This window comes from Stegodyphus dumicola, chromosome 5, assembly GCF_044657685.1.
Source record: "Stegodyphus dumicola isolate Sdum_Otavi_A_Nest chromosome 5, ASM4465768v1".
In the NCBI taxonomy this organism is placed as follows: Eukaryota; Metazoa; Arthropoda; class Arachnida; order Araneae; family Eresidae; genus Stegodyphus; species Stegodyphus dumicola.
In genome coordinates, this window is record NC_140772.1 from 213,469,979 (window position 1) to 213,589,697 (window position 119,719).

The window sequence follows — 119,719 nt, forward strand, 5'->3', positions numbered from 1 at the left end:
CAATTTTGTAACAGCAAAAAGCCAGAAATATTTTGAAAAAAAAAAAAAAAGGGGGGGGGGGGAAGGAAAAAGTGTAAAATTAATTTTATAGAAAAAACTGATGCATATTCTGAGAATTTTGAATAATTTAAGACAATTACATGGGATAAATGTTTACTATGAAAAAAATTAAAAAGAAAACACTTTAACTAATTACATAGCTAATTTTGCTTTTACTAAGAGCTGTTTTGTAAATTATGCTTTATAGCTACATACCTTGTTTATTTTTCAGGTTTAAAATACTGTATAATAAGTTGCCAAAATGAAACTTTATAACATGATATAGCAAAAAATAAAATTTTTTTATTTTAATGTTATTTTTTAAATATAATTCTAATATATTACCACTATTTTAATGAAATTTATCAATGTTATGATAAATTTTATGTCAAATCATTATTAAATGTTATAAAAAATTTTGTGTCATGTCATTTTATAATCAATGTTATGTCAAATAAGAACAATTATGAACAATGTTATGATGCTTAAAAAAAAAATCGCCGAAAAATTCTCAGATCTCGGAATTAAAAATTTTCTATAGAAACTGATCTTAAAAATCGTCAAAATGTTGACAAGTTGTCAAATTTAGAACCATTTAATAAAAGAACTCACAACCCCAAAATGAAAAGTTGTTTAAGAGCTCTTTATTAGAAAAAAAAAATGAATTTTGAAATGCTTATGTTTCACTTCTTGCTTAGAAACTCGAGTATCCCATCATCAGAAATCGAAACAAATTATAACCCATGAACCCATTCAAAAGATAACCATATACGTCAATGAATTGCCAAAAACATTCCTCCAAAATGCTAATTCACACTCAAAATGGCAGTCGTAAAAACAGACAGAAATTTCTTATGATTAAAATTAAGGACTTCTACTGATTTTGGCCAAAATTAAGGACTTTTAAGGACCAAAAACCGATTTCAAAAAATTTAAGGACTCTTAAGGACCGTACGAACCCTGTTTAAATAATAAAATAATAGTAAAAACTCCAATTAGTAAAATATTCATCAACTAAAATGAATTAGAAAAAAAAAAAAAAAAAAAGAGAGAGAGAGAGATAACTTCTTGCAAAATTTTGCAAACACATTCAAGAACTGAATATTACCATGCCTACTGCCAACATTCAAAGCATTTGGAAGAAAATAAAAGATTCTCATTTCTGGAATTAATAATTCTATTGGATTATAACAATATCAATTAGTAATTTGGAGCTGGCTTGTTTGAAACATTCATTATCCACATTTTTATGTAAAGGTGCGGAAATCTTTTTTTTTTTTTTTTTAACTAATTAACGATTAACTGGAATTTTTGCTCCATTGGGAATATGCAAAAAAAATTTAGACTTTATTTTTAAGGAAACCTTAACATCCACTGCTGAAATCACTTTCATAAAACTCCCTAATTTATTTTTAAAAAGTTTGTAACTGGAAGTACAAGTCCAGGATTAATAATTAAAGAAATAACGCTTGCAGCTACTTTTTCTGTACATTCTGTTAACATTATACCAATCTCTTTTGAAACTATTTTTCATAAATTGCACAAACCCATCAAAATGAGAAATGAAACATCTTGCACAAATTGCAAAATATTTATTTATTATTCATAAAAAATGACAATTTTTAGCAAACTAATTTTGAGCAATCCAAATTTGACAAAACTAATTATTATCCAAATGCAAACGTGTAAATATATTTGAACATATGTTTCTATATATTTCATTGTCACTTAATTACAAAGGATTAGTCCTATACATAAAGCTAATGAAAGGTCAATTTTGATTAAATTCTAAAACTTTGATTATTATCCTAAAGGCATAGTCTCTCTAAAAAGCCACTGACGAGTTTCTTCCTTTCCTTGTTCTTCTAAAGCTTTACTAATAATTTCTCTACAAGAAGCATGGTAGTCATTCAACCATTTTAACTAAAAGACAGAAAGATATAAAATTATTTGTTCTATTTATAAAGAGAACTTTTTCCTTAAAGGTTAATTTACATTTTAATTGAAACACATAACTATACATATAATTTGTCATTCCAACCTTGATCATTAATATGAGATATCTGGATGCAAAACTTTTTTCAGTATTATTCCTAATGTTATGAAATCTTTGTCTAAGCTAATATGCTCTCCATTGGAACTTTATTTTCATTACTAACATAACTTTTCTCTTCCAGAATAATAAATATACAACTAAATTTGTTTGCCCTATACATAAGACAGACAGATATAAAATTAATTAAAACATTTGCAGGCTATCTGCCTTTGAAGAAAATGCTGCATGGAATATTTGAAATTTATATTGTGGTGCTTCAAGGGAGCCAAATGCTATGGCAACTATTGTTGCTTTTTCAGAATGCTGTTTGGCAATGATATCTCATTTTATAAGTTCCTTGCTAAAGCAAATATTAATTCATTTTTAGGTGTTGCATCTAAATATCTGTTTACGACAATGTTTAGCCTAAAATTTCTGAGATTTTCCTTTCCCTTTTTTCTGTCTCTCCTCCCTTATGACATTACATATCAAAGCATTGATGTTTCACAGGTCTGATAAGATCTATTTGTTGAAATATTCATCTTTGTATTTTGCAAATAACTTTCCAGAAATTTTTGATAGAAAGTATTTGCTTTGATGATGCCTAATAATTTATTCATTTTGAAGTGAAAGAGAAGTTTGAGAAATTTTTTTAATTAATTAATGGACGTCTGCTGATAGAATATGGATGCATATTTTTGGCATCTAAAATTTTGTATGTGAAAGTTCTCATCTTATAGTTTGAAGATTGCACATATTATATATAAATGTATGTAATAAAGAATTAAAATGACTATCAGGAATTTATTTATGAGTCCCAATATTGCTATTCATCACATGCCAAATACTTCAGAAGCATACTTTTCAAAGAAAATTGGTTCAATATTTAGGTCACTCACAGAAAAATCATGAAAATATCAATTATTAAATCAATTATAATATCAATTATTAAATCAATTATAATATCAATTATTAAATTAAAAGCTTACTTTATCATGCATATTAAAGTCAGAATAGAATTGCCCATTAAGGGTAATTGTATACTAATTTCAATTGGTACACATGGCCATTAGTTAAGTGATGACATTTTATATATAAATGTTTATGTAAGTTTAGAAATTTATTTCAAAAATCAATCAAGAATATAAAGTGAAAAAAAATGATGAAAGCTTGAAGTTTTTTTAGAAAATACAAAAGTGTAAACATTTTTAAGAAGCTTTTCAGAACAAGTAACGTTCAAAAATAATTTAATTACTCCGTGCTTCCTAGGATGCAAAAATGAACTAATATAACTTTCAAGGCAGAATTCTGTGAAAAAAGTACTCAAGCGAGAATTAATTAAAAAATTTTCTCAAACTTCTCTTTCACTTCAAAATGAATAAATTATTAGGCATCATCAAAGCAAATACTTTCCATCAAAAATTTCTGGAAAGTTATTTGCAAAATACAAAGATGAATATTTCAACAAATAGATCTTATCAGACCTGTGAAACATCACAATGCTTTGATATGTAATGTCATAAGGGAGGAGAGACATAAAAAAGGGAAAGGGAAATCTCAGAAATTTTAGGCTAAACATTGTCATAAACAGATCTTTAGATGCAACACCTAAAAATGAATTAATATTTGCTTTAGCAAGGAACTTATAAAATGAGATATCACTTTAACTTTGAAAAATTTAGTGATATACAGTCAAAAGTCGTTAATTCGGACCTCAAAGTTACAAACTTTCTGCGCATACATCGCGTTGATGCATGCGTGTAAGACCTTTACGGCTGCGAATATGCGTGTGCGCATGTGCAAAATACGTTTACGAATGCGCATTTAATGTATAATGGATGGTATAAGGTAAGAATTAATTCAGTTAATGTTGCAGATTGCGTTGTTCCTTAATCTTCGAATTGGATCCGGCTTATTATTTTTTGAAGACTGTTAGAGCAATTTTATAAAAGTAAGCTTGAACTTTCGATTATGTCAAATAGAATTTCTGATATATATTTACTAATATGTAAAGGATCTACAAAGCGAAAGTATGTTTTGAAGTCGATTAACCAAACAGTGGAATTGCTGTAAAAAATGGATAAAGGCATATCCTGTGTTTATCTAACCATTCCGAATCTGTTTATCAATTTCACTGCTGGGGGGGTGGGGCTCGGCGCGCAATGAATTGGAAGTTGACCTGTCAGCACTATCCTTATCTTCAGGGCAGATGTTTTTATTTTATTTGGCTTGTAGTATTTCATCTCGATGTACTCCGTCTTTGATATGATTTAAATCAAATTCCTCGTCAGTATAATTCGCTTCCGATAGCGAAGAAAGTGACACAGCTGTTATTGAAAACGAAAAAATTTCGATTGACAAATTAGTCGGTATTCTCGACACAGCAATTATAGGACTTGAACAGCGGAACTTTGTAACTGAACAAGAAATTATGTCTGTTTATAGAATTAAAGAGAAAGTATTATCACATAAAAAACGAAGCAACTTAAACAACTTACATTGAAAGAAATGTTTAATAAAGTAAACAAATAAATATTAAGATTTTTTTAATAAATTTTGATACCCTTTAGATCATAATTGCTCCTTATTTCATAAATTACGGTTTCATATTTTTAATTTTATAATTTCTGCATGCAATCTTACCAGATTTAAACTGATGATCTATAATCCGGAAAAATCGATAATCCGGAATCACCGAAGTCCCGACGAGTCTGGATTAACGACTTTTGACTGTACTTAAAGAGGTAAATGTTTAATTTTATTACAATTGCAATAAAAAGTAAATGTAATCAAGGTTTTTGAAATGCTGTCATAGCATTTAAACTTAAAATAATTTATATTGGGGTATAACTTACATATTAAAATATTTTTAAAATTAATAATTCAAATTAAAATTTAATTAAAATTTTTAATTATCATTAAAATTATTAAATTATCAAAAAAATAAATTGTTAATTTTTTATCATTAATTTACTTGTCACTAAATTTTTTTATCTTCAGATATAATAAAAATCTTTCTTTGGGTGGTAAATCTGGTTCTTTATGTGGTTTCTTTGGTGAGTAAAAATAAATTGAACACTATTACATGAAAAATTATACATCGACACACAATCACAGAAATTTTATTGAAAAGATGGGGCTCGTGCATTGAATGTAGCATACATATGTACACATTAAAGTCTTTCCATCAATTAATAATATAATTTATATTTAAAAGACATTCAGTGAAAGACATTTAATTCCCCCTGCCCCATTTTTATAAGGATATCATTAAAGCATTTCTCATAACTTTCTTAGGAATATAGAACAATGACAGATTCTGAGAAAAGTGAGATTTCTTAGCAGCAATTAAAGAAGATGAGTAATGATTCTTCAACATTATAATCTGATGCCTTTTTGCATCTTCAAGCTAAGAAATACTGAATAAAATTTTAGTATTTTTACTGTAAAGCAGTTTATAAATCATAAGAAGCATAAAAGTTGTATTCGTTAGTGAAATGATAAAATAATGTGAAAATTCATGCAATGTGCATGTTGCTTAAAACTGATAGGTATGCAATTACATAAATGATTTCAAAAGTACACAAGGACAAAAGCTGTACAAGTTGCAACACTTATGGGTCAGCACCTATAAGTTTTTCCCTTCAAAACAAACATAAAACAATAAGAACTTCTTAAGTAAGATACTTGAAAAAGTTGAAAATGTGGTACTTTCTGATTATTGGCACCCCCCCCTGAAACAACAACACCTTATTGGTGACTAAGTTTTCTCTAAGCCAACACATGTAAGATAACAGCTATTTCAAAAATAGTGCAGCATAAAAAATTCTGTAAAAAGACAATAAATCAATTAAATTAAACAACAAGCAAAAAACACCTACAATAAAACATTAACTTTTTCCAAGAAATCCTTGTGTAATATTTTTTGTGCTGTTTTTCTCTCCATGTGCAAAGCAGAACCAAACCAATCCAAATGAATTAAGAGAAAAAATAATAACATTAATTTATTCTAAAAAATGTTGAGCTTTCACAGCATTGTATATGCTTTTTCTAACATTAAAGCCTACTGTTGGAGATAACACTTGAAGTTAATTTATGCTTGTTTACAATAACTCATTGAGCTGAAAAGATTTAACTTGTCTAAAAAGTACCATGCTCCCAACATTTGTCATTCTTTACACTTCCATTTCATTTGAATTCCTTTATTGTTTCAAGCTTACCAAAGTCCACTAACTGAAAATGAATGATAATGTAACCGCTTGCAATTTCTTACAGCAGACCTAATGCATAAAGGCTCATTGGAATACCATCAGGAATCTAAAAAATATATTTGAAAATAAAATTTACTGTATTAGTAGCATATGTGTCATTTTTTATGTAAACTTTGCCACTAACAACATGCCTGGCACAAGGTTTTGTCTTGTTGTAGCCATACTTAATTTTTGTTAGATCTGTGTAGTTGGTTTCATTTACAGTTTTTCTGAATCAATTACATATACTACTGAAGGGATTAAATAAATCGATATGTTAACCCTTTCGCTATCCTCTCCTGCCTGTGAAAATCCCCCCCCCCCAGTGGCCGTCTGTTTTTAGTAGCACGTAATGTTGTTTTCTTGTACACTGCTCAAAAAAAAAAAAAAAAAAAAAAAAAAAAGGAGGACAGTGCTTATCTCCCGTTCTACTGGGCCGATTGACAAAATTCAAATTGCGTTTTTCATGTCTCGAAAGCGCGACTTAGGATATACATTAGATTTATATATAGCACTATTCTAACATAAGTATTTTGACACAAAATCGGACTTTTTCTGAAATAACATACCAATTTTTTTACATATTTCGATTCTACGACTCAAATTATGCCAGAATACCAAGTTTTGTAAAAATCGTACGACTAGTTTTTAAAATATTAGCTCTCAAAATTTTAGCTCCTCAATGTTAATTGAATTTGGCAAATATTTATTAATATCTCTTTTTTTATTAAACTTTTTTGATTTTTTCTCTCACATTTCGAAATTTAGGTTCATTCCAAATAAAATTTACCCATTTTTTGTGTTTTATTTTTTAAATTTCTATTTTTAAATAATTTTTATAAATTTTTTGAAAAAAATTTTGAATTATAACCTATAAAATTTTTACCATCGTCATAAAGTAGGTGTAATTTTAAACATATCTGCAAAAAATTAGACATTTTTATTCAAAATTTTCTAAGATATACACGAATTTACATATTTTCGCGTTTTGAAATTTGGCATCTTTTTTTTTTTTGAGCGATAATAACGCCAAATGTGGTCTATGGATTTTTGTTACACTGAATTGCCACAGCTATTTTTAACCTTAAATTTCAAGTAAAATTTTATGGAGAATTAATTATATGAATTTTTTTCCCTCAATAAGGCGTAATAAATATTTATTAATACTATATGAAAAGCTGTTTTTTTAAATTATATATGATATTATTCAAATTTTAACAGTGTTTTTTTAATTTCTCTCTTTCTTCCTTTTTTTTAAAAAAAATAAGAGTACATTTTTCTAAGAGTAAATTTTTACATTCGGCGTTTTATCGTCTGCTACTTTACTTCGTTTAAATCGAATTGTCTAAAACTGAGAATTTTCGTTTAATGTTTATTTGAATTTTATGAAAATATTTTATGACATTAACTGCATAATTTATTTCTAAACAAACTGCTGCTTTTGAAGTGGCTGAAAGAGCGGCAGATACTATCATCCATATTTTTAAAGCACAGTATATTTTTATAGAAACATAAGATTTAGAATAATCATTTATATAAGTCAAATTATGATATAAACATACAACCCTCTAGAGACTGAATTAGTGGAAGTTCAATGGTTATGTAGAAATGATTTGCAGCTACTTAATGGCTGGATAAATCAGCAGCTTCTGTGGACGAGTAAGAATAATTATATAAACGACACACAACATTCTGGATTCAATTAACAACGAGGATACGATGTTTATTAAATGAATTTAAGAAGTTTTAAAACATAAAAAATCAACTCATTTTTTATCCTTAAATGTATTTTTGTGCGTAGCGTAATTTCATTATATCCTTAAAATTCTAATTTAGAATGTAATTGTCAAGAACTGAATCCTAATCATCAATAATATAATAAGTAATTATTATGGTTATTAATAAATCCTTCTTATAAAGTAATTGCAAATATTTCAAAAAACTTTATGTCTGAATGCAAATATTTTTCTACGCAAAATTTTTAATTTTATATTAATCAAGATTGCACACGATATTATTTATTTGCACTTCCATTTTTACCATCAGATGTAGTAGAAGTTACAAATCAATTATATTTAATTAAGAATTGGATTGGATTATTTAATTATGGCAAAGCACACAAGGGCTATCTGCCTAAAGGGAGGGATGCCTTCGTGGAGGACGTTCTAAGGTAAACTGGCTCGTATACATGTTACACGTGGGGAAAACCACAAAACCGCCCATGCAGCCAGCCCGTTTACCGGGATTCGAACCCCGGAGTGAACTATCAGTGTTCAGCGACTTTACTGCTCGGCCGTTTGTGGGCCTTTATGAAATGGAAGGCGATAACTTTATTTAAAATGATTGTCAGAAATATGAAGATATTTCGAAAATTTGAATGCTTTTTAATATACTTGCGGAATGCCTAAAGGAAAAGAGCAAGAATAAAGTAAAATGCCTGAAGAAAAAGAAGAAAAATAAATTTTTGGGTAAAATTTAGTGTTTGTATTTTTTTAAATTTAAAAACTTTTTAATCTTATGATATTTGATTCTTAGGATTTCAAAAATAAAATATTTGACTAAAATATGAATAACATTTAAGAAACCAAATGTAGGATAAAATTGTGTAAAGCAATGGGCACAATGATAAAACTGTTTAAAGCAGTGCCATCGAATACAGTGGAAAAAAATCTTTTCAAAGAAACTTGCAATTTAATTTCTTAGATTTTGGTGAATTTTTGAAAATTATTCAATTTTTTAGATTATTTGACATTTATGATACTAAAATGTTAACACCTAAAAATGTATCAAATATAAAGTTTTGAAATTTTCATAGATAAAATAAAAATGATAAAAAAAATTCATTCAATGATTTTCTACATTTCTTTAAAAAAAATGTATTGGAATCTAAAGCAGACAGGAGAAAAAAAGCATTTCTCCCCCAAAAATTGGTTTTGAGTTTGCCACCTTGGTGTACTTAATGAGGAATTAGTTATGTTCATTTTAACTTAAGTTAAATGCTTGTTGTAGCATTGTTATTACGTCTAATTTCCAAAACAATTTTTTTATTCTCTAAATGATGCTTAATTATTTTTCTTTTTTTCATAATTTTCTTATAATTTATTGCTTGTGTTTTAATAATGACTAAAACTTTCATTATTGATAGCATGTAATTTATATTACAAAATAGAAAAAAATTAAATTTAAAAAAAGGGTTTATGATAAATTACTTTTCTTTTCTTGCTGCATCAATTATCAAATGAAACCATAATAACTGAAAGAAGCATAATCAATTTTATAGAAGTAAAAGTGTCAACTGACAATAATTTAGCAAAGAAATTCCCTAAAATGACAGAAAAAGATGGTCTTGACATTCAAGTTTGATGTCAGAACTATGATAATGGGGATAGTATGGCTGGACTTAAGCAAAGGTATGCAATACATGAGCTAATGGCATGCAAAGAAATTATGAAGCTAAATATATTCCTTATTCGACTAAGTTTAAACTTAGTGTGCAAAAATCCTGCTGCTATAAATTCAAGATCGCTATTATTTTTTTGAAACTACACAGATAAGCTATATATATATATATATATATATTCAATATCATATATTTGACTTGCTTATGGGATGATTTTATGTGTGCTTTAAAAACAACATTAAAAAGTCATATTGATAAGCAATTGGCATCAAGCAGAAATTCCGAAATTAAGAGTTGGAACAGCAAATCACCAAAGAATATCAATTATTAAAAGATACAGCACCAAATGATAAATTATTGCAAGGGAGTAAAAATAATAGCACTTTGAAGCAATTTTCTAAGTATGTAAAGAAATGATTAATATTATTATTATAAGAGCTATGGTTTTATGATTTGAAATAGGCACATTTAAAATTATATATAATAAAATGGAATATAAAATATAATAAAATAAAACTATATAGATTAAGTTGTTTTATGTGTTGCATGTATATACATATTTTTTTTATTTCCCCCCCCTGAGAAATGGCCAAATAGCTTGCATTATACAGGGTTAATGATTTACCTCTTTGCATTAGGTGAAAAAATATGTAGAAATGCAATAAAGTGATCTGTTTTACTTGAAATATCAGAAAAAAGTACAAACTTGGCATTATGCACACTTTTGTTCTCCCTATGTACACATCAATCTGTTTCTGTTTAAGAAACACAAATTTTTGTATTCTCTACTATTATGTACATATCAATCTGTTTCTGTTTGAAGAAACATTAGAGAAATACACATATTCAATTGTTTAAGAAACACAAATTTTTGTATTCTCTACTATTAGGCAAATATCATATTTCTGAAAAATAAAAAATAATACATTTTTGTAGACAAAAAAAGGTTTCTTACTCCTCTGCCAACAAATTCCCCTGTTCCATTACAATTCCTTACAAGAAAAATTAAATTCAATGCAAAAACAAATGCTAATTAGAAAAATGACCATCAAATTTGAAGGTGGAAATCTGCACTCATCTGCTGCACATACATGAGTGCCACATAAATATATTCTAGCAACATCATGGGTTGCCAATATCATTTTGGGGATATAATGTGTTGCCTCATGAATACTTTTCTGAGGGGGATGCAGATAATCAGAAAGAACCAAAAATGTAAGAAGAGATAGGCTTGATAAAAATAAAAAAAAGAGAGAGAAAGAGCTGTTGCAACTCTTTGATGAAGATGGTAATTCAGGAGATTGTTTAAATTTATAACAATAATCCCCTTCATTTATTGTTGCCAGCAACAATTTATTATTGAATAATTATCATGTTTCTAAGAGAATGCAATAATAAAAACTTCACATTTTTATATTACTGAACAAAAACTAGAAATAATTTGAGAACATGAAATAAGTTTACCCAAAGAAAGATTTTAATATAATTAAGATTAAAATTACAAAAGTGAATAAATCTATGTTTATTTAGTTTTGTGTTTATATTCATTAGTATAGATCATAATATTTGTATTCATTATTATAATATTATATGTTATTATATATATAATCTACATTTATATTTGATTTTGAAAGCTAAAAAAAACATAAACATTACCTCCTCTGCTGTCAACATTGAAGGCTCTATTAATTTTGCTTGGAAAGGGACAAGTGTCAATGGTTCGAAAGTAAGATATTCCACATTCCGAAAATTATGCTGAAAATAAAAATGCCCATGAAAGTAAAAGTTTGAAAAAGTTGTGCGACTAACTAACTTGGTTGACAATTTCCAAGAACTGCTTAAAATCAGTGAATTGGTTGCATTGTGATGGTTTAGGTTAATTGATTAAGGTAAAGCAACTCAAGGGCTATTTGCCTGTGGGAAGGGTTGCCTTCATAGAGGATTTTTTAAGGAAAGCTGGCTTGTGATCATGTTATACATGAGGAAAACTACGAAAATTCCCAAAATCTGTTTGCCAGACAACAACAACAACAATGGTGGTGCTTCCTTCTTATAAAAAGAAGGAAAAAGAGCTTAGGCAATGTTGCCCATTGCTCTTCTGCCATTTAAATATTTAAAACAAAGATTTTAAATGGTTATTCCCCAGCAAGGTAAATAGTAAATAAGTAGATAAGATTCCAAACTGCCACCAAATATATAGTATTAGTAAAAGATTCCATCTCTAAATTCAGGGGGATCGGTTAAATCGTTAAGACATCCCAATTGGATGAAGAGCCGATTCAATCCCTCCCAAACCATAAAACTCAAACTCTTGACCAAACAAGGGTGTGATGGTGAGTCTGAAAAATAAGGAGGACAGAGGTACTTCCTCAAACCAAGTGGCCAGGTAGTGTATATAGATTTAATATCTATATTTATATTTCAAAACACAGCTGTGAGAGGGAATTCCCCCACATAGTTTCTTTTACTCCCCCCCAAAAGGGATTCACAGGACATCTCATTGCTTGTTTCTTGTGGTTTCAAATTCACCATACCTGTAGGTGTTTAGTATACATTAGGAACCCTATTATGCCAGACAGCTCTTTGTTTAGAAGCGCCTGATCGAAGCTGATGTAGGGAAACCCAAGGAATTTGTTTCTACGGACAGAAAATACAGGACATCATCCCAGGAAGTGAGTAGGTGTTTCCTCTTCTTCTCCACAAGCTCGGTAGAGAGGAAATTTGACAAGACCACATTTGTGGAGATGCTTGGCCAGATAAGCTTGTCCGGTAACAATTTGAATTACCTGGCGTAAGTTAATTTTACTAAGTTGTATGAGTTTACCTGATAAGTTAAGTGTACTGAGCACTAATTTAGAATGAGCACAGTCTGGCAGTTTAGACCATATATCATCATGTTTGTTCTTTATCCAGCTTCTTACATCTTTTTTAACAGTCTGATATGAAACTGGGTAAAATGGTTCTGGGCCAGACATGGGTAGTTGCAAAACATCTTTAGCTACTTTATTGGCTAGTTCGTTTCCAGCAAAATCACCATGATCTGGGACCCAAACTAAACTAATGGTGTTATGGGCCTGAGCCAGAGAATTGAGATTTTGAGCACAGTTTTGTAACTTGACATGATTAGCCAGAGCACGGATGGCTGATTGGCTGTCAGAGAGAATATATATATTCTTGTCAAGTTCGCCAGACAACCTGTTGTTCACAGCGATTTGAACCCTGATCAACCTACCAGTTCTCAGTGACTTTATTACTCAGCCACTGATGGGACTTTTTTTAACATTAACATACAAAGAACATACGAGACAATAATATACATATAACAGCTTTTTTATTCGGTAATTATAATTTCCCTTTAATAAAATGATTTTTTTCATCAAAATTCATAAAAATATCTTCAATATTTTAATAACTGCTTTTTCATTCTGTCAAGAAAAGAATTATTAGTAAATTATTTTTAAAATATATTTAAGTTTTTTTTTTATATTACATTTCTACAGCATTTAAATTTTTCAACTAGCACAATAGCTTTTAATATGTCTTTGGCTTTTGATAGCTTTTAATATGTCTTTGGATTTTTGTATGAAATGTGAAAACAGATAATTCCCCTTACTACAACTAAAGGGGGGGGATTGTGCATGAGGAGCATATACACATAAATAAATACTGAGAAAATGAGAAAATTATTGAAGCAGATAAAAATTTAAGGAGGAAACATAGAGTATGAAACATTTAACAAAGGAAACTGAGACACAGGAATTTTCCAGTTATTTGATAGATTACAGATCAGAAACTAATTTTTTTATCGTGCAGATGCTTTTTGATTACTGAAATAAATAAAATAATAAAACTTCTGAATGCATGTAGATGCTAAATAAATCAGCTTTTTAAAAAAATGACAAAACAGAGCTAAAGAACCGACTGAAAATTAAATGCAATGAAACCTCTCTAGGAGTAACATGCTTAGTTTTCCATATGATCCACATGATTTTGGTCTTATAAACACTTAGTCATCTTGGACAGTGATGCTTAATACTGATATTTACATTCTCAGGAATATTTAATCACTTCTAAAGGTGGTTTCAGAGAAGGTTTACTATTTATGACTTTTGGCTCTAAACGAAAATTAGGCACAAAAACAACCTTGGATTAGCATATATTTTAAATAAAAAATTGCTTTTATACCTAGTCTTGCATTTTACAGCATTACTCTGTTCTATATATTACATATTCTATATATTACATAAATGGAGCATATATTTAAAATGAAAAATTGTTTTTATATCTAATCTTGCATTCTACAATGCCATTATTCTTTTCATACATTAGATAAATGAAGAGAGCTGAAAAGATGGATTGCCATAAAGTGGGATGCTCTAAATGCAATGGGAAGAGGAAAATTCCATTCCCTAAGAAGTAAAATTTTACAATCATTAAGGTCTAATATTTTTAAATAAAAGTAGAATCATTTGACATAGCTGTTCAGCTCATCTTCAATACTTTCATACTACAGGGTGTTAATCCACTTTCATTGCACTGTGTTGGTAACCATTCATTCATTCACTCTTCTGTTTCCCCATTGCATTGTATTCCTATTGTACTAACCGCATTTTATTCATAAATGTAGCTCTGCTTCCACCTGTATGATTTAAATAATTCATTTCAAATATATATGTGTAATCAACAACTGAGTTCCTATTGTAACAAATACAGATCAGCAGCATACATCTACATTTCTGAAGGCACTTCACCGAGATGTTCCGAATCCACCAGCTCAAGACACAGTTTAATTTAGTTTCAGTTTCATCTAACTTTGATTAATAAAGTGTATATTTTTATGTTACCATCATTCTGAAGTTGATTTTGGTATTTTGATTCTATTCATTATGGATGAAGTGACTGCACAGAAAATTCTTAGAACAGCCAAATCAACACAGACTCAAATGCACAATTTTATAAAAGTCATACAAAATTCTTAGCAAAAATGAATCAATCATTAGAATTCAGAAATTAGGCACTATTTACACTTTATTTGAAGACGCAGACCCTTAGTTACTGAAAGAATTATCAGAGATTAAACGTTATAAGATATTTTCAAACTAAAGCAAAACTTCAGGATGCCATTGATAAATATTCTGCTAAATCAATTACATCTATTGGTCCATGTGCTCAAATACCTATTAACCACTTGCGCTAAAAAGACGTGCCAAGCATATCGAGATGCTTTTGTCTCAAACCGTGTGCAAAAATGAAAATAACGTGGTGCACACGTCGCCTAACAACGAGATTGTTTATTTCTTGAGTTACAGCTCTGAATTGCACTCGCAGACGCGGAGTGGAGTAAATGAGACACTTTACTGCTTGTTATATTGTAGAGCAAGTGGTTAAATATTGAATTATTTAGTGATGAATAAAATAATCATGTAAAAATATGTATATTTCATGCGTTCATAAAAATGAAACACATGCATAGCATCCAAAAATTTCATTATGTGATGGAATTATCAACCTTTCAGATGATGAGCCAGCATTGAAAATCAAATATATCCCAGTTTCGAAGTCAAGTTATTTAGAAGCTTAGGTAAAATTATCTGCTCAGCATGATTATAAATATTATTTTCTCATTAATCAAAACAGTCATAGAACAAGCTTGCATAAATAATTCATATGCACATAAATTATGAAGCACCACAGACTAAATCTCTGGATGAGAAAGTAACTTTGGAAATGTACAAATAACAATAAAAATAAAAAGTGTTAAAAAAATCATAATCCCTTGTTTCTAATAACAGATTAAAATGTATTAAATGTAAGGGGAATTATTTGCAGCATTGTCGTCCATGATTGACAAGTCTATGTCCACAACCCCTCTAAACAGACACAAATGAGGCAAAAGAACCCCAGTACAACAGCAGACACATGTAACTGCACCTCCTTGAAAAATGTGATCAGTATGGCTACCAAGTATGATGACACCCCAAACAAGAACTATGGCACTTCCAAAATGATCCTTTTCAATGATTTTGCAGGAGTGATTGCATGCTAGCTTTTCTTTCCAAATCTGTATACATCCAGAAGCACTCAAGAGACTACATTAGCTCTCACCTATAAACAGCATTTGACCTCATTCCTGTTGTATCCAGCTCTTGTGTTCCCGGCACCACAGAAACCGCCATCTCCAGTGGACATGCATTAATTACACACCATATTATCATGCCTTTAGATCATGCTCCTGGCTACAGTAAAATGTGATATCAGACATCCAGTAGTTCGTTGCATGTGCCTTGCGATTTCTCCCGCTGTGTCTGTCGCATGTATTACCTTGCCTGTATGGCAATATACTAGTCATCTGCTGCTATTGTTGCTCAGTGATGACCACTGCTGAATGATTGGACAGCTGTTCCTGCTGTTTGAAATGCTCTCTAGGCTCATGGATGCTATAAGAAATCCAAAATTCTCACACCACAACTGCCATGTTTCAAACTTCTTCCAGCTTCCCAATGACATGAGTAAAATCATCCAGATGACATCTCTTGTACTACCTGTTGGCCATATCACACAGCAGTACCAACTCAATGTTGTCGATATCACTGTATGCTATACAAAAGCTTTCATTGAATTGTTGAGCATACACAGCTAGCATACTTTATGCTCTGCTGACACTTTACTTTTACCTCCATGTCATGTGCCAAATAGACACATGCCTACTATACCGATCTTAAGTCTTTCTCCTGATTGATCTTTGATCTATTCTGTTGTCTTGTTCTGTTTTTATGCTGATTTTTCCACTTTGTCCTTAATCTTTGTACATAAGTGTATCAGATACTAATGTAAAGAACATTAGCATTCAGATATAACAAATTATTTTACTCTGCACATAATACACTGAGACAAGTAAAAATAGTTATCAAATGAAAAGATCTAAAATCCATATTCTATAAATTAAATATCTTATATTTACCAGAGTTTGAATCTTTTTTATCACAGCTAGATTTTCCAATCTAATGCCAAACTGCTCGTCTTCATAATATCCAGGCTCTGTAATTAGTTATACAGTATGAAGAAAGAACAACACAAATATAATGTATTTATTTAATCTCTCTTTGCAATAAACAGAATCCATAATTAATTGTACATGTAAGAAAAATTCGAATATTATTTATTTATTTACATAAAAATATAAATTATACCAATAGACAGGATCATGCCAGGTTGCAAACCAGGATCATCTGGATGAGCACGAAAGCTAATACCAATTGGCCCTAAGTGGGGAAATTTATTAAGCATATTGAGACAAAATATACATGAGTATTATATTCTACATAACAAACTACCAAACATAATATTAATAAAAAATAAATAAATAAAATTTAAAAAATTAAAAAAAGATGATTGGAAAACAAAAATATTATAACCAATAATTCAAAACAGTCGTATCTTAATCAAATATTTTTCAGCGGATAAGCCTTAAAATGGGAGGAATCAAAAGGAAGATTTAAATTCAGTTGGTTCCAGTACTCCTCAGTTTTTGAATTTATAGTTCCACCAGGAGTCCCAAAATAAAATGAGATTGTTTTAAGTTATTATTTGACCATATATTTGGATTCAACTTCTGAAATTTTTATTCTGTACATTAATTCTCTCTGTTATAATTATTTACTTATTTTTATTCACTTTTCCTGAAAGCCTTCTACAAGGCTCTGACAGTTTTAACTTTAGAAACTAAACCCTAGCCAAACAAAATGGTTCTTAAAAAAATGGCTCATTAAAAAATTATTGACAAAAATGAAAATGGCAATAATCAAAGAATGTTACAATTTAAAAGACATCATTTTAATCTATTAAAACTTTATTATAAATACAAAATATAAATGTGGTGTTGATATTTTGCATTAAAAAATACATGTAGAAAGAATGAGGAAGTTAAGAGTATTTATTTGCTTATATATTTATTTTATAAGATGAATGGAACATAGGCCAAAGAAGTGTTTGCTTATGACACATTTTTTAATAATGTGGTATACTTATTTTTAATAACAATGTACATAATTAAAGTGGAAACTTTTGAAATCTATGATTTATATCATTTTTGAAGATAAAACAATTATTAATTAAAAATATTTTTGATACTTGCTTTTTAAATAAAATTCGCTTTTGAAAAATTGAGTCTCACTTTAATGACTCACTTTTTTAGTCTTTAATGACTTTTAAATACATTACTTCCATGGCTTTAAAATCTTGCACCAGCAAAGATTTAAGTTATAAATTATTTATTAATAAGTTGCCAAAAAGGGAAGAAAAACAAATACAGCTTGTTTGATCTACGTGAATTTTTATTTGTGAGCTGAAACACGTGTCTTTAATCAGATTCTCATTGAAATCTGAAACAGCAATATTCCAAAGAACAGGTTAGGTGAGGAAAATGGTATTTTCTGAATGTTAAAACTCCATTTAAACTTCAGGAATTAAAGTTGTATCTACAAAGCAGCATAAGCTTTGCTGTTATTTAGCTGGAAAGCAATACTAATCCCATTGACTTTCCTAATTGCTACCTGCAGAATGTCTAGCTATGAGCAGTAGCTATCATCATATATCATACTATTCATAATGTTTATAGTGGAGTACATCTTTACTCTCTCCCAAAACACAGAACTTTTTTGTAAGTAGTTCTGCTTTGAAAACCATAGGTAGGCTCTCTAAGTTTATCACAATGAAGCAATCATCATCTTTTTCTAAGTACACTGCAAATGATCCATTTTTATGGCACAATCCTAACCATTCAAAACTGCACTAAAAGTAGTGATATGGTACATATAAATCATCACTTATATCTTGAAAATTAACTTCCACAATTTCTCCTTGCAATAACTAACATTTAGCTTGTAACGATGATTTATTTCCTCCTTTACTGATTGCTTAGTAAAGGAACTTCACCCCACAATTTTTATTTTAATTTTTAATAAAGAAAATAAATTTTATTCTGAATTTATGGAAATTCTATGATAATTTTCATAAGTAATTACAATATCACTGTTTGGACACAGCTAAATTAAAATGTTGCTATACTTTGTTAAAAAAAAAAAAAAAGAATTTAAGTAAAATTAATTGCTTTTCAACATATACAACAAACTTTGAAATAAAAAAAATGGATATAAATATTATCTGAAAAAAGAAAATGCCTCACCTTCATGAACATTAAGATAAGCTCCAACACCATGACCAGTACCATGCAAATAATTCAAGCCATATTCCCACAAATATTTACGTGCTAGTGTATCTAAAAGTTGCCCTATAATACAACTAAATATTAAACAAAAATCCAAACTATATATTCCATTAATATATTTATCATGATATTTTCATTATAATTGCAATTTTTAATGCAGTAACATTTAATTTAATATAATAAACTATATATTTACAGCCTCAAACTGTACACATTAAAGTCAATCAACTCCAAAATGTAAGTGAATTTTTAAAATGAATATTTGCAACAATAAATTCTGATCTCCCAATTAAATTATGACACTGATGGCAACGAAAGAAAACACTAACAATAAAATTATCAAATTATTTCACAGTTTCATTGGTTTTTGACATTTTTTTTTTAATTGTTAAAAAATTTTGCCTTGATTTAAAAGAAAATTAAGTGTATCTTGTTTGTGATATGTCCTAATTATATTGTCCTAATTATATGAGCAGTTTGAAAGTTACAAGCAGTCTACCAAGTGAAAACATACAAGACATTGGATGCAATATGAATTAAATACAGTGAAATGGCAAAGATTGCAAAAGTGAATATTAATTAAATATATATGATATACACATGCTAGCAAGCACAGTTTCCTTTTCCATAAAATTAACAATTGAATTATTAAACATCATACGGCAGATAGATTATTATCACTAATTAAAAGACATACGGGCAACTCACCTTTTACAAATTTCGGAAATACGGCAGAAGAAAGTGAAATATGACCTTTTAAAACTAACGTGTAGCACTCCTAAAATGAAATATTTGTTATAATCTGCTGAATAAAAGCTTTCTTAAATGTTATAAAAATAAATCTTGCACCTTCATCCAAAAAACATAAAATTAATAATTAAAATTATCTAAATAAAATGCATATGACAAAAAACAAATACTTTTTCAAAAGAAGATGGTATTCCAAAATGCCATGTTCTAGTGACATCAGTTGTTCCATCCCTAAAAATACATATTTATCTCAAAACATGTTTTACTTAAATTTAATATCTAATTATGAACACAAGGACAAATAAATTTAAAAAAAATATATATACAAAAATCACACACACACACACACACACAAAAAGATTATGAATTACAACGATATTATAAAATTAGATATAAAAACAAATATTTCCTTTACAGTTCTTTTCACATATTACTAAAAATTCCATTTGTTTCACATAAGAATTGCTTCTTACTCATACACAATTAATCATTCAATTAAAATTCAAGAAATTTTCCAAGTTTTTAAAAAAGTAGGAAAACATAACAACCATTTCTTTAAGGTTTTGGGAACATTTCATAAAATTCATTTTCAAAATAATTGCTTCATATTATAGCTTTAAAAAACACTGTTTATCTAAGAATCTGACTTAGCAAGAGTATGTGAATTAACAATAGAGTTTTAAAGTTACTGAAATGAATTGGAAAAATGTATGTTTAACTGGAAAAACAATAAGAAACAAGTAATATATATATATATTAAAAAAAGTCAATTTTTATTTAGGTCAACAAAGAAAAATTTTATTTTAGTTACTTTTTATTAACATCATTAACATTTTTTCATTTCCAAAAATACTTTATTTTTTTTTATATTACTTGCAAAGCAAGCAATGAATGATACAATAGCAAAACATGTGCTCTATTAATATGTGAAAAAACTGTATTTGAACTTGAATGGATAAATAAAAAGTATTTTATTAACGAGTGAAAATTAGAACAAGATATAGGGAGAGTGTGAGCTAATAGAAGGAATTTAATTAAAGAGGTTTTACAATAAGTATTGAGAAACACCCACTTGTTGGGGAAAGCGTGATCAGGTTGTTAATATATTCACACGAATTTAAGCCATATAGATCTTAAAAATTTGAATAAAAAAAATGTGGCTTAAATTTGAAGTAACATGTTAATTCAGAGTTAAATATATAACATATTGTTTATATTAATTTAGAAGTCAAACAACAAAAATCAGCGTTATATTTTCAACTAAACTGTGAAAATTTGAAAATATAGTGCTACTGGGACTGTGAAAATTTGAAAATATAACACTGATTTTTGTTTTCTGACGTGTTATTGTATCTTAATATTGTTTATAATTTAACTGAAACAATAACAAAACTTAATGTATATTTAAGGCTAGCACCAGAGCTTTGAATCAAGAACAGGCAGCAAATTTAGAGGCAGAAAAGCTCTATAGGCACTGGATGGCAGAATACCAAATTTTACTTAAAATGTTGTACGAAATAGTTTAAAACATAATTAGAACTTCTGATTTAGTAGCTTGGCAATTTCTAGCTTATTTAATAAAACACAAATTCAAATTGATATAATTTGTTAATGACTTTTAACTTCTGAAGGGATTTATTTCACAGCTTACTATTTATACTACATACTATTTATTACTATATAGTCAAGGTTTTTGGAAAAAAAGAAATGTTAAATATGTTTTTTAAGACAGTACTATTTTCAACCATTCTTGTTAAGATGCATTTCAATTAAGTAGAGTTTTACTGTAATTCCATGCATATGGTGAGTTACTATCCAAATATAAGAACTGAATGAATTACTCAAACCATTTACAAAAGTATACTTATTTATACAATGATATGAAACGTAATAATTAATTTTAAGACTGGAGATGATGCTTCATTGCCAAGTGGACAACATTTTGAAAGTTTTGTGAAAATTTGTTTTCGAAACTCTAGGAGAGATTTTCCCTAAAGCTTCCAGAAAGTTTGACAAACTATATAAAAATGGCTTGGACAGAGAGCGATCAATCAATTGCTAGTTTTTCAGTAAGATTGCTATTGAAAGAGATTTTGTTGAACTATGTTTTAGACATTACTTACAACTGATATCAGTTGATTTATTTCTTGTATAGTAAAAAGAATTTGTCTAATATCTGCATTTTCCTTGAGTTATTTACACCTACTTATTTTGCTGTAGATTATTAATAATGAATGGCTCATTTGCAGTGACCATTTAAAAAGACATCGATGAACCCATAGCTTGTAACAGGTTTAGGTTATTTAATTACAGCGAAGCCTTGAGGGCTATCTGCCTAAGGTGATGGATGCCTTCGTGGAGGACTTTCTAACGGAAACTGGCTCATATACACGTTACACATGGGGAACACCACAAAAACACCCAGACAGCCAGCCCGTTCGCAGGATTCGAACCTCGGACCGAACTACCAGTGTTCAGCAACTTTACCGCTCGGCCACTGGTGGGCCATAGCTTGTAACAATATTAATACAAAACAAAATAGAAGCCATATACATCATATGTCAAATATTCCAAATTTAACACAATTTTATAAGGGGAGAATGCTTTATATAAGGAATCAAAGAATCGTTTAATTAAATATTATATATTATGTTTGCATGCATTGTAGAAATATTTAACATCTAAAATATGAGTTATAACAGTGCAGACTAAAATATACATAAGAAAAACTACTTCACAGTAGAAAATTAATCAGCTTGAATAGTCTTATGCATAAAACAAAACGGCAACTGCATTAAAAAAATTAGCACGAAATAAATTAAATCATTTTGAAAAAAATCTGTATTACCTATACTGACCACCACTATCACAAAGATACATTTCTTCAGCAGTAATTTTTCGGTTTGTTTCAGGTGTTGGATGGTAATGAATAATGGAGGCGTTTGGACCTGAAGCAGATATAGTTTCAAAGCTGGGGCCAACATAATCCTCTTTTGATCTTCAGAAGTATATACAGAAGATAAATTATTTTATGCAAGTTTCATACACATTCACAGAAATATTAACAATTATATTTAACTAGTATTCGAAGTAAAGCAATACAATGTTAATAGGAATGTGCTGCCTAAATGTCAAGAACTATCACAAATGTTCTCAGTATAGATTTTAAACAATGAAGGTTAAATATCTTGATAACCCACAGTTCATTTTTGTAAGTTTATGCTGTGTAAGAACACTATCCATAGCTCTTATATTACCTAAAATGTTTACACGAATCAATGAAGTATATTCAGTGAGATATGATTGAATGCATTATTTTCACCAGCATAATAAATATCATCTGCATTCAATTTAAGTAACACTCCAGAATGTCTATCATTGTGCACTCATATTAAATGTATCAGACTTTATTTAAATAGAGATGAGAAAAAAATTAAAAAATGAATTAAAGCTTCAAAAACAACTAGAAAGATGACTATTGTCATTTTCAGATTAAAAAAAAAAAAAAAAAAAAAAAACTTTTTTGAGTATAACATCTTTATTTGTGGGTTCAGGTTGCTGAACTTTTGTGATTTTTCCTATTTTACATAATTTATATATATGTATACTTTTACAAAATTTTATTCAATTGTGAAAAAGGAGAAAACAAATTGTATACCTATTCAGCCTACAGCATCAGTTTAAAGATATGAAAAACGAGACAGATGTTTAACCGCTTGCCTGATTATCTCGCGTTATTTCGGGTTCATATATATTGCATTTAATTATTACCCCGTGAAAACTTGGGCGAAGCAGAATTTGTTAGTACGATTTGTTTTATCACGGTTTTATTCGGCCTCGAGGAAAGGAAATATTCAGCTTTGATTGGCAGTTTGCCAAATTTTGTTGGTGATGCGGTTCTTTTGGAGGGACTGGTCACGTGTTTCCCTATTGTATAGTATAAGTTGGCTTGTGGATCAGTAATGTATAAAAAAGGATACTACATGAGTTGGAAAAAAAAAAAAAAAAAAAATGGCGATGATGCAAGATAGCGAAAGCGGTGATTTTTCAGATAATGATTATGATGAGGTGGAAAAAAACTTTTTTTCTAAAAATTAAATCCAACGAGACAGTGTACTCTGTGCTACCGTGAAAGAGATTCCAGCGGTAAGCCAGTAAGAAAAGAGACCAGATACCAGTGTAGAATGTCAGGTATCACTTTGTGTTGTCCCTTGTTTCAAAAACTATCATACAAAGACTAATATTTATTTTTTTTTTTTTTCTTTTGCTCGAGATAACTCGGGATAGTAAACTAATATTAAAACTAAATGCTTTTACACCTTCAAAAAATTAAAAATTCAACTTAAAAACCTACATATTTTTATTTGTTTCGTTTTGTTGTATTTAATAATAAAATTTTAAAAAATGCGATGATTTTTTGCAATTTTTTTCAAAACTAATTTGTAAGGAAAGCAAATAAAGCAAAGACCATAATAATACTATTGTGTTAATAAGTACTTCTGAATTTCTGTTCCTATTTCTGGCAAATGATTTTTCACTTAAAAGTGATGACTCTGAAAACATCTGCTTATTCTTTATGCAAAGTGAAACATAAGAAAGGCTATATGGAATAAAGGGAAATACTACTTAGAAGTTTCTTCTACATATAGCTAATTTAATAGGCCCACAAATGAAGAACAGTTTTTGAATAAATTAGATGAAAATGCATCAGAAAGAGGAGAATATATTTGCAGAAGATAAATATTTTGCTCCTTATAAACTTGAAACAGCTAATAGTGACTTTGAAGTTAATAGAAAGACCTTAAAAATAAGCTTAGGTTTTATTATAAAATGTCCCCAAAACTAAATGTGCCAACATGTCTGCTGAGTATAAATAAAAAAGAAAGACAACCGAAAGAAATTTGCCAATATAGAGTAATTTTGATGTGGTACATTCAAAGAATGGAATTGCATTAAATCGCATGGTACGAATATATATATACTGACTAACAACAAACTATAACAAAATGAAAGAGTTACAAGCTCATTAGAACAAAATACTAATAAAAGAATTACTGAAACAAAAGCTTTTCAGTAACTTCAAAATGACACCTCATCAATGGCATTAGATGCTCTCAGTGTTTTTTTATCTCTTTTGTATATTCGAGGAAATTATTGTGGCAAAGAAATTTTGATCAATAGTCTGTGGAATAAGATGCAAGGCCTGCTTTTTTTTTTTTTAAATGATATAATGTCACATGATACAGAACAAAGTCCGTAATCCGGACTTGTCGGGACTTCGGCGATTCCGGATTATAGATCATCAATTTAAATCTGGTAAGATGGCATGCAGAAATTATACAATTAAAAATATGAAGCCATAATTTATGAAATAAAGAACAATTATGATCTAAAGGGTATCAAAATTTACAAAAAAAAAGCTTAATATTTATTTGTTTACTTTATTAAACATTTCTTTCAATGCAAGTTGTTTAAGTTGCTCCATTTTTTGTGCTAATACTTTCTCTTTAATTCTATAAACAGACATAATTTCTTGTTCAGTTACAAAGTTCCACTGTTCAAGTCCTGTAATTGCTGTGTTGAGAATACCGACTAACTTGTCAATCGAAATTTTTTCATTTTCTATAACCTCACTGTCACTATCGGAAGCGGTATTTTTTGGATCTAGAACCATACTACAGATTTCGCGGTCCGCTGATTGATGATTGGGGCATTGTCGTCGCAATGAAAAACTTCTGTTATATCATCTTCATTTATTACCGCTTCTCCACATTTCTTTACAAAATCAAATAACTGGAAAATTTCACCTTTAGTTTGCGATGCCCGAAAACCTTCAAATTTGCGGTTATCATCTTCATCGTCCTCACCATGATATATGGTAGCTGGCCATACATTATACCAAGCATTTTTTAATGTATTTGGGAGACACATCCTCCCAACGTGCATGCACATGCATGCGTAAAGCATAAAAAAAAGTTTGCGGCTTTAGGGTCCGGATTATAGATCATTCCGGATAATGGTGTACTGTACATGCAAAAAATAATGAGGTTTATGATAGTTGATAAAAAGTTTAACAGATCTCAGAAATTATACCAATTTAAGAATTCCTGAATTTACTACTTGTTTTCACTGACCAAAACATAATGTCTAAAACAAATGCAAATTATTCCCTACCTAATTATAGATATCTTTGATTCAAAGCTAATACTTTATAAAAATTAACAGGTTCTAAAGCCACACATGCATTATTTTCCTCCAATTTCAACTTCTTGGAGCAAATAAATTTTATCTTTCCATTTAAGGAGCTTTCAATAGAAGTGAGCTGTACACTGATGGCAAGTACAGAGAAACATATCCATATTCTCCAATAACATTTCATAGTCAAGCAATTTAACTGAATGCTACAAGAAATCTGATGTAGATGACAATGGATTGAACTTATCAGTTACTCTTGGTAAAGGAATAACTAGTACTATTTTAAAATGTAAAGTTAAGCAAAACTACATTATAGACTTCTGCAAAAAAAAAAAAAAAAAAAAAAAAAAAAGTACTTGTTTAAAATATAAAAAATTAGGTAACTACAAAATGGGGGTTGGATTATTTTGCTTTTTTGTAACACATACTAAAAAATTAAATTAAAATGCATCCTCAAGCTAATAATTAACAATAATTTTGTCCAATCCCTTCAGTCATTAAATTAAAGTTTTGCTGCTATTTTAAAATAGTAGCATTTAACAATCTGTATTAGAATGATAATAAATAAGTCTCATTTCTTTCTAAATATGACGAAGAAGAGCAGATACTTATAAAAGTTAAAAACTGCACAAAAAAGAAATAAATGTTTTAATACTTTCTAAAACTTTCAAGTTTTTCTGCAGCAGAAATTTCAGTGATGTTTCCTTCAGAAATTTCCTGAGTTAACCAAGCAAAAAATTCACAAAGAGCAGTAGAATCTTTAATCTGAAATGCACACAAAAATGCATTATAGTATTGAACAAAACATTTCTTTAATTTTACACAATTCAAAATAAGAGTGATCTCTAGTAGTTTTCAAATGGAATCTTAAAAATTTCAAATCAACCTGAATCTTACCTTTTACAAATTTCTGAATGATTAAATGCAATTCCTAATTTCAAAGTTTTTGAATAACAATCAACTTACATGGGCATTACGAGCGCATGCAATTTCCTCTTCATTTTTAATAGCTTTGTTTACAGCAACTGGAGTTACTTTTAAAAGTCGTCTTTTCTGAAATTAAATAGCTTTGTGAAACACCATCACATGAATGCAAGTAAAAAATAAATAAATAAATAAATAATTTTATGTTTCCAGTAATTCTTTATTATATAAGCAAATAATTATAAAATGGACTAATAACATGCTAGCATTTAACAAAACAAACTTTTTCCCTCATTAGTAAAAACTTTAGATAAAAGATAAAAATTTTAAATCAATTAATGATTAAAAAATTACGCTAATACTTACAGATACACAGAAATACTGAAATGGAGACCACAAATTTTAAAAGAAATATACAGTACAAAGTCTGTAATCCGGACGTCCATTATCCGGAATGATCTATAATCCTTAAAGGCACAAACTTTTTTTTTCTTGTATGCTTTACACATGTGCGTTAATGCCCGTTTACGCATGCACATTGGGAGGATGTGTTGCTAGATACGTTAAAAAATGCTTGGCATAATTTATGGACAGCTACCATATATCATGGTGAGGACGATGAAGATGATAGCCACGAATTTTAAGGTTTTCGGACATCACAAACTAAAGGTGAAATTTCCCAGTTATTGGATTTTGTAAAGAAATGTGGAGAAGCGGTAATAAATGAAGATGATATAACAGAAGTTTTTCATTGTGATAACAATGCTTCAATCATCAATTAATTAACGGATGGCGAAATCTGCAGTATGGTTCTAGATCCAGAAAATACCACTTCCGATAGTGAAGAAAGTGACAGAGAGGTTATTGAAAATGAAAAAATTTCGATTGACAAGTTAGTCGGTATTCTCGACACAGCAATTACAGGACTTGAACAGTGAAACTTTGTAACTGAACAAGAAATTATGTCTCTTTATTAAAGAGAAAGTATTAGCACAAAAAACGAAGCAACTTAAACAACTTACATTGAAAGAAATGTTTAATAAAGTAAACAAATAAATATTAAGATTTTTTTAATAAATTTTGATACCCTTTAGATCATAATTGCTCCTTATTTCATAAATTACGGTTTCATAGTTTTAATTGCATAATTCCTGCATGCCATCTTACCAGATTTAAATTGATGATCTATAATCCAGAAAAACCCCTAATCCAGAATCGCTGAAGTCCCGACGAGTCCAGATTACAGACTTTGTACTGTGTCAAGTAAGGAAAAAATCATTTTCATTGCATATTAGGTGCAGTGGATAAAATTTAAATACAATGCTGTTATATTAGCAATAAATTCTACCAAAAATGAGGTTCCAGTCGACTCCCTATATGTTATCTTTCAAGTCAAGTTATTTACTTTCTGTTGTAGAATGCAAATGAAGCCTTGCCTTCAAAATGAATAGGAAGTGTAGGGAAAATGGCATATTCCTTACAGCAACAGTGTTCTACAATGCAAATGAAACCTTCCATTCAAACTGAACAGAAGTGCGGGAAAAAATGTCATATTCCTTAGAGCAACAGTGTTTTAGTGCACTTAAATTCCAATAAAATAAAGACAATGCAACAAGGCGAGATGGTATTTCCAACACAAATTTAAAAGGCCAAATGACCTAATAAGAGGACAGTGATGAAACTGAGAAATCTGAAAGGATGAGAAACATTGTAAACGGATTGGTTGGAAACATGGAACAATGCTGACTGGCTATTAAAGAACCAAATGTGCATGTTGTTCAGAAAATCACTGAATGCAGTCCATGAAAATTAATATGTAATTCAATTGAAGCTAGGTGGAGAAAACAGCAATGCACAAAATACTAGTAAAACCCCTGGACATATTTCCATAGAAAATTCAAATATATCCATCATTGTAAGTAAACGATAATGGTGAGATTGATAAAAATGCCATTAGATTTTTCAAGGAAGCATTTCATTGAAGAACTGAATAGAAATTGAATGGAATCTGGAGGCACAGAACTAATGGAATTTTCTCCAAATGTATTCATTACTAAATAGCACTGCCCTATCAGAGGAACAGAATAAATACACATGCACATCCCACAAATAGGGCTAGCCTTCCTGTACTTGACTGCCTTTAAAAAAAATCTGATGTGTACACCACATGACTTCCTTGTACGGAATATTAAATTATACACATTTTTTCTTGTATTTAATTTAAACATATTGGATTGAATTAAATCTATTTCGCCAACAGCGCATAAACCACAATAGACTAAATGTATTCTTTAAAGTTCACTCTAGTATTTGTTTACCGTAACGTCACTCTGGCGCTAGATTCACTTAACAGTATTAATTACATATGACAGTTAACTTATATGATAATTATATAACGGAAACTAAGTTAACTGTTATATAATCCAATAATTATATAACAGTTAACTTATATATTCCGTTCATATTATAACTCATAATGCACAAAATTTATATCATTTAAAGAATAGAATTATCTAATCGTTGCCACATGTTCTATTTAAATACTATAATAAAGCTAGAATGATGTATAAAAGAAATTAAGCAAACAAAACAAAAAAGAAACAGTTTTTCACAGAGGATTGAGTATTTCTCATTTAATTAATTCAGTTCTCACTTCGCGAGCAGGCAAAAATGCATAAAAACTCAAAATATCTATATTAAAAATTACGAAGTAAATCTTAAACACTTATTTCCTCGAAAAAATTCCAGAAAGAATTAAGCATGATTTAATTGGCAATAATAAATAAATGCGTTATCTTTGTTGTTGCAAAGCTAACTTTCTCTCGATTGGCAACAAATCCACTAGTCTCTGTTTCAAATGTAAACATCAATGGCCGCCATATAAAAAAGGCTTAGCGGCACTTAGACAACTTTAAAATTGTTGATAATTCTAAAAGTATTGCATACAGATTTACTAAAGGCATAAAACCCTTAACCGGAAGATAAAAACAACATAATTCGATCATTTTTAAAGTAAAAAATGTACCATTTACAAACATATAAGAGTAAAGAAACTGAGATCTGTGAGCCGGGTAACAGAGTGGTTATATAAATATATTTATATACGTTTGGTGCGGTCGATTGCAATCAAAATACGAGGTGCACATCTACATGTTATAGCAGTCCTATATACAAAATTTCAACGTTCTGAGGCTATTCGTTTTTGAGTTTCATGATGCTTCATGATGAATGGAGGGGTCAGTAAATTTAGTTTCCAGTCCTAAATTTTTTTTTTTTTTTTTTGAGAAATAACACTTGAATGTTTGCCTGGTAAGGCCTGGGTTCCGCCACCACATAAAGCAATGCATTGACTCCAACAAATGCCATTCTCTGACATAAAATTGTCAGTTACTTTGAAAATTTAATTTGCAGTTGCTCTATCATGAAGAGATGCACAAAATAAATACTCTTAAGCAATTCATTTATCTTCTTTCAAAGGTATGTAAACTAATAATTGTGGTGCTGGTAATGTAATTGAACAAAGTTATCATATTTTCATCCAACTGCAATGCGAAATATTCACTGTGTTTTATTTTTTGAATAAGTGCCTCTTTTATGAAATATGTCATTTTATGAATTCATCCACTTGAAAACAGAATAACTTTTGATTGCTGGTAATGTAAGGTTTTCTCCAATACTGTGAGCCTGCTTAGTGTTGGCAATTCTTAGGCTTACTAAGTAACTAGCTTCCAAAGCTTTTTATTGAAGCAAAAAAACCTTTCATTACTTGTTTACTATTTTTGAACTCCGATAATTTCTTCTTAAAATATTCTTCAGATTTATCCTTTAGATGGGCATGCTTAGATGATTTATATATAACACTATTCTAACATAGGTATTTTGACACAAAATCGGACTTTTTCTGAAATAACATACCAATTGTTTTTCATATTTCAATTCTACGACTCAAATTATGCCAGAATACCAAATTTTGTAAAAATCGTGCGAGTAGTTTTTAAAATATTAGCTCCTCAATGTTAATTGAATTTGACAAATATTTATTAATATTTCTTTTTTTATTAAACTTTTTTGATTTTTTCTCTCACATTTTGAAATTTAGGTTCATTCCAAATAAAATTTACCCATTCTTTGTGTTTTATTTTTTAAATTTCTATTTTTAAATAATTTTTATAAATTTTAAAATTTTTACCATCATCTTAAAGTAGGTGTATTTTTAAGCATATCTGCAAAAAATTAGACTTTTTTATTCAAAATTTTCTAAGATATACACGAATTTACATATTTTCGAGTTTTGAAATTTGGCATCCTTTTTTTGAGCGATAATAACGCCAAATGTGGTCTATGGATTTTTGTTACAGTGAATTGCCACAGCTATTTTTAACCTTAAATTTCAAGTAAGATTTTACGGAGAATTAATTATATAACATTTTTTCCCTCAATGAAGCGTAATAAATATTTATTAATACTATATGAAAAGCTATTTTTTTTAAATTATAGATGATATTATTCAAATTTTTAACTATTTTTTTTTAAATTTCTCTTTATTTTCCTTTTTAAAAAAAAATAAGAGTAAATTTTTACCTTCAGTGTTTTATCGTCTGCTACTTTACTCCGTTTAAATCGAATTGTCTAAAACTGAGAATTTTCGTTTGATATTTATTTGAATTTTATGACATTAACTGCATAATTTATTTCTTTGCTTTTGAAGTGGCTGAAAGAGCGGCTGATACTATCATCCCCATTTTTAAAGCACAGTATATTTTTATAGAAACATAATATTTAGAATAATCATTTTTATAAAAGTCAAATTATGATATAAACATACAACCCTCTAGAGACTGAATTAGTGGAAGTTCAATGGTTATGTAGAAATGATTTGCAGCTACTTAATGGCTGGATAAATCAGCAGCTTCTGTGGACGAGTAAGAATAATTATATAAACGACACACAACATTCTGGATTCAATTAACAACGAGGATACGATGTTTATTAAATGAATTTAAGAAGTTTTAAAACATAAAAAATCAACTCATTTTTTATCCTTAAATGTATTTTTGTGCGTAGCGTAATTTCATTATATCCTTAAAATTCTAATTTAGAATGTAATTGTCAAGAACTGAATCCTAATCATCAATAATATAATAAGTAATTATTACGGTTATTAATAAATCCTTCTTATAAAGTAATTGCAAATATTTCAAAAAACTTTATGTCTGAATGCAAATATTTTTCTATGCAAAATTTTTAATTTTATATTAATCAAGATTGCACACGATATTATTTATTTGCACTTCAATTCTTACCGTCAGTTCTAGTAGAAGTTACAAATCAATTATATTTAATTAAGGATTGGATTGGATTATTTAATTATGGCAAAGCACACGAGGGCTATCTGCCTAAAGGGAGAGATGCCTTCGTGGAGGACTTTCTAAGGTAAACTGGCTCGTATACACGTTATACATGGGGAAAACCATGAAAACGCTGATGCGGCCAGCCCGTTCGCGAGATTCAAACCTCGGACCGAACTACCAATGATCAGCATCTTTACCGCTCGGCCGCTGGTGGGCTATTTAATTAAGGAATGACCATCTAAGTTTAGAAACAGCGTATCGTAACAGCAATTCAATTATTGGGGCCGTATCTTTCATGTTACTCCCGATTGGCAAGCTACATGATTTTTAATGATTATTCGGGTTTTGCAAGTAACTTCCCTTGGAAATCGCGCTTAAACTAGGTTAGTTGGTTATTTGAACATAGAAAGAACATGGGAGCTATTTGACTAAGATGCTTTCATAGAGAACCTTTGTAAAGAGAACCTAGAAAACTACGAAAACCAACCATGCAGCCTGGGTTAGACTTCGCAACAAACAATTAGTATTTAACAATCTTCAAATGCTAGGCAACTGGTGAGGCTCCAATTAAATCTCCAATTTAATATTTTATTTGTAAATATTTAAAATACTGTTGTATTCTTAGACACAAAAAGCAGAATTTAAGTTTTGTTAACTTGTTAGTAAACTACCAAACCGTAGTGCAAATGAATATTCAATTTCTTTTGCAATAATTAATTGTATTCACTTAATATTCTTGGAATATGAGCTAAAGAAGGAACGTTCTCGGAAGATTAAAGAAGTTTTTAAATCCAGTGATATTACGTTTGTCTTACAAGCTTAGGATCAAAACGATTCTGCAATTGCCCGAGTAGTTGACTTGTAAATGGCTGTGAATTAAGCAGATGACTTTTAATCTTACATTTTCTGACTGAAAACGTATTCCAAATGTTTTGTATTGCATGACAATGCATCTTTTTATTATTCAATAACCAATCGGACAACCGCTTGTGCTCCGAAAATAAGTATGTGTACTCAATTGTCCTGCGTGTTCTTCAAATTTGTCTTCTTATGATTTTTTCCTCCCCAAAACTAAAGGCCTCTCAAAGGAAAGTTTTTTGACATTGAAGAGACAAAAGGAGTATGACATCTACTTTTAGAGGCATGTCAAAAACAGATCTCTACAAGCCTTTTCTTCCATTACATGTTGTGCATTCAGACATTACAGTTGCATAAGCGTAAATTCTATAATCTATTTTTTGTTACACTCTTATTACTTTATTAACATACAGTGAATATATACTAAACCTTTTACTTCAGCTTCAGTAATTCGGAATTTTTGATGGAATTGTTGTCGGAACTAGGACTTGGAAGATAAGTCAAATTGAATATTTCGATAATTCAATAAATTCATGGTCAAAGTTTTAATATTTTATTTTCGGAGGGAGGGGAAATTTTTTCAGTTTTGGTCTAATATTTTAAGTATATTTGCTTCGATTCTTTATTTTTTCCATAAAAGCGAAAATCTTACGCATGGTATACATATAACGCATAGCTTCAAATTAAAATTTAATAATATACAGGGTGGTTATAATTAAAATTTCACTTTGAAACGGTCATAAAAGGAAAACTACTGGATCAAATGTTATCAAACTTTGTAACCGTGTAAAGGATGTCATGGGAATTTATTTTCCGCAAAAAAAAGAAAGTTGGAAACCTCACCACCAGGGTAAAATGGCGCTGTATGCAACAATATTGTTAAACGAAATATGGGTCGGAATCTAACTTAACCTTTTGTTACACGGGTTTAATATGTTGTATACCCTTAAGAAACTTTGAAGTAGGCAAATTACCATTTAAAGGCGTTAAATTCGATAAAAGTCGAGTGCGCCATCCGTGTAAGTGAGAAATTCGTCCGTGAAAACCACGAATTATCGTTTAGAAAATGTGAGATCGCAAATCACTCGCACAAGTGCGTACAATCTGGAAATCGTTTTCTTACAGATCGCTAATTAGTAATTTTTGAAGTCTGAATTCGGCACTAAAACATGAAGATACTGATTCAAAACGCTTTTAATCGATTTGGGCCAAAGAAATCTCTCATGTTATCTATTTTGTTCCATTGCATTCTCCTACTGCATTCGATTGCATAGCAGTCATTCCACACCGTTTAGTGTTGAATGACAGCTAGTATTATAACTGAACCATTTTTCTCTGAAGAGCAATCGACAGCTGGACCACTGTGATTGCAGCTCACTTAGAGTCAATGTTAAAATGTTTCGTGATACATGAACTGCAGTAACGTGGCATTTTAGATACTACGATTTTTATGCAGGGCTGGGCCCCACCTCACGTGTGTCACACAGTTACTTAGGCAACATTTCACGAATGAAAGTCTTATAGGCCAACACTTTCCCTCTACCCAGCAGACCTCAACCTCTGTGACTCTTGGCTATGGGGTTATCTCAAAAGCAGTGTTTATGGTGATAATTTAAACAATTTGGCAGAATTGAAAAATGTGATACACTGACATGACCGTAACATTCCTCCTGATATGCTAAGAGCTGCTGTCGAGAATGCAGTAACAGGATTTAACTTACTTTCGGAAAATGCTGGACGCTACATTGAACCTGCTTTGTAATACGTTTCGGAAAATATTAAACGCATTTTAAACAGATGTTTTCGTGTCTTATTTCATTTAACAATATTGTATACAGCGCCATTTTCCCCCTGGTGGTGAGTTTTTGAACTCTTTTTTTTTTTTTTTTCCGCGGAAAATAAATTCCCACAATCTCTTTTACACGATTCCCAAGTTTGATAACATTTGGTCTGGTAGTTTTTCTTTTATGACCATTTCAAATTGGAACTTTAATTATAACTACCATGTAAATTAAACTTTAAAAGTTTGACAGTTTGGTTCAAGTCCCAGCTTTAAAAATATATATATAAATATAATCTTTTATATTAATCTTCTTAGAAAAAATGTTTTAAGAAGCTAATTTTTCCCTCGCGTTATAGATTGTATAAAAAAAACATGATCTATAATATGATTTAGGTTGTTTCAGCCGATATAAGAATCGGGTCACTTGGTGGTGAAGAATAAACACTGCTGGACTGTTTTATTTACTTGTCATTTAGCAAAAAATCTTTTAATTAAAATATTTATCCTTTGGACTTTGCTCTATACTTTGTTTATAGTTAAAATGTCTAGAAAATGAAAAGCTGTCTTCAGCTGAAACCAGGGTTGCCACTCAAACAGGAGAATGAAATTCCCTGACTTTTTCAGGTTTTCCAGGTGTGTTTCAAGAAAATTCCAGTCTATCCCCGTAATGTACGTTGGCTGTGCTAAGATGTAAATTAATTATGGTATTACTTGTATTGTGTAGCAAATTCACTTAATTATTCAATAAATCCCAGAGGACATTTATTCTTAATTATTCTTGGTATACTTTGTTTGATAATTTTGTTTAATTTTCCACTTAAGAAACTTAATAAAATTTAAGATATATATATTGGATAACAAATGTATGTTTTATTTAATTATTACTCATGATCATCACCAGTTCAACACGAGGCTAATTCGGTCCTTATAAATCACAATGCAATGCTAAATAGTTCGGTTAGATTTTAGGTAAATTTAATTTGCGTGAGGTATGTTCTTAAAAGGCACCTTAACACTTGAAAACACAAATATAATTATAATAGTTGTTGTTTTCTCCATTGAAGATTGAGATTAGAATCTTCCCAATCTGGAATAAAATAAGGCTTTTTTCGCAGACATTCTGCAGCTAAACGAAAGAAAGAAATCTATTTTAATAAATTGAGGTATTTTATATTTATTTCGCAGCATACATAAGGAAAAAATATGTGCATTAAATTTCGTGATGGTATGTCATCATACTGCTATGATTAATTTCAGGATTATGCCAGAGAAAATTTCCTGAAATTTGGAAATATTATTTACTAATAATAAATAAATTTAGAGGGAAGAAGCAACATTAAATTATATGAATAACATAAAAATAATTACTTAAAAATTGAATTAGAATAATCAACGATATTTTAGCGAATATAGTTATATTACATGGCTAGCCTAGATGACTGATTACTATTTTTTTATTTTACTGCAAAATGACAAGGTATTTATTTAAAAAGAAAAGAAAAAAAAAAAAAAAGAAAAAAGAAAAAAAAAAAAAAGGTTTAAAAAGATTTTGCGGTAAAATTCTAGTATACGGTAAGGCTTTGGCACGATTTTGAAAATTGTCGCCAAGACCAAAATGACCCGTTTACTGCGCATCAAGATGTCGCCAAATCCCATTATTATTCTAACCAAAGAACATCTATGTAAAGAAGAAAAGGTTCCATACAAGTAAAATGCTATTACGCCGCTAGAATGCGGAGGGAAAATTTGCCAAGGGATTTGGCGACAGAACCTGGCGGCCAGAATTTCCCTCTCCGCGATGTGTACAGGAAATTGAGAAACACGTGTTAAGAAGAAACACTCTTTGACAAAAAGAAAACTACGAAAATCCGTTTCTATATTATTGCGAAAAATCCAAGAAGAAACGTTTTATCAAAGGACGTTTCTTCTTGGATTTTTCGCAATAATTTTAAAAACGGATTTTCGTAGTTTTTTTTTCCCTGAAAATAACTAATCCATGAATTAATTTACTTGCGCCAAAAAATATTTTCTTTTCCTTTGGAGTTTAACCACTTCCGCTAAGACTAAACTTCACGGTTGCGGTGCCGTGCGCTACAATATAACAAGCGGTAAAGTGTCTCATTTACGCCGCTCCGCATCTGCGAGTGCAATCCAGAGCTGTAACTCGAGAAATAAACAATCTCATTGTTAGGCGACGTGTGCACCACGTTATTTTCATTTTTGCGATAAATGCTTATCGACGTGAAGGCACGTCTTTTTAGCGCAAGTGGTTAAAGAAATTTTAAACGATATTCATTTTATGAACTCTTGATAACGTGACCTTCGAACTTCGACACCGGTTTCGAGCTTTGGCGACAGATATATCAGATATGCACAGCTGTTTCCCTCTATGATGGAACGGAGCCACAGCCACGTCTGTTGCAGAGAGGTTTTCCTTCTTTACAATACATATTTTTTTGATTCTAACCTCCATGGTACCGTATACTAGGATTAAACCCATTTTGTTTTATACGAGAACAGGTACTTTCATTAGTTCATGCACTGCACATGCGATTCTCGAGAATACTGGAAAACAAAGTTGCGGGAAAGTTGCTTTGCCTTTCTAAAAGACAATCAAATTGGAGCTGCGAAAATTGGCTCTATGCCAGCTACCCGAATGACACTCACGTGATGCATAATTCGCCAAAAAAGTTACCTCTTCCGACGTCGGCGCAAAAATCGCTTTTTTTGGCGGGATCGTTGTATGAACTTCCCTGACTTTTCCAGATTTTGACAAAAATACTTAAATTCCCTGACTTTTCCCTGAATATTTTGGTCAATTTTCGAATTCCCTGACTTTTCCCGGTTCTCCCGGTTTTCCAGGTAGCGTGGCAACCCTGTGAAACACAGTTGATGCAATTGATATTTTAAAAAATTGACAAGAATGCAAAATATATGAAAATCTAGCAATCGAAAAATCTTAATTTTCTTGTGTGAGCACTTAAAATAACTGTAGAAGGAAAGAAGAAAATTAGGCAGAAAAGCAAGCAAAAATTTGCAGGGAAAATTTGGCTCTTAGACATACCAAGATGTTTCAAAAAGTTGGACGCTTTTGAATATACTTTCAGGTTACTTCAAAGAATTTAGACGTTCAAAGAGAAAACACTTGGGCGTGTACACCAGCAAATACCATCAACTGAGCTTGTGTTATCAGAAAAGACAAAAAAGATATCATTGCAGATTAAAGTGAAGAGCAACTGGTTTTACACTATATGGTTGTATAAATTTAAATTACGTTATAGAACATCATATCGTACCATAAATGGAGAATCCCATGATTTTCTCAGTCGAATTATTTGAAGATTCAGGAGTTTATCCAGTATTGTATGTGAATGTCACCTAAAGGCGTTTTTTTTTTTTCCTCCTGATGAAACAGCGGCCGAGCGGTAAAGTTGCTGAACTCTGGTAGTTCGGTCCGAGGTTCAAATCCCGCGAACGGGCTGGCTGCATGGGCGTTTTCGCGGTTTTCCCCATGTGTAACGTGTATGCGAGCCAGTTTTTCTTAGAAAGTCCTCCACGAAGGCATCCCTCCCCTTAGGCAGATAGCCATAGTGTGCTTTGTCATAATTAAATAAACCAAAACCTCTTGATGAAACTTTCTTTCATCTCATACCTTCGAAATGTTTAGCCTCTAAAGACTGATAAAGGCTCTGACCAAATATTGATGAAATGGATTGAATTGGATTATTAAGTTACGTCAAAGCAGGGTTATCTGCCTAAAAGGAAGGATGCCTTTGTGAAGAACTTTCAAAGGAAAACCAGCTGACATACATGGTACACATGAGAAAATCTACGAAAACACCCATGCAACCAGCCCGTTTACCGGGATTCGAACCCCGGAGTGAACTACCAGTGTTCAGCGACTTTACCGCTCGGCCGTTTGTGGGCCTTTATGAAATGGAAGGCGATAACTTTATTTAAAATGATTGTCAGAAATATCAAGATATTTCGAAAAGTTGGATGCTTTTTAATATACTTGCGGAATGCCTAAAGAAAAAGAGCAAGAATAAAGTAGAATGCCTGAAGAAAGAGGGAAGAGAAAATAAATTTTGGGGTGAAATTTAGTATTTGTATTTTTTTTTTTTTTAATTAAAACTTTTTAATCTTATGATATTTGATTCTCACGATTTCAAAAATAAAATATTTGACTAAAATATGAATAACATTTAAGAAACCAAATGTAGGATAAAATTGTGTAAAGCAATGGGCACAATGATAAAACTGTTTAAAGCAGTGTATGCAAGTCATCCTAAGTTAAAATGTCGGTTACACATCTCTCTTATTTATATATATCTTTTCCGAACGGAACATTGAAAGGCGTGTTAACTATGCTTTATTTGCTCTTTTAATATATGCAGTTTTCAAACGCATCGTAATCTGGGTTACAAAGTATTCCTCCGAAAGAAACGCAATTCAAATAAATAAAATCAAATTCTGGAAAATTTATTTAAAATGCTCAGTTCGAAGGAATAAATAGAAAATTTTAAAACAATTATCTGAAGAGACAATGCAACACAAACAATTAAAATAAAAGTATAAGAATTTAAAAATTACCTAAAATAATAACTATGACAAAAAATATATATAAAGAAAACTATTTGAAAAAAAATAAACGCTGCACCTTTATTTACGCAGTTCGAATAGGTAAATAGAAATTTTTAAAACAGTTATTCGAAAAAAACCATGCAACTTAAACAATTAAAATGAAATTCGAAAAAGAAAAAAATACTTAAAATAATAAGTTATAATTAAAAATACAATATAAAGAATATTATTTGGAAAAAAGGAACGATGGTGACTTTTTTTCTCTCACGGGAAAGGAAACTAGGTTGCCATATATTAAGAAGTTCGCCAAGTGAACTATTCTCGGCGCAAACTGACAAAATAGTGCCAACATAAATTTGTGAATTTCTCCGTAAACTTTGCTCCAAATTTTACAAAATTTCATATTTAGGCGTAATTTGAGTTGTAGAATCGAAAAATGTAAAAAAATTGGTATGTTATTTCAGAAAAAGTCCGATTTTGTGTCAAAATACCTATGTTAGAATAGTGCTATATATAAATCTAATATATATCCTAAGTCGCGCTTTCGAGACATGAAGAATGCAGTTTGAATTTTGTCAATCAGCCCAGTAGATCGGGAGATATAGGACTGTCCCAATTTTTTTTTTTTTTTTTTTTTTTTTTTTTTTGAGCAGTGTACATAGGTACGTCCATACGTTCGTACAGACACCACGAAAAATTCTCTTTGGAATTCATTTTAAAGCAGTTTCATAATTTTTTTTGGAGGAAAAGAATCTTTTATTCTGTCCTTACGTACAGATATCATGCAAAAACATCGTTAAATTGCATTTGATAGCGGTCAAAATGGATATTTTCGTTGAAATATGCTGCCTGAAACTTTTTGCGATTACAATACTTCCTTTTTACTTCACTTCGTACAAGGAAGTAAAAAGAGAGAAAGCCCTCCCTCAGAAATAATAATAGTATTAAACACTAGTCAAATTGTGAAATAATGCTTTGCAAAGATACTTTAGTACATGTTGTACATAGGTGTTGGCCACTATTAAGGCAAGAAACTGTGGTCTCTTTATTATGAAGACACCTACTAAGTGGGCTGCCATTTCATCCTATGAAAGGACAATTTATATCCATACCTTCTCCGGGATGCCTTCCCAGAGGAGTATATTGAAAAGGATATATCTAATTAAGAAATACACTTTACAATAAAAAAATACATATTTTTCTGCAATGCACTTCATATTGGATAACTATTACAAATTCACAGGGCTATAAAATAAAATTCTGAATTTACTTTGAAAATAATTATAATCTTACACCAACAAACTACTGAGAAACACTCCTAAATTTTAAAGGAAATCACAATGTATACATAATTATACAATATGATTCCAATAACCTGCGAATGCCTCGATTTCAAGTTTTTTTCAGATGCAAATAAACAAAATTTCAGTTTTCAGAAAATTCAGCATGACACATTTAACAGCTTTTTTCCCTTTTTTTTATTTCCATACAAATAAATCTGTATGGAGATAAATTCAAAAAAAATATTCTATAATATATTTTAATATGGGTATTCTATTATTATTGAAATTTTTTTACCATTATTTGCATGCAAGCCAGTGATCTGTTTTATAGTAAATGCAGATCAAGAATCTTTGCTAATCGTTCATTTTAATAAATCACTACTTTTGGGCACATATTCTGCTGTCTTAAAAATTATTCTGAGTTTAAGTGGTTAACTTCCACAAAGAATTTATTCATCCACAATTCGAAATTGTTCCAAATTTAATTCGTCCACAACTTTTCAGAATTGCTCCAAATTTAATACGCATTGCTACAATGTATAGCAGTGTTTCCCAACCTTTTTTGTGCTATGCCCCACCTAATCCTCTCTAAAATTTTTAAGCTTCCCCTAGCATATACCATATTTGACGGCATATAAGACGCACCCTTATTTAGACGGCCACACACAAGGAAAAAAAGTTTCAATAGCGTGGTTTCTTTTAGTTCTCACGTTTCGTAAAAGCCAAATAAACAATTATTGAATGCAATTAATTACCTTCCCGTATAAGACTGTGTCCTTCACGTATGAAACGCAGGTAACTTTTTTGAGACCAAATTTAGGAAAAAAGTGCATTTTATATGCCATCAATACAGTACATAATTTTTAATATTTAAAAACTGAAATGTTCACGAAAGAAACTTGAATGATAGCTTTTAGGAAGAAATGACTATGAAATTTTGTGAGAAACACAGTAAGTGAACTTTAAAAACATGGAGAACTGAAATTCAAGAAAAAAAAAACTCATTTTAGTGAAAGTTTTTCATTTTAAGTATTAGTAATTTTTATTATTTAAATTTAGCGAGTTCCTTGCGCTTGATACCTGCTGCAAAGAAATTTTATGTCAGGTTCCAATTTAGATAACTTGAGTCTCAAGTCTCCGCTTTCATTATATCCAATCGATTTTTTTTTCGCAAATCATTTATGGTACTAAATCCGCATTCAGCAAAATATGAAGATGGAAACGGTAACAATAGTTCTCTTGCAAATTTTGTTGCATTTGGATATCTGATTCTGGTTTCCTCACAAAGCTATGTTATCGCTCCTTTTATATTAAATAAAATTTTAATTGACTCATCATTTTGAATTTCTGCGAGTTCTTTTTACTGCATATTTGAAATATCAGCCAAATTCACTAGCATTGGCTGCATCATCCAAGTTGGGAAATCCATTTGTTTTAAGCTACAAAATCTTTTAAATCAGCCGATAAAATTTTCAGATGATCGACAAGAACAAGTATAGCGGTAGTCACATCACATTTTTGGAGCCAATGAGACTTTTCAAAATTTTTGTGGTAAATAGTATATGCCTGACATAATTCAACAAAGATAATGAAACCAAATATCTTCTTTTTGCTCCTTGAAGTTGTTTATTTAATATATTTAATTTTTCAAAAATATTGGCTAAATAACCCACAATTGGCTTGTTATCATCCGTTAACGGATTTTTCATTTCAGGTTTGTTGCTTATAAAATAACTAAGAGTATCAAATAGTTCTATAAATCTTTCTGACAGACTTCTTACTTCAGTGTGAAGTACAAGTCTCATATAGTCTTCATTTTGTTCTTAATAAAATAACTTGAAAAGGACGTTCACATTTGGCTCTAGCTTTAGTAGCACTATTATACACTTTATAACTGAATTTAGTACTTCATTTAGAACACGCGAATTGTTTTTAGCTAGCAGGTTTTCTCTATGAATAACACAATGCACAAGAAGCATTTCTGGATTCTCATCTTTTATCAATTTTAAGCAACTCTTTTTTTTATTCCGTGCTTCATTTTATTTTTCAACCATCATATTAGGGCCACCATCTGCAGTACAAGATGTATTATATTTTTTATATCTAAGTAATTTTTTATCTTACTATAAATATCTTTGGAGGTAGTGGTGCTTTCTGATGATTTACAGAAGAACATTTTTTCAGCAAAATCCCCTTTATGAACCTATCTCACATAAGTTACAAGTACGGCCTCACTGTCTCTCAAAGTTGGTTCATCCATTTGCACCAAAAATTTTCTTCTTTTCAGCTTTTCAACAAGTTGTATTTCAATATCCTCATTTAATCTTTCTTCTGCAAACAGTATTGTTATTTAGTGGCATAGCTTTAACATCTTTGTCATCTTTTTCTAGAACAGTTTTAATTGCTGATATTGATGGTTTGATTAAATTTTTCCCTATAGTACGGCTTTTCCCAGATTAAGCGATGAGTAATGAAATTTGATAAATAGCCTCAAAAGCACAATTAACAGTTGCATTATGAGCAGTAAATAAAGACTTTAATATTACTCAAATTTTCAAAAAATTTAATTTTCAAAAATTTTCCTTAAAAGTGTGAAAATAATTCAAATCTGAATTAATATCAGCATTATGTTTCGCCTTCAAATGTGCCTCAAGATGACCTAGTTTCACTGATTCGTTGGTCAGGCATTATTGACATAAAAGACAAAAGTTGACTGTTTATGGACCAGGTATGAAACCAAATTTTAAATATGCCTCCAAATACCGACAAACCTTTTTTTTTTTTTTTTTTTTTTTGTTTTTGCTTGCACCCCTCATTTCACTAAGGGCTGAAAGAAATAAATATAAGATCAATATAAACAAAACTTCCATTTAAGGAAAGACTAATATACCGGTTGCCATTCCTACAGTAAAAAATAAAAAATTTGTTGGCTGAAATGTGCGAGAAACATCTGGAAAGCATAATGTGTCAGTTATTTAAATGCCTTTAAAAGCATTTAAATGTCCATGTCTACAGCGAGAATTCTTTATAAAATATTTAAAATGCACCGCAATTTAAAAACGTTTTTACATATACATGACATTTTTCTTTATTTTGGGGAATAAAAAAGGAAATTTAAAAAAAATTTGACTTTATGAAACATATTTAGAACATCCTTCGTCCCCTTAAACTCTGGACGAGTCCATTTTCGAATTGCCCCCCTTAACAGTCACATTGCCCCCTTGTGGGGCGTGGGCCCCATGTTGGGAAACACGGGTGTATAGCCAGACAGTTTGCATTTTGAGCATTAAGCAAGCTTGTTTTGTTGGTAAGAATGTTATTAGAATATATTTTAAAAAACAATATTGTGGTGATTCTTCTTCCAATAAAAATGGAAAACAAGAAAATAGTCTAAAAAACAAAATTCATGAGTCATAAATTTGAATAGTAGCACTTTTTGTAAACTGCTTCATCTTTTCAGTCCAAATCCACATGAGCAGAATTTAATGGCAGATTATGTATTAAGGATTTAGTTTAAGAAAAACCTTTTTCTTGTCATTTTTGCAAATACTATTTTTTCCCTCATTTAAGGGCATTACTTTTCAAGTAATTTTACTGATGTATATTTTCCCCACGAAACATATCAGCACACTTTTTTAAAAGAGTCCTGTACTAGCTCAAATAATTTCCCTATCATTTATGCCTTTTCATTCCCCTATGCTTTTCTGTTGTATTGTCACAAGACAAGAATTTGTGGATGTTTCTTTAAATAATCAGTCCAGATAAGCAGGAAGAAACTGAAAATTCGCTATCAATAATAATAGCACACAGAAAAAGAAATAGCTGTAAACAGCTTAAGAAAACATGGGAAAATTAATAAATTTGTGACTGTTAAGAAAACTAAGCCACCCTAAAAAGGTTAAAACTCAGCACTGAAAGTAATAACAAAGATTACAGCAGCAACACACTCAGATATCTATAGCATTTTTTAAATTATTAACTTACTCAGAAAGAAAAGATCATGACAAAATATTTCAAATAATAATAATTTTACTCAGTTATTTTTGGTTCATAATAAGGATAGTTAAATAATTGCATTGCAAACTAGAGTTTTTTACGGAAATATGGTAATGAGAAAATTCAAGATCAAAAGTAGCTCGCAACTAGAGAACCCTCCAGTACTGACTTCAAAAACAAGGGAAAAGAAGGTTAAATATTTTTAATTCCAAAACGTTCAAAAATTACAATGCAAGAAATCAAAGAAGTTTTGAGAATTGCTGGTTTATTTTTGCAACTAATAATTTCCGAAAGATAAAAACAGCATTTTCTAGCAGCCTGAATTTTGTTTCGAATTTGATTCAGAAAAGAGAAATTTTGGAGAATTTAATTCGCTTCGCTTTAAGTAACACCAAAAATATTTAATTATTTGTCCAGTGAAAGATTAGCATCATGGCAGAATTCATAACAAAATTGTTAATTTGATTTTTGTATTAAAAGGTGAGTTAATTTGTCTAGCAAGGTTTCCATAGCATGTTACTTCACATATACATTTCTAAAGGTTAGGTTAGCTAAATTTTTAATTATGACACAGTACTTCAAGATTGTGTGCTTAAAATAAGAGTCTCCATGGAAGATTCTCTATGAGAAATTAATCTGCATTCACATAGCATTCGAGAAAAATCATAAAAAATCCAAATAGTCCCCTAATAAATAGAAGAATCTAACATTGTTCTTCAGCTTTAATCTTATTTATGGTGATGGCTCTAGTCTTCAAAAGACATTTAGAACAAGCACAAAATTTCCAAAAAATAAATCATTGTATATTTTTGCAATATTGTAAATTGTAACTTACTTTAGGTACAAGTGACACCAAAGCATAACTGGATTTGTCACTTATCTGAAATAAAAATTGAACTAAGGAGTAAGATAGATATTAAATTTACGTTTCATACTTAACCTAAAAGACACACATAATACTTAATAAAAACTCAATCTTAAGAGAAATATTTGCATAAGAAATAAAAATAATGGAGATGACATATATCATACAAATAATTTCCCATAAATTTAGGAAAAAACTGATGAATAAATGCTTATTCAACAAGAGGCATAAGCATTGCATTTATAAATTATTATTTTTATGCATAATATTTATAAATTATTATCTTTATAAAAACCAATACACAGCGGTAATTTTAAACATGCTTAAATCAAATTATGAAAGCATCAATAATCAATATATGGAAAGTTTTTAATAATGGAAGAAATAAAGATAATAATATTTCTCACTAGAAATTAAATACAAGGTGGAGGGGGAACTTAGAAATCAAATTCATTACATATAAAAGAAGAATTTATCAATTATAACTTCTGGAATATATTTGTTTTTATTTACAAATTACCTATTTATGGAAAAGCAATTACAGCCACTTAAAAATTCTTCATATTCAGAAAATATGGAGGTTTAATTCTTAAACCACTGAGATATTTTCATTATTTACTGCTTTCTGAATCTTCCCAGCAAAGAGGGAACATAACTAGCTACATAACATTGTTGAATAAAATTTTAAAAGTTTTAATTAAAAAAGAAACTATAAGTTGTGACAAGATCATGAATAAGATTCTAAGCAACCAAGACAAGTATACAAAGAGGATGATTACAGGTGAAAAATTTCTGATTTGTTAAATTTATGGGATCTGCCCTTTCTTTTTATTACAACACATTTAATATTTTCTTAGCATGAATTCCCAGATTCAGATAAACTTATCTGCATGATCTTTTTGTATTGTCAAATACAATATAACAAACCATTGTGGTGATGGTGATAAGGAGCGCGCCTTGCGCCCTGCGATAAATGTGGCAACCCTAGAGCAGAAGTTTCTTACGATTAGAGAGCAGAGCGAGACAGGCCGGCTGTCGGGGAGTACGCACGAAGTTCCGAAATAAAGCATTAATTTTTATTGTGCACTATGTCTAGTTAATATTTATATTAATGCAGTATGAAAATAATCTGTGATATGGAATGCGAGGATTGGTGGTAAAACATATAGGTAACAACATGATAGGAGTCACCATAATGGTGACCCGGACTGTGTTAAATCAGGCTGTATGAACAGTTTCAAGCACTTTCGATTTTGCTTATAAGCCATCACTCAAGATCTCCAAACCAAAAGTAATGGACTACACCGGTTTTCATCCTCCGAATCACAGATGAGTAGTAATTATAGATCATTTTATAATTCTGTTTTCTACTTATCATTTAATTTCATTTTCTTTAGTTAAATTTTTGCTTTTATTTTGGCTTAAAAACCTTGCACAATGTCTGATGTTCATGCCGTCCAAATTCCGGTTTATAACCGATCAGACCCATATTTATGGTTTATTATGTGTGAAAATACCTTTGCTCTTGCCACCCCCAAACCTAGCACACAATCCATTACTAAATATAATTATGTAGTTGCTCATCTTCCTCCAGATATAGCATCTCTAGTGTGGGAGTTACTTATGAAACCTTCTCAGCAAGAAATTTGCCAATTATTATCTGGAGAGGAATTATGTTCTTGAAAACCTATCGATTTGCTTAGCAATATGAAACGTCAAGCAGAATCTTTAAATGTTCCAGATAACTTAATGTTAGAATTATTCCTTCAACGTTTGCCTTCGAATGTTCAGTCTATTTTTGCAGCGGTTTCCAATTTAACTGCAGATAAAGGTGCAGAAATTGCCGACAGAATTTTAGAAGTAAATCCAACCCCAGGGACTTGTGCCGTTTCTCATACAGTCGATCAGTCTTTTGAGGATAAATTATTTAAAGAAATAGAAAAATTAAACAAATGTATTAATCGCATTTCTCTTTCTTATGGTCACTCGCCAAATCGAGGAGATCGCAATAATGAAACAAGCTATTCCAAAAGGCAAGATTATTCTGTTTGCTGGTATCATAGACGTTTTGGGAAAAAGTGTAGAGAAGACAAATGTACAAAACCTTGTTCATGACAGGGAAACGAAACTAGCAAAGAATAGAGGCGACTTATTCTTTGCCTCAAGTTTCACGTCACTTGTTCGTTCATGACCGTGGAACAAACCTTTCATTCTTGGTCGATACCGGCTCTGACGTGTCCTTACTTCCAGCAAATAATTCTCAAAAATGGAATTCTCCCCAACAAACACTTTTCGCTGCTAATTCTTCTTCTATTCATGTTTATGGTCAAAAAACACTTTCTTTGGATTTCAAATTAAGATGACAGTTTACATGGACTTTTCTTATAGCAAATGTCAGTACACCCAATCTTGGAGCAGATTTTCTCCATTTCTTTGAATTGGTACCTGATCTCAGAAACAAATGACTCAAAGATTTAAAAACGCAGTTTAAAACTGTCGGCTGCGTGAAAAATGCAGGCATTTATTCAGTAAAAACTGCATTCAGTGATACACCATATCACAAAATTTTAAAAGAATTTCCTTCAATTACTAAATTAACAGATCCTAACCAACCTGTTAAACATAACACCGTTCATTATATCATAACTAAAGGTCCACCTGTGGTTGCAAAACCTCGTCGGTTAGCTCCAGATCGCTTAAAAATAGCAAAACAAGAATTTCAAACTGTGATGCAATTGGGGCATTTGAGACCTTCGAGCAGCAATTATGCATCCCCACTTCACATGGTTCCAAAAAAGGGAAGTCTGGAATGGAGACCTGTAGGAGATTATCGAGCATTGAACGCTCAAACAATAAAAGACAAATACCCTATTCCATGCTTAGCCTATTTTACTGCTGCATTGCACGGTATTAAAATTTTTAGTCATGTTGACCTGATTAAGGCATACCATCAAATACCAATTAACCCAGCCGACATCCACAAAACCACCATATGCATACCATTCGGTTTATTCGAAAGTACCCGTATGCAATACAGCTTATGCAATGAATCCGCGACTTTTCAACGTTTTATAGATGAAGTCACGCAGGATTTAGAAGGTGTTATTGCTTTCGCCGATGACTTGCTCATAGCCTCTAAAGATTCTGAGGAACATAGCAGGCATTTGAAAGCTTTATTTTCCAAACTTCAGGAATATGGACTTTGCATAAATGTTTCAAAATGTACCTTTGGTCAAACGTCTATTGATTTCTTAGGTTTTCACCTTAATGAAAATGGAATTGAACCTCTTCCTGACAAAGTCAAATGTATTTTAGATTTTCCTCAATCTACCACTCTTACTCAGCTTCGCCGATTTTTAGGCATGTTTAACTTTTGCAGATGTTTCATACCTAAAGCAGCACATATTATTTCTCCTTTAATAAATTTGTTAGAAGGCTATATTAATAGAAAGAAATCTCGTTCTCGTGTTCGGGATTCATCCCCACAATTAAATTGGAACGAGAATGCTGAACAAGCCTTCATTGCTGCCAAAAATGCCATTGCTCAGGGTACCCTTTTGAGACACTCTATTCCCAGAGCCCAGCTAAGCATCTGGGTAGATGCCTCAGACGTCGCAATAGGCGGCACACTTATGCAAACATGGGAACCTATAGCATTTTTCTCTATCAAACTCAATAAAAGTCAACAGAAATGGTTCGCGTACGATAGGGAATTATTTTCAATTTATTCTGCAATTAAGAAATTCCGACACATGTTAGAGGGCAGAAATGTTATCATTCATACATATCAAAAACCATTAATATACGCTTTTAAACGGAATCCTCATAAATGTTCACCTCGACAATTGCGCCATTTAGATTTTATTTCTCAGTACTCTACTGATATTAGGCATGTGCAAGGTTCAAAAAACGTTGCTGACACTCTTTCAAGAATTGAAATTGATTCCATAACAAAATTTCCATTTTCGGATTTTAAAAAATTTCAGGAAGCTCAACAGCATGATCCGGAGGTACAAGACCTTCTCAAAAATAATACATCATCTTTGAAACTGGAATTTAAACCGTGCCAATATTCTGATGGTAATATTCGTTGTGACATATCAACGGACATTCCTCGTCCATTTGTTCCGAATTCCTTTCGCAGACTCATCTTTAATCATCTGCATAATCTGTCACATCCACGAATTGCAGCTACTACGAAGCTTATTCGTTCTCATTACGTATGGCCCGATATGAAACGTCATATCAAAAATTGGGTGAAATCCTGTGAATCTTGCCAAAAATCAAAAATTACTAGACATACTAAAGCCCCACTGGGTACATTCTCTCTTCCTGATGCACGTTTTTCAGAAATCCATATGGATATCGTTGGACCGTTACCTCCATCAGAAGGCAATGTGTACCTTTTGACTCTAATAGATAGATTCTCCAGATGGCCTGAAGCCATTCCCATCCAGGATATGAAAATGGAAGCCATTTGCAGAGCCATCTTCAACTGTTGGATATCTCATTTTGACTGCCCATCAATAATAAGAACAGACCAAGGTTCTGAAATGAGATCTGCAATTTTTGCAGAATTTACATGCATTTTGGGTACGAACAGAATCATAACAACAGGCTATCATCCAATGTCCAATGGCATTGTTGAATGATTTCATCAACATTTAAAATCTCTCAAGGCTCACGAGACCAATAACTGGACTTAAACACTACCAGTTGTTATGCTTGGTATTCGGACAGCCGTAAAGGAGGATCTACAGTCATCTTGTGCTGAACTGGTGTTCGGCACAACTCTCAAGCTGCCTAGTGATATGATAACGTCATCTAAGATATCTCCGTATGACACTCAGTTTATCACGAATCTTCAGCATAGAATGCAACAATCAAATCCAATAGCAACATCAGCACATTGCCAAGAAAAGTGTTACATAAATGCTACCTTAAAGTCGTGTACGCATGTATTCTTACGTGTCGATCGAGTAAAGCCACCTCTGTGCCAACCATATACAGGTCTGCATAAAGTCCTTTTTAGAACGGACGAAACTTTCACAATTGATATTAACGATCTGAAATCTACTGTGTCTATAGACCGTGTGAAACCAGCCTATTTGCTTTCGGACTCTAATTTGCCTGAACTGAAAACAAATAAAGACTTAAAGACAGTTCAGCAGAATAAATCTGCAAACGAACTCTCTAAGACACAAACTGTCACCAGATCGGGAAGACATGTTCACTTCCCTAAGAAACTTGCTTCTTACTTAACAATTTAAAACCTTTTTTTTTTTTTTTTTTTGAAATTCATATCATAACATATTTTTTGTTATTTTGATCTTTTCTAATTTTATATTCTAATTTTGTAATTATGAAAAAAATACCTGACAGTACGGATCCTCTGAGATATTTTCACAACCTGATGTTCGTTCCTTTGAATGGCCATCAAAGGAACTGGGGGGGAAACTCTGTGGTGATGGCGATAAGGAATGCGCCTTCCGCCCTCCGATAAATGTGGCAACCCTAGAGGAGAAGCTTCTTACGAGTAGCGAGCAGAGCGAGACAGGCCAGCTGTCAGGGAGTATGCACGAAGTTCCGAAATAAAGCATTAATTTCTATTGTGCACTATGTCTAGTTAATATTTATATTAATGCAGTAAGAAAATAATCTGTGATACGGAATGCGAGGATTGGTGGTAAAACATATAGATAACAACATGATAGGAAGCACCATACCATTATAATATGGTAAGTATACATATTTTTTTTTTCCATTGAAATCTCTGCTGAAGAGTTACAGTTAAAAAAATTATTTTTATTTACTTATTTGAAATATTAAGAGCATTTTTTTAACATTTGTAATTACGTACAAAATAGTTTTAATCTACTTTTGTCTTAGTTTGCTATTACAAAATCTGTTTGAAGAAAAGACCCATTTTAAGTGTTAAAAACAGAAAATTGAGTAATATTATTTCAGAATATTTATAGGACAGTAAATCTCCCTTTTCCATATATACTTCAGGTATTTAAGAGAGATTTTCAGATGCAGCTGAACAGTTTGGAATAAAATAAAAACTTTCTGAATAATAAGCCAAATTTTACTTTTATGAAAATACAACAAATGACAAAAAAAGGGGGTACAGTTCTATGTACTTCTAGTCTATTGGGCCCATTGGTGAAATTCAACTTGTGTTATTTATGTCTCGAAAGTATTAAGATATATATTAGATTTATATATAGCACTGTTCTAACATATTTATTTTAACATAAAATCTGACCTTTCCTGAAATAATAGTTTTTTTTCCATACTTCGATTCTACAATTTAAATTATGCCTACAAGGTGGAAGACAAGAATCTTGATGCACTTTTTTCATTTTGCATCTAGAATGTTTGGATTTTTCAACAGTTACACTTCTATAAATTGTGTATTCTTTTCAAATTCTCTTAAAATTTCAGTTGCGTCTCCAGGAAGACTTCTTTTTGTTCTCTAGGCATTTTAGCTGTAAATAAAGTTTGAAACAAAGCCCAAAGGACAAAATATTTGAATTAAAGGTTAAATATTTGAGTTGTCCAAAAAGGCAAAATTAATGTCTTGAATAGTTAATCATAGTTAGAAATTTAATAATAATTTCGACAGTGAATCTGCAAAAAATTGTCCAAGAAGCTTCTTCCATCGGTGCATTGGATTTCTTGAAGCTTTCCACATTAACGAAGATTTATCTTGTTTAATTAATAACTTAATGAAAGTGTAATCCAGTCATTCCTCACACTTATAAAATTTTATTAACTTAATTTTTGATAATTTGTTACTACTTTTACTGACAGATGATGTTGTTATATCTTACATTCTCATTTGCTTTATTCCAATAAGGTACAAACAAGACCATGGCTTCGATGCAGATTTCTTTGCTTCTGAAAAAGAAGAACATTTACCTGTTTGCCCTTGAAACTGATAAAGTATTTGACTAAACCTGTGTCAAATAAGCAGTTGTTGCTTTGTTAATTTTATATTTTACTTGTGCATGTTTCCTTTCTGCTTTTTAACCTAAAATTGGATAAAGGACAAATGTTGACTTACCCATGTATATTGTACCAAAAAAGAAAGCATAATATCTTCACTGTGAGACACATATTTATGCACAACATTAATGTAGTAATAGAAATTTAGATACAAGAAAGCTAGGTAAAACCAGTCACATAATGATGTTTGCAATTTCACTGTGGAAGAACAGGTCATCGAAGAAACAAGGAATCCTGAAACACAGCAGACCAACTTCATGACTCGAAGCAGAATGGCGTAATGTATTTGCCACTGGATTCAATTCTGAATTTATGAATTCTTCTTCATCCTAGCTGTAAGTGTGATGAGAAAAAGTATCTTGATGGACAAATATTAAACACCTTCATAGGTATGAAAATAAGTAATTCCATAAAGAGGGATGAGGACTTGCTAATGAAAATTGTGGTTCTGAAATGGCATGGGAAAAGCCACCAGACATATCTTACAGCTTTCACTCACACGTGTAAAAATAATAGCAAAAAGGGTGGGCAAGAGGGAGGAGAGGGACAGGACTTCAAAACCAGTCGCTTTATAGACTATCAGTTAACATCTGTTGCCACAGTTGAAATGGAATCCAGAGTGAAAAATGTGAATGTTTGCCTTCACATGTATAGCTTCAGAAATTTTGAATTAAAAAACTGCAATTTTTTGCAGGTATATCTAGAAATAGATCTACTTTGAGATGACAGTAAAAATTTTATAGGTTATAATTATTTTTTTTTTAAATTATCAAAATTTCTAAAACATGCAAATTTTCAAAATAAATCATTAGAAAAAATGTATGAATTTTACTTTGGTTGAATTAAAATTTTTAACTGTGAAAAAAGGAATCAAGTAAATTTAATAAAAAAGAAATAGTAATAAATATACACAAAATCCAATTAAAATCAAGAAGCTAAATTCTGAGAGCTAACTTTTTTAAAAACTACTCATGCATTTGTTTCAAAAATTTGCACTAAGACCTAATTTGAGGCATATGATTGAAATATAGATCACTTCAGAAAAAGTCAGATTTTGTGTTAAAATACCTATGTCAGATCAATGCTATATATAAATGTAATATATATATCCTAGGTCACGCTTTTAAGACATGAAAAAGCACGTTAATTTTGTCATTTCACCCAGTACCGCTTATTTTTTTTAATGTAAATTGCTTTCTTTCTTTTTTTTTTAAAATTTATTCTTGAAAGTGCAGAAAAGAGATGATTTAAGCAGGGCTATAACATTTTTATAACTTTGAAATGAGTTTTAAAACATTAAGAATGCAGCAAATGTCCGAAGTCACTCTTCCATGTCATTCTCCTTGCTATGCTATAGTTTTCAAATGGTTTGCAAAATTTCAGAGATAAACTTTTAGTTCATGTTGATTCTGAATCAGAGCGGTTATTAACCTCAATCATACCTGAAGATCCTGCTATTTTGTAAAAAATGGGACAAGAAAGGCACATCATACAGTTCCTAACAGAAGAGGTTTGTAAGATGATATTATTTTCCTTGATAATCTTCTCCTACGTTTTGTTAATATTAGATTCTTTATCATTTGCCTAATAACCACAAAGACACTGGTAGATTCATATCATTTAAAGCTGAAAAAAATTACAGAAGGAATGGCACTAACCAGAAATACAATTTCAGTTTATCGTTTTAAAGCCAGAAAAAAGCAGATTGTAGTATGGTATTTCCAAATGAAATTCCAGCAACCAAAGTGGAGGGGGGGGATAAAACAGGAGAAAAAAATTTGTGATATCTTTTTTTTTTAATCCACCAACTGCTTTTTCAAAAATTCAAAATATAGTTAGATCAAGTTGCTGAATTTCCATGTAGTGTCAAAATAGTTTTAAAAGTAAAGTGAATGGTGACTAAAGATTTGGGGTTTCATGAGTCATAATGATAATTTAACAAATGACAATATAGCTAAAAATGTTGGCTGTTGAAAAAGAAATCATTCAAATATTTGCTTGATTTTGCTTAATGAACTCCACCTCCCCTTTTTCCAATCTCCCTCCTGGAAAATGAGTTACATGGGAAAAACATTTCGATTCACAGAAGTAGCAATAATTAATACATATGAAGAAAAAGTGAAGAATATCTCAAAAGATCAACTGCAGAAGTTTCAAATCATGGTCCCTGAAAATTTATTGAAGTTTCTGAAAATAATGCAACTGAAATAAATTTAACATCTTTTAGTCTTTGTGCTCTAAAAACTTCTTGAATGCCTCTTGTGAGCTAGACTTAAGTATCATGAAAGTTCATAAACCAGGTTGATATAGATCTGTTTGTAAAATAAAGTTTAATAATTAAAAGTACACACACATGTGTGAGATTACATACATCAGTATACTAACCCAAATTTTACCTTCATCAATATCATTAAATATTGAGCTGAGGACATCTATTATACTCTCATAAGGATGCATTTGCAGATTGTGAGAGTCCCCCTCTTGCAAGTATTTAATAACAGCAGGTGTCAGTTTCCTCTCATCAATGAAAAGGCTAGATAGGTAAAATTAAATATCAATTAAAAAGTAAACCAAAATTTAAAAGCTAAACTTTTACAATAATATAAACTGCAAAAGGACATATTTTCAGTTGAAATGGATTCAAGTGTAACTGAAATATCAAATACGTTGAAATATGATTCTAAGTATAATTTAGAACATACATTTTGCTATAAAATATAAAAAATACTCACTGAACTGATGTCAAGGTCACAACAGCATAGGAAAAGAATACTGGATTGTATTCAATATCTGATCCTCGGAGATTAAAAAGATCTTGACAAGGGAAAAGAGTTTGCATTAAAAAAAGTGCAATTATTATTATTACCTGCAGATTTTTATGACAGTAAACAGTTAATTAGCCAAATTAATTTTATAAAACTTATCTGGGGTATTTTACAACACTAGAAAAAAAGGGGACACATATTTTGAAGTCCCCCCATAGCTCTGAATTCTTGAAGACAGAAATAAAAATTTTGTTAAACTGGCAAAATAGAATAATAGCTAACAATAACAGCAAAAACTCTACTACAGCGAAGAGAATAAACTAGCAATTTACAGTTAAGTATGTTTTTAAAAAGCTGAGCTATGAGTAATAAATTCAGTTATACAAAGCCTATTGGTTTCATGAAAATTTACATAATTATGCTATTTATAATTGTTGCGCAGAGTTAAGTTTTAGAAAGGTATACCTTCTTTTTAACAGAGGTGCTATTTATTATCTTCAAAGTCATTATTTGTCAGTAGCACTTTTGTATACGAATCACTTTCCAATTTTTTAAAATAAATTTCAAAATTGTGTAAATACTTTTAATTTTAGCATTCATCTTAATTGTTGGATTAATTGCTAATTACTATTTTACTAGATAAGTTTAAAACTGATATTACAATTTGCAACACACAAATCACCATCGTTAAAACTGAACTACTTAATAAACTCAAATATGCTTGGAACAGAGGCAATTTTTAATAAGTGGCAGGCACTGTACATTCAAAATCAATATATTCATTGCATTGGGGTTTACATAGCTGGAAAAAATTACTCAAAAAGCTTTAGTATAAATCCTAAAATTTGCTATTGGCTTCCTATAAATTCCCTACATAGAAAATATCTGTTTTTTTCTATATATGCATTTTCAATGGCCATGGCCAGGCTATTTTGTCTTCTTCAATTCTGAGGATAACCCAACTGATTTTGTTTAACATTACTTGTAGTTCGGGCTCATGGCTGGGTGATTTTCATTCCATATATTCAAAAGCATCAGTTTTCTGAGCAGACCTAACATTCTATTTAGGGATTTTCATTAGCACAGTTGGAGTACACCCCTAAAAATATCTAGTATGCTCCATGCCAGTCTTTCTGAAAAAGTTTGTTTCAGTTACGTATACCACAATGCAGTAATTGATTTTGGATACATATGTCGTTCTGTTTTATCATTTCTTTCTTGGACACCCTGTATAGGTATACCTATTAAGATGCACATTACTCGATAAATATAATTAACACAATAAGGAACAAAACAGAAAATCTTTTAAAAAGAAAAGTAAGCTTACATGCTATCTCATCCAAAGCTGTAAGTACTAACACTGATGCCTTATTTGAAACCATTTCTTCCCTTACAATTGTGATCTTTTCTTGCCATGTTTTCCCTGGGAAAATGAACATACAATTACTGCTTCCTCTTTTAACTGCTAAAAAAGGCCATGCTTTGTAAAGAAAGATAAATCAAGCACTAATTATAAGAAGCATATTTCCTCTTCAGTCCAGCAAATATTGTTTGTATATTGTAATAAATTTTTAAATTTTCTTCATCATACGTTTAAACTCAGAAATCATTAAATTTATTATCTTACACAGTTAACATGCATATGCACTTATCTTCTTATATATGTGTAAAGATAAGAAAGCTACATGCTTTGTAATTCTGTATTAATTGACTCTTTATGTATTCAATTTCTTCCTTCAACATGTTTCTTTTTCATTTTAGAATTTTTGGATTTAATTAAGGATTTCTGTTATTCTAAAAAAAAAAAAAAAAAAAAAAAAAAAAAAAACTACATGCATTTAGAATGTATAGAAAAAGCAGCTAATTTTATTTCTTTAGTAACAAGAACACTCAGAAGAAATATGAAATATATATGGTAAGGGCCAGTTACAGAGCTGGTGTAGCAGAATTTTCAGAATTACGTGACACACCGAACAACAAAATCTAGAAATGACAAATAGTGAGGAAAGGAGAAAGAATTAGATTTCAAGGAACCTAAGTTCAGGTAGCATTAATATTTTTCCTTTGTTGTAAAAGACAAAGTTAATATATCTGGCATTAGTAGAGAATGTTAGAGTTTTGGAGAGCATGGTAGTGCTTGCTATTATAAAATGTTCTTTAACATGGGAGTGCGCACGCTCTTTTGAGTTACACGTGCGCGCACCCTGAGTCCAAAAGACCCGGCTCCTGTTTCTTGAAGAAAAAACTGTTACTTTTCAGGTAAAAGTGTTACATTTATGCCAAAATTTTATGATCAAACTTAAAAAATATGCAAATTATAAAAATTAAAATTTTAATTTTAATTTCTATAATATTCTTTATGAAATAAAATTTTTTAAAGGAATAGAAAAACATATTATATTAATATAGAATTTATTAGGAATTAATTATATTATTATTCAGGTTATTCAGGAATTATTATTCAGGTTTATCAGGAATATACGGCCTGAAAGAACATCTTCCTCGGAAGGCTTCAAATTTTTCATTAATTGTTATGAACTCACTGACAGTGTAATATTTCTGGCAGTTAATCACAAAATCTTCGAAAAACTCTCTTATAGGTGCAAGTTTAGCTGATTTGTTTTGACGACGCGAGTTCCTATGTCATCAAAACGCAAACATCTTTATAAAAAAAGAAAACATTTGTAGAGCATAGTTTTGTGGAAAATTTCCAAGCCGGCTTCGTCTATTGCCCGCAGATCCCACACATTTACATGAAATGACTTACGTCACAAAAATATAAAAGACCTATAAAAATGCGAATTTCAGTAAGAGTTGTGTTATGAGCATCTCTCTCTCTTTGAAAGCTGACAGAAATAGATGCAATATAAATATTTATATAACTGTCGACTTTCAGCAACATTTGTTCACTTAGTAAAAGTTACCACGATTCATTTGGAGCCTACACATATTTTACCTTACCGAAGTTTCCAGGCAATTTAGTAATAATATTATGAGCAGGACTTATAACATCAGCTTTACACTTTCTTTTTAACCTTTTTTTTTTTTTTTTTTCCTCCTCCCTCGTCTTTTTCAATAAAGCAAAAAATGTCATTCTCGTTTTCGTTTTCAGAATGCATCTCGATTTCTGAATCAGTATCATGAGAACTTAAAAAATTCATTATAACTTTCATCATCAGTTTCTTCAATGGAGTCTTCAACAGTTGATACATCAAATAATTTTTGCAAACGTAACATTACTTCCTTATAGGATAAATTACATGACATGTTTGCAGTTTTCTGTGCTACCACAAATGAACTATCTTACAGGAATGCAAATAGGCGCGCTGGGTCTGAAAGACCCGATCCAATTAAAATAAAATTTCCGGCAAAAAACTTCGGAAACATGAGGAAACTACACTGAACCACAACCACTTGGGAAAATAGGGGTGTTTTCAGAAAGGTAATTCTTATTTATATAATAGTTTGTAAAAATTAATTAGAAAGAGGAAAATATGGCATATAATATAAATTTGATTCACACAGAAAAATTAACTGATGATAATTACTTTATATGGGTGAATAGAATTGAAAGCGAATTATTGTTGCGTTTTTTTTTTTTTTTTTTTTTACACCAGATATTATGTTACATATATATGGAGTTCGTGTGAATTTGGAGTGAATAATGACAACACTTCTTGATGAAGTAGCGAAACTCACTTTATTCAACCAATATTAATCAGGACAGCTCCAAAGTCACGTTTTACAGTCGTAGAAGATCTACTATAAACTCGCTGGAACAATCAGCGACACAGCCTTCACACTATCAAACTATAACGGTGGAGACAGCTTCACTGCAAAGCACCAGAATACAGCTCCCAATTCTGCTTAGTAGTTATCGGAACTCCATGTACTCTCGAGACTCTCCACTCTGCAACTTGCGATGCACTCGACACATCGAGCACAGCTAACGACTCTTCGAGTTAGTCGTTCCCAGAGCTCAGCACACTCTTTTGACGATGCACTAACCACGATACACTAAGAGAATCTTTCGATGCACTCGCTGCCCAGCTGTCAACTCAATCGACTCCACGTGAACTGACTAACTCGAGACTAACTATCTCGCACTCTAGACGAGGCACTAACTGACTACAGACCAGCAGGGTTTATATAGCTTTTGGCTTGTGTTTGAGAACATTCTGGGCTAAACCGGAAAGAATTCGTTCCATCCATCCATGGCATATCGCCAATTTTGTCACCAAATGGGTGACTTCTCGCCAAATGTGGCAACCCTGCCTTCCTTGCCATTTTATGGCAACCCTGCCTTCCTTGCCATTTTATGGCAACCCTGTCTTCCTTGCCATTTTATGGCAACCCTGCCTTCCTTGCCATTTTATGGCAACCCTAAAACTGCTTTGCGGGGAAGCTATCTCATTGCGCCTATACATTTCATAACATTATGAAGTCTGAAAGTGTGGGGGAAATGTCATGAAGCTGGTGAACCATCAAAACCCTATAAAACAGATGATGTTAATTATGAAAGTAAGCTGAAAACTTGGGAAATATGAGATAATAATGATGCAATAGCAAGAAATATAATGAATCAAAATCTGGCAGCTCCACGAGTGTTAAAATATGCCAATGATGTGAATACAATGGAACTATAGGAGAAAATTAAAAATGAAATGGCAGCAAAATCAGAAGATATTCAAATCAAACGTAGAACAGAATTAGATCAATTGAAAATAAAGTCAGATGAATCTGTAGATAATTGCATGAATAGAGATGTAATTTTGAAAAATGAAAGTATTTAAGTGAAGGATGAAATAAAAGATAAAGAATTAATTTACTTCACATTGGAAAAACTTAAAAATGAATTTGAATTTGATCTCAGAATCATTAAAAACAACACAAAAAAGATTACAGCTGCAATTAGACAAGCATTAAAAGAAACTGAAAAATAAACAAAGAAAAGAAACAGAAACTGGTTCTAAAGCAAAAGAACAATGCACAAAATCGAAATATCATTAAAGAAGATGTTTTAATTGTGGAAAATTAGAACATTTATCAAAAGAATGCTGTGACTATATAAAATGCTTTAGTTATGAAAGATTAGGTCACAGATCAACAGAACGTAGAATGAAAAACCAAACAAGAATATACAGAGCTGAGAAATTTAACAGATAAAACTTCTAGAATAGCAAGCAAGCAAAGAGAATATGAATCTACATGTTTACGAGAAGTACATAAAATAGAAAAAACTTCATCGTTTAATGAAGACATAAATGATTAACAGAATGAAGTAAGAATAAGACAATAAAAAAGTGAATTATAGACTCAGGAGCCACATCTCACATGGCAAAAATAGAGAAACATTTAGCAGTTTTAAGGATGAAGAATGACAAATAATGACAGAAAGGAGAAAGATGAAAAAGCAAGCAACTGCAATCAAATCAGTTGGTATTGGTAATATTGAAATATAAACTAACAGAAATAAGAGCATTTTGAGAGTAGAAAATGTTCTATATGTAACGGATTTAAGCAAAAATTTAGATCATGAGTTAAAATACTAAAACTAAAGAAGTGATCAAACACGTGGAAACATTCTGCATATAGGTAACAGAAATAGAAACAAATTTGAAGTTGAAAGAAATACAAAAGAAGCTAAAATTAGTAATGTTAGTGATGGACTATGGCATCAGACACTAGGTCATCAAAACTATTAAAGATTGATAGAAATGAAGAAAAACTCACAGTTATTGGATTAGAAAATGTAAAAATTTCCGAATACAATTGTGAACTTAACATATCAGGGAAAACGACCCAAACTTTTTATAAAAGTGTGAAATTCAAATAGTCTGAAGATATTCTACAATTATGGCATATAGATTTAGTCGAACCGATCTATAAGTCAATAGATGGAAGATTTTCTAAAAGTGATAGATGATTACAGTAACTTCATGTTTGTGATTACAATAGAGAAAAAGAGTGAAGCTGCAGAATTCAAAAAGAAACTAAAAAGAATTCGCAGTGATAACGGCAGTAAAAAAAAGCATAAAGGATTTTTTTGAAAAAATGGGAATCAAACACGAACTTGCAACTCTTTACACAGGGAAGAGTAATGGAAAAGCTGAACATTTTAATTATACTATAATCGAAACTGTTAGAATTATGTTGATTGATGTAGAATTATCAATAAAGTTTTGAATTGTTAAAGTAGCTGTACATGTTAATCACAGGAGTCACATACAAGAAAAGAAGTTAACAGTTTATGAACTATATGCACGATATAAACCTAATGTTACTTATCTTAAAAGATGTGGATGTTCATTAAAACAAGACAAATGCAGAAAGAAAGATCTAAAAGCTCGAAAAAGAATTATAGTAGGCTATAGCATGAAGAAAAAAGAATACAAAATCTCTATCCCTGAACTAAATGAAATTCAAGAAGTAAGAGATGAAAATTTAATGAGCAGAAACTCGGATCATCTTTACTGAAAAGAAATGAATGAAAATTCAATAAAAGTCAAATATTAGAAGAATTCTTTATTCTGTATAAATAATAAACTAATGACAGTGAAAACAAATTCAAGAACAACCAACAGAGAAAAGATGATTACAACTCTTTGAAATATAATAATAATAACAGATCAAGAATCTGAAAAAATTTTTAAATCAAATCCAGATGATGAACAAGATGAAAACAGTTCATTGGAAATGGCAGTTGTAGAGTCCCTCAAGTAATTGAAGAACCTCGAAATGATATTTATGAAAATTCTGTACAGAAGAACTGAATGATAGCCATGAAGACACCAGCAAAATTAAGAAATATACTATACAGTACATATAAAAGAATTACTTAAGACATGTGATACAGCTATAGAATCTATTGAAAGTCAATTTTGGCTACAAGCAAAGATAGAAGAAAGTGAATTAAATTGAGACTAATGAAATTTGAGAATTAGTTGAAGGACCTATTGACAAAAAGTTTTTTAAAAGTCATTGGATAGTCACTAAAAGGGAGGAATGGATAATTTAGAAACAAATGGCAACCAAATTTAAGAAAAGAAGAAGAATCACTAATGAGACTTGCAACCTACAGAACACTGTTATCACTTGCAGTTTACACAATAAGATTTTTTGATGATAAATAGAAACTTGAATAAACCAATTTACAAGGAACAACCACGTGGATTTATCTCGGATCCCAATAAAATATATCTTGAAAACAAAAGTACATATTGATCACCACAATCAGGAAAGTGCTGGTATGAATTACGTAAAGTCCTTAAGAAAAAGAATTTGACAAGGTTAAAAATCAGATCCATGCATTTATATTTATAAAGACAGGCTCAACTATCTTATTGTAGCAGTATATATGTATGACTCAAAAGTTATTGGAAATTCAAATCCTGAAATAGATGACTCTCAACTTTCTAAATAATTCCTCTTGTGGATCACTAAAACACAAATTTTTAGGATATAAGACAAGCTGGAAAACTTATTTTCAGTCAAGAAAACTATATAAATAAAATTTCAAAAAAAAAAAAAAAAAAAAAAGCGAATGAATGTAAACCTGTTAAAACTCCAGGAACATTGGATGAAAATCTTGATGTAGTGTCTTCTCCACCAGTATCAAAAAGAAAATATCAAGAAGCATTAGGTTCACTGATGCACTTAGCAACAAGCACAGGGCCAGACTTAGCTTTTGCTGTCAGGAATTTGTCAAGAGATAATAAAGATCCTACAGAAAAACAATAGAAAGCAGTGAAGAGGCTATTTAGATATATTAAAGGAATTCAAAATGAATATTTAACATATATTTAGGACAATGGAAAATTAAATGTTACTTCCGATGTAAGTTGGTTTACCAATGAAGATGTAAAATCATTTGGAGGCCATTTTATTAAATTATGTAAATATTTCATAAATTGGAAATGCAACAAAGAATAATTGCACTGTCCGCAGTGGAAGCTGAACTTTTTGACATTCTGTGAATGTGCATGTGAAATTAAATGATATGTCTATTTACTTGAAGAACTGGGACAAGAAGATTTAAATGGCAAACCTACAGAAATTAAAACTGGCCATCATGCATTAATAGATAGGATAAAAAAAAACCAAAACAAAGCAGTAGTTCAAGGCCCATTAACCTAAAATATTTCTTTGTAAAAGACAAATATGAAATGCAGCAGGAAAAGCAAATTACTTTATAAAACGTTTGAAATATAGACCTCCCAAAATAATAAAAAGAGATAAGCAAGAACACTAGTGTTTTTAATATTCTGTGAATTCTTTTTCATTAATTTTGACTGAGTTTAGGAATGTATTGAAATTATTTCCACGGTAATTTTATGGGAAACAATGTTGCACATAACAAACGCTATTCCTGAATGAATCGCATTCATTATGTGAGGCACCATTGTAGAGGAACATAATTATATAAGACACACTTGTCAACCTATTACTAGTGTTTTTTCCAACGATCATCTTCACATTCCTTAACAATACCAAATAAATAATAAAGAGGTTATTTTATAAAAATCAATTCTTTATTTAACATATCGTGTATCCTTGCACGATGACCAAAGTTTCTTAAACAGAAATATGAAAAAGTTAATTAAAAATTAAGAATTTGTTAAAAATATTAGCAGTTTGAAAAATCAGAAAATCCTGGATTGGATTCGTGATTGTCTTTATGGTAGACCTCAAGACTCATTTTAATGCTTTGAGAAAACAGAAAACAATTCAGATTGGTAAAATATTAATATATCAACAAGTAGCTTATCACATTTTATAAATTTAGTACGAAATAATGGACTTCAGAATACTTAGCTCAAACCCCTATTATGTTTTAATTGTGTATGTTGAATTTCTTTAATTCTCATTTAAGTCATATTAATAATATAACTATTAGTTTATTTTACATATTTAATCAAAATTTTAAACTGAGCTAAAACAATAAAATGCAAACAGATAAAAATAAAATACCAGTATATTCAATGGGAAGACATTCTATAGTTTTAAGAGGAGGTTCTGGTCGACCATTCCATATGATATCAACTAAATTTTGCTGAACAGGAATTAATATATGGCCTTCAGATTTGAGCTGTTTGGACAACGTTTGCCAAGAATCTAAAAACATATATAAATAAATGGATTAAATATACATAATTATTAATATTAAATACATATTTAGAAACATTTTGAAACAGCAAAATTTTCATTAAAATTTCTAATATTAATACTAAGTTCTAATACATACTTTGATCAAAAAGTATTCTAACCTACAACAGGAAAATAAAATCAGCTTATGTTTCCAGTTTGGACTTCAGTCAAAGCAGATGTTCTACATGACAAATGAAGGGGTAAGAGGGAGATTCTTAAATTAGAAAGAATTTACCCACCCTGTTGTTAAAAATTCCCACAACCAAGCCTGTTTTGCAAACCAGCTTAAAGTTAAACAACAGCTGCACAGAATTTTTTATTTCTGCTTTTCGTGGTTTTATACTGCAAATCTTTTTTAAGGTTAGTTGTAAACTAAATGATAGAAATGTCAAAAAAAAAAAAAACATCTAACAATGAAAGAAAGAATTTTGAATCTCAATTGCATGGACAAAGGTGTAAAGAAGAAAAAAGACATTTCCATAAAATTTGGCATTTTGCAAAATAGTCTGTTGACAATCCTGAAAAAAAAAGGGAAAACATTGCGCCAAGCTTTGATTCCACCAATCCAAGTGATAAAGATAAGAAAATGTGTGTGAGGATATTGATGAAGCAACATTTAAAAATGCCTCGGCACAGTAAGAGAAAAAAACGCTATTGATGCTATCATTGCTATTGATACTGAAAAAGGCTATGACTTTAATGAATGTTATTTGAGTAATAGTGGCTAGAGAGAAAAAAACGACATGCAGTAATTGCAAAAACCACATATGACAAAAGTAAAGATGTTAATGAAGATGCCTGTTTCATATGGAAAGATCAAAAACTAAAAGAAATCATGCAAATGATGTCTAAGCCAAAAAATAAATTAAACACCAACAAAAATGGCTTATTTTTATCAATGTTTACCCAGAAAACACTGATATTCAAAAAAGAGAAATGTTTCAGAGGCAAGCACATCAAAGTTAGGAGTTACTGTACTGCTACGTGTAGATATGAAAGGAAATAAAAAACTAAAACCTTTTTTTTTATAGTAATGTGTAAATATTCAAGATGTTTTAGAAGTATTAATTTAAAATTCAAACAATAAAAATCAGCATTATATTTGTAAATTTTCACAGAACTAGTTTCTATGGTTTTACCGAGCCATCATCCTCAGCTGCCAAAGCGCAAATGAACGAGATAAGATGTAGAGATTAGATAAGATAAGAAAGGCTGGACAAGAGTTAAGCTATTGCATCATCTATTGATGAAACGAGAACTAAAACATAATTTCCTTAAACGCTGAAGGTAAAGATGGAATGAAATTAGGGTCGTTAACTAGTCTCTATATCTTTTCTTGTTCATTTGCACTTTGGCAGCTGAGGGTAATAGTTCGGTAAAACCATTGAAACTAGTCCTGTAAAAATTTGCAAATATAACGCTGATTTTTGTTGTCTAGTTAACGACCCTAATTCCAATCCATCTTTGCCATCAGCCTTTAAGGAGATCATGTTTTTGTTCTCATTTCATCAATATATAGGGTGTTGGTTAAAAACAACACGGCAAAACAACGCAAAGCGAAAATGTCACGGAAGAAAAGAAAGCAAAGAGAAAACATTGTGGCACAAAATATCGTTATCGAAAATAAAGTGGTTCAAAAACTTCGCAGTTTAAAAATAATCATCTTCTAAAATAACGTAATATAAAATCAAGTAACTACAAATCATCGCATAGTGATGGCATCGCAGACATGCACTTTTCAAGTTTTTCAAACCTGTAATGCATTTTCGCATAATGAATTGGGAATGCAAGAAGGAAAGAATATTTTTACTTTTATGTTTCATATTTTTGAATGAACTAATAAATTTTTGATGAAAAATTAAGAAAGAAACTTGAACATTTAAAAATTGAAAATGAATAGAAAATCAATGCAACTTATAGCTACTTAATATAATTTTAAATTATTTTAAAAATTTTTATAGTTAATTAACAATGGTTTTTAATAAATTAATCTTTTTTATAAAGTTTTACTCATAAATTTTCATGAAAAATAAACTATAAAAATGTTTAAAAAAAGGAAGATAAATAACTGCATGAGCTTACCGCTATCAAAGTTGTTTAATTGATTATCAAATTACTTTCTTTCACGTTTGTTAAAGTATCATTAACATTTCTTGCATTTCCAAATGCGAATATGCACTTACAACTTTTAAAACCTGAAAAATGCATGTGTGCAATGTTATCATCATGCGATGATTTGTAGATGTTTTTTTTTACCACGATATTTTTAAACTGCTTAATTTTTTATGGACATATTTTGTACCACGACGTTTTTGCCTTGCGTTGTTTTCTCCCCGATGTTTTTGACTGTAACCATAGATAGTGCCAATAGCTTAACTCTTGCCCAGCCTTTCTTATCTTTTCTAATCTCAATACCTTATGTCGTTCATTTGCACTTTGGCAGCTGAGGCTGATGGTTTGGTAAAACAATCGAAACTAGTCCTGTGAAAATTTGCAAATATAATGCTGATTTTTGTTGTTTGAATTTTAAATTAATACTTGTTCGGCCTGTTATTTTATCGTAATGTTTAGAGGTATTAAATCACTAGAAGTAGATTATGATTTCAGCAAGAAAACATGGATGATCTCGGAGAATTTTTAAAAGTAGATGAAAATTTAAATAAATACATAGCTGTATAGAAATGAAAAATTACTCCAGTGATAGACAATTGCAGTACTCATTCTCAAGATATCAAAGACAAGTATAAAAATCTGATGTAGCATGACTTCCTTGTATGGCCTGCTAAATTATGAAAATTTTTTGCTGCACTTCATTTAAACATATTTCCTTGAATTTCCTTAAAGATACATTTCTTAATCAATTCAGTTCTCATTCCATAAAAAGGCAAAAATTTATAAAAACTAAAAATATCTTCATTAAAAATTCTAATATCTATATATATAATTCTAAAATATATATATAAAACACAGAGTACAGTTAAAGAATCACTTTTTGCAGTTAGAGTTGTCCAACCTACAGGAAGACCAAATTTTTGGTGCACCAAAATTTAGTTGACTTTTTCCCTGCTGAAGAGAAAGATTCTGAAGTTAGTGCCGCAACTGAATTTGGTTCACGCTAAATCCCCGAATGTGGAAGGAGATTACATGACATCTAATCTTCATGAAAGATGTCACATCAAAGATACGCCTTTAAGCTCAGTAAATTTCTGCGGACAAACAGAAACATCTTTGCATGATTTGGGTTTCTGAAGTGCAGAAATTTTTCATGGAAATACTAGTTTTTTTAAATCTTGATACTTTAGCATGTATATCTTTTCAATACAGTCTTGTGTCTACTATATATAAACGAAAAATATATGAGATTTCGATTTTAAATTTAGCAATACTTTTCACCCAATGATTAACATTTTGTGCTTTAATTTCTACATTGTATTGGGGAGGGAATTAATATTTGCTTCTCTGCTATATTATTCAAATAAAGAATGAATGAATTTAAAATTACACACAATTTTTATAATAAATGTGACATCCTTTATTATTTTATTGTACATCTGAAAGGAATCTGGTTTAAATATAAACTATTTACATTGTCTTTGGATGAAAGAACTGTCATACAATATACATAAAGAGAAGATATATTAGTTTAAGTTTTCATGGTCCTAACTTTTAATGTACATATAAGGTTGTTCTGAATAGTTCTGAAAAATATACTGCAACCACACTAAATATGAAATTTAATAAAAAAATTTTATCCTATGAAACACACTCACATTTTAACAAAAAAGAGCAGTCATGAAACTTCCAGATATCTTCATAGACAGCTAATATCAATTTTCGGCTTAAAAATCAATTCCAGCTTTTCTAGTATTTCTAATGTGAATACGAGCCAGTTTTCCTTAGAAAGTCTTCCACAAACATAAGCAGACAACCCTTGTATGCTATAATCAAATAAATGAAATTAAGCTTTAGTAAACATGTAATACAGTACAAAGTTTCTAATCCGGATGTCTATTATCCGGAATGATCTATAATCCGGACCTCAAAGCCACAAACTTATGCATGCGCGTTGGATGCACGAGTCCGCTACACATGTGCATAAAGGCAGTATAATGTTTAGAGAGCTTCTGATAGTGAAGAAAGTAACAGAGAACATTATTGAAAATGAAAAAATTTTGATTGACAAGTTAGTCGGTATTCTCGACACAGCAATTACAGGACTTGAACAGTGGAACTGTGTAACTGAACAAGAAATTATGTCTGTTTATAGAATTAAAGAGAAAGTATTAGCACAAAAAACGAAGCAACTTAAGCAACTTACATTGATAGAAATGTTTACTAAAGTAAACAAATAAATATTAAGTTTTTTTTAGGTAAATTTTGATAATTTTGGTCATGATTGCTCTTTATTTCATAAATTACAGTTTCATATCTTTAATTGTATTATTTCTGCATGCCATCTTACCAGATTTAAATTGATGATCTATAATCTGGAAAAAACGATAAACTGGAATCGCCGAAGTCCCGACGAGTCCGGATTACAGACTTTGTACTGTATTGTTACTTCCTTATTATTACAGGTACCATTCTGTAAAAGGGCCAAGCTTTTGATAAAACGCCAACGTAAACTATCTTCAAACATCCGGCAATCCTAACAAGCATGATTTAGAGTTGTTTGTGATGAGAGAGCTTCAAGTAAACGCCATTTACATATTTTTTTCATGTAAATGCTGATAATTTATGATCACTCACGATTCTCTCACAAGAAGAGCTCTCAGTGTTTCACATGTTAAATGCATTTTATTTTATTATTAATTTAAAATATTTAATTTATTAAAAAGTTAGGAATTCACTTGCTATAGCTTTCAGGAAAGATTTATTTTACCTCTCTTTCAATTATGCAAAAATGGTCATTAAATATAACTCATACACTTGTGTGCAAAACTTAAGCAACAGGTTTCTTTTTGCCATAACTCCACGAGAAATCTTCTGAGAGACATGAAATTCAGAATGAGAGCCAGCATTTTGTATTTGAATGATCATGAAAACATAGTTCCACAAAAACGAATACTATGCGTACAGTAAGGAATCAAACAAAAAAGACTTTATTGAATTCATAACATAATTACACATGATTGTCTGTACAAGAGGAAGAACAACAAGCAGATGTTCCTTAGTATGATTTATGCCCTCCCCTTACTACAATGGTTGTTTTGTACCATCTCTCCAACTCAGCACCAGATTGTCCAACATATTTTGAGGTAAGAATTCCTATTCCTCAATCAGCATCTGTTTCAGTTGTTAGGTATTCCCCAGAGGATGTAATAGTGCCACAAGGTGTTTCCCCAAAGCATCCCACACATGTTCTGTGGGATTTAAATCAGGGGAGTATGCTGGCCAAACCATTCGATTGACATCTTCACTTTCCAGTAACTTCTGAACAGCAGGTGTCCGGTGTAGCCATGTAGTGTCATCCATAAAAACAAAGTCTGCTCCAATGGCACCTCAGAACAGACGCACATGGAGAAGAATCACCTCCCGACAATAGCGATTTCCAGTTACAGAATCTCTGTCGAAAACATGGAGCTCTGTCCACTCATTCAGCATAATGCTTCCCCATACGAGAAACTTCAGACTATCTTTCTGTAATGTTACTGGGATGAAACCGTGTCCCAAACTCTCTTCAAATCAACTGGCGTTGAGAACCGCTTGTGGCACTAAAAAAACTCCCATCCATAAAGAGGACACGACTCCATTGATGAGATGTGCATTTTTGTGCTTCTTGCACTACTCTAAACGGTGGCACCAATGGCCAATTTTCAAAGGTATGCAGCATTCAAGACGACAAGCGAATAAACCGTGACACTAATCACCCCGTAGCTGTACACAGTTGCTGAGCTATGGGTTTCGAGCTCTTTTCGCCTGCAGGACGATATATCAGTCATCCACTGTAGTTGTTTTCCTGGGGCGGCCACTTTCAACCTTTCTAACAGCTGTACCTATGGTTTGAACGGCTTTCCAAGTGCACAAAATTACACTTTTGTTGATTCCAAACTCTTCAGCTATACTGGTCACACTACACCCCTCCTTCACCTTCCCGATCATTATTCCACGTGTGAAGTCATCTGGGTGATTTCTTCTAGCCATATTTCACAAAAGAATCACTTGCACATGCAGCAAATGTCTTTAATTGCATCTCCGTCCTTCCTTTTATTTCAGTCTTGAGATGAGCCTGCCGACCGCATGCGTTTTGAATAAGCTCACGTCGCCAGTGATGCTTTGTTCCTAACATATGCAGACACATGACCTTTCTATAGAATTGTGTTTTCATTATATTGGTCGCAATAACCCCTTTTCTGCAATTTCGTGGCTATCTGCTTAAAATTTAGATTGTTGCTGAAGTTTTGCACACCAGTGTATAAATGAAAGCATATAAGTGCAACTTGAAAATTTGAAAATGAAGGAAAAGCATATGTTTTAACAACTGGTTCAGTGGTTTCAAAATACTGTTTGTAACAGCACAGTAATTATTAAGTGTCGATTGAGAAGAAAGAAGCAATACAAAAATAAGACTTAATCTCATAATGGTTTTAAGACAAAAATGTATTTTCTGCACACAATTCAACAACCAAAGAAATGAATAGGTGGTCTTTAAAAAATTGAGGACAATGGCAAAAATCAGTTTGTATGGAGAAAAACCGAAGCTAGTATGATTTTTCCACAATGCCACATGTATTTGCCAAGTTATACGAAGTAACTAATAAATTCTTTCTTGCTTAGGTTCCAACCACACTCATGCAAAAAACTGTTGACCATGTACAAGAGGCAATAACAATTTATTTAAGTTTCTGGTGAGCATATAAAATGGAGAAACTGAGAAAGCAGCTTATAGACATTTTACTGTGAACCATAAATTTCATTTTGTTGATTCAGCTGTTCATACACAAAATACTGAAAAACTAAGGAGCTCCACTAAGTGGTGAAATAAAAATCGATGAGACACATTTCACTATCTTCACGAGTCTTACCTTACACAGTTCATGTGGCAAAAACCTTTGAGACCATGAAATGCTTCTTATGCCTTATCTTATCATGGAAACAGTCAGCCATCAAGGAATCGTGGAAACATGGCAGCCATAAAGTGTACATGAGAAGAAAACATGAACTTGGCAATAATCTAGATTACAGCTTGGCATTTAAAAAATGGAAGCCGGAATACCAAGGAAGTATAATAACATTTTTAAAATTAAGGTTCTGTTTATTTTTCAGTTGGTTTGGTTGCCATATCAATATGTTTTGTTTTTGATGTAGCCTAATTACAGATGTCAATTATAAATATGTATCGGGTCAGTCCATAAGTTCGTGTGCATTTAAGAGTATGCGTGGAATTCACTATACTGCATTTACTAAAACAATACAATTTTGAACCTGTTGAAATTTGTCATCATTTGACTAACATATTATTCAGTTTATCAAAAACTTTCGTAAATATCGAATGCATTTTAGTACCCGTAGAAGATGAATATAGATAATCAGTACAAACGCGCTGTGCTACATTTTTTATTTTCGTGTGGTGAATCTGCCAGGTTTGCAGAGATAAAAATTAATAGTGTACATGGTGAACACACACACTATTAGTGTAAGGACTGCCCAGAAATGGTTTAAAAAAAAGAAAAAGCAGCATTGATGATGAACCCCGTTCATGCCATTTTCAAGTGTTAGAACCAAATCAAACGATTAATTCAGAAGTTTATAGAGAACAACTTTGCCATCTAAACTCAGAATTTATCAAAAAAAAAAAAAAAAAAACGCCCACGATTGGTGAATATCAAGAAAGTGTTGTTTCATCATGATAACACTAGACCGCATACGGCTCGAATAACACTGCAAAAAATTAGTGAATTTAATTGGGAGCTTTTGCCACATGCTGCTTACTCTCCAGCTATTGCCCCAAGTGATTTTCAATTATTTCATGCCTTACAAAAATTTTTACTGGGAAAAAAAAAATAAATTCTAAACGGGATGTACACAATAAACTTTCAAGTTTTTTTTGCATCAAAACCAGAGTCTTTCTACAGCAATGGCATAAAAAAGCTGCCTGTAAGATGACGAGACATTGTAGATAATGGAGGAAAATATATAAATGATTAAAATGTTAAATTGTGTTTTTTTATATTATTTAAAAATTTACCAAAAAATAAGCACGAATTTATGGACTGACGCAATAATATCTTTTTAAAATTGAGTGGTGTGTCATTATCCTGTATAACATATGTTTGTGAGTTCATTCAATAAACTCTATATTACATAGCAATGACTTGAAAATTTATGGATGTCTTCTTACAGGAAATCTCTACATCTCAAACTGTCTCAGCAGAAAGAGATTCCGTAGATGGAGGATTTTTTACTGGTTGGAGAGGGCATTATTTTAACAATCACTGTATTAGCCATTAAACACATGATTTATCTATTTCTGTACAATATTTCGGTCTTTTTCTTTTTTGGTACTTCACTATATTTTGGTAAACACTCATCAATAAGTCATGAAAACGTATTGAAGAAGTAATGCACCATGTTGTCAAAAGCATTTATGTAGCAACCCATGATGTCACCAAAAAGCATTTATGTGGCAACTCATGATGTTGCCAAAAAATATTTATTGTACAACCCAGGTATGTGTGCAGCATTCCCCCAGACAGTTTTTCACTTTTCCAGACATTTTCGCTAGTGTGATTGCAGATTATGATCCCTCCCCTGGAAATTTTAATGTTTTAGCCTAGTGTTGGACAGCATATTGCAGTTTTCATTGTCTTCGGTAAAATCTCAGATTTTGCTTTCTGCATGCATAGAGTGTAATTTGGCTTGCTTAAAGACAATATGTGTCTTTAAGCTCATTTCAGAATTTTGGGGCCAAGTTTGTGCAATTACGATGTTTCCTTGAGTAAAAACAGAAGAATGTGTAAATGATGAAAGCAAAAGCACAAAAACTTGAAAGTATGTGTGTCTTACACAGAAAAAGAAGAATGAAAAAAAAAAAAAAAAAAACAGGTGGCAATGGATGTAGCATTGAAATAGATGTAACAATACCCAAACAAATGTTTCTAATGATACAAATGAGTTATTACAGTTTAAGGCCAAATGATCATATAAAATATGGATATCTAGACATGAAAATCAATCAATAACACATATTACAGATAATGAATAATTTTACCTATAGTTCAACAAAATTTTTAAAAGTACCTTAAAATATTTGATTTACTATAACTGTAAATATTGCATTCAAATTTAAAATTAGGTTAGGTTATTTGAATATGGTAAAATACACAAGGGCTAAAAGCTTAAAGGGAGAGATAACTTCATGGAGATCTTTCTAAGGGAAACTAGCTTATATACATGTTGCACATGAGGAAAACCAATCATGCAGCCAGACAGGTTGAACTACCAGGTTTCAGTGGTCATAACTTAGCAACCACTGGTAAGGCACAAATTCAATATACATTAACGGTATTTTCTTATCATAGAAGTAAGTGACTTAAAGTAGCCAACTGGTAAAACTGAGGAACATTGGTATTTCAACCCAATTTCAAATCCCTGTAAATGGATGCTTTTTTTTTCATGAATAACATCAAAGCAAGTGATTTTTCTTATGAAAAGCCTTCCACAAAGGCATCCCTTCTCGTAGACAAATGGCTCTTTAATCCTTTGTTATAATCTAAGTAATGCATAAGTAATCTAAGAAGAAGAGCTTTCTCTAGATCTTCTTGGGACACACTTCTCATGTGTTTCCCTCCTCTAGCAAATTAAGATTTTTTCCCATGAATCTAAAGTTGATTCCTTGTTTTTCAATTAAGTTGACAAGGTATTTTTTTTTTTTTTTTTAAATCCATAGTCAGCTGCCAATTTTGTTTTACCTTCACCATTTGCCACTTTAAAATTTTTACCTTTGTCTCCAAAGTTTTGTACTTTCCATGTGTAGACATCCTGAATTTTTAAATGTTCACATCACACACTGCAGAACAAAAACTAGAGCACATTAACTTAACTTGCACTGCAGGCATAACTGACATAGCTCTTTAGAATTTGTAGTAAAGACAGGTTTTCCTGAAATTCTAAGAAAATTAATAACTAATAAACAAATGATTCTCCCCTTACCATGACCCATTCATAAAGTGTTCTGAATGAATCCAAGGAAACAGGTTAAGCCAGGGAGCTTTGTCCATTAAGCACTGATAAGAGGTGGACACTATGATAAAGTCACTAGTGGAAATGCAGGCATGTTCCTCTTTACACAGAAAAGAAATACAGATGTTTTTAACGCATAAAATAATAAATATATCACCGCCATGAAACGAGAAGAAAAAAAATTTTTTGTCAAATGTTTAGTTCAAATTAACCAAAGGGAAAAATATTTAGTTTGAATTAATGAGATATTTTTAACATTAATTCCAATATAAGTTTTTTGGGGGTCTTTAGATTAGTTTGAATTAACCAAATTCAAATTAACAAGCAGCCACTGTAAATTCTTTTGAATATCCAGAACTTTAGTATTCCATAAAAAAACAAAGGCAATGCTGCCATACAAAAGTGCATTGAGGGCCACATATAAAATCTGATAATTATTAATTGCTTCAATTTGACTTATATTATTAAGATGCATGATAAAAGTACATTAACATTTTAAAGCAAAACATACTTACTAGGAAAAAATATCAGCATAAAATTTTTAATATGAGCACTGAGCTTGATTTTTTTAAATACTTGAGAGCATCTTCTTTGACAAACATAATAATGATGCTTACAAGATGTTTGCTTCAAATTTTGCTCATTTTATTTTTTCTGTGCATCATGTAATAAAATTTTTATTCAAATATACTAAATTTCAACTTTCAATAAAAAAAAATTGCATTTATTTTAAATTTTTGAATTATGCATATTTTAAATTTGCGAAATAACAAAATACAAACAGCCCATATTTTTCAACTTTATAGTATACTGGCAAAGAAACTGAAGTATTCAAAATTAGGAAGGAAAAAAAAAGCCCATATTGTGCATAAAACTATTGATTTTGAAGGTGATCAAACACAGATCCCCCTTTGCCAGGAGCCTAAAAAAATTTAGTTTCTGATGACGTTGATATCATTATAAACAATTATGACGAACAGATATTTATCGGCAAGTTAGTGCCAGTGGTCTTCGGGGTGTATAGTGGTAGCAGAATAAGTATCCATTATTACGCAAGTATTATAAATTGATTATGTTTTAGTAGCAACTATATAAATTTTATTCACAAATTGGCAGATGATGATGAATGATGTGATATGGGAAAAAAAAACAGCAACTACAAGGTTGTTCAATAAGTTCACAGAGTGCCATCTATTCGTCAATATTAGATCTAAAACTTCGACACCATTTTCATATTTGTTCTTTCTTAGGAACACATCAAAAGTTTCATTTCGATCTGTTAATTTATTCATTGTTTAACTGCCCTTTATATCTAACATGTTGTGCCTTTTTTCAGGTATGGATAAAATTGAGCAATGTGCAGTTATCAATTCTTTGTAAAGAAAGGTTTAAAGGCAATGGAAATTCATACCGAAATGGTGAATGTGTTTGGTGAATCTGCTCCTTCAAAAACAATGGTTTGCAAGTGGGCTAGTTTATTCAAAAGTGGTCGTACCAGCCTTGAAGACGATCCGCGAGAGGGACGTCCAAAAACTACATCAACACCGGAAATCATCGGAAAAATACAAGATATGGTATTGGAAGACCATCGATTGACTGAAAGAGATTTAACAGAGGCTTTAGGCATTTCACTGGGCACAGTGAGCAATATTTTGAGTTTTAATTTGGGTTTCAAAAAACTCTGTGCAAAATGGGTGCCGCATTCTCTAACGAGAGCAAAAACACATTTGGATACGACTTTGCCAGCAACATTTGGAGCATTTTAAGAAGAATAAAAGCGACTTTATCCGTCGATTTATCACAATAGATGAGACTTAGGTCTACCATCATAATCCTGAATCAAAACAGGAGGCTAAGGAGTGGAGTGAACCCGGCTCTTCGGCGCTGAAGCAAGTTCGTGTGCATAAATCAGCCAAGAAGGTGTTAGAATCAGTTTTTTGGGATGCAAAAGGAAATTTTGTTTATAGATTACCTTCAAACTGGCAAAACAATTAATTCAAATTATTATTGTAACCTTTTGAATCAATTAGATGAAAAAAATTTTTTCCCTATGTTGTTCATTTGCGGTTTTGCAGCTGAGGATGGTGGTTCGGTAAAACCATCGAAACTAGTCCTGTGAAAATTTTGAAAATAATAACGCTGATTTTTTTTGTTTAGACTTCTGAATTAGTAGATTTTCTGTGCATTACAAAAATGTGAGATTTATTATGACATGAAATATTGTTCCTAACAATCAAAACAAACTAAAGTAACTGATCAGTTTTTAAATGAATTTATATAATTTTCATACATAACTCTGATAGAATGGATGTAACTTTACTTTAAAATGTATGTAACTTTGCATTTATATTCAATTTTACTAATATTTTACATTTAAAAAATTCCTCATCTTAATCATTTTATCATTACCGCCATTCTGTGAATTCCTTCATGTAGTGAAGTTTTTAGCAGGATTCTGTGACTGGATTAAATAGAGGTTCGATTGTAATCCACAAACTGAAGACAAATGAGAAATGCCTTTAGAATGTGAGAATAACTTTGTAAAAAACAATCCACTGTCATTCATAAAGAAACGCTACTAAATATAATGAATTAATTTGCTCAATATTTGTATGAATGAAAAAAATTTCATAAATTTATGTTATTGTTTGACATAAATATCATACATGTATGTAAAATGTATGTAAAATGTATGAAAAAACGTTTACATTTAAAATTACTGCATATTTTTGCAATCACCCTGTACACATTCATACATGATTAGCTACAAAAAGTAATACAACGTACCACATACTTACAAAACGGCATCAGGAATGGGTCAACGCCAACACGACTTGCAACAGGCAAGACCTGAAGAAAAAGAAATACTCATGAATAAAATATTCTCAGCACCAAATGTATTAGAAATAATGCAATATACTCAAAAACTACTGCAGGATAAAGAGATACTCAAATCTCACAAACAAACAGCTTGATTCAGCATACATCAAAACTGTTTGCTTTAGGAAGTCATACAAAGTTATCATGCAAAAGCATACGGCTATTTGCCAGACAAGGGATGCTTTCAAAGTGAACATTCTAAGGAAAAATGGCTGGCATTCCTGTCACACAAGCAGAAAAACACAAAACTCCTATACAATCAATCTCTAGAAATTAAGGCTTGGGATGAATTATGAACAATCACTAGGCTTAACTAATTGGCTGCAAATGGGCGAAGTCACAATTCAGCTTAACAGATAATATTCTTATTAATACATGCATAGTTCCACATTATTTATGTAGTGTCTCGTTTCTTTTAAGGATGGATATTAAGGTACAAAACTGAAATGGATTGGATTATTCAGTTATGGCAAAGCACACAAGTGCTATCTGCCTAAAGGGAGGGATGCCTTCGTGGAGGACTTTCTTAGGGAAACTGGCTCATATACACGTTACACATGGGGAAAACCACAAAAATGCCCATGCAGCCAGCCCGTTCGTGGGATTTGAACCTCGGACCGAACTACCAGTGTTCAGTGTCTTTACTGCTCGGCTGCTGGTGGGCATGAACTGAAATGCAGAAGTAGTGTAAAAGTACACAACTTGCATGTAACAAAATCATGTTTCATGTAAATTTAAAATCTAGGAAAACATTACGTACTATAAGTCAATCTTTAACATCATACTTTGTCATTAATACTGTGCACCCAAAAAGATCGATTGTTAATAAAAACACAAAAATAATGAAATTATTTCAGTAAATAAATACTCACATTGCAAAGCCATTTACTCTCAGATGGAGTTTCTGTTAAACCTAAAAACAAATAAAAGATTATAAAACTTGAAAAAATTATTTAATATAACATGAAAGACGAGTAGCAATGATAGCAATGATGGGACGAGAGTTCTGTGTATGTTTTATCTCTGGTTTAAGGCTTTTACATGACTGGTAATTCCTTCTTTTTATAATGTAAATAATAAGATGTGAATGCATTTAAAAAAAAGTTATCTATTATAATACCAACACACATACCTTTAATGCTATGTTAGTTTTAAAGAAGAATAAAATATTTAAGACGCTAACAATACTTAGAAATATGGAATTTTGATTATACCAGTCCAATGGTTCTTGTCTATTCTAGCATTAGAAGGCTTAATTATTATGAAAGGAAATAGCAATATGCAGTTAGAATTTCGGTACATACAACAATATAACAAATTAATGACTATTTCATTATAAACATGAAATGCGGTATAAAAAAAAAGAAAAAAAAAAATGCAGTACTCCTATGCATAAACAGGTTCTAGGGTACTTACATACTATGATGACTACCTCGCTATCTTGCCAAAACTGGCGACCCTTGTAGTTATACAGGTTAACCCTAACATAGGTTATAGAAGGTGCTAAAATAAGCAGTATTATCCCACACTTGCTATTACCACACCTTTTTTTGCTACATTTATGCGGATTTTTACGTTTAGGTTAAATACATGAAACTTTATGTGTTCACGTGAAACTTTACTTTATTATGTGTTTAGGTTAAATATGATTTTTGGTTTTTAAGTTTTTGTTCTTTCATAATTAGGGCTTTTATTTTTAACAGAATTTATAAACATAAACCAAAAAATGGCAATGAAGATTTTTATTGGCAAGTGTTGCCAAGGTAGTCGTCATAGTACGTAAGTACTGGTTCTAGTACAACATAAGCAAAATTTTATATAAGATTTTACATTTTTACAATCATTCAGTAACAATCACAAGTACATGACATAAAATTTAATGAATATTTAACCATTAATAATTATTACAATTTTAATTAATGCAGAAATTTTGGAAATATATAATATTCTTAAGTTCCTAAAAGAAGTATGTATAAAATGCTATCCGTATAACACATTTCCAAATCAGTTCCTTTAATTTAGTGTACAAACAGCAACTGCAACCAGCATAAAAAATTTATATGCTTTATTTTATAATTAAAATATTCAACTATGATATCAAAGTGATTTAAAAATAAATTATACAAAATAAAGTATGGTACATACCGCAACATTTACATAAAGATTCAACAATAATAAAAACATAATATGAAAATGAAAAAAAATTTTTCCTTATAACATCCAGAAAGAAAGCAAATTCATTTCTTTTTGCAAGAAAGAATTACTCTTCTTTTTTTTTAACAAATTTTCTGAAATATTTCACACATGAGAAAATAAAACGCATATTTTTTGAACAGCTTATCCATTTTAAAAGCTTAGTACTCATATAAAATAAAATGAAACATTACAATATTCAAAGTGAAAATGAAAAATTATAAACTACTTATTTAAGTACCATCTTTCATGAGTATCCAGTTGCCATCCAGTTGTTGCTCAGCTTGCAAGAAATACCTGCCATCTGTCCACAGAGCAGCATGATTTTCAGTTACAATAGCTGTGCCTAAAAATATATTTTATTATATTAGAAAGTTTTTTTTTCCCCCCAATTGTTATAAAAGTACGTTTAATAATTAAAAAAGTTCTTTAAAAAAATCTTTCAAATACAGAAAAATTTTCTTAGGATACAGCTAAAATGAAAGCAGGTGTTTTTAATACATTATAGTACATCAGTATACTTCTACATTCAATATATTAATTCATTTTAATATTTCTCAATATAAAGGCTTTGTTGCAAACTGTGGAATTGCTAGATGTTGCTGCCAGTTGAAAAGGAAAAGCCAACGAATGACATTTTGAAGATTTTAAATATAATCAACAACTGAGAAACTTTGCTTTTTGTTTTCCAATGTATTTGTTTTAAAAATTTTTGTTTAAAAAATTAAATTTTTGTTTCCCAATGCAGCGCATTAAAAAAGATAGATAAATACTTGTAATACAGGTATTATCGGTAGAGTTACCATGTGTCTCTTTTACCTTGCACCATCCTGTTTATGTCAGGCCTTAGGTTTCTGAAAAGCTCAAACTCAAAAATATCTTGGTTGTCATCACCCTTTAGCTATGGCATAAATAATAACCTGCAAAGAGCTAGGAGAGTTGAGAATTACTCTGTATGTTTTATGTACTGCTGAGTTTATTACTCAGAGATTTTAATCCTTGCTTTGTGACTGAGTAATTTCATCCTTTTAGTCCAGCTTTATAATTTATGATACCCATCTTATATTAAAAAGAAAATTAGCCCTATCTCTCAACTTTCTTTGAGCTACTTTAGCTAGTTTTCTTCATGTGGAAAAACTATTACTAATTGAAACTGCTATATAACTGAAAGAGCAAACGAAGAGGAAAATTCCAAAATGGAATTCCCAAATTCCTCTTTATTTGGCATGGTTATTTAAGGAGATTTTTCAAAAGCTTCTAACACACAGCAGTATGCATTTAAATGTTTGTCCATTTGAAATGCCTGTATTACACATCAAAAAACAAAACTGTACAAATGTTAAACACACCAGAAATCATCCAAATGACTTTATCAACTTTTCTAACAAACAATAAAATGTAATGATGATCTGTAGTATGATAATAAGGACTTTTTGAAAGAGCATTAATGATAAGAAAGAACCATTTAAATTTTAAGTTCTCAGAAGATAGCTTTATTAATATCATTACTAAATAAAATATGACCTTCATCAAGGAATTTTGGCATGAATTAGTTTTCAGCAAGAATTAGTTAGCAGTTAGTAAAGGGGTTCTGACTGATTTCTCTTATATTATCGAGAAATTGGCACTTTCCATAAACTTTTCTTTTTATACAAATTACCTGATGGGTACTAATTAGTCAACTAAAATTGAAAATTTATTTTTAATTGTTTTTGTAAGATAAAATTCCAAATATGTGACAAAAATCAACTCTGTGGACTGCAACCAGCCCATAGTTTACTTAAACATGTTGACATAGTGTTAAAACTACATGAAATATTATTTTTTAATTAAATTAAATAAATATGTATTGAAAAATATTTCTACCTGTTGAAGTTATAATAAATTTGGTAAATTTAGAACGTTTTGTTCATCTAAAGTTTGCAATTGGGTTCAAGCATCACCTCCATGGACAGAGGGATTTTTTAAAAAAAATGTTCACATGGCAACACTGTTAATTTCAGTCCAGTGGTGTTGAAGAGAGGCAGCCATTTTGTGTGCATCTCCATTGAGTACATATATGAATAAAGCTTTGTTTATACACAGAAAAAAAAGAAAGTTTCAATTCTAGGTGAGTATGTTTATTGGTTATCAACTCCATGACTTCTATAAAATGTGAACTATTGTATGTTTTTTTTTTTTTTTTAATCATGTTAGGTGTACATGCTGAAAAGATATAAAAAACTTAAACACCATTTTATACCATTAAAACTGTGCTTTAGCTTACACTGAAAATGTGGTTTCGTCATCTCCATGGGCATCCTGTTCACAGCTTTGCCCATGGAGTTGTTAGGCCTAACTATAAGGTTAAATTTCTCTTATAGTAATAAATATATTATGTCGTGTATATTTACTGGCACCTACTTCTTAGATTTTACATATAAAATAAGTTATATTGCATTTTTTTTTTTTTTTTTTTTTTTTTTGGTCTGATATTATATAAACATCATTATATGATTTTTAAGCAAACAAGATTTCCATTTCATTGGTGTGATTGCACCATAAACAAATTAACAAAAAAAAAAAAAAAAAAAAAATTCTAGGTGCCAAACATAGAGATAGGCCTAAACTTGGTGACAATGAATGATGTTTAACCAATTAAAAAAAAAAGCAGCTATGATAATGGACAGGAACGTAGCTAGCAGTAGGCCTAGTTGATTTAAAAGCTACATATCTAGTAAATAGTTTCTAATGCTATGAAAAATTTATAAAAAATGAAAGAGTTACATTACACAAACATGATAGTAAAAAAAAATTTTTTTTTTTTTTTAATTTTAGATATGGCCAAAACCAAGAAAGAATGTGAGAAGTACAAATTAGCAAGGCAGAAACAGAAAAGAGAATGTGAGAGAAAAAGACGTGAACATATTAAAAGCAACTCCAAGTTATATGAAGAAGCAAAGAGAAAAGAACGTGAATGGTACCATGCTCGAAAAGAAGCAGGCAAAATAAAATCTATTCATGAAATGACATCAGTTCAAGAGCAAAGAGCTAAGTGGAAAAGTTGGAAAGCATGTTCAAAGAAATACCTTGCAGCCAAAAAGAAGGAACAATTACTGATCTTAAGTGTGGACAGTTCTCCTTCTAGTCCTGTATTATTACCTGTAGGCCTAAATGAAACTACAGAATTTCAAAATTTATTATCTCCACAGCCACAATATGCAAGTTCTCAAATACCTACAAACAAATACTCTTCAGGAAAATCTAGAAAAGAAAGTGGTAGGAAAAAAGTAAACAAGAGTAGGTCAGCTGCTTAAGGCCCGTCCACACGAGTACGCTCGAAATGTATCTTATTACTTCGCTGTTCTTCTGTATGTTTTGCGGCAAGTTGTCCGAATCAGATGATTTTTTTTATAGCTGAAACTTTACTATTATGTGCAATTATTAAGCAGAGGCAAAACTGCAAGAATGGGTCCGAAAGACTTATTTAGAGCGACCTGTTCAAAGAGATTTTTTTTTTTAAGTGCCTTGTTTGCGAAAGGAATATCTGGAATTATTAAAGTCCTACTATTAGTTCACACTCTCCCTATATCCTGTTCAAATTTTCAGTACATAAAATGCTTTTTATTCATCCACTCAAGTTCAAATACAATTTTTTAAACTTGCAGTGAATGACACTTGATGTTAATACAGCTTTTTCACATATTAAATTTTTTTAAATTTTAATTTTAAAAAATTATGTTTGTATTTTTATTTATTTATTTTTGCATTTTTAAACTTTTCTTTGTGGACCTAAGTAGGAATTGACTTAATTTTTTTTTGGGGGGGGTATATTACTTGTTTTTTAATTCCTTCAGGATGAGTATTGACCAGTTTGACAGACTTGCAGATTCTATATCGTATGAAAATTAGGATTTATAAAATTGGTTTGGAATACAGTATATAAAGAGAATTAAATTACTTAATTCTCTTTATATACACCATCCACCATATAATAAAACCAACTTCATATTTTTTTAACTCGCTCTCCCTTGGTCTTTTGTTTTTCTTTTCATTTATTTTTGAATTTAGAATGAGGTTCAAACTTTGGACAGTTTATGAGAAATTATGTGCATGATAAAACATGCAATAAAGTAAAAATAAAGAGAGAATTTATAGATGATATATGATAAAGAGATGCAGATATATTTTTACGTAAGGATTTCTATTTGCATTGAACATTTTTAAACTAAATTAAAAACAATAATAATAATGAATAAAATAAGAAATGAAAACAATAATAATAGGTAAAATAAGAATATAATGATTCATGATTAAATATAAGAAACACGTTTCAAAATGAGAAAAGCTAACTGAATTATACCGTCTACGGCTGAGTTCGAACTTGCCACCTTTCCATTCCTCCGCTACCAAAGCAGCGCGCTGACCACTCAGCTATCTGTGATAGCAGTGTTTGTGAAAAATAATGTAACAAGTAGAAGTCGCTGCAAAGGTAATTTAATTAAACTTCAATAAATGATTGCTGTATGACACAAGTTGTAACTTTCCTCCAAAATTTCGTAATTGTATTTTATTGAATACTCTTTCACAGTCAACTGCTTTATTTTAGAAGTTATTATATTGCTGAAGTTAGTTTTTGGTGTATTTAATATTGGGATATTTATAGAGCTTTTTATTACACATGATATAGCCAATATTTATAATAATTAAGGAGAATTTTGTAAGGCAGAAACTTTGATTTCGTAGAAATTGTAATTTATTTAGGTTCCTATTACTTACGGTGTTATAAATAGGTGAAGCATATGGATATATTGGTCGGATTATTGCTTTATAAGAATACAGTTTTCCCCTTTAATGAGAATTTTAAATGTACGGTTTGAGAAATCTGAAAATGGCGTGAACAATGCTGATTATTTTATTGCTGTATACAGTTATATTTCTAAGCAAAAACTCATCTCTGTGTGGCTCTGACGCCATATTGAAACGGGTAAGCAAGAAGGTTTTCTGATTATGACACGTGATAAGAACTCGGTCGGCTATTGGCTATACGCACGCGTCGCGGGCGAAAAAGCTGATCAGGAGCGTACTCAGTTTTACGTCTTCTGCGTCCTGCGAATTTACGCCAGCGTCAAAAAAGTTATGTCAACCACGTCGGGAGCGTCCTCGTGTGGACGGGCCTTTACAGGAAAATAAAAAAAACTAGAGGAAGAACTAAAAACATACAAAGCAAAATGTAGCAAGTATAAAAGTAGATGTTATAGGGAAAAGGGAAAGTAAAACAAAAGGAAAGATGATACACCAAATACTAAGTCAAGAAATTGCTAAAAGGTGTGAAGGTATCTTCTCCTATAAAAAGGAGATTAGTTTTTAATGAAGCAATGATTTCCCAAATGACTGATAATTTTCAGAAAGCAAGGAATAAGAAAGAATCTAGAAAATCTTTTCTCTGTTATATAGCTAGAAAAATTATTAAAAAGTATAAGTGCATGAATGAATTTTAAAAATATTCAAATTGAAAAATCTTAAAAGTAGAGATGGTAAAGAAAAACCCATGATTCAAGCCAAGTTGGAGCTGATTAAGCTAGATATTCAGGATTTTTTGGAAGATGATTCTTGCAGCACATCATGTCCTGGAAAGAAAGATACAATAAGTAGAAATGGGTTGAAGAAACAAAAACACTACTTAAATGATAGTTTGCAAAACCTTTACAAGGCTTTTTCCAATAAGTATACGCAATATTTTGTACATTACAGTACATTTTGCAAACTTCGTCCATTTTGGTGTGTCCAGAAAAAGGTAGGTAAGCGAGACACATGTTTATGTAGCCTTCATGAGAACATGAAACTCTTTGTGAGCGCATTAGAGCAACAGAAGATTATTTCTGAGAGAACCCCAGATGAACTTTACAAAAGTTTGTGCTGTGATACTAAAGAAAATATTGAGAAATGTTTAGTGAGGAACTGCAATGAATGTAAAAACAAAAAGATTAAGTTTATAAAATATTCAGAAGATGACACAGTGTGATACGAGAAATGGGTTTTGAAAAAAATGAACATTGTGGGCAAAGGAATTCCCAAAACTGTTAAAAAGCATTCTAAAGATCAGATTAACTGTTCTGCTGCAGAACTAGTTCATGCCTTGCAATCAGAAATGCCAAAGTTCATGGTTCATATTAGTAATATTTTACACCAGCATAGAGAACTGAAGAATATAAAAGACCGATTGAAACCCAAGGAAGTGTTAATCCATATGGATTTCTCTGAAAATTATGAGTGTAAATACTCAAGGGAAATCCAGGCATTTCATTTCGGTGGTTCACGCCAAGTAAGCATTCACACAGTCATAGTTTACTACAGAAATGAATTGTCTACTGCAGTACTTACCAAGTCATTCTGTACCTTATCAGAAAATCTGAAACATGATCCTACTGCCAACTGTACCCACTTGAGTCCAGTACTTAAAAGAGTGAAAATCCTTGTCTTTAGCTTAAAAACTATTCATTTCCTCAGTGATGGACCAAGTACACAATATTGCAACCGAAAAATGTTTCATTTAATCGCCACACACTTTCATTCTGTCCTCTCATCTGTGAAAGAAATAACCTGGAATTACAGTGAAGCAGGGCATGGAAAAGGTGCACCAGATAGGCTCGGGGGGACTTTGAAGCGCACTGCTGATGTGCTAGTGGACAGAGGAAAAGACATTTCATGCTTCAGTCAACTTGTCTCTGAACTACAGAAAAATATTAAAAGTATTGAAATAATACCCATAAAAGAGTATGAATTCAGTACACTTTGTGAAAGTCTAAAAGAAGAAATAGCAAAATTTATAGGTACAATGAAAGTGCACCAAGTCTTGTGGGCCAGAGCAAAACCTAACGTTCTGCGTTTCAGAAGATTAAGCTGTTTCCTGTGTATGCCAACTGATATTTGTTCACACAGATATGATAAAGGAGTCCTATTGGTGTCTCCTGAGCAACCTGGATGTTCCAACTTAAATCAGCCTAAATCTCTTTTAAGAGACTGAAAGTTAATGATGTCTACTCTGACACAGATGACGAAATTCCTAGCAAAATTCTGAAAATGGAGGAATGCAGTACAATGAAATTACCTTTGACAGAAGTTAGCTTAATAAATGCATATGTGGTTACAGAATTCACAGGGCAGAAAAAAACGCATCACTTTGTAGGGATGATTTTAGAAGAAGATGACTGTCAACAGGGTGGAAGCAAAATGTACCATGGTAACTTCATGTCTAAAAATGCAGAGAATATCTTTTCATTTCCATCTCAGACAGACTTGTCTTGGGTTTACTCTAGGGATATAAAACAAGTGTTAAATGCACCTGTGCTTACCCACCGACATATATATTTCTTTAAAGACTTCGATTTAAAATTTTTTCCTAATTTGGAGTAAACTGTTTTAAAAAGATGTTTTTTTCCCACTGTTTATTTTCTAATTAAATATCTATTCTGTGTTTAAGCTGTACTGTAGTATTTATTTATTAAACTCTACTACTAATTTTAAGTTATGACATTTGGTTACACTGAAATCGATGTTAAAAGATGCTGAGGTTCATATTTCAGTCTTAAATTTGAACAATATTCCATTGTGTGTCAACTCCATGGGCAATGAAAACTTAAATAATTTTTTCCTTGAAAAATATTTGTCAGCGATCTTGGCCATAGGCTGGAAAGTATTAAGAACCATATAGGAATTATGTAAAAAATATAAAAAATATTTTTGAAATAATTCCCCCTCCCCCCAAAAAATTGACATCTAAAAGTACCCCAATTTTTGGAGAACTACCCTTATATGTCTTTCAATATTTCACATTGAAAACTCATCAGTAAAAAGATAAATAATGACACAAGAGTTTACAAAGATCAAAATTTTGCCACCAGATATATATGTAATAAAAATAGCATCTCACCAGCACTGCCAGTAAACCCAGTTACATATGCTCTTCTTTCATCACAAGCTGCTATGTACTCACTCTAAAAATAAGGGAAAAAAATAACCTTAATTTTCTTAATTTAATTGCACTAAATTTTCAATTTGTGTTCCAGCATTAAAAAAATCTGATACTTTTCTGCTAACAAGATGTCACTTAGCGCCAAACAAAATGTTGACACTAAATGTAACTAGATGGAAGCAAATTTAATGTAAAGCTTCATGAAATAATGATAATAATAATAATAATTTGTAATAATAGTAATGTATCATATAATATAATATGTAAAATATTTGATGTGCACAATGCCGTATTTGTGCAATTCTCTGGATTTTTGTTTTAAGTGAAATGATTGTTGTGTACATGGGAAGAACTACAGTATTCATTAAAAAATCAGAGAATTGCAGAAATTCAGCATCATGCACAGCCTTCGTATAGTGCACATTAACCATTATATAACTCATGGCAAGATTTAAACAGGCTACAAAATCTGGAGTTTAGTGCACATTTGGCAACTAGTGTTCCATTAAACAAAATTATTTTTGGCAGGATTAGTTATCAACAAATAGCCACATATGAAACACCTATTAACAAACAACTTGGGTATTATTTATTACTACAACAATTATTTTTTAGTGCTTTTAGGATGCTATGAAAATTTTCATTAAATATACTATATATGCAGTGAATATAAACATAAGCAATATACTACAAATAAATACAATCATATTTGTACATGAATAATATGGAATATTATAGGTATCAATATAGTATTCTCACAGCAGTTTCAGTTATGAGCTTCAACCATGAACTTTTAGCTGTAAGCTTGTTGTTCTTGACAAATGCAAGGAACAGTGGGATGGAGGAAGAATTGCCTGAACAGAATTTTGCATGTTTTCTGAGATTACAGATTCTTCAGGTGATTTTCTTCGTTCACACCCTTACATCAAAATAATTACAGTCAAAAGCATGAGAATAACATTATATCTGAGTGTGATTACTTTACTGGATTGTCGGCAAATACAGGAAGTTTTCCATAGGAAAGCATAAGAAAAGTAGATGGTTAAATAAGAAATTTTGGTACTTTTCCATTTGGCCGAAGCAATTTTTCATTTCACCGGCACAAGCAATACAGTCGCCGAAAATGGTATAACTGATGCCAAACCGAATTTCCTCGCTCATAACCTTTCACGCCACATTTTCAAAACCAGTCGCTGCTATTGCTTATCAGATTCATCGTTTCTTTCAATATTGGCATAAAGTTACATAGAATTTTTTAAATTATAATACTGAAATAATTCTTACATTTAACCCATTAACGGTTTGACCCGTATTTTCTCGTTCTTTTATGTAGGTCTCTTAACGGTTCGTTACGAATTATTGTTAGTTTAAATGTACCCTAGAAAACGGATCTTCCTGTGTTTTTGTAATAGTGGAAAAATGTGCCAGAAACGGCTAGCCCGTATTTTTGTACATCTTCCAACCCCCATTGCCTAAGGGGACAAGGGTTCGTGCACCCCTGACGACAATGGGTAATGGCTGTCATTAGCGCGGGGAGAAGTCTTCTTGATGTTTTGAGATAAAGGCCTTACACTGACTCTAAGGAAACAAATTTATTACCAGTTACAAAGTGAATCTATATATATATAAGGAATTAAGAATTTCCGTTTTAGAACAAGTACTGAATAAAATAAACAAGTTTTTATAAAATAAATTTTTATTTATGACTCATAAAATTATTAATGAATTAAAATGAGAAAAATAATGTATTATATAATTTATTAGGAACACGTGATTAAATAATTATCTTTAAAAAAATTCTGCAAATTTATATCACGAATAATAAAAAAACGTGCAGCTCTCTTGATAAATTTATAAATCTTATACTCTTGACAATGTGATTCGATTATTTGATTTCGTTATTTAAGAATCTATTATTCTTGTTATAAAACTGTACAGGAATTTTTCAAAGGGGCTCTTATTCCCATTAATCTGTACGACAAATTATTTTTCTCCTTTTGGTTGTCTTTTACTTCCAAAATTCCTCTTACCTCATAAAAGTATAAAGTTGTAAAAATTCGCCCAAAATCAGAAATTATATTAATTTTATGCAAATTTAATTTCAAAAGCTATTTTATGCTGTGTAAAGTGATGCAAACTTAAAATCTGTGAGATTTTTAGTTTATTCTTTAAATGGAAATATGTGAAAAAAATTTTTTCAACATTAAATTTTAAGACCACTAAATCAAATTTTATAAAACTCGGTTTACCTTGCTGTACTTCCATTCGTAAATGGTGTGAGTACAAAATTTGAACTTCGTGGCTTATCGAGAAAAAGTCTAAATATCGATGACAAGCTTCTGATTATAGCGACAAAACACCGTGATTGAAATGCATACAATTTTTTAAACAAAATTGCTGACTCTTAAACATTATATTTTTAAACATTTTGGAAAGTTCAGTAAATGTTGATATCAAATAACCGTCATTTTTATAACATTCTTGGTATTATAAAGCATGTATGTGACATTCATACGCGATTCATACAGCTATGTTCATTTATCAAAGTGGTTGCTTTTGCGACAAACACAATTATACATTGTGATGCTCATTCTATATCCTCCACTATCTATGATACTCATTATCAATATTTAATTATGTTCTATATCTACACAGAAATATTGGTAAGACTGAGAAAGGTCAACAAAATTTTCGCAAATATTTAATTATTTGAGTTACATAATTACTTATACTAGCTCAGGAAATTTTTAGTCATTTTGTAAAAATAATCTTTCCTTTAAAATTCCTTTTTCGCCCCCCCCTTATGCTTAATGACTTTATTCTGATGACTGTAAGGTTATGAAAACTAAAAGCTGAGTATATAATTACAGATCTCACTAATAAATGTTTTACAAATACAACTCTTCATATTTCAGCAGAAGTTTTTGAAAATGCATTTATATAGATTATTGTAGAAATCGACAAAGTTTTATGCCAGTTTAAAATGTTTTTCTTCCCCTAATTATCAGTTGTTTATGAACGTATTAAAAAAGCTTTCCCGCTCAAAATTTTAACTATTTTAAAATATTCGTAATCGCACTCGATTTGATGTTTACAGTTTTTTTCCTTGCGATTTCTCTAAAAAGAAAGAATTATAATTGTATTTAATAAAGAAAATTTAATGGATTTGGAATCTGCATAAGAGGACTTGAAACTATCATGGAGGGAATTTCTAAGGGGAACTAGATCTCATCCACACTGAACGTAGAAAAACCCTGGAAAACTTTCATAGAACAAGCGCATTCGTCCGGATTTGAACCCATGTCGAATTACCAGTATTCAGCGGTTTTAGCGATTGGCCACTGGAACCCCCACAGCCTGATTTTAAAATCTTGTTTAGAAAACTTTCATCTTGATTTAGAGTGATAGGTGTCGTAGTTTGAAGGCTAGGATTATTTGAATATAGCAAAACACACGAGGACGATCTGCTTTTAAGTAGAAAGCTGCCTTCATAGAGGACTTTCTAACGAATAGCTCATACTCATGTTATACATGGAAAAATACCACACAGCCATCGCATTCATTCATCTGAGTTTGAATCCAAATCGAACAACTAATATTTAGTGGTCTTATCGGCCACTGATATGGCTGTAGTATAACCAGACTTTTTATTGTGTATTATAAGATATGTATTACCAGACTGTATGGCATCTAAATTAAGAAATTAAAAAAAAAACTCTTCTGAGGTAATCTTCAACCCAAGTTAAGTTTTTTTAATGCTAATGAGTAATATAATTATGAAAGAGTTCACGTCATTTGTGTCATTTTCCGATTGTTAGGTAAAATTAGTGTGGTTTCAATCAACGACTATTTAAACCTGCTACAAGAAAAAAAAAAAAAATACATGAAAACTTTCCTTTAAAATATCAGGAATTATTGAAAAAAAAAAAAACTTCTGTAATTTATAAACAAGGAAACATATTTAACCAGATTTTATATGTTAAAAAGGTAATGAATTATGATCACCTCTAGTGGAGATCTTTGTAATTATATTTCTAATTCCAAAATCAAAGTGAGAAATCTAGTCGCTGAAGCAACACAACACTATCAATTCTTCTAGGCTTCTATTTTCAGCAAAGGAATAGATCAGCTGCATGGAATTTTCATGGTTTTCTCTATAGGTAAACCTAAATGCATGTAAGTTTTCCTTAGAAAGTTCGCCGGAAGTGAAATATTCCTATCTTAGAAGATAGATATTGCGTGCTTTAGTAAAATTAGCAAATCTAAATACAGGGTCAACAGTAATATGTTTGGGGCCCTATTCTAAAAATTAAAAGTAGCGAAAAACACCCTACATCGCCCCCTTTTACTTACTTTTATCCTTTTATCTTAGAATTATATATTGCATCCATAAAAATTTCTCTAAATTAACGTTATTTGGATTTGCAAACCATTTTATGCTAAAATACATCTTACCAGATGGTCGCTTTTACTCACTGGTTGTCGATGCTTCTTGAAGATGCCGATTCATGAGTGAAAAATCATTTTATTGCTTTTCCGGTTTCCCCTAATCGTTTACAGAAAGGCCGAACCTTCGGGAGAAAACAGCCTATCTATTGGTGTTAATTCATCATTAAAGAGAGGCCCAGCAGTGGCCAAGCGGTAAAGTTGCTGAACACTGATTGTTTAGTCCGAGGTTTGAATTCCGCGAACGGGGTTGCTGCATGGGCATTTTCGTAGTTTTCCCCATGTGTAATGTGTATACGAGCCAGTGTTCCTTAGAAAGTCCTCCACAAAGGCATCCCTCCCCTTAGGCAGATAGCCCTCGAGGCTTTGCCATAATCGCACACACACATCAGTAAAAAGATACAGCACTGAACGGAGGAAAGTACATTTTTTTATTGTTTTTATTTGTAAAAATCTTGACTTTCCTTTTCCATCAAAATTCAAGCAATAAGAAATCTACTAGAAAAGATATACTCTCTAAGGTATAAAACTTTTGTGTAATGAAATTATAAAATGCGGTGTATATATATATATGTTGAATGATCTAAAATTCACTTAGCTCGAAAAGAAGTTTTTCTAATACTTGCGCAAAGTAAGATAATAATAATTTATTTACTAAAGAAATATTGATTCTTTTATCTCCTAATATAATTTTAATAGAAGTATAAAAAAAAGGGGGGAACCCATATGTAGGAAGTTTAATTCCGAAAATTGTGTTTTAATGTAACTTGAATGTAAATTATGTAAAAAATATTTTACGAGGTTGTTTCAACATACTGTAATGGAAAAGCGATACCAGAAAAAGTAAATTTGAAAAAATTGCGATAGGCGGAGTAATAGGCGGACCTTGGATTTTTTCGAAGCAAGAAATGCGAAAATTCAGCAGTGCTGTAATTATTCTTCTACCAACAATGTCTTCCAAAATTTAATTGGAAGAACATCCAAGATTTGTAGCAAGATAGGCAGAATGGCATAATTCTTTATTTTTTCCCTCTTATAGGGCGAAAGAGAAGAAGCCTGATACTCTATCGGCCTAATTCATGTGTTCACGAATTATCGTCTATCACGTTTCCATACATTCCGTTTTTCTGAGGAGAAAATATGAAAAATCCTCTATGCTCTCGCACGGATACAAACCGCAGACCTTCTGACTGCTAGTCCGATCTACTATCACTTACATCACAAGAGCCCTCAAAAAAGAATGAGATACTTTCTTATAATACACAGATATACAAACTGATGATTCAAAATTTTATTATCATAAGACTGGAAAAAATTAAGGATTTAATTCATTTTTATACATTTCAAAATAAATTCAATTTTTCAAAAAGTTAAGATAAAATATTTATTAGAATGCCAAATTTAAGCATTTCAATTATTTATATAATAAAGGATAAACTTTATATTTATAAAGAAGAATTGTTAATAATATCCCTCTGATTTTAGAAAGAAATTTATTTCAAGTGATATGTTCAGCTTAAAAGTAACGGGAGTAGAACTATGCTAAAACAAAAGGCACACATATCGTTATTATCTCCTTTAACTCTTTCGCATCGAAATCGCCCGTAACGGCCATTCATTCAGGCCCAATCAACGGCAAACCGCCCCAACGCCTCGTTTATTTTCTACCTAGTGCTTTCCCCTCCACGTTAGTGTATGGCTCATTGGTTTCGCGAGTTGTTAAGAGACATGTCGATCATTCTTTTAAACTAAAGGAGAAATACGGAAAGCTATTAACGTTCGCAGGTGCAATCCGGCTCTAAGGTGAAACTGCACACAATGGATGAAACCGCTGAAAAACCCCCAAGAGAGAAGCAGTCATTTCACTTAAGTATGTTATTGTCAATGCTGTAGCTATTAGGCAGGGAGGGGGGAAGAAAAACCATTCCAAGACAAATTCGTAAACACGGGCATTTTCGATGTTTGATGAAAACAGATCTGGTCGTCTCTCGATGCGAAAGAGTTAAATTAATGATATGTATACTGCTGACAAATTGTTACCTGACATGCCTACTACAATATTTACAATTAATTGATAATTTCTAGAATAATACTGGTATAGCATATTTCTATGGAATGATTTGCTATAATTCCTAATTTAAGTTTCACATACTTTCATATTTAGGGAATTAATTACATAGTACTGAAGATTACTCAATGTATCATAAAAGATATGCTATCTGATTTATGTTTACAATGACTAAATTTAAATGTTACATGCTCACATGTACACATACCCCAGAAACCTGACACATTTCGAAATTTCTGATAAATCAAAATTACTGGAATATTTCATCAGAAAGCTGTTTTTTAAATTTTGGTAAATCTTGTGCGATTTCGACATAAATTAGCCTGATCGACAAAAATGCGAAGCTCATGAGGCCCATTAGAACACAAGTGATTAAGATCATTGAACCATAGTAATTAAATCTGGCTCCAAATACTGATGAACGAGCTAACTGTACGGATCTTTTCGTGATTTTCCCTCCATGTGTAACATTAATACAAGTAATTTACCCTTATAAAATACTCCCCAAAAACATTCTTTTCTTAAAATAGAGAGTACTCGTATGTTTTGAGCAAAATGAAAGAAACATAAACAAAATTCGGATGCATGAAACGAACGCGAACCAGTTTCCTATAAATCCTACCTGAAGGCATTTTATCTTTCAGGTTGAGAGGCTTTGTCTGCTTTGCATTGTCTTTGTCTGTCATTGAAATCAAACAACAGTAAACAACGTTCCCTAATAACGACAAAAGCCTAACATTGAGAAGGAAAGAGGTGATAAACAGTTCTTAAGCGAAAGGTTCTTTGTAAGTGTAGAAGTCCTATCTGTAACAGCCGAATACTGGTAGTTCAACCAGTATCCGGTATTCGATCCCAGGCGAAAATGTTGAGCGCATGATTTGTTTTCGTGGTTTTCCGCCTGTGGAATGCGAATACGAGTCAGCTTTCCTACAAAAATTCTTCACGAAATCATTCCTCACCTTATGCAAATAGCCCACATCTACTCTGTCATATTCTAATAGCATAACCTTTTCTACTAGACAGAAGAATCTCTTTTTTTAATGTATGACTCCTAATGGTGTCAAAAACTGCAGTTTTCTTTTTTCCCCCCTTTCAATGCAAAATATACCATCGATCAATCGATGTTACTTTACATAAAATCTACATGAATTTGTATTTTTTTCCACTATTTATTTACGAGAGCTATGGGCCTTCGTGGAGCCCTTTCAGTGGGAAACTGGGTTACACATGCAGAAAACCACAAAAAAACAAACAGGCAGGAATCCCATCTCTGAGAAACAGAACTGATTATTTTCCTTTAATCTGAAATCTAAAACAAATAAGATAGAAAACAGAGCTTTTCGGGGAAGTTGTATTCAGTACAGTCAAAAGTCGTTAATCCGGACTCGTCGGGACTTCGGCGATTCCAGATTATCGATTTTTCCGGATTATAGATCATCAGTTTAAATCTCGTAAGATGGCATGCAGAAATTCTAAAATTAAAAATATGAAACCGTAATTTATGAAATAAAGAACAATTATGATCTAAAGGGTATCAAAATTTGCAAAAAGAAAAAGCTTAATATTTATTTGTTTACTTTATTAAACATTTCTTTCAATGTAAGTTGTTTAAGTTTTGCTTCGTTTCATGTGATAATACTTTCTCTTTAATTCTATTAAACAGACATAATTTCTTGTTCAGTTACAAAGTTCCCCCGTTCAAGTCCTATAACTGCTGTGTCAAGAACACCGACTAATTTGTCAATCAAAATTTTTTTGTTTTCAATAACCTCTGTCACTTTTCTTCGCTATCGGAACCGAATTATAATGACGAGGAACTTGTTTTAAATCATATCAAAGACGGAGCATATCGAAATGAAATACTACATTTGGTAAGGAATTATAAGCCAAATAAAATAAAAACATCTGCGCTGAAGATAAGGATAGTGCTGACAAATCAACTTCCAATTCATTACGCGCCCGCCGCCGAGCAGCGTGAAATTGATAAACAGATTTCGGATTTCAAAACATACTTTCGCTTTAGATCCTTTACATATTAACAAATATATATCGGAAATTCTATTTGATATAATCGAAAGTTTAAGCTTACTTTTATAAAATTGCTCTTACAGTCTGCAAAAAATAATAAGCCGAATGCAATTCGAAAATTAAGGAACAACGCAATCATCAACATTAACTGAAATAGATAATTAGATAATTTTAGCTTATAGCGTTGCGCGCCTCTAACTTGCACGCAACCAAGGGGTGGCTGTGAAAACTGTATAAAAAATAGAGTCTTGTGAAGGGTTTAAGTCCCTTTTTATTCAACGTAATAAATTACAATTGCGTGCTCTTGACGCTTACAGACGGTGCCAACTCGGCAGTTAAATAAAAATAATAACCTGAAAAGAAACTAAAGACAAGATTCTAACTACGAGGCTCTCTAAAATAACTAACTCACCGCGTTTTACAATACCGCTGCTAATTCAGCAGACTTGAAGCTCACTGGAACGATTACCACTACTTCCCGCCAAGCACATAGGCCGAAACGCGGGGTTCTTCAATTTCTCGCAAACTACCTCCGCGCTCGTGAAGTAAGAATATCACACCGAACTCGTTTCCTTCTATTTAAATCAGAATACTTCCGCTGATAATTTGAATGCTTGCGCGTTCTACTCAAATTTACATATTCTGGCATTGGCAGTTCCAGGGGAAAGTAAGGCTTGACAGGAAAGATAGTTTAAACTTAAAATAAATGTTAGTTAAAATAAATATAAACCCTACATTTGCCGCTGCCAGAATTTGGAAAACTTGGAAGCAGGTCCTACAAACGACCTGTTGTAAGTTTCTCTAATTCTGAACTAACTGGCGAGAACCTCGTTTACACAAAATAATTCTGTTGATCGTTACAAAGCTCTCTTCTTACAGCAACTTTTCCTGGACTTCATCAATCAATCTTGGTCTTTCCTTCCAGCATCTGGAAGGAATAAGTATCAGTATCTTTCTACATACATTATAATTTACACTTTCTTGACACAATAAATTTTTGTTTTTAAACGATTCGTTTTTCTTAGTTATTGCTTCCTTCACATTCATTCAATTTTTCAAGCATTAATTTAACTTTACCCTGGCTCTCCACCGTGTGTGGTGTCAAACGGGAATATTCGTGTTTTAGTCTTACAACACTTCCCCTAACCACCATGATTTGTTAGAATTCAACGACCAAATAGACACACCTTACTCGACATTCTACAACTCAATGAGCTACTTTAATAGTCTTAAAAATTCAAATGTAGGTGGAGAACCCTACAAAACACATTCATTCTAACTTCCCCCTCATTCATCTTTAAACATGCAGGCTTTCGCTCTAAAGCATGACTTTATCTACAATTTACTACTTAAATTTTGACTTCATTGCTTTTAAGCATTCACTTTTAGCATCTACAATTTTATGCTTCTAGACTAAATTCTACTTTTACATAACATTCAAGTATTTACATACATTTACAAAATTTTAATACATATGCTTTTTACAATTTACCATAAAATGAATAAGAGAAAATAAATTTTTACTTTACTCATTCTTCGCCAAGCTGGCGGCACTGAAAGTAAAATTCTTATTACTACAAAAATACGAAGTTATTTTTATCTTCGGCCAAATTTTGGCTTTAACATAACAGAATTAGTCTTTCGACCAACAGAAAATGCTTGTTTTTAGCTTTTACACTTAAAGAAAATAATACTTTTGCCTTAGCTAAATAGAGTAAAACAAAACTAAGTCTCAACCGAGACATATTGACTTTCATCAAAACATAGAACTTCGTACTTATGCATAACATTTCGGAACAAAAGAGAAAAAAAAAAATTATAGAAGGTTTTAACTTATCTTTGAGTTTTCGATGCTTGAAACTCCGTCATTCGTTTTTGGCAGAATTGGTCCCAAGTTAGAGGTTTCATGGATGTTAATCTTCTCCTTACTGCCCTCCGAGTGTCGTCCACCTGACTTTTTCTTTTGCGTCCTCTACATGCTGGCCTCTTGACGGAGTAATCGTCTGGTTGTTGGCCTTTCCGTTTCTCCCTGGGACGGCTGGTCTTGACGTCCTCCGATCTGGAGTCCTTCTTGAATTTCTTCTGTTCCTCATATTTTTGTGCCTCCTGTTGGCGTTTCAGTTTCCGGAACGGCGGCCTTGCTGGCACCTGACTCTGTGGCCGTGTGCGTGTTCTCCTTGATGTATAATTTTTCCTGCAATCCTTTGTAGGTGGTGTTTTTCTCTTTACCACGGTTTCTTTACCCGGTGCATCTGTATTTTTGTTTTTCTTAAACGCCGGAGTTTGAAAATTATTTTTTCTTTTTGATACCGACGTCCGGGTTGTAGAAGTGCTAGGTCTCTCTTCAGTTCTCTGTTTCTTGGGTGGTGGAATAGTTGTTGTCTCTGGACCTTCTATATCGTTTAGACTTGAGTCCTGCAAGAAACTTTTAAGGATTTCAAAATCATTTGGATTATAGTATTTTTTCACCTGGTCGGGACTTGCTTTACAGATTTCCCCTCTCTCGTTCTTAAGATATAAGACTACTCCTTTGATTTCCTGAATTACATAGGGGCCTTCAAACTTTGGAGCTAGCTTTGCCATAAAATTGTCTGGGGCACTTGATAAAGAAAATTTCCGCTTCAATACTTTGTCCCCAACTTTAAAATCTGCTTCACGGCGTTTTCTATCGTAATATAGTTTCTGTTTATTTCTTGCCGTATCCGAGGTTTTAAGCGCCTGATCAATCAACTTTTGCACATCTTTTTGTTTAAACTCCTGCTCTCTTTGTTGCACAAAGAATAATTTATCTAAAGGCATAATTAACTTTCTGCCTAAAAATAATTCTGCTGGAGTTTTTCCCGTAGTATCATGATGTGCCGTTCTTAAAGCATAAGCTAATTCATTTATGTAGCCATCCCAGCGCTTGTGATGTGTGCTCACGTAACTGCGAATTATTTTTACTATGTTTTTATTAACTCTTTCTGCTATGTTAGCCTGTGGTCTATACGGAACCATTTTGATATGGCGTATGCCAAGTCCATTGCATATGTTTTCAAATATTTGACTAATGAATTGTTTTCCGTTATCGCTAATGACTTTTATCGGTGCACCGTATTTTAAAATGTATCTGTGTAAGAATGCATCTGCGACTGTTTTGGCTGACGCGTGTTTAAGTGGAACAATTTCTATCCATTTTGAAAAATGATCTACTATTACTAAAAGAAAACGATTTTTATTTAACTCGCTCTGGGGGAAGGGACCAAGGAGATCTATGCCTAAAATTTCATTCGGAAATGTAGCGCGAATGCTATTTAAGTACCCGGCCGGGCTGTAATTAATATCATTTATTAACTGACATTGATTGCAGGACCTGACATACGCCGTTACTATTTTGTATAATTGCGGGAAATATACCGCCTCGCGTACCCTTTTTAAAGTCTTTCTGACAACCGAGGTGGCCCGCTGTTTTTTCTTCGTGCAACTCCTTCAAAATGCTTAATCGAAGCGAGGCTGGGATGACTGGCTTATACTCAAGATTTTCGTTTGTTGTTTTCGTATAGAATAATAAATTATCTATTATTTCATAGTTTTTTTCTCTATTTCTTATCGCATCGATATCTGTGTGCTCGAAGCTTTCGGGGTCTTTCAAATAAGCATAGATATTTCCAAATTCAGGATCAGCTTTCAGTTCAGTAATAACCGTATCTCTAGAATCTAAAATTTTTGAAGTCAACACAGCGCATTTAAGTTCATTTCCTTCATCGTCCAGTTTTATACGAGAAAGTGCGTCAGCTACATTGTTTTCCTTACCCGGTTTATATTTTATTGTGATATTATATTCTTGGAGTTTTAAAGCCCATCTTATTAACCTGGGCATTAGGTTTTTTCCCGAGTAAAGTCTACCAACAGCCGCATGATCCGAAAAGACTGTTACTGGCGATTTGCCGAAATAAACTCGAAATTTGTGTACAGCCATTAATACGGCTAATGTTTCTCTTTCTGTAGCTGTATAATTCCTTTGTGTCTGATTCAATGTTTTACTAAAAAATGCCAGCGGATGGTTATTTTGCATAAGAACCGCACCCACCGCATAGTCTGAATCATCTGCTGCAATTTCCAGGTTTTCGTCTCCCTCCGGGAATTTTAAAACAGGGGCATTAATAAGCGCTTCTTTTAATCTTTCAAAAGCTGTGTTAGCTTCCGCTGTCCACGTAAATTTAGCCCTTTTTCTTTTGATTACTAAGAGTGGTTCAACAATATTAGCGAAATCTTTTATGAAAGATCGATAGTAAGAACATAATCCAAGGAAAGAAGAAAGTTTCTTGGCGGTGGGAAATTCTTAATAGCTTTTATTTTTGAATCTTGCGTTTCTATACCCTTTTGCGAAATTTTATAACCGAGATATTTAAGTTCCTTAGTTGCGAACTTGCATTTTGAGGCGTTAATTGTAAGACCGGCCTCTTTTAATAATTTAAAAACTTGTTCGAGGTCATTAATGTGTTGTTCCAACGTACTACTCGTTATAATTATATCATCTAGATAAATTAAAGTTGATTTTCCTAGGAGAGGCTTTAGAACAATGTCCATAGCTCTCTGGAATGTTGATGGGGCCCCACACAACCCAAAAGGCATGCGTAAAAATGCATAAGTGCCCGATTTTGTTATAAACGCGGTTTTATGTATATCTTCGGGTCTCATAGCTATTTGATAGTAGCCAGACGTTAAGTCCAAAGTAGACATATATCTTGTCGATTTGATCTGTCTAATGATCTCGTCTATAACCAGCAAAGGGTAAACTGGAAATTTGGTAATACTATTTAGTTTTCTGTAATTAATAGCAAACCTCCAAGCCCTTTTATCCGAAGGAGGAAACTCGTTCTTTTTCCTACATAGTACGACTGGACTCGCGTACTCACTATTTATGGGCGTTATTATTTTATTCTTTAACATCTCCTGAATATGTTCTTCGATGATTAAGTCTTTTTGTTTGTCATAATGGTATGGCTTAGTCCTACAAGTTTTTTCGGCATTTAATTGAATCTTGTGCGTCACAATTTGGCAGTTTCCTGGTTTTTCTGAAAACAAATGAGAAAAATTACTCACCACTTGCTGTATTGATACTTTTTTACTTTGAATACTTTGAGATTTTCCTCTTTTACCTGTAAGTTTAATGATAATTTCCCGATGCAGTGACATGTTTTTCCTTGCGCTGCTATAATTTCCGTATTTCTGGTTTTAAATAATCGTATCCTATAAAAATTTTTTTTGAAGAAATTTTCACTCATAAAATTTCCTTCTGCTCCTGTATCGATGAGGGCTTCTACTGGTACATCGCCAACCAGGACTTGTATAATTGGTAGCTGTGAGTTTTTTACGATGACCGTGTTTAAATATCTATTTGAGGGTTTTTTTAAAACTTCCGGGGTCTGGACCCACCCTTTCACAGGCCCCTCTACTCATTTAAAGCTTTCTTTTCAATCTGTGTCTTCTGGGTACGCGGATGTTTATTTTCAAATTTTCTTTTTGGGCCTTGACCTTCGAGTTTCGATGCGTTAGCTTGATAGTTCTTTCCCCCATAAGAGCGATTTCCATTTCTGGTTTCCTCCTTCCTTCGGGTACTTTGAGAATATGTTTCCCCTCTCGCTTTTTCCGCTATTCTGCGATTTTGAAACTTCACCGCCAATTCGAAAAGTTCCTGCAATGTGCTTGGGTTTCTAATTTCAAAGTAGTAATGGACAGCGGGTAACAATCTTGGTAATATTATTTCAATTATCTCCGCATCGGGTTTCTTTCCATACAGCATATCCGTTAGCTTGATTTTTCGTAAAATAAAGTCCGTCAATTCTGCTGTATCCCGTTGATAGAAACTATATAGCTCGGCTTCCAGCCGTGCGTGATCTTTCACTATGGGGAAGGCCTTTACTAACGATTTTTTGAAATTTTCAAATATATATGTCGGGCTTCCAAATTCCCCTAATAAAAATTTGCCTATGTTTTTCCACCATAGCGCGGCCTGTCCTCTTAGTGCTGATGTGGCGATGGCAACTTTTTGTCTTTCAGGCACAGGGTAGAGCTGAAAGTGGTTTTCTAGACCTTCTAGAAATACCGACACCGAATTTTTTCCGTCGAAATAGACGTTTGGCTTGATTGACGCTCTCAAAGTCTGGACCAGGTATCCAAATCCTTCAAACTGACTTGTCATTTCTTGGTGTTGTCCAGCGGCTTCCATCCAATTTTCGGCCATTTCAGTTCGATAAGTGTTCGGGCGCCAATATAGCGTTGCGCGCCTCTAACTTGCACGCAACCAAGGGGTGGCTGTGAAAACTGTATAAAAGATAGAGTCTTGTGAAGGGTTTAAGTCCCTTTTTATTCAACGTAATAAATTACAATTGCATGCTCTTGACGCTTACAGAGTGCCAACTCGGCATTCAAATAAAAATAATAACCTGAAAAGAAACTAAAGACAAGATTCTAACTACGAGGCTCTAAAATAACTAACTCACCGCGTTTTACAATACCGCTGCTAATTCAGCAGACTTGAAGCTCACTGGAACGATTACCACTACTTCCCGCCAAGCACATAGGCCGAAACGCGGGGTTCTTCAATTTCTCGCAAACTACCTCCGCGCTCGTGAAGTAAGAATATCACACCGAACTCGTTTCCTTCTATTTAAATCAGAATACTTCCGCTGATAATTTGAATGCTTGCGCGTTCTACTCAAATTTACATATTCTGGCATTGGCAGTTCCAGGGGAAAGTAAGGCTTGACAGGAAAGATAGTTTAAACTTAAAATAAATGTTAGTTAAAATAAATATAAACCCTACAAGCTTAAACGTCCATTATACATAAAATGCGCACGTGAAAATGTATTCTGCACTTGCGCACACTCATATGCGCAGTCGTAAACGGTCTTACGCGCAAGCGTGAACGCCTCTGCGCATGTGTCAACGTGGCGCATGCGCAGAAAGTTTTTAGTTTTGATGTCCGGATTATAGATCATTCCGAATTATGGGTGTCCGTATTAACGACTTTTGACTGTATACGAAATTTATTTAAAATAAGCTGCAAGCTTTAAGTACAGTTTTTGTACAAGCAAATAGTAGTTTGCCTATGCTAACTGCCCTAGTGGATTGGCTGCCTCACTGTTGGTGAGAAAAAAGAAAGTAGTTTAGCTTTCGTATGTAACTAGCATGCTGACCAGCAGCTCACACTGTATCATTCTCTATTAATTCAATAAATGAAGACTGGATCATCAGATAAATTTTGCTTCTTCCAGTGCCAGTTACAAATCGTACAGCTGTTCAATAACATTTGAACTATATCATTAACGTTGCATATTAGTAAAAATGTACTTGTTCTTTAAAGTCCTTGATCTGTTCTAAAAATAGTACCGCAGAAGTTTCAGAAATAAAGTACAATTTAAAGCTACTTAACATTTCTATGCATATAAAAAAGTAGAACTGTTTAAAATGCATATCGTTCAACACTTCCTGTTTTATTTGGAATAATATTTCAAAAATAAAACTCGTGTTAGTTACGACCCAAGCAATACTTAACGGGATAAAGAGCCGTAGTTTGAAATTGCTAGGATCATGCATTCAGTTTTCGTCGTTTTAATAAAATCCATTATGATACTTATGCTGGTAATTATAAACTGCATTTACGTATACAGAAGTATGATTAATACACTAATATCACAGAATATAGGCTTTTTATATTCTGACAAGTTTTGTCAAGATACCAATTTTTAGTTCATATATAAGTCATAAATTCCCTAACCAGATTCCATTTTTATATAAATAGATGCATAAAGGACAAAATGGAACAGTTAATTATATTTTTTATTCTTTTTCAAATTTAATTCTTTTAGATATAATTTTTAACGGAAAACGACATTCTGCTAAGTTATAATATAAAAATTCTTACTAATAATAATTTATATCCTAATTTAATAATATTTATATCCTAATTTATATCACTCAAAACAGAATTGGAAAACTCATTCAAATCATATTTAATCAAAACGTTTTACACAATTTTGGGGTTTGTTTGATTTTTAACAGTGAATTCAATCATTAAAATATTTTTACCATGTTTCCTCATCCATATAAAATTAGCAAAATAATTTACTAAATAATTCTTAGATTTAATAGTATTCTTGTTTATCTTTTGTTATATGACTAAAAATAAATAAAAAAGCGGCTGGTATTCAATATTTATTTTTATTTAATTATTTAATTACAAATACTTGGCTACTGGTACTTAAGACATAGTCTTTCCATACTATCACTTTTCTATATGGCCTTGAAATTATGCTAAGTACCTAATAGAATTCGGAAAATCCTATGATCGCATAAAACTGCGGGAGATGCTTATACAGTCAAAAGTCGTTAATTCGGACACCCATAATCCGGACCTCAAAGCTAAAAACTTTCTGCGCATGCGCCGCATTGAGACATGCGCATAGGCGTTTACACGTGCGCATAAGACCTTTACGACTGCGCATATGTGTGTGCGTAGGCGCAGAATACGTTTTCGCGTGCGCATTTTATGTATAACGGACGGTATATGCTAAAATTATCTATTTCAGTTAATGTTGATGATTGCGTTGTTTCTTAATCTTCGAATTATTTCCGGCTTATTATTTTTTGCAGACTGTAAGAGCAATTTTATAAAAGTAAACTTGAATATTCGATTATGTCAAATAGAATTTCCGATACTGGAGCTCCCAAAGGATCTACAAAACGAAAGTATGTTCCTATGTCCATCAAACAAAAAGTGAAATTGCATCAAAAAATGGATAAAGACATGAAGAAGGTGACAGAGAGGTTAGTGAAAACGAAAAAATTTCGATTGACAAGTTAGTCGGTATTCTCGGCACAGCAATTACAGGACTTGAACAGTGGAACTTTGTAACTGAACAAGAAATTATGTCTGTTTAATAGAATTAAAGAGAAAGTATTATCACATGAAACGAAGCAAAACTTAAACAACTTACATTGAAAGAAATGTTTAATAAAGTAAACAAATAAATATTAAGCTTTTTCTTTTTGCAAATTTTGATACCCTTTAGATCATAATTGTTCTTTATTTCATAAATTACGGTTTCATATTTTTAATTTTAGAATTTCTGCATGCCATCTTGCGAGATTTAAACTGATGATCTAAATTTCGGAATAACGACTTTTGACTGTAATGACAAATTTTAAATGAAAATAGAAATTTTTTTAAATAGACTACAATAGAATAGAAATTTATTTAAATTGACTATAATTATTCTTATATTCTATGTCATTTCAGTACTATAATTTCAGTTATTAGCTTAAATACTGCAATTTAGTCATATAATTTGTAAGTGGAAGTCCCACGATTTTAAATTTATGCATAAACGAGCAAATACATTTTGAAAGTTAAAGTATATATATATTTTACAATTCATTTAACTGAAACCATAAGAATCAAAAGGGATTTTTGTGCGTGTCTGCTGAATGCATTTAATGTATAAAATACGGAAAAGTGAGAAAATCCATCCAACACAGAGAAATAATTCTTTCTAATCTGTGGTAAGATTGTATCAATTTTAACCGTTTAAATTCGAAATGCGAAGGAATACATTTTTGGTTTTAAATTCCACATTAGTAACAACTGTACAATAGCTAAACTTAACAAAATATTTGTAGAAAACCACCAAAATTCTAGAAATTGCTAAAAAATCCCGAAAAACATTAGGAAGATTATTGCTTATCAATTCCATGCTGAAAAGATCAAGCGTTTACGAAGATGAGCTCAACTGTTAACGAACAACTTGTGCAAAAAATTCAATGCTAAAATATAAATACGTATGCCAAATTTTCCAAAAATTCCTGATAAATATTGTAATAAATATTGGCGATTTTTTACGGCCCTCGAAACCGAATAGTACCAGAATTTCTGATACACAGTCTCGCACTCTGGAGATAAGAAATTTTTTTCTGTACAACGTTGTCATTGCTTGCTTTGAAATCCTTGAGTTTGTTAATGAAAAATTCGTTAACGTTTTATAAAATATGATGTAGATAATAAAACAAATTCCAAATTTGGGCATCCAGATGCCCAGATGAGTGAAGGACTACGTTATCCAAAATTTGATGTCTCTTAGGTACCATTGTTTTTTCACAGTGCGAGAAACATACATACATTTATGCAGATTCTTCATTTTAATTTCTTTAGATATGATACAGGACAATAATATTTAGTGGTAACAATTTGAAAAATGAAACAATGCTTGTAGTATATCAACACAAAATGCCAAAACGAAATTCTGGGCAAATTGCCCTTTTGGACTAAAAAAATAAATAAAATTAGTCAAATATTTGAGTTATGCAAGAAATGTGATACAGTTTGATCTTACATGAGTCAATGAATGAAAAGCATTGAAAATATTAAAGCAGTTTTAACGTCTATATTAGCAAACAAACACAAAGGAAATTTTGGTTCTCTTCTGTTATCAGGATCAGATTCAGAAATTTTCAAGATATGTCCTCATTTGTAAGGATTAAATTAACATCCAGAAGGAATATTCAAAATCACCACTCTCATTCAGAAAAGGGACTTGTAGATTTGAGTTTTTAAAATACTCAGGAGAAATAAAAGATTTACTGCAAACAGGCCCAATGCCAGAGCTGGTGCTATTGTTGGGATTGTGCAGAATGGCAGAATTTTTTAAATTTTGATGGCAGAATTTCTTTAAGTATCGAGCAGCTATATTATGAATGGTAAAAATTTTCAGAATATAAGAGAAACTGAGCAACAGAATTTAAAGGCAGCAAAATTTTTAGAACGTTTAGAATACAGAACCAGGCAGAAGAATTTAGGACCCACACAGAGTAAAAATAAGAATTTCCAAAATGTAGCTGAAAATCTGTACAGTAAGTAATAGCTTAGAATGCCTGGATCTCTGGATTGAGCCATTTAATGAGTTTTCTCATTTAAATAGAAAATATTAAATTATAATTAAATGCTTTCCACTTTTTTAAAAAAACATAAAATATAAATTATTGTTAAAAAACAACAAAAAATACAAGGGAAATAACTTTCAAATTAAAAAAACTTTTTAATTACAGAAACTGCATAAAATAACAATTTAATTATGCGACATAATTTATGCTAGCCGCTGCAACCCACAATTAATCTTCTGAGAGTTTCTAAGGCTGAGACGTGATTTTTCTACATACTTTTTACATAAGGTTTAGGGGCACAGCTTTAGTATTAGTCCTTTTTGGCGACATTGTGGAGCAATAAATGTAAAATTATGATAACCTTGGTAACCCTAAATACTGAACTCAAAAACATGCCGCCATTTCTGTCCACGTAACTTTATTGAATTTGGTAGGTATCAGAGCTTTGATGGCAGGAGGGATAAATTGCATGTTTTTCTTAAAGTAACGTTTGTGTTAGGAAAGCACAACATTTAAAATATTTTAAAAAAGCTAAAATTTGATAGTTAAAACTGATGCTTTTAATATTACATCACATGAGTCTTGACATTTTTTCATATGTCAACTCTGCATATTATTATAAACTCCATTCCCCAAGGAAAAAAAACCACATTTTGAGTAGCATAAGGTAAACTCTTTGTGTTTCCTTTGCTAAAAAGATCAAAATTACTATGGTCTAAAAATACTTTTTTGCCTCATATTAGAACTATAGGGATGCGTAATTGCATGAATTCATAGGTTCAAATCAGGACCAAAATTATTGCTTTTATAACATTTTTATAATTTGACTGACTATAAAAAATATAATGTTGCTTAGATTATGGAATATATTGCTTATAATGTATAGTTCTCAAATTTTGTAAATCTTACAACCTAATAATAGCTGTATATGAATAACCTTCACTGAGTATTATTACTTTTATTAATAGTATGTTGACATAACAGTCGACTTTTTATTTTAAATTTTATGCCAATTTTCTACATTACTTAAACATTTTATCTAACAGAAATCTGAATTTTTTGTAATAAAAACTCTATAATAAAAGTACGAGTACAATTTATATATAAAAATTTGACATGGCAAGCACTTAGGTACTGATTTCAATGTCTTTAAATGTTATTATTATAAAGTTTAGATATATTCTTATTAAGATATACTTTTATTCTCTTATAATGTTTAGATGTACAGTTAGTCTAGATAGGATTTTGTTGACAATCCGCCATTTTTTTCCGATCTTGAAAGCCGGTATACATTGGCGACCGAAGTTTGTTGCCAAATCAAAAAATAGCCAGAAGGACCAATACTTTAAAGCTGTTCCGGTTTAGGATTAAATTTTCTCAAAGGTTTCCTGCGTAAGATTTTTATTAAATCTAAAATATTTTGTACAGGCAATCATCTTGCATCTTTCATCTTTTAATGGAATATTAAACACTGGGACTTCAGCCCGTCACCTTGATGTTCAACTGTTTGACAGCTTAGCATCCTCAATTCACATTTCAAAACCATATCATTTTTATACATTAGGATATGGTACGCCTAAAGTGATATTACTTTTAGGGTATTACAATTTCTTCTATAGCTGAAGAAAATACCATATGTCAAAAAACATTCGTACCTTATGTTTTTCCAATAACGCATTTGTCAGATTGAACCAATTTAATAAATAAATGCCCTCCAATTTTACTGACAAAATTCACCATTTTAAAAATCTAGTAACCCTGTCTCAGAAGTGAACAGGTTAAGAAGTTCATTGCTTCCTAATATGAAGTTATATGAAGCTTCCTGATATGGAGTATATATTACACATGATTTTAGATAAGACTTGGATATTTTGCAGTCGTATATGATAATATCGATAATATCGAAGCTTTCTTTAGAGCAGATGTTTATCATAAAGTATTCCCTCCTTATCAAAAATTACAGCATTTTCCAAGATTTATTATGACTTTCTTTTACACAGATGAAAAGGGCTTCATGTTTTCGCAACAGCACTAGAAAACATGACAGATTTTTCCCTTACTTACTTGGTGAGCATCACATGATGGTATGATATATGCTTGAAGACTTTGGCAAACATATGATGTGTTTTTCATGGCATCTCTTAATTTCCTAAGTATTACTGTAGAAATGTATGAAGCCATGCTTTAGAAAAATGTATAGATGTTACGTATTGAATTCGTAGAAAAGTAGTTTCAACAATCAGCCAAGCTCACTAACTAATATTCAAATAGGATTCTTGGCGGGATTTTTGATCTAAAAATAAACCGTACATACAATTCCATAACCAAAGTATTGCCAGATTAGTCTCTGGCGAAACTGGGCCAACCGGATATTGTTCTCCCACTCTCTGTCTGATTTTCAGAGTAAGCCAAATAAAGGTGAGTGCAGATAAAAAAAAGAAAAAAAAAAAAAAAAAAATCTGAAATGTTTCAGATTTTAAATTACGTCCAAAGGGGCGTTTTTTAACATTTTGTGTGTTACCTTTCTTTATTAAATATCATGTTCCTCGCACTTAAACCATAAGATCCAGTGCAACAGCAATATCGCAAAATAGTTTTAAAACGAGCATATCTTTAGAATTTCCGATACAGAGACTCACGCGCTGGAGATAAAAATGTTTTTTCTGCACAACGTTGCCATTGCTCGCTTTGAAATCCTTGAGATTGTTAATCAAAAATTCGTCAAAGTTTTAAAAAATAGGAAATCGATCATAAAACAAATTTCAAATTTCAAATTTGGTCTTCCACATGCTCATATTCGTTGGAGGATTACGTTATTCAAAATTCGATGACTCTATGTACCGTTGTTTTATCACAATACGAGAAATATACATACATTTATGCAGATTTTTCATTATTTAATTTCTTCAAATATAATGCAGGACTCTAACATTTTGTGGCAACAGTTTGAAAAGTGAACCGACATTTATGAGTCCGACGCAAAATGCCAAAACGAAACTAATAGTCCTTCGGGATTCAAATCCCTTTGGACAAAAAAAAAAAAAAAAAAAAGTCTGAAATGTTTCAGATTTTAAATTACGTCCAAAGGGGCGTTTTTTAACATTTTGTGTGTTACCTTTCTTTATTAAATATCATGTTCCTCGCACTAAAACCATAAGATCCAGTGCAACAGCAATATCGCAAAATAGTTTTAAAACGAGCATATCTTTAGAATTTCCGATACAGAGACTCACGCGCTGGAGATAAAAATGTTTTTTCTGCACAACGTTGCCATTGCTCGCTTTGAAATCCTTGAGTTTGTTAATCAAAAATTCGTCAAAGTTTTAAAAAATAGGAAATCGATCATAAAACAAATTTCAAATTTCAAATTTGGTCTTCCACATGCTCATATTCGTTGGAGGATTACGTTATTCAAAATTCGATGACTCTATGTACCGTTATTTTATGACAATGTGAGAAATATACATACATTTACGCAGATTTTCATTATTTAATTTCTTCAAATATAATGCAGGACTCTAACATTTTATGGCAACAGTTTGAAAAGTGAACCGACATTTATCCGTCCGACGCAAAATGCCAAAACGAAACTAATAGTCCTTCGGGATTCAAATCCCTTTGGACTAAAAACACCTTTATTCAATTTTATTTTAGCAAAAACACATTAAACTAACCTTCTTCAGCTACGGCAGAAAATAGCTGAACGCACTTCTGCTAGCCGGATAAACTTGTTTACAAACTCTCATTACTTGTCCAAGTAGGGAAATAAATTGATTTATTTGCTCGATTTGTTTGATTGATTACTTGATTTTCACATAAAACTTCTTCTGCCTTAAATTCTGATGTAGACAAATTCCGATGTAGTCTCAAATTCTCATGTAGTCGGCGCAAAACAACATTCTTTCAAATAAATCAGGGCATAAACACTGCCAAAACCCTAGATAAGATGAGCTCTGGTATTTTTTTATTGTTTTACTACTATTAGTAACTATTTGTCATTAATTTAACTTTATTAATTTTTTTATCTTTATATTTTATTTAATTTCAATCAGCATTATTTAACATTTCATGTATTTTTATTGATCTTTCCCCACAGCCTTCCATTAGAATTTCGGTATTTTTAAGTTTTTAAAAATAAGTCCTGGTATAAACGTAGTTGTTCCAAGATACCAACAACAACTCTTATCTGAGATAAAATGCTATGTAAAACATTCACTACAGTGAAACTTCGTAACAAAGAATTCATCAGGGATATCTCCAGCAGAGATGGATGTAATCTCACCAGCTTTGTATGATGAGAGATTCGTATCAGCAAAAAATTTCGATCGTTTAGGAAAAGTTTTAAAGTCCTTTCTATTTTGAAATACACATAGTTGTATTTACTACTTGATTTTCTAATAATTAGATACACATATTGTTTTTTATGATATCATTTTCTTCTAGGATTCCTGTTTGTCTAATTTTATTTGATTTAAAATGAACTAGCAATCTTTTTCCTATGCTTAAATCTTAGCAATATTTTCTTTGAGTTTTCCCGCTTTTTATAGATGCTTCCATTATTCTAAAATGCTTACTATAAAAACCCAGGGGAAGGTCATTCAAAGCCTATTTTTGGTGTAAATGAAGTATTACCTAATAACAAAAACGAAGTATTTACTTTACAAAAATTAATTTTCCTCCGACTTATCTTCAGTTTTCAGTAAAAGGTTAATTTTCTGAATTTTAAATCATTATAATACAAAAGTATCTTTATTTTTTTCGAGAGCAACTATATAGTATTAATGTAGGCCCCCGTGCTAAAGGTTTCTCAAACACTGATTAGACACATTTGATTATGGGAAAGCGCATTTTAGAGCTCTTTACTTCTTCTGCGTCATGCGCTTCTTCACAAAGCCTACAGACCGTTACTTCCGCTGTTTGCTCCGATTGGTTAAACCAGGAAACGTAGGGTTACAGAACCTAGTGCTTGGTAACTTTTGGTTCATCGCCTTTACAATTTGTATTTGAGCGTCGTGTACCAAAAATTGTGCATAACCCACCGGAGAAACCGCAGCTCAGCGGTAACAAGCGCGGGAAAAATCCTCAGACTTCTAGATCTCCGGTTCTATCCCTGCTCGTAGCTTTCGTAAACTCTGCTTTACAGGGATTTTTTTTTTATTTTAACTTTATTGAATGACTTTGTCTTTATTTGTCTTTTCGTCTTCGGGTGCGGTGTTAAAAAATAAACGCCTTTGTTTTCCCCATTTTTGTTAATGTTAATTTTTCTTATTTTTATTTACTGGTTTGTACACTTTGTAGTAGGTACCAGTAGCAAGATTATGATCCAAGATCCCGAAAAGAGTTTCGATAGAAATAGCGCATAATGGAATAAAATATAATTTTAGTCATACTTACTTTTCATAATTTAGGTAAAAAAGAATAGGTATCCGACGCCCTTAAATGTTTACTGAATGTTTTCATTTGGTTTATTTTTTAATATTCCTTTATTTGTATAAATTAATGCGCTATGGAAATTTACACAACAGACTCTAATAACAGAAAAAAAGTGCATATGCTATCTGTTATATATGTAACTGTAACTGTATCTATTATTATCTTTAATCGTAACTGTAATCGTAACTGTAATATAGAAGTATTTCTTTCCTTTTTGCGTTTAAGTTTTGGGGCGCTGTGATCACGTACGATGGAGGCAGGATCTTGGAAGAGCTCCTGAATTTTCAAAGGTGTTTTCCGGAAAATCTTCATTTATTTAAGAAAATTTTCGCGAATATCTTCTGCATTGTCTCGTTCTCAAGGCCGGGAGTTCTCCTGTACCGGGGGGTCTTGTCTTCCTTGCAATCTTTTGCAGCACTAAGACGGAGCGTTCAGATAAGTAGAACTTCTTTTCTCTAAGCTAAATCAAATATCTGTCACTAAAGTACCTTTAAATTCATTTATTTATTATGATCATTATTATTATTATGCTCATTTTATTATGTTCTGGCATTAAATACTTATTAATTGCTTTAAATCATGTGGTTCTTTTTTGGTTACCATCTCGTAGGGACGCTATCCTTATCAGTAGCCCTTATCAGTAGTGTTAGCCCTACCCATTGGGGCCCCTTTGAGGAATTTCTCGAGAGGGAAAAACACGATCTCGGGCCTCAATGAATGTATAGTTGTAGTTTTTGCTCCTTTAATCTATATTTCCTATCTATTTAAATTAAAAGCATATATTAATACAGTGTGCCTCAAATTGATAAAATAGTACACATATAATAAATTATGACCATTAACTTAATAAATAAATAAAATGCTTATTTTTTAAAAAAAATGAATTAATATTAAAAAAAAACCTCCGTAATTTATTTACTTATTTATTTTTGCTGATATTTTCTCGCCTTTTTTTGGATTTATGATTTTATCTGATGGTGCTTTCTGAGTATATAAATATGTTGGAAACCGCAATAGATGATGTTACCGCGAAAGCTTTTGACAGAGTATGGCATCGAGGACTTATTTACAAACTAATCACTCTCAATTTTCCAGATCATTTTATTCGCTTAATAGCCTCTTTTCTCAGCAACAGAACATTCAGAATCAAAATCGGTACTGCATACTCTACCACCAGAGTAATCAATGCTGGTGTCCCACAGGGGTCGGCACTTTCGCCGTACCTTTTTAATATTTATACACAAGATATCCCTAAAAACCCTTCTGTTCATCTTGCACTCTTTGCCGATGACACCGCCATACTTACTAAAGCCTGCACTGTTATCGCCGTAAGAAACCGACTCCAAAGCTATCTCATAAAACTGGAAAAATGGCTTACCCTTTGGAGGATTAAAATTAACACTGATAAAACTAAGGCGATAATTTTCCGTAAAGGAAACATGAAATACTATCCTCCACCCCCTGAAATATTTGACGAAGAAATTGACTGTATTAATGAAACCAAATACCTTGGAATCACCCTTGACCAAAAACTTACCTTCAGAGCCCATTTCCGGTCCGTAGTACAAAAATTTAAAATCACCACAGCTACTATGCGACCTCTTCTTGGTAGAAAAAGCAACTTATCTACTACAAACAAATTAATTCTTTATCGCTGCATACTGCGCCCAGCTCTTCTTTATGCAGCACCGATCTGGGGACATGCAGCTAAAACCAATATTAAACAATTACAAATTCTACAAAATAAAATTTTACGAGAAATTATCAATTCCCAACATCTACATCCACAGAGACCTTCGAATGGAACTTATTCAAGAGTATATTAAACGATTAGCGATCAACTTCTTTTATTCAGTACAAACCCACAGTAATAGCCTTATTAGCACTCTCAGACACTCCCCGCGTCCCAGAGAAAAACATCGCTACCCTTGTGATATCCTCCCCACATAGGATTCACAACCTTAATTGACTCATTCATGCAAAACTGACTCTGCGGTTTTACCACCCGCGGCTACATCTTATAACGACACTGAACTTGAAACCTCCGCTTTTTCGCCGCCGCTAGTGCGGACCTCACTCTCTTTCTTCCGCCTCCCACACTCCTTTCACCCTTCTCTTTCTCCCCCCTCCCGATCTTTATCAGAAGTCGAGTAAAAAGATGTTTCTACATCTTGACACTCGAGAATAAAATACGATCTGTGTGTGTGTGTGTGATGTTACTTAGTTTAATGTATAACTTTGCATGATATTATATGTATCTTGATCTTATGTGTCTTCTGTTACTGTGCCTCAAGGTAGAGGCTAATATTGGTTTCCATGTTAAAAAATAAAAGTTTAAATTTAAAAATTTTTAATTTTTAGTTTCCCTGTTATAGCAAAAATTAGCTTCTAAACTTGACTTATACTGTTATGTGACTGGACCCCCAATATTTATTATTTTATTATTAATTTTCCCCCATCTTTACATCTATTCAGCTTTACAAAACACACTCATTACACACACCTAGAAGATTTAATGTAAATGATAACAACTTCCTTTCCTTTTTCTTTCTATAGGCCCTTTTTTTAATTATAAATAATTTTTTTTTCCCTCTCCATTACTTTTGGGCCATTTATTTTTTACTTTATTTTGTCCCATCTTTTCTTCCTGGCCTTTCGAACTCGTATAAAATATACGAAGTTCCTTTTTACTCTCCTCTGAAATACGAAATTGCCCCCCTTTCTATATACCTTTCCTTCGCATCTATGCTTGATTTTTCGCCCATCGGTGCAGAAAGACTTAGTGGGTGCAACAAAAGACATCTGTCTACTTTGTCTGTCTGTCTAATATAGAATAGTAGATGAGCAATGTAGAAACGATGTTTGTGTACATCTTGTAATCATCACTAAGCACGTAACCAACACATATAAAATACAACACATGGCGCAGCCCGTGGATGATTAAAAAAGAAAATCTTTTTTGAAGAACCATGCAGCGTGGGTAAAGTGATAAATCTGGTGCAATTGTACAAACTCCTAGCGGAGAAAAAACAAAAATTTTGCTTAAACGGAAAAAAGGAAAAAGATGTGTGAGCGAAATTCAGGATTCAGAAGGCTTTACACAGCCGCGTAATACGGCTCGGCCTGCTAAATTAGTCAAAGCTAATGCAGAAATTAATGTTAGCAATAAATTTGATAAGCTAGGTGAAAATGCTAATGCAGATAATACTGCCACTAATAATGATATGGAAGTTAGTGAAGAGAATGAGGTTATTGAAATGCAACAACCGAAGGTGAAACCGATAATGGTGAAGCCTCCAATTAAATTTTCGGATTTCTCTAAAAATTTGAGGGCTGAAACTAATTTAGACTTTGCAGCTAAAGTTACTGGGGAGTTTTTAAAAGTTTTTCCGAAAATGGAAAATGATCACCGTCAGATAACAAAATATTTGGATGAAAAAAGTGTAGATCATTATTTAATTACCAGAAAGATGGATAGGCCCATCAAAATAGTTATAAGAGGTTTACCTATCGATTGCCCCTCAGATGACATTTTTGAGGAGCTGGTTAATTTAAAGTATAAACCTCGAAAAGTTACCCAAATGCACAGAACCAAATCTAAGGCTCCTATGCCTTTGTTTCGGGTTCATTTAGAGAATGTACCAGGGGTGCAATCTATTTATGATGTTAAAAAACTACTATGTTTCTTTGTTGAAATACATCCTTATAAAGTGCGTGGAAATGTTGTGCAGTGTCACAACTGCCAACATTTCCACCACAGTAGTAAAAATTGCAAACTAAAACCAAGATGTGTGAAATGTGCGGGTGCACATCGTACTGATAAATGTAATGTTAAAAAATTAGACTCTCCTATTTGTTGTAATTGCCTGCAAGAAGGACACACCGCCAATTATCGCGGATGTCCGAAATTCCCCCACGCACAGTCGGAAATAAAACTGTGAATAAGAGTGCAAACTCAGAAAATGTAAATAATGGTGTTAAAATGCCTAGTACTTCTAATGCGAGTTATTCTGCTGTTGCCTCCGGGCGCAGTTATGCTAGTGTAGCCAAGGGTGACGTTCAAAGATCTGTAAATACTGTTAATAATTTTAATGTTGATATGCATAAACAGACTGTCAGCAGTGGTGGTGCTGCTAGTGCTACTGTTGGTTCGGGTATGCTTATGGACTTTCTCAAAATAATCAAAGAGGTGTGTGATGTTTTTAAAGGCACCACAGTTATGAATGTTTTTCAAAAAATCTCGGCAGCCATGCCTGAATTGCGGGATGCGGAGCATTCAATCGATAAGTTGTTTATATTATTTAATGTTTTTGACAGTGTTTTTTCCAATGTTGAATAATTATGTATAGTGTAAACAATAGGTACTTAAGTATTATTACTTGGAATGCAAATGGTTTGTTCCGTAAGATTAATGAATTGCGGGATTTTGCAAGTGAGCACAGTCCCGACTTATTTTTCCTACAAGAACACAAGCTTGACCCTAAAATACCACTGTTTGTGGCAAATTACTATACCTACAAGTCGCACAGAAGTACTACCGCTCCTCGCCCACGTGGAGGTGGCACTGCACTTCTTGTCAAACGCTGCATTCCCCATTATCACGTGAACATTCCACAGCTCTCAGCCGTAGAGGCCACAGCTATCTGCATCACAACAGACACTAACACTCCATACACTTTTGTCTCCACCTACATTCCTCCCATGAGACCTGTGGCTGTCGTTCAGGCAGACCTTGAAATTCTACTCACACTTGGTACACATGTTATTATTGGTGGAGACTTGAACGCAAGACACCGCACATGGAACTGCTACACTTCTAATGCAACAGGCAGACTGATTTATTCCTTGGCCGCGTCGGCACGGTGTAAATTGGCAGTTCCAAGTACCCCAACACGGTATGCTGCTGGGTCCACCGCAATTATTGATTTTTTCCTGTTGCGGAACACCAGTTCTCCACTGGATATTTACGTACTGGACGAACTTTCAAGTGATCACAATCCTGTTAGGATTATTCTGGACCTCAGCAGATATACTACATCAGACACCAGGGCCTTTCGTACAGACTGGCAGGTCTTTGCCAAAGCCTTCTCCAACACCCAGTACACTTTACCCACGATACACAAGGGGAGTGACATTGATAGTTTGGTCAAGGACCTCACTGAAAATATACAAAATGCTTATGCAAAAGCACAAGTTGAAGTTAAACCTGGTATGAAACACAAGCCTCAAGAGCTCAGATTATTGATTAAAGAGAGAAATGCTGCAAGACGAGCGTATCAACGTACCAGACACCGTGACGATAAAAGGAACTTCAATCGCCTGTGCGAAGCGGTCAAGTTTCTTACAAATAAACTCTCACAAGATCGCTGGACTAACTACCTCAGATCTCTTTCTGCAGAGGATAACTCCTTATGGAAAGCAGTGAAGAGGTACAAAAAATGCTATAACGCCATTCCGCCCCTTCACGGCCCTCAACGGATCCATTACACCGGAACTGAGAAAGCAGAACTTTTAGCTCAGCATCTGGAATCTCAGTTCTGCATTAACAACATTTCAGACTCAGACACTGAACAGCTTATTGCTGACTTCCACTCCAAATTTACAACACAGCCATGCACAGACAACATTACCTCAGCCATGCCATCGGAGGTCTGTCTTTATATCATGCGAATTGCGAAAAGGAAGAGCCCTGGAGTAGACGGGGTCACAAATGAGATGATCAAGCACTTCCCTGTCAAGATAATACTCTACTTCACCAAGTTAGTGAATATCATGCTACGATGGCAGTACTCCCCAACTTGTTGGAAAACTGCCAAGATTGTCCCTCTGCTTAAGCCCAACAAACCTGCGACTGCTCCTGAGAGTTACCGACCAATCAGTTTGCTAAGCTCAATTAGCAAAATCGTGGAAGCAGTTATCCTACATAGACTAAACATCTTCCTGGATGAGCAGAAGATCCTCATACCCTATCAGTTTGGGTTCAGGCGTAAGCACTCGACAACGCATCAACTCTACAGAGTTGTTGAGTTAATAATAAGCAGTGGGATGCAACAACATCGTGTCACTGGTGGACCTTTCTTAGATGTCGCCAAAGCCTTCGATAGAGTATGGCTGGATGCCCTCATATACAAATTACACAACCTGGGACTCCCAGGCTACATCACAAACATAATTAAATCCTACCTAACCGGTAGACACTTTGTCGTTCATGTTTCTGGTTCATTATCCACAAACCGGCCTATACGGTCTGGTGTTCCACAGGCATCCCTTCTGGGCCCTACCCTATTCAATATTTACGTGAACGACATCCCCACTACACACAACACAACACTAGCCATGTATGCAGACGACACAGCGATCCTAACGCAAAGTGCATTTGTTAGTTCAGCAATACAATAGCTACAACACCACATCCATTCGCTAGAGACTTGGCTGACCAAATGGAAAGTCAAAGTGAATGTCGACAAGACACATGCCATACTGTTTACTACTAAGAAGAATTTCCCGACTCACATGCAAATGTATGGTGTGGACATTCCCTGGGTCAAGCAGGTCCCTTATCTTGGGGTGATCCTCAGTAAATCTCTTACATGGAACCCACACGTTACACATATTCTCAGGAAGTTTCGAGCTAGTAAAGCTTCACTCTTCCCCTTAATTGCTCGAAACAGTGTTCTATCTATTAATAATAAGTTGCTCATTTACAAAACCATGTTGCGTGCAATTCTTAGTTATGCATGCCCCGTCTGGGCATACTCGTGCAAAAGTTTGAGAAGGCAGTTACAAGCTGCCCAAAACGGGGTATTGCGTATGATATGTAATGCCCCCTGGTACATTCGGAATAGCCAAATTCGTAAAGAGTTAAGAATAGAGGATCTTTTTGATTTTTATTGCCGCCTATCTAGGGCATTTTATGATAAACAGGAACTTCTGGACAATCCTGTGGTTGTTAACTATTGTTATGATACTAGGGACCCCAATTTCAGTAAACTCCCAAGGGCGATCCTAAATGTTAGTAATGTGTAATTTTGTATATGTGTTATGCAAATTGTTGCTCAGATTCTTTATTGTATATTGTTCTTTTTTCTTGCTTTTTGTTTTTACTGGTGGCACTAAGGCGTCGCACTTCGTATTTTGTTTCTCTTGTGTGTA

At 31.8% G+C, this 119,719-nt stretch overlaps 1 protein-coding gene across 3 annotated transcripts; it reads right to left on the minus strand.

Annotated features, from left to right (window-relative positions):
• Nucleotides 1-1,620: 1,620 nt before the first annotated feature.
• ApepP (Aminopeptidase P) lies at nucleotides 1,621-109,774 on the minus strand. 3 transcript variants are annotated; one of them, XM_085817654.1, is made up of 20 exons: nucleotides 109,656-109,774; nucleotides 87,630-87,693; nucleotides 79,959-80,063; nucleotides 78,397-78,437; nucleotides 77,443-77,494; nucleotides 64,286-64,429; nucleotides 56,643-56,738; nucleotides 55,283-55,364; nucleotides 54,936-55,083; nucleotides 45,510-45,554; nucleotides 26,862-26,948; nucleotides 26,551-26,660; nucleotides 22,549-22,698; nucleotides 19,871-19,931; nucleotides 19,659-19,728; nucleotides 18,909-19,013; nucleotides 16,915-16,986; nucleotides 16,686-16,762; nucleotides 11,381-11,479; nucleotides 1,621-1,962 (listed from the first exon to the last, which is right to left on the minus strand). In XM_085817654.1, the coding sequence occupies exons 3-20, from the start codon at nucleotides 79,966-79,968 to the stop codon at nucleotides 1,843-1,845; spliced, it is 1,569 nt and encodes a 522-aa protein (XP_085673780.1). In that variant the 5' UTR covers nucleotides 79,969-80,063; nucleotides 87,630-87,693; nucleotides 109,656-109,774; the 3' UTR covers nucleotides 1,621-1,842. The 3 variants fall into 3 exon arrangements, with proteins under 3 accessions (XP_085673780.1, XP_085673777.1, XP_085673779.1); XM_085817651.1 differs by lacking the exon at nucleotides 109,656-109,774 and adding an exon at nucleotides 109,199-109,565; XM_085817653.1 differs by lacking the exons at nucleotides 11,381-11,479; nucleotides 109,656-109,774 and adding an exon at nucleotides 109,199-109,573.
• Between the last annotated feature and the right edge of the window lie 9,945 nt (nucleotides 109,775-119,719).

Coding starts and splice junctions, on each gene's coding strand:
- ApepP (XM_085817651.1), bottom strand. CDS start 109,315: ATGGCTTCATACATTTCTACAGTAATACTTAGGAAATTAAGAGATGCC. Junction 77,495..78,396: donor AGAGTAAATGGCTTTGCAAT/GTGAGTATTTAT, acceptor CTTTTTCTTCAG/GTCTTGCCTGTTGCAAGTCG. Junction 19,932..22,548: donor GATAGTGGTGGTCAGTATAG/GTAATACAGATT, acceptor ATGTATTTTTAG/GGATGGAACAACTGATGTCA.